This window comes from Lepus europaeus, chromosome 5 (assembly GCF_033115175.1).
Source record: "Lepus europaeus isolate LE1 chromosome 5, mLepTim1.pri, whole genome shotgun sequence".
NCBI lineage: Eukaryota > Metazoa > Chordata > Mammalia > Lagomorpha > Leporidae > Lepus > Lepus europaeus.
In genome coordinates, this window is record NC_084831.1 from 128,504,947 (window position 1) to 128,649,125 (window position 144,179).

Here is a 144,179-nt window from a genome sequence, read left to right on the forward strand (position 1 = left end):
GCTACCAAGCTATCTAATAGTATTGTGTCTCCTGTACTGTCCTTTCTTCCCTGATTTCTTCTGAACCCAAGTCTTAGATTTCTATTTGCTTTGTTGATGCTAATTTTAATCAATTTTTACTTTTTCACAAATGGCACATTAAGACAGTACTTTTGAAAACAATAACAGAACATTAGCAATGAAGTTATCTCCATTTTCAATTATCTTTATATATGGAAGATCGATTCAGTATATACTAAGTAAGGATTTCATCAGTTTGCACCCACACAGAAACACAAAGTGTAAAAATACTGTTTCAGTACTAGTTATAGCATTACTTCACATTGGACAACACATTAAGGACAGATCCCACATGAGACGTAAGTACACAGTGACTCCTGTTGTTGATTTAACCATTTGACACTCTATTTTATGGCGTCAGTAATTTCCCTAGGCTCTAGTCATGAGTTGCCAAGGTTATAGAAGCCTTTAGGGTTCGCCAACTTTGATCTTATTCCGACAGGGTCATAGTCACCCGTTCTTTCCACTGGGATCTCACTCACAGAGATCTTTCATTTAGGTTTTTTTTTTTTTTTTTTTTTTTTTTTTTTTTTTTTAATAGAGTGTCTTGGCTTTCCATGCCTAAAATGCTCTCATGGGCTCTTCAGCCAGATCCAAATGCCTTAAGGGCTGATTCTGAGGCCAGAGTGCCATTTAGGACATCTGCCATTCTATGAGTCTGCTGTGTATCCTGCTTCCCATGATGGATCGTTCTCTTCCTTTTTGATTCTATCAGTTAGTATTAGCAGACACTAGTCTTGTTTGTGTGATCCCTTTGAGTCTTAGACCTATCAGTGTGATCAATTGTGAACTGAAATTGATCACTTGGACTGGTGAGATGGCATTGGTATGCCACCTTGATGGGATTGTATTGGAATCCCCTGGCACGTTTCTAACTCCACCATTTGGGGCAAGTCTGATTGAACATGTCCCAAATTGTACCTCTCCTCCCTCTCTTTTTCCCACTCTTATATTTAACAGGGATCACGTTTCAGTTAAAATTTAAACACCTAAGAATAATTGTGTGTTAATTACAGAGTTCAACCAGTACTAGAACAAAAAATACTAAAATGGATAAAGTATTACATTGTACATCAACAGTCAGGACAAGAGCTGATCAAGTCACTGTTTCTCAAAGTGTCCATTTCACTTCAAGAGGTTTCCCCTTTGGTGCTCAGTTAGTTGTCACTGATCAGGGAAAACATGATATTTGTCCCTTTGGAACTGGCTTAATTCACTCAGCATGATGTTTTCCAGATTGCTCTATCTTGTTGCAAATGACCGGATTTCATTGTTTTTGACTGCTGTATAGTATTCTATAGAGTATATGTCCCATAATTTCTTTATTCAGTCTACTGTTGATGGGCATTTGAAATCCTTACTTAGTATATACTGAATCGATCTTTCATATATAAAGATAATTGAAAATGAAAAAAAAAAAACCTTGGTTTTAAATTGGAAATTGCATAGAAAATTAATCAATTTTTTAAAAATATAATGTAGGATCTCTGTCCTTAATGTGCTGTACATTCTGATTTAATGCCATAACTAGTACTCCAACAGTATTTTTCACTTTGTGTTACTATGTGGAGGCAAACTGTTGAAATCTTTACTTAATGTATACTAAATTGATCTTCTGTATATAAAGAGAATTGAAAATGAATCTTGATATGAATGGAAGGGGAGAGGGAGCAGGAAAGGGGAGGGTTGCGGGTGGGAGGGAAGTTTTGGTGGGGGAAGCCATTGTAATCCATAAGCTGTACTTTGGAAATTTATATTAATTAAATAAAAGTTAAAAACAACAACAAAAAAAGAAGTTATCTCCAAACCCCAAATACTTTACTCTCTAATTTTCGAGCAGAGAATTTTCTCTCTATATATTTTATTCATTCATTTATTTATTTATTTTGGTCAACCCAAGCTTTCAAGATCTTACCAATAACTCAACTATATCAAGGTATTTTCTAAGCAATGGCAGTTTTTTCCTAAAGAAAAGCTATAGTAGCAGATCTAAGGATAATTTTCTAAGCCATGTGGTAATCAGAAGGTGTTAGGTGAGCATGAAATCAAAACACAAAGAAGTTTTTTTTTTTTTTTTAGTGGCTTAAAAAAGGGTAGATCTATTCTCAGATTTCTGAGGAATCACACAGAGTCTTTTATATATTCAAGAATAAATTGAGTAATGCTATAACTAGTACTCCAACAGTATTTTTTCACTTTGTGTTGCTATGTGAGGGCAAACTGTTGAAATCTTTATATATACTAAACTGATTTTCTGTATATAAAGAGAATTGAAAATGAATCATGATGTGATTGGAAGGGGAGAGGGAGCGGGAAAGGGGAGGGTTGCGGGTGGGAGGGAAGTTTTGGGAGGGGGAAGCCATTGTAACCCATAAGCTGTACTTTGGAAATTTATATTCATTAAATAAAAGTTTAATTTTAAAAAAAAAAGAAATGAGAAAGCTGTATATAAAAAAAAAGAGAATTGAAAATGAATCTTGATGTGAATGGAAGGGGAGAGTGAGTGGGAAAGGGGAGGGTTGCGGTTGGGAGGGAAGTTATGGGGGGGGGAAGCCATTGTAATCCATAAGCTGTACTTTGGAAATTTATATTCATTAAATAAAAGATAAAAATAAATAAATAAATAAATATCCACAATATTTGAAAAAAATAAAATAAAATAAATAAATCTTTCAAAAAAAAAGAATAAATTGAGTTACGTTTTTAAACATACAGTAGACATTATCAAAGTTGTCCTCACCTGGCCATTACACCTGCCTTTATCATTCTTTTATGCTTCTATTGTATTAATGAAATTCTCCCAAATGAGTTCAAGTCTTTGTGCACAGGGAAATTGTAGAGAGTACTGAAAAGTTAGAATCATAGCCAATAGTTCTTCAAAATTAAAGGGGATGGGAGAAATACCAAAAACTGAACACTCTCAAATTTTTATATTATCCAAACAAAAGAAAAGGAGGCTTATCCATGCTTGAAACTACTGAGCATAATACTAAGCCTCAAAAATTTTAAGAATTTAATTAAGCAGATGACGTGGTAAGATCATGTAATAAAAGTAGTCATTACTTAAAGAAAGCCTGGGTTTATAAGAAAGAGGTCATGCAAATAGAACTCATTCTTTTTTTTTTTTGAAAGATTTCCTGGACTGTATATCAGAAAATGTCAAAGGCATTATACTTGGATTTCAGCAGAATGTTTAATATCATTTTTAAAAATATCTCTGGATACCAGATGAAAAAAATGTGAAACAAAAAGCATCAGTTTTAGTCAGTGCCGCAGCTCACTAGACTAATCCTCCGCCTGTGATGCTGGCACCCCAGGTTCTAGACCCGGTTGGGGCGCTGGATTCTGTCCCAGTTGCTCCTCTTCCAGTCCAGCTCTCTGCTGTGGCTCAGAAAGGTAGTGGAGGATGGCCCAAGTGCTTGGGCCCCTGCACCCGCATGGGAGACCAGGAGGAAGCACCCAGCTCCTGGCTTCGGATCGACGCAGCGCACCGGCCATAGCGGCCATTTGGGGGGTGAACCAACGGAAGGAAGACCTTTCTCTCTGTCTCTCTCTCTCACTGGCCAACTCTGCCTGTCAAAAAAAATAAAAATAAATAAATAAATAAATAAATAAAGCATCAGTTTAGTTAAGTAAATGTGTAGCTAATTGAAGAGAAAAAATATACACGATATAATTTTGTGTAAGAGGGAAAAAAATAAATCACAGTAAGTAAATAGACAGTAACAGGGTAATCTTTTAGATACAGTAACAAGAAGCCTTACAACTAAGGAAAGGACATTTGAAGCAATATTTGAAGTTACCTAAGGATTTGAGCCACATGACTATCTGACAGAGAAAAGAAATAGCTAAAAAATTAGCGAATTCAAAAGCCTAGAGAAAAGAATGTGGAATATTTATGAAAGCACAGACAGTTAATAAAAGAATGAGTAGGAGAGGAGTGGGAGAAAGAGTTCAGAAAGTGAACGTTAAATCACCTATGACCATGATAAACATTCGTATTCTATCTTAAATATGATAGAAGCCATCAGAAGTCTCTGAGTTGAATTGTATTTCAGAAAATCTCTGGCTGCAGAGTGAAGGATAAAAACGATGGTTTAAGTAAATAAGGACAAAGAGGAGGCACAAGGGGCACTAAAGAAAATATTTGGGGAGTTCAGAAGAACATATTGGTGACCTGAACAGAAAACTGTGGAAGTAATGATAGGTGGTCATATCCTGCATATATTTTTGAATGCATCATAATAGAATTTATAGAAGGAATGAATATGGAGTTCAGAGAAAAGGGTGCATTTAAGGTTTTGGTCTAAATAATTGTGTGAATTATGATAACAATCATTGAAATGAGAAACACTGGAGGAGGGTCAGTAGAGGGATGAGTCTGAGAACGAAACTTCTGACAGAGATCTTAATTACATTTATCTGAAACCAATATTGTAAATGACAAAAGCCAACATCTCAAATTAGCATAAAGAGTTGATTATTAAATAAGTGATTTGGAGACAAATGGATGGCCATATGGCAAAAAGCAAGTCTGTCATGGACCATATGCTAGGGTAAATTTCAAGTGAATGAGAGTTTTAATGACAAGAGGGACTAAAAGTATGGTCAAAAAATCTGGAAAATTACATCATGAACTTAATTTAGACAAAATCATTCTATGACACAGTTTTTTAAAATATCAACACTGTTAGTCTCTGCCTTAGCAGATGTAAGATACATTTGTGCTTAGTTTCTTGGCCTTACTCCATGCATGTGCAGCATAGAAACCTATTGTTGACATGGGAAAAATTCTATTCAGTATTTTAGGATTTTTGTCTTCAGCTTTCTTCCCCCTTAGTGATACTGGCTCCTTGAGTACTGGTTGTCTCAAGATTTTATCTCTCAGCCAGCGATACTGCTTCAAGTTCTAAGCTACCACTCTCTTTTCAGAATGCATACTCTATGGTAGAATTTCAGAATATATGTTCTATGAATAAAAAAGCAGTGGATGAATATAGGGCTTATTTTCCTTCATTGTTATTATTCAATTTCTTATTGTTTTTTAGGGCTTTTTGATGATTCCATACAGCTAATTTTTTTAAATCATTTCCACATTTTCTAATTATTCTCAGCAAGAGGTTTGTATGATACAAGTGATTCATGGATGACTGTATCTTAGTGTTCAATTGATCTCACAAACAACAAAGCAGCAAGGATTTACATGATCTAAACACAACAATTTATACATCTGAACATTTATACAATTAACATTAAGGCCAACAACTACATAACTCATATTCTTTTCAGATCATGTTGGAAAATTATCAAGTATTTTGCCTGCACTAGGATATAAGGTAATTCCTGTGAAGTTTTTTTTTTTTTTTTTTTTTTTTTTTTTTGACAGGCAGAGTTAGACAGTGAGAGAGACAGAGAGAAAGGTCTTCCTTTTCCGTTGGTTCACCCCCCAAATGGCCGCTACGGCCTGCGCGCTGCACTGATCCGAAGCCAGGAGCCAGGTGCTTCCTCCTGGTCTCCCATGCAGGTGCAGGACCCAAGCACTTGGGCCGTCCTCCACTGCCCTCCCAGGCCACAGCAGAGAGCTGGACTGGCAGAGGAGCAACCGGGACAGAACTGGCTTCCCAACCGGGTCTAGAACCTGGTGTACAAGAGCCGCAGGCAGAGGGTTAGCTTAGTGAGCCACGATGCCAGCCCCTCTGAAGTTTTGATGAATTATTTTAAGTAGACTAGCAACTAAACAACATATTTAAATTACAAATCAAAAACAAGGATGAAAAATACACTGAGCAATTTTGAGCCATACTTCTAAATAATTAGTCACATGCAAAATTATAATTGAAGTGCATAATCTACTTTGTATTAAATGTTATGTTAATATTATGTAAGAAAATTAAATAATGGACCTAAGCAATACTTAGCATGTGTATTCTTTAAAAGGTCGCAATAAAAAGAAAACTCTAAAAAAACATGAGCTAAACATATAACTCCACACATTAAAGGAGAACCAGATAGACCACAAAAAAAATCATAAAGATAGGAGCAGAAACTAACCAAATGGAAAATAGTTATATCATAATCAATAAAATCAAGTATTTTTCTTTGAAAGACTAATAAAATAAACCAAATTTTGGATGGTTGCTTATCCAAAGAAATCAGTACCGAATAGTATTTAGAAAAAGTGTGGATCTTGTGTCTGTTTTGGCATCTAGCAGCAGCTTAACCCTCTAGGCCATAACACCGGCCCCTGTTTGTTTTTCTTAGTAAAATTTGATAGACAATTTTCAAAGCTTAAGTGAAAGAATAAGAAACCCTTGGCTGGCACCGTGGCTCACTAGGCTAATCCTCTGCCTGTGGCGCCAGCACCCTGGGTTCTAGTCCTGGTTGGGGTGCCGGATTCTGTCCTGGTTGCTTCTCTTCCAGTCCAGCTCTCTGCTGTGGCCCGGGAAGGCAGTGGAGAATGGCCCAAGTGCTTGGGCCCTGCAACTGCTTGGGAGACCAGGAAGAAGCACTTGGCTCCTGGCTTCAGATTGGCGCAGTGTGCCGGCCATAGCGGCCACTTGGGTGGTGAACCAACGGAAAAGACCTTTCTCTCTGTTTCTCTGTCTCACTGTCAAAAAAAAAAAAAATACAAAACCCAGAATAACCACTAAATATCCTTTAATAATTAATTAATTTAAGAGGCAGAGAGAGAGAGAGAGAGAGGGAGTTTTGATCCCTTGATTCATACCTCAAATGCCCACAACAACCCAGATTGGGTCAGGTTCAGAAACAGAAGCCAGTAACACAAACCGGGTCTCTCACATGAGTAGCAGTAATCCAATTGTTTGAGCCATCACCACTTCCTCCCAGCATTTGCATTAGAAAGAAACTAGAGTCACGAATGCAACTGGGTACTGAATTCAGGTACCCCAGTATTGAACATGGACATCTTAACGTGATCCTATCCACTAGGTCAAACACTCACCCCTCCATACAATTAGAAGGGAAAAGCTAAAAATAGAAAACTGTTCTATGAAGTATCAGTATTGGTTATCTTATTTCAGCAAATCTAAAGTGGCATAGTTGTAAGCTGCATCATTATCTGCATGTCATTAAGAAAGGAAAAGCACTGTCATTCTAAGCTATGACACAGTATCTCAATGATAGTCTGCATAATGCATGAATTAGTCACACCACTGCATTGTTTTGAAATTTCTTTCATCTAGTTGAGATTAGACTATTTCTTCTGCCACCAGATGAACTGCTTTGTTTGTAATAGGAAAATTTTTGCATGGATTTTAATAAATAAATATAAATAGCATCATCTGTTTGTTACTATTTTAATTTATGAAGTTCTATTAAGCATTTGCTGTTGTCTTGAAAAAATAAAGTTATAGTCATTATTTCAACAAGGAGTATTTCTTTACTAATAACCACTTTTTTGTACAACTCTTCTGTCTTTGGAATATTATGTATATTTAATAAATTTTATTCCTAATGATAAATTAGAGTATATATTTTGAAAAAATTAAAATGGCAATTGTCAATGTCTATTAAAAATGATATATATATATATATATAACTCAATATTAGTGACTATAACTGGAATATCTATAATTGAATTTGCATCTTTTCAAGAAAAGCAAACTGTATTATGAAAGTCGACAGTGATTACAAGGCATGGGACATCATCAGATGTACCAAACGTAAAGTATAAAACTGCATATGTATCATTGAATTTATAAAATATAACATAAAGCTGTAATAATTAAAACAACATAGTACTAGCATAGGAGATAAAAGTGGACAAGTGAGGCATGAATATAGGCCTACTCACATACAGATACATAAGAAGATATTAGTGAATTCAGACCAACGGAAATGAGAAACTAATCAATAAATGGTGCTGGGGTAATCAAATGTCCAAGTAAGGGCGAGGGGGTCAAAATCAATTCCAACATTCAAATGACATAAGATAAAGTTTTCATATCCATAAATAAAAATACTGTATTTTAAAAAAATACATAAAAATACTTTAAAAGTATTTTAATGTTTGGGATATCTGTTATATTATGTAAGGGAGACAACAAAAAACAAGTTGAATAAATAAGGAGGATTCAAAAAATTCATGGAAAAGGAATTAAGAAATGTTTTATTTTGGTGCCAATATCTTTAAATGCATGCATGAATTTTTCATAATACACATTTTCCATGAACTTTTCAAGATCCCTTGTGTGTATATTTAATAGATCACAGACAGAGATAAAACTTTTTGGAGTTGTTCATATATAGATTGTATTTAAAGTCATGTGAATGCATTATAATCCCATATGGTAGAGAAGAAGTCCAAGAATGGAGCATTGAGCACTTACTTATTCAAAGGAAAAGTCAAGGCCAAAGGATGCTTAGAAGTGGAGAGTAGAAGCAAAGTTGGTAATATGGCCTAGAAACTAAGTAAACAAAGTGATTGACTGTGTCAAGGGTGTTAAGTTTGGTTACAGCAATGTCTAAGAACTCACAGTTAGATCTGGCCATGTGGGGATTAGGGGATGATGTTGACAAAATTATTTCAGTGGGGCTGTTGAAATGAAAGCTTGATTGGAATTGTTTCAAAAGAGAAAGAAAAATAAGTTTGTGGAGACTGAAAATGCTTTTCATGCAGGATGTCATATCTTGAGGAAGATATAGCTCAAAGGAGGATAGTTGTTTTAATTTTTGGTGTTGCCTTTTTTAAAAACATATTTATTTGAAAAGCAGAGTGACAGAGACAGAGACAGAGACAGAGACAGAGAGATCTTCCACCCACTGGTTCACTCCTCCGATGGCCACAATAGCCAGGGCTGGGCCAGGCCAATTCCAACCGGGTCTCCTTTCGAGATAATAGGGACCCATGTATTTAGGCCATCTTCTGCTGCCTACCATGGAGCATTTCCAGGGAACTGGTTCAGAAGCAGAGCAGCTGGGATCCAAATCTTCACTCCAACAGAAGATACAGTTGTTTAACTGCTGTGCCACCACACTGTCCCCAATGTTGCTATTCTGAAGAAAGGGAGACGTGCCTTCATTTTTTAAAAAAGATTTATGTATTTATTTGAAAGAGCTACACAGAGAGAGAGAGAGAGAGAGAGAGAGAGAGAGAGAGTCTTCCATCCACTGGTTCACTCCCCAATTGGCCGCAATGGCCGGAGCTGTGCCGATCCAAAGCCAGGAGCCAGGTGCTTCTTCCAGGTCTTCCATGTGGGTGCAGGGGCCCAAGGACTTGGGCCATCTTCTACTGCTTTCCCAGGCCATAGCAGAGAGCTGGATCAGAAGAGGAGCAGCCAGGATTAGAACCAGCACCATATGTGATGGCGGCTCTTCAGGCCAGGGTGTTAACCCTCTGTGCCACTGCACTGGCCCCGTGCCTTCATTTTTGAGTGCTGATGGAATTGTCCAGACAAAAGGTAAAAACTGATAACATAGGAGAGCTGGGGTATAACTTGAAGGTGAAAGCTGATGACTAAATGCTGCCCAGGCTGATATTTTCTTAAAGCAAATTTGGCAAAATTAAGAGATGTAGTATTCACAATTGAGACGCTGTCTCACTGCTTATGTGATCAGACCTGCGATTCCCACCTGGAGCATTGTGCAGCGAACAGCACCTCTTCCTATCACTGTGAGGGGGACAGGGCACCTCCAAGGTAAAACTAAAAATGCTAAGAGCAGGATGGAAATTAATCTAAAAAAATGATGCACACAACAGTTGATCCTGGAGGAATGAAAACTTGATAGAAAAGATGACAGTGACCTTCAAAGAGATTCCGTGTGGAAAAAAGTGTGCCCTGGTTTTATAAACCTGTCCCTGGGAAGCAAACCAGGAAGAACAAAGCAGAATCACAAAGAGGTAGGTTTGCACCAATTACTTTATTTTTCAAAAGTGTGTCTGCATGGATTTTAAATGTATGAATTCTTACCTACGTAAATTCTTAACTATGTAAATATTATGTAAATAGAAATACGAAAGTGTAGTCATTATTTTTTCCAGTTTTTATTGTACTTTTTGTTCTCTTATTGCTATATTTTAGTATTATTTATATATTCTGATATATTCTCTATCAGATATTTGATTTGCAAACATTTTCTCTCCATCTGTGTCTTGTCACTTCTCTCTCATGTTCATTTTATTGTCTATGTCAGTATATTTATTCCTTCCTAATTTCAGTTTTCTGCTTTTCTTGTTCAGTTGTATTAGTCTTTACAAATAACAAACCTCTAACATTCTTGATTCTTCCTTTTTTACTGTCATTTCTTATTTCATTATTTTCTGTACCAATTTTTATTTTACTTACTTCTATCTATTTTTATTAGGTTTTGAATGTGATATCTTCCTAGTCCATTATTATTTTTGGACATTCTTGCATTCCAGTATAAGCAGCCATTCTATAAATTATTCTCTAAGGATAAACTTTGCTACATTTCACAAATTTTATATGTCATAGTTTGATAAATATTCAACTGAAGTATTTTCTAATTTTAGCTAGGTTTCTTTTTGATACATGAATTATTCAGAGATACATTGCTTAACTTCCTACAATTCAGGAATTTTACAATTATCATTACTGATTTCTAAATTATTTGTGTGTAACTGTATGATTTTAATATTATTGAGGCTTGATATTGTCACCACTTAGGGCAAACTTTGCTGAATGACCCATGCACACTTGAAAAGACTGTACTCATATGCTTTGGTTTGGGGTGCAACTCTGATTGTGACAGTTTTATCACATTTATCCCATATACATTCATGTCAAATAGACACCTGAAAAGATATAAAAACCTCAAATTGAAACAACATCGAGGTAACCCTATATACTTTTTAGAATGGCTTAATTAAAACACAAAATTATAATACCAAATATTGTTAATAATAATGTAGAGAACTCATTTATGACTGGTGGGAAATGCAAAATGGCATAGTCATTTTGGAAAAAGTTTGACTGTTAAGAGACTAAACTTATAGCTATTATCCAACATGCTATTGCTATGTATTTACCCTACTGAATTATAACCATACTAAGATCTGTATGTGAATATATATAGCAATTTTATTCATAATTGTCCCAATTGAAAATAGTCAAGATTATTTCCAATAGGCAGATAGACAAAGAATTTGTGATCCAGCCATACAATGGAACATTATTCAACAATAAAAAAGACTGAACAATTAACTCATAAAAACATGGATAAATCTTTAATTAATTTTGCCAAGGGAAAAAAGAAGATATAACAGGCTATATATTGGAAGATTCTATGAATGTGTGATTCAGGGGGAGACAGAGTTGTAGGGGCAGAAAACAGAGCAGTGATTGCCAAGATTGGAGAAGGATGAAAGAGTGACTTACAAAGGGATCACATAGGAGAATATTTAGGTCAATGAAACTGTTCTGTATGGTATAGACACACATGCATTTATCAAGTCATGGAGTGACAGGGAACCAAGATGATGGATGAGTAAGGAACTCTGGCAACCACCTCCTAACAGGAACATCAACTTAAATGGCTATGTACACACCAAGTCACCTTCACAAGAGCTACAGAAGCCATGAGAGGCCACAGAGCTTCATTTTGCTATAAAAAGAATCACACTGACAAAAGCAAGAAAGAAAAAGTGTCCCACATTACCCATCCTCCAATTTCAAGCACCACTGGAGAAGAGATGTCTCATGCTTGGAAGAGGGAGAGTGAATTGAATTCCAGTGCCAGGCTTACAAGTGGGTATCTGGAGCCTCCACAGGAAGGCTGCCTCCATCACCACTCAGTGAAATTCCAGCCATGTGGAGGAGCCAGTATCAGGGAGAGACCTGCACTCTGGTGAGACAGACTTGTTTGGGTGTGTATCATCGTCAGGCACTTGTGGACCTAGTGTGTGCTCCCAAAACTGTACAGGGCTTGGTCACTGTCAGACTCAGATAGGACCTACCTACAGCCTACCTGTGATGTGACCCATCTAGGGCTTGCTTGTGCAGCTGAGGCATTGCTTCTAGCATCCCTTCTGCAACCTTGAGCAAACAGCAAGGATCACAGGACTGTTTTGGGATTCAGTGCCAGGCTGATAAAATCCAGCATTTAGCAGATCCTAATGGTTGCTTTCCCCGGGCCAGTACCTGGAGATAGGAACTCTGGATCTGCTTCAGTGCCTAGTGAAGTTCCCATGGTCCTGGGTGAGTAGCTTTATGCCCCAACCCACACCACCAGTGGCTGAAAAGTGCAATATCAGCCAGTAGGCTCATCGCAGCAGCAGACAGACGATAGCAGGGTGAGCTTTGGGCCTACCTTCAGGCTGCACTGGTTTTGGTGGACTGTGAGTTCATATCTGATCTTGTATTGAGACATTAGTGGACACAGGAAAAGGAGTCCGGACCTGCCATAGGCCCAGGAAGAAGCTTTTAGGGATGGATTACACATTTTCAGGTACTTCTCCAGTTCATACTAAACAATATATCAGCTACAGATTTGGGACAAATTTGAGTTTGAGGAGTATTATAAGACTGAGTCAATAAAAACATCAATAGCAGACCTGGAGCAAGCCTCAACTTAGGGTACCACCTAGAGCTGAAATCACAGGAGGATCCACATAAACAAATAAAAAGGGTGCCTAGAATTTCTGGAAGGACAGCCACAAATAGTTCCAGATTACTGTAAGTAATCTTTCAGTGTACAGATGATGTAATACACCAACAAATGTCAAGAACTTCCAGGAACCCATGACCTCATGTAAATAGCAAAAAAATATACCAAAAGCCAACCATCTAGGAAGTAAGACTCCCAAATGCTAAGGCTAGGATTTCAAAATACCTCTTTTAAAGAATTCAGTAGAATTCCAAGAACACAGAGAAACAATTCAATGTTGCAACAGAGAGATGTGATAGAGAGATGGAAGTAATTAAACAAAATCTAGCAGAAATTTTCAAACTGAGAAGTACACTAGGTCTAATTTAAAACATGGTAGAAACCAACAGTAGCAAAATAGATAAAACAGAAGAGATGTGTTCCATCTGGAAAATGGAAATAACAATTGTAAACGTATATACACTCAATATAAGAGCACCCAAATGCATAAAGCAAATATTAATAAACCTAAAGTTAGGGATAGACTTGAATACAATAATAGTGGGGGACTTTAACACTCAACTTTTAAGAGCGAAGAGATCATCCTGACAAAAAATCAACAAAGAAACAGCAGAGTTAAATTTCATCCTAGATCAACTGGACCTAACGGACACTACAAAACTTTCCATCCAACAACTGCAGAATACATATTCTTCTTAATAGCACATGAAACATTGGTTTCCAGAATAACTCAAGTGGTAAGTCATATATCAGGCTTCAACACATTTAAGAGAATAAAAATAATATTGAGTAATTTTCTGACTGCAATGCAAATAAAACTAGACAATGTAAGTAAATGGGATTTTATGAAACTCCTAAGGAGTTTTTGTACAGCAGAAGAAACAATCAACAGATTGAAAAGACAAACTATAGGAGAAAATATTTGCAAGCTGTACACAAGACAAAGGGTTAGTATCCAGAATATATAAGGAACTCAACTCAATAGCACAAAAATCAAATAATCCAATTAAAAAATTGTAAGTCCATACAGACACTTGGCAAAGAAAAGACATACAAATGGCCAATAGATACATGAATAAAATGCTCAACATTATCAATGAAATGAAAATCAGAACCACAATGAAGTATCACCTCACTCCAGTAAGATTGGCTATTTTTAAAAAGACAAAAGATAAAAAAAAAATGGTGAGAATGTAGAGGAAGAGAGAACAGTTGCACACTCTTGGTTGGAATGTAAATTAGTATAGCCATTATGGAAATAGTATGGATATTCCTTTAAAAATTAAAATAGAGCTAGCATATTATTCAGTAATCCCACTACTAGGTATATATCTAAAGGAAATGAGATCCATCTGTCAGAGACAACTGTACTCCCATATTTATTGAAACACCATTCATAATAGTTCAAAAATAGATACAATCTAGGTTTCCAGCTACTGATGAATGGATAAAGAAAAATGTGGTACATATACATAGTGGAATATTACTCAGCCACAAAAAGGATGACATCTTGTCATTTGCATCATCATGGATGGAACCAGAGGTCATTATGTTACGTGAAACCAGCCAAGCACAGGACAAATACCATGGGATCTCACTTATATGCGGAGTCTAAAAATGTTATTTCATAAAGGTTAAAAATATAGTGGTGGTTACCAGGTGCCAGGGAGAGAGTGATGAGGAAAGGCGGATTGGCAGGTACTAGGTTATAGCTAGAGAGCAGTAAGAAGTTCTGGGATACTGTTGAGCAGTAGAGTGATAGTGCTAATGTACTGTATATCTCTCTGAAAAAAGATAGAATTTTGATGTTTTCACTATAAACAAATGTTAAGTGCTTGAAGGAGTAAATGTATTTACCCAGATTGGACATGATACATTATGCACATGTAAGAAAACATCGCACAGTACCCCATAAATACATACAATTTAAAAACTCTTGAAGTAATACAACCCAAAGAATAAACTTAATTGTATACAAATTTAAGAATTTAGTCAGACTTTTAAAATGTAACAGAGGTTTTCCAGTTTACAACAGTCTGGAAAAGCGAGTACCTGATTTATCTCCCAATCTTAAATAAATGTTAAACAGGATAAAATGTATGAAACACATTTTCAGACATTGGACATGGACAGTGATCCTACCATCTTGAAGCAAGTGAAAACACACAAATTAACCTCCACTTTTACCCCAGGTTTCTGCTTAAGAGTATTTTTTCAAATAGCAGCTCTGAAAAGTAGAATCAGAATAGAATGCAGCAATTACAAGGAAGAGAGCAAACAGAATTTGAGATCTCTACAGAGGCAGGCATTTGCCAAACATGATACTCAAGAGTAGAGAATTGTCCAAAAGAAGCCCCCCACGTCTGCAAAGTAGTCATAGAGTCCTCAGGGAATTTTGAAGTTTAGCATGCACAAGGGAATGCCCCGTGGGGCTGGTAGAGGACAGCCACTGGGGGGCCGTGAGCTGGACAGGGTATTGTAGAGGTCACACAGCTCTGTGGTTATTAGAGTTTTGAAGACTTGAAAATTTATAGCACAACCTGTGGGATACACAGCAAAGACGGTGGAGGGCTACAATTTACAAATATGCCTGATGTAGTTCAAAGTATGGAATATGGGGACGAATATTTTGCCCAGCAATTAAGAAGGACCCATATTAACGTGCCTGAGTTCAGTCTCTGGCTACTGATTCCAGCTTCCTGCAGGTACAGACACTAAGAGGCAGTGGTGACGGCTCCAGTGACTGTATTCCTGCTACTCATGTAGTAGACCCTGACTGAGTTCCCAGCCTCCAGGTTTGGTCCTGAGCTATTGAAGGCATCTGGGGAGAAAACCAATGGATAGGAGCTTTCTGATTCTATATGTCTCAAATAAACACATTAGTTAATTTTTTGAGAGATGAGGATGGTATTTTTAAGTCCCTAATAAAGCTCCAAATAAGCCTATATAAAATAAAGTCAATCTGACAGCAAATTCACTGCCTCTCAGTAAAATCACAACACTTTAAAAGAAGAAAATATGATTCAGACTCGCAAAAATGTGACATTTACAATGCTAAGCAAAAACCATAGAAAAATAGCTGTGAAAGAAACCAAGGTAATTTGTACACAAGAGAACAAAGATAAGATTGACTACTGGCCTCTTATAAGAAGAAATTCAAACCAAAAGATGATGCAAAAATTTAAAAAAATTTTTTCCAGAGAAAATATCTATCAAAAATGAAGGCAGGCCAGCACTGTGGCTCACTTGGCTAATCCTCTGCCTGCAGCGCCGGCACCCCGGGTTCTAGTCCTAGTCGGGGTGCCGGATTCTGTCCTGGCTGCTCCTCTTCCAGTCCAGCTCTCTGCTGTGGCCCAGGAGTGCAGTGGAGGATGGCCCAAGTGCTTGGACCCTGCACCCGCATGGGAGACCAGGAGGAAGCACATGGCTCCTGGCTTCAAATCAGCACAGTGCGCCGGCCGTAGAGCCTATTTGAGGGGTGAACCAACGGAAAAGGAAGACCTTTCTCTCTGTCTCTCTCTCACTGTCTAACTCTGCCTGTCAAAAAAATATATATATAGTTTAACTTCTTTTTTTATGATTTCTTTTATTTATTTGAGAGGCAGAGTTATCGATGGAGAGAGGGAGGGAAAGAGAGAGAGAGAGAGAGAGAGAGAGAGAGAAGGTCTTCCATCTGTTGGTTCACTCCCCAGGTGGCTGCAATGGCTGGAGCTGGGCTGATCTGAAACCAGGAGCGAGGAGCTTCTTCTGGGTCTCCCACATAGGTGCACTTGGGCCATCTTCCACTGCTATCCAAGGCACATTAGCAGGGAGCTGGATCAGAAGTGGAGCAGCTAGCACTTGAACTGGCACCCTTATGGGGTGCCAATGCTGCAGGCAGAGGCTTAACCTACTACACCGCAGCCAGCCTCAATAAAGACATTTTAATACAAAAGCTGATAGATTTATTTTTAGCAAGTATCCACTTCAAGAGATGCTAATAGCAGTTCTTCAGATAACTCATATCTAAATAAAGGAATGCAGAGTACCCAAAAAGGTGAATATGTGGGCAAATGTAAAAATGAAAGCAGAAAAAAACATACAAACCCTAATCATAAGAAAGCTAGGATTTCTATGAGATAAAGCAGGCACCAAAATAAAAAGTATTACTAGAAATAAGGAAGGACATTTCATGCAAATACAAAGGTCAGCTTTTAAAGAAGACATTCAATCCCAAACATGAGGGTACCCAATAACAAGGATTTCAACACATGCACCAAAAAATGACAGAGTATAGACAAATACAATTTGAATTTGTGACACACATCACTCTTAACTGATAGCATAAACAGCCTGTGACTTGGTCCCTGCTTATTTTAACTACAATCTGGGACCAATCCTATCCTCCTGTGCACTTGCCCAGTGACCTGGCAGGAAGCAGCAAGGATGCACAATGGGAGAAGGACAGTTTTTAACAAATGGCTTTAGGAAAACTGGATATCCACACTCAAAAGAATGAAGTTGGGCGCCGGCGCACCGGGTTCTAGTCCCGGTTGGGGTGCTGGATTCTGTCCCGGTTGCCCCTCTTCCAGGCCAGCTCTCTGCTATGGCCAGGGAGTGCAGTGGAGGATGGCCCAAGTGCTTGGGCCCTGCACCCGCATGGGAGACCAGGAGAAGCACCTGGCTCCTGCCATCGGATCAGCGTGGTGCGCAGGCCACAGCGCGTCGGCCACAGTGGCAATTGGGGGGTGAACCAATGGGAAAGGAAGACCTTTCTCTCTGTCTCTCTCACTGTCCACTCTGCCTGTCAAAAAAAAAAATGAAATTGGATCCTTATTGATACCATTAACAAAAATTAACTCAAAAGGATTAAAGACTTAAATCTAAGTTGTAAAACTTATAAAGAGAAACACAGGGAGAAACCTCCTTCACGTTGGTCTTGGCAATGACCCTTTGGATATAGCATCAAAAGCACGTGCAACAGGAGCAAAGGTAGACAAGTTAGACTACATCAAACTAACAAGCTCCCACACAGCAAGGGGAAAAAATCAACACAATTAAAAGGCAGCCTATTGCATAGAAAAATATTTGTGATCCATAAATCTGAGGAGATTAATATCCAAAAATATATTAGGAATTACTAAAACTCATAAAAAAACAGACTGAAAAATGTCTAAACCAACATTTCTCCAAAGAATCTAAGCCAACATTTCTCCAAAGAAGGCATACAAATGGCTAACAGATAAATGAAAAGATGGGAAACTTCACTAATCATCAGGAAAATGAAAATCAAACTACAGTGAAGTATCACTGTGCACTTCTTAGGATGCCCATCATAAAATAGATAAAATGTAACAAGTGTTGCCAAGGCCTTGGGGAAAAGGAACTCTTGCAGGAACATAAATTGTTATAGCTATTATAGAAAACAATATAGAAGCTCCTAAACTTTGAAAAAGAGAAACTACTATATAATATAGCAATACCTTCCAGATCTATATCCAAAGTAAATATAATCATTATGTTGAAGCAATACCTGCATTCTTATGTTCATTATAGCATCATTTATAACAGCCAAGACACGGTAACCACTTAATATCTGTTGGCAGATAAATGTATAAAGAAAATGGGGCCAGTGTTGTGGTGTAGCACGTAGGGCCGCCGCCTGGTTCGAGTCCTGGCTGCTCCACTTCTGATCCAGCTCTCTGCCTGGGAGGGCAGTAGAGGATAGCCCAAGTCCTTGGACCCCTGCTCCCGTTGGGAGACCCAGAGGAGGCTCCTGGCTCCTAGCTTCGGACTGGTACAGCTCTGGCCGTTGTAGCCATCTGGGGAGTGAACCAGTGGATGGAAGACCTCTCTCTCTGCCTCTCCTTCTCTCTTTGTGTAACATTGACTTTCAAATAAATAAACAAATCTTTTAAAAAATGTATAAAGAAAATGAAGCATATACATGTAATGAAACATTCAGCTATAAAAAAATAAAAAGAAATTCTGCCATTTGAGACAACATAGATGAACATGGAAGACATTATGTTAGGTAAAATAAGTCAGACATAGAAATATAATCTCTTTTATATGTGAAATCTAAAAAGTTGAAGTAACAGAAGAAGAGAATGGAATGGTGGTTACCAAAGGTGATGGATGGAGGGATAAGGGTAGGGAGATTGCAGTGATGTGGGTCAAAAGTACAAACTTTTCATTTAAGAAGGAAATGTTCTGGGATCTAATGGACAGCACAGTGATCATATTTAATAATACTGTATTATATACTTGGAAATTTACTGAGAGAGTAGATCTTGTTTTCTTACCATAAAAACAAACAAAACAAACCTGGTAACTAGATGAAGTGACTGAGGTATTAATTATCTCGATTGTGATAATTATTTAATGATGCATTTGTTTTCAAATCATTAAGATGCACGTCTTTTTGTAAAATATTTATGTATTTAATTTGTTTATGAGGAGGGAAGGTCTGCAATAATGGACCTTAAAGTTGAAGTTGAAGCTGTGAACCAGAAACCCAATCTGGGTCTCCCATGTGGGTGGAAGGGATTCTATCATTTAAGCTATGACCTGCTGACTTCCAAGGTGTGCGTTAGCAGGAAGCTGGAATTGGGAGTGGAGCCAGGACAGGAACCCAGTCACTCCAAGATGGGATGTGGACTTCCCAACCAGCTTCTTAGCCACCAAGCCAAACATCTGCTCCAAGCTTGCACAGCTTTTATGCATATAATATTTAGATGACAATTATGCTACAATGGAAATAGAGGAATTATTTTAAATAAAATAGATAAGATTATAAATATAGAAGTGATAACTGTAATTCATTTAAAAGTAACTATAAATTAAGCTAATTCTCACTGATTTCTCTTATGTACCTGAAAATTGCCAGAATATAGATAAAAAACAGTAGAACAGTGCTAGGGATACTGAGATCTAGGCAAAATTTTCCATTAATTATACTGTATTGTGTTTTTAGTTAGCATAATTAAATTTCAATAAAAATTTAAATAATAAATAAAGCAAGGAAAGGAAGAGAGTAATTGTGCCAATTAATTTGTGAGGTCAGGATAACCTGACACTAAATCCAGACAAAGATAGTGCCAGGAAAGATCACAAAAATATCCTTATGAAAATAGTTGTAAAATTATTAGCAAAATATGAGTAATCAAATTTAGTAATATACAAGGAGTTCTCAAAATGTTCATGGAAAATGAATATTATGAAAAACTATGCCTAGATTTCAAAAATATCTTGTACCAAAATAAGCTTAAATTTTAATTCCATTTTTTCACAAACTCTTTGAAGTTCTCTTGTATTAAAATAGCACATCAAAGACAAGCATTTTCCCTAGCAGTTAAAACACCACTAAGGATGCCCATATTCAATATTGGAGTGCCTGAGTTTAAGTTCAAGCTCTGCTCCCAATTCCAGCTTCCAGTTAATGTACACATTGGGAAGCAGTAAATGGTGGCTCAAGTGGTTGGGTTTCTGCCATCCGCATATAAGACCTGGATTGAGTTTCTGGTTCCTGGCTTCCACCTGGTCCAGCCTCAGCTGCTGTGAGCTGTGAGCATTTGGGAAGTGAACCAGCAAATGGACATATTTCTCTCTTTCTCTCTCCTTGTCTTTCTGCCTCTCAAATAAATAATCTATAAAACAGTAAAATGAAACTTCAGAGCTTTTGCTACAAATATAAGATCAGGTGAGTATTTTTAATGTAATATAGTTCAAGACATTAACAAAATAAAAAAACACCAAAATAATCATATATAAAATCATTTGACAGAAATGAACTTGCACTTATAATAAAAAAAAAAACTTGTAAATAAGGAATTGTAAAGGAATTACATTCTCTGATAAACAGCACCTTTTTTTAAAAATTTATTTGACAGGTAGAGTTATAGACAGTGAGAGAGAGAGACAGAGAGAAAGGTTTTCCTTCCGTTGGTTCACTCCCCAAGTGGCCACCATGGCTGGCGCTGCGCCAATCCGAAGCCAGGAGCTGGGAGCTTCCTCCTGGTCTCCCATGAGGTGCGGGAGCCCAAGCACTTGGGCCATCCTCCACTGCCTTCCTGGGCCACAGCAGAGAGCTGGACTGGAAGAGGAGCAACTGGAACTAGAAACCGGCACCCATATGGGATGCTGGCACTGTAGGCGGAGGATTAACCAAGTGAGCCACGGTGCTGGCCCAAGCAACACCTATTAAAACCCCATAGTTGACACCTTAATCATCATTAGAATTATTTAATGATAAAAAAAAATTCCTGAAGTTAGGATTAAGGCAAGGTGAATGCTCTTCTGAATTGTAGTCACATATTTTTTCTAGTTAGTAGCATGTTCAACAAATAAAGGAAAGAGGAAAATTATAAATCTCAACTAGGAAGAAATTAGACTATATTTGTGACAACTTCATTGTGTACACATAAAATGTCTAAGGAGTTATAAAAGAAAGAAAGAAAGAAAGAGAGAGAGAGAGAGAGAGAGAGAGAGAAAGGAAGGAAGGAAGGAAGGAAGGAAGGAAGGAAGGAAGGAAGGAAGGAAGGAAGGAAGGAAAGAAGGAAGGAAGGAAGGAGACTGGGAGAGGAAGATGGAGAAGTCTCCTCAAACAGATTACAAGGTCCATATACAGAATGGTACAATCCACCCTCTGTATCCACAGATTCTTCATCCATGGATTCAACCAACTGAGAATCAAAAATACAGCTAAGCCTACAGTGATTTCATCTGTAGTGAGCATATGCAGAATTTTTTTGCCATTATTCTCTAAATTATACAATATAACAATTATATACATAGTATTCACATTATATTAAGCATTATAATTCTGGAGGAGCCGGCTAAGCCGCTGCCTGTGGTGTTGACATCCCATATGGGCGCTGGTTCACGTCCCAGCTGCTCCACTTCCAATCTGGCTCTCTGCTATGCCCTGGGAAGGCAGTGGAAGATGGCCCAAGTCCTTGGGCCCCTGCATTCTCGTGGGAGACCTGGAAGAAGCTCCTGAGCTCCCGGATCCTGGCTTCAGATCAGCCCCATTCCGGCCGTTGTGACCATTTGGGAAGTGAACCTGTTGTACATTTTAATAAATATAAAGAATATAACAGAGCTGAATTCTTGTTTCTATGCCAGAGAAATTCAGTCAAGGAAAGGATAAGCTCAGGACTTTGAAAACCAAGAGAAATATCCATGTAAGATTTAAAAATTTTATTTGATTTCCCCCAAAGAGTTCTTTACCTCCTACTGGTACAAAGCCTAGAATCATGAAAATCAAACCCAATCTAATCCTGCAGCTGGCTAAATTACAATGCAAGTTGGATTCCCAACCTCATAGAGTCTTTGTTATTAAAGATGGGTCATTTATTGGGAAGGAATGGAATTCTTAAAATTGAGATGGAAACAGATGGGCAGATTCTCCTCTGAACCTTCTTGCTGGCAGTAGCAATTCTTTCATACTGCCTGAGAAGGTTAAGTTACCTTATCCAAAGAAACTACAATGACATCCCCTGAAATAATTTCCTTGCAAGGAACTATCAATATTTCTCAAGACCTACTCCTACCACCTCCCTTGCTTCTAGATTCAAGTCTTAGTAGATCTTAAAGATTGAGATAAAAATAATGACTCATAAGGAGTTACAAAATACATCAAAAGAATTGCCCAATTTTTAGAGTATATCAATAGAAACCTGGGCAGTATGTATGTAAAAGGCTCTTAAATGATATTGATATAGGCACACTAAGCAAATACTCTGAATTGATCATTTTAGCTAAAGGGGATAGAAATAACTCTAACAGTTTATTTGGTTTGTTGACTGAAATAAGGCCCCAGAACTGGCCAACTTTAAAGATTTTGAAGTATGAGGATTTCCCTGGTATATTTTTAGAGAAAGATTATCTAAAGCTTGGGAGGACTGGGATACTACAGTGGATCAATCGCCCACTCATGACAGAGTCCAGAGGACATGCTCTTTTCCCTGAATTGATAAAAAATAAATTTGTGAGAGTATCTTGAGTGTCCTTTGAGAGCTTTATAGCAACTCTTTCCCTATGTCAGAATTTATAGTGTAAACTGCTACCATCAGAGAAGGACACTAACATAAAAAGAACATAATGGAATCCCAGAATTTTAGGAACCAAGTGGTGGTATTTACTCATCAAAAATAAGATGGATAAAATTATCAAAGCAGTGGAACCAAAGCAGCAAGCAGAATATCTAATTTGCATGTATCATTGGAGCTGGCCTGTTGATCAGAGTTTGCCAACAATTGAAATAACTGGACTACCTATTAAAGAATTGCTCAATATGTATAAAATGGAATTCTAGTGAGCAGGTGTCTGACCTGAATCACCAGAATGGATAATCCATCTCACAGTAGGCTCAGTGGATCTCTGAACTCAATCTGTGTTTGTTTTTTAACACTTTAATTATACTCAACAACTGATGCATTCCTGCATTGATTCTGTAACCCATGATGTAAGGACTATCATGATAGAAGAGGCCAAGACAATTGAACTTCTTTTCCCACAAAAAATAGTAAATCATGAGAAATATTTTAATATTGCCATTCTGAAGGTATTGCAAAAAGTAGTGCCAATATAAAAAGCTTGAAATATGCAGGGGTGGCAATTTGTAACACATCCCCATTCAATTTGTGCATTTGGTCCATGAAGCAAATGGACATTATTGTAGAATAGCAGTGGATTATCACAAACTTAATAAAGTAATGACTCAAATTACAGGCACTATGCCAGACATGGTTTCACTGAGGAAGAAAAATTGACACATCCTCGGGAAGCTGTTATGCAGCTACTGATCTGGCAAATGCTATTTTCTATATACCTATAAGTAAAAATAATTAAAGCAGTTTGCTTTCAGCTGGCAAGCCCAGCAGTAAATATTCACTGTCTTGCAACAGTGGTATATCAACTCTTTAGTCCTATGTCATAATCTAGTTTTAAGGGGCATTTATAGATTTTAATTCCATAGGAGATCATGCTTGTACATTACATTGATGTTACTATACTGAATGGCTCTGTTGAGCAGGAAGAATTAGCTCCCCTAGACAAGTGATCAGAAAACAGTGACCTATGGGCTTAATTTTCCCAAATATTTGTGTTTGGAAATAAAGTTTTATTGGAATGCAGCTGCACTCATTTGTTTCCGTATTGCCTATGACTGCTTTCCTACTACATTCAAAGAGTTGAGTAGCTGTGATGATAGGAGCTACATGGTCCAAAAAGCCTTAACTCTTCACTATATAACATTTTACAGAAAAGGCTTGCTAATTTTTGCCTTAGATGCATTAGAATGACACTTATATTTTAAAGGGTGGGAAATAAATCATTCTAAAATTGAGAGGCCTTTATAGTTAAATTGATTTTCTGAGGTCCATTGAGATATTGCTTCAAGAGATACCTTTCTCTGAAGGGAGGAGAGAACTTCCACTTTGATTATGGCCTTGTCTAAATAATGTCAGAGTTTGCGAACTCAAGAGGCTTCCATAGCCTTGGCAGCTCATGACAAGAGCCTCGGATAGTTACTGATGTCATAAATAAGAGTGTCAATTGTTAAATCAACAACAGGAGTCACTGTGCATTTGCTCCCCATGTAGGACTTCTGTCCTTAATGTGTTGTACTATGAGAATTAACACTAAAACTCGTCTTCAAATGGTATTTTATACTTTGTGTGTCTGTGTGGGTGCAAACTGTTGAAATCTTTACTTAGTATAGTTGGTTTTCTGTACATAAAGATAATTAAAAACGAATCTTAATGAAGAATGGGATGGAAGAGGGAGTAGGAGGTGGGATAGTTTGCAGGTGGGAGGGTGGTTATGGGGGGAAGAACTGCTATAATTCAAAAGTTTTACTTTCGAAGTTTATATTTATTAAGTAAAAGTTTTCTATAAAAAAAGAAAAGAACTGTTGAGTGAGTCACTAATGGTTTCTGTTATAGCTGAACTCAATTTAAAAAAAGTTCAGTAATACAAAAAAGAGAGAGAGAGACATCTGCTTCAAGATGAAGGATAATTTGCTTCATCTGATCATGCTACTACTAAGAAAAAGCATGACGCTTAATAAGTCCATTCAGATTCTAGCTTTTTGCTTGGCCTTGGCCACTAGGTTGTACATCCCATATGGGTGCCAGGCTCTGGTCCCAGTTGCTCCTCTTCCTGGCCAGCTCTCTGCTGTGGCCCAGGAAGGCAGTGGAGGATGGCCCAAGTGGGACCCGTATGGGAGGCCAGGAGGAAGCACCTGGCTCCTGGCTTTGGATCTGTGCAGTGCACCAGCTGTAGTGATCATTTGGGGGGTGAACCAGCGGAAGGAAGACCTTTCTCTCTGTCTCTCTCACTATCTAACTCTGCCTGTCAAAAAAAAAAAAAAGGCTGAATAAATGCTATGTTTCCTTTATCCATTTTTTCCAATTATGGACATACAAGTTGTTTTCCTTTCTGGGCTATTATGAATAATGTTGCAATAAATGTGAGAGTGCAGATATTCCTTTGAGATCCTGATTTCAGTTCCTTTGGATCTACCCAGATATGGGATTGTTGGATTATCTGGTAGTTTCATTTTTGAGGAACTTCTACACTGATCTCCATAATAAATGTGCCATTTCACACTCTCACCATGCACAAAGCTTTTTTTATCCACACGTTTGCAAATATTTCATTTTTTATAAAGTCATACTAATAAGTGTAAGGTTCCCTGTGGTTTTGATTTTTATTTTTATTATACTTAGTGCTATTGAGCACCTTTTTATATACCTGTGGGACATTTGCATGCCTTCCTTGAAGAATGTCTATTTAGATCCTTTATGTAATTTTTAAAATTAGAGAGGCAGATTGGGTGGGTGGGGGGTGATAGAAAAACAGCACTCTTATTTGCTACTTGTTTCTCCAAATGACCTTTGGCCATGACTTTTTCAACATTTTGTTGAGAATTTTTGCATCCATGTTCATCAGGGATTTCTTTTCTTGTATTTGGGTCTGGTTCTGGTATTAGAGAGATGTGGACCTTATAAACAGACTTTGTAACTATTCCTTTTTTCCTATTTTTAGGAGAATTTGAAAAGAACTGTCATTAATTCTTCTTTACATGTTTGGTATAGTGTAGTGAAGCTATTTGGTCCTGAACTTTTCCATATTGGAAGGTTTTTGATTACTGTTCAATATCCTTAATTGCTTTTGTTCTGTTTAGACTTTTAATTTATTTTTGATTCAAGTTTCATAGATTGCACGTTTCTAGAAATTTCTCCATGACATATAATTATATGTAATAGTCTCTTGCGATCTTTTTATTTCTGTTACACTAGTTGTAAATGTCCTCTTTGATTTCTGATATCATTTATTTGAGTTTTTTTTTTCTTTTTCTTGAGTTAGCCTAGGTCAGAGTGTGTTGATTTTTCATTATTGTTTAAAGAACTCTTGTGAATTTTATTCTACTTAATGGAATGAAATGTCTCCCAATTTTAGAATAAAAATTAAACTAAAGTAAGATCTTTATAAGAAAAAACTAACAGTTATGGCAGTCTTTCTTTCCTTTTTTTTAAGATTTATTTTCTTTATTTGAAAGACAGAGTTACAGAGAGAGGTAGAGACACAGAGAGGTCTTCCATCCGCTGGTTCACTCCCCAATTGGCCACAATGGCCAGAGCTGTACCGATCCGAAGCCAGGATCCAGGATATTCCTCCAGGTCTCTCACTAGGGTTAAGGGGCCCAAGGACTTGAGCCATCTTCTACTGCTTTCCCAGGCCATAGCAGAGAGCTGGATTGGAAGTGGAGCAGCCGGGACTTGAACTGGTGTCCATATGAGATGCTGCACTGCAGGCAGCAGTTTAACCCACTATGCCACAATGCCAGCCCATCTTTCTGTTTTAATATTTGGTCTGTGACCCTAGTTGCTGGATGATAGTGGCATCTGACACAATTTTATTCCCTTGGGATTTCCTAGATGATTAAACCATCTTTTTTTCTAATGAGAAAACTCTTGCAGGTCCCTGGATGGCCTCATCACAGGGGCTAGTTGACAAAGGAATGAATACTGTGTTTGGAGGGTCAGAATTTTAGACCCCACTCCTCACCTTCAACTTACAGGAAGGGGAAAGGGGCTGAAGGGGTTGAGTTGATCACTGATAACCAATGCTTTATTTTTTTAAAAGTTTCTATTTAATGAATGCATTTTTCATAGATACAACTTTAGGAATACAGTGTTTTTTTTTTCCCCCATACCCACCAGCCCACCCCGACTCCTATCCCACCTCTTCTCCTTCTCCCATTTCCTTCTTCACTATGGCTCATTTTTAGTTTGATTTTATATACAAAGGACCAACTCCATATTAATCACTTATTTCAACAGTTTACACCCATGCACATATAGAGTACAGTTTGAGAACAAGACTTGTAGTCAATTCTCATAGTATAACTCATTAAGGATGAAGGTCCTACGTGGGGAGTAAGTGCACAGTGACTTCTGTTGTTCCTTTAACAATTAACACTCTTATTTATGATATCAGTGATCACCCAATCACTCAAGGCTCTTGCCATGGGCTGCCAAGGCTATGGAAGCCTTTGTGACCACAGACTCCATCTTTATTTGGACATGGCCATAAACAAAGTGGGTGTTTTCTCTTCCCTTCAGAGAAAAGTACATCCTTCTTTGATGGCCCCTTCTTTCCACTGACGGTGACCAATGCTTTAATCAGTTATGCTTACATAATGAAGCATCCCTAAAACTCCAAAGGTTATGTTTGGAGAGCTCTGGATTAATGAACACATGGAGGTTCTGGGAGCACAGCACACCAAAAGATAGCGTGGAAACTCCTTTGCCTTTGCCCATGCTTTGTCCTGTGTATCTCTTCCAGCTAGATGTTCATCCTTTGTAACATGTAAAATTTTGTTTCCTTGAGTTCTGGGAGCCATTTTAGCAAATTACTGAAACCACAAAGAAGAGGGTGGGTAATAACTTGCAGCTTGCAACTGCATATGAAATGGGGGCCGTCAAGTTGGATTGAGCCCTTAATTTGGGAGTTTTGGTGTTATTGCTATGTATATATTGTCAGAAAGGAGATAAATTGTAGGACACCCAGATGGCATTCATTGGAGAACTGCTCAGTCCCATACATCAGACCACAGAAATGTTGTGTGTTGAGTATGAGAGTGAAGAGAAAAAGCTTGTTTTTTTCCTTTATATGTATGTATTTACATGTGTGCATTTTATTATTAATGTTATTATTTTAGAAAAATGTTCCAATAAAAAGACTTTGGAGAGTGTGGGTAGAATATTTTTTTTTTGACAGGCAGAGTGGACAGTGAGAGAGAGAGACAGGGAGGAAGGTCTTCCTTTACCATTGGTTCACCCTCCAATGGCCTCTGCAGCCGGCACACTGCGCTGATCCGAAGCCAGGAGCCAGGTGCTTTTCCTGGTCTCCCATGCGGGTGCAGGGCCCAAGGACTTGGGCCATCCTCCACTGCCTTCCCGGGCCATAACAGAGAGCTGGACTGGAAGAGGGGCAACTGGGACAGAATCCGGCGCGCTGACCGGGACTAGAACCCAGGGTGCCGGTGCCGCAGGAGGATGATTAGCCTATTGAGCCACGGCACCGGCCTAGAATATCTCTTTAAATAAATAATTCTAGCTGCATCTTAAAAGAATGGCAGAGATAGATTGGGGGGGGGGTGGACCAAATTCATGCAGATAAGGAGAAGACACAACGTGAGGGGTGAGGAGGTGGATATTGTTGTCTTTGGTGCAGGTAGGAGGTAAATGGTAGAGCTCTAGCCACTTTTCACATTTTGGGGGGCGTTGGGAACTCTGCTGTACATGTCATCTCATTAAATGCCAAGATCCTCGGAGAACAAAGGCTAGGATTTACTTTATGTCTGTATTCCTAACCAGGATAGGATCTGGCACATTGTCAGGACTCAATATCAAACAATTATGATGCATGCTGTATAGCCAAGCTCAGAACACATATGCCAGTGCAGAGAAGTAGAGAGACACTGACTTTGTTGAGTGCTGGCAAAGGTTTCAGCAGCAGTGATATCCATCAGGACCAGACTGGGATCTTTGTGTTTATCTTATTACACTGCCACTTTCTGGAAGAGCATTTTTTAAGCATTATGTGATTTGTCCCAGTGATCCTTCGAGATCTAGAAAATTCAGCTATTTGTCTTTTGAGTCTGAGGAATGTGTGTTTTTATAGCTGCTGATTTATTAACATAACTATGGTTATATAAGCCTGATCTGCCTGGACTGAGTTACAGCTTAGCTGGAAAATTATGTTCTCTAAACTGGACACCAGAACACATAGTCTGACAAATGTACTTTGGAAAAAACAGAATAGGATATATGGAGCAGCAACTGCTCTGGGAAAATCTCTGTATTCTCTGGTTGTTATTCTCCTTGCCTTGTACTGCCTTAGGTTCTGAGAGTATGTGAATTCCTCAAGGCCCTGGAGGTGGTACTCTGTGGTTGACAAGGGTGGATTTGAAGGCAGGTAGGATTTCATGAAGTTCTACAAAGGTGACACACTGATGAAAAATGTATTGCTAGAGGGTAGAGAAAACAGAGGAGGCACTCGGAACATGGAAAGCATACACCTCTGAATAAGTAAAAGAGAAAATTCAGGCCTTCTTCAGAGTAAAAAAAACCTAGTTTGAAGTTCAAAAAGGAGGGGAAAGAGAGTTGAGGGAGGAAGGGAAATGAACAAAACAAACTTGGTGTCACTGCCTTCCCAGGATCCAAGCTTGTCTCTGTTCTACCTTCATGAACTTGTTGTCATCCCTGGCTTTCTTTGAGTCTTTCTTTCTCATGAAAAATGGAGTTAAAATCCTCATGTCATAAAATCACATGTGTAAAACACTTGGAATGGTACTGAGCAAGAATATAAGCAAATTAATTATAGAATAAGAAGGAAACTCTAGAAACAAAAAGGAAATAATAGAAAGGAAGCAAAAGAACAGGAAAAATATACTCAACAAAAGATAAGAAACACTGTAAGAACAGATGATATTAGCACACACCTAAATGAGATTCTGAAACACCAGAATCAGAAAAATTACAAAGACTCTGAGGGAAGGGGAACTGGACATGAGAAACCAATGCAATAGTGTGTAGAAATGATTTGAAAATCTCAAGGACATGTCCAGATGTAAGAAGTCATTAATGTGAAAGGAATATGACAAGAGAATCAGCCTTCACCAAACTGTCATAAGTGGACATAGAAGCATAACTTTAGATGGTAGCCAAGAGCTGCAGACCCAGAAACAAGAGTGACAGATGGCCCAGATGTTGTAATCTGAGAACAAACACCTTTTCAAACAAAGAACTGAGCCAGGGCTTAAGACAGCATTCGTGTCTGTGCTCCTTCATCTTTCTATTTTTCTTACCCACTTAAATGTACTGTGAATCTATCCATGTCAACTTCCAATGATAAAGATTTAAAAAGAAAAACATTTGTTTATATATAAACACATACACTTTCATACCATGGATCTTCAGTACAGAGATTACAGGTATTATTCAAGGTCCACCCTTTCTGTTGCCAACCTTGTAATGATGCCATAGTGCTGAGTTTGCTAGCAGCACACTACAGAGAAAGGAGCTCTAGAAACAGACCAATAAAATGACCTACAGGAAAGATCTCTGTGAGTGAGATCCCAGTGGAAAGAAGGGCCATCGAAGAAGGAGGTACCTTTCTCTGAAGGGAGGAGAGAACTTCCACTTTGATTATGGCCTTGTCTAAATAAGGTCAGAGTTTGTGGACTCAAGAGGCTTCCATAGCCTTAGCAGCTCATGACAAGAGCCTCAGGTGATCACTGATGTCATAAATAAGAGTGTCAATTGTTAAACCAACAGGAGTCACCGTGCACTTTCTCCCCATGTAAGACCTCTGTCTTTAATGTTTTTTACTATGCGAATTAACGGTAAAACTAGTCTTCGAACAGTGCTTTTTACTTTGTGTGTCTGTGTGGGTGCAAACTGTTGAAATCTTTACTTAGTATAGAGTTGATCTTATGTATATAAAGATAGCTGAAAATGAAGCTTAATGAAGAATGGATGGGAGAGGGAGTAGGAGGGGGATGGGATGGGGGTGCGAGGGCGGGTATGGGGGGAAGAACCATTATAATCCAAAAGTTGTATTTATGAAATTAATATTTATTAAATGAAGCTTTCTGTAAAAACAAAACAAAACTAAAGAAATAGAGCCAAAAGCCCCTTCCTTTAAGCTTAGCTTTACTGATACTAATTGTGTGACCTTGCCAACTCCTTTAGATTGTCTGAGCTCCAGACACTTTATGTGAGAGATGGACATTTTAATCTCACCTATTTTGAACACTCTCACCGAGTTATGGCCATGATCAAGCAAAATAAAATAGAGTAAAGCTCTACAAACATGAGGTAGGATTAGGTCTCTTGGTGGACAAGGGTGGCAGAAGAGCCCAAAGGATCTCAGATGTCTGCTAGACCAGTTAGCTCATAAGTCTGCACCAGCTGGTGTGATTATCGTCTGTGTTCTCAGAACACAAGGGCACACTAAGAAATCAAGCATAGCCATAGACTTTTAAGCTCACAGATAGGAATAGCTTGAAGAGAGGAGAAAACGTTGTAGAAATTATGACATATCAGTTCTTTCTCTCCTGGTGATGCCTTCTGAAGTACTTTCTCTGATTGTGCCCTAATGATTCACACTAGGAACATAATGAAAAGAAGAAAATTGTCTGGATGCAGATCTGAGAAACCAGTCTCATTTTACAGGTTATAAAACTTCTTATATAATTTTATTTCATTTATTCCTTATCACCTGTCTGTGTTATAGAATATCTAGGTAGCTCTGTTTCTAATGATAAGAAAAAGAGGCTCAGGGTTATTTGTGCTGCTCAGGATCACATAAAGCAAGAATCTAATTACAAGTCAATATGACTCTGAGCCACGTAACCCTGAGTCAACTGGAGTGAGCCTAAGTTTTAACTAGAAAAGCCATTCTCCTTGCCCTAAAGTCCAATAATACCTACACTGTACTTTTCTGATGTCTGCACTTATAGTTCAAAGAGTCATAGATTTAGATTTTACCAAAATATGCCATCTGTATCTTTGAGATGTCTTTTAAATCTGTTGCCTGTCTTGAGGAGCCAAGATCTGAAATAAATGGCATCATTTGGGTTTCAATTACCTTTATTCTGAGATGCAGACACTTTTATAGACCGCTGATTAATAAAATAGAAAGCCCCTCATACAAACTAAAAATACATACACTTTGTTTCCTCTGTCTATACTTAGTCACTCGAAAAGACTAGGCTGAGAAGATATGGCAAGATGAGAGTCATGCAATTCCATAATGCCTTTAAACCTTTTTAGAAGAATAAAGTGCAGTGCAGTTTCGACGGGGTAGGATTAGCCCTCTATTCCTGCTTACCTCCTAAAGTGAAACAGGAATGTATTACTGCAAAAAGACAAATGCTGCCCGCCAGGACATCACCAAGAACAGTTCATTTATTTTCTCCATGTTTTAAGTAGGAAAATGTCTTGAGATGTGCAAAAGTAAAGACCCTGAGAGACGTCTGACCTGCTTATCCAGAAAAACAGCAAAGTCACAGAACCAACAAAATCCAAAGCACAGATAATTTAAAGGAGATAGAATGGGTGGCTATTTGCCTGGAGGATCTGAGTTTATTGGTAGTCCCATCAGCCTCCCATCTGCCATAGTACTAGTCTCCCGACCTCTCTGGCTTGGTATTTATGACACTGGACAACATCAAGATGTGGGAGGAATATTGTTTCCTAAGGGCGTAGTTACAAGCCATGGCAGTTCCAATTTCCTCGCTTAGCATATCTTCCTAGCAATTTAGGGAGAGCTTGGTATCTGGAAATTTTTGTGTCCAGACTGTTTTAACAACGAAAACTGCCAGACCTCAAAAGGGTATCCCTTAACTCTCCCACACAATTATTCTATCTAATTGGCATATTGTTAGTGGAGTTACACCAAACTAGAGGAATGCTCCCGTTTTTATTCCATGGGCTCTGATGAGTGGGCGGGAAGTTTCCTTGGAGAGGAGGTTATCTGGCTGCTACTTCTTAAAACCTGTGTATGTGCAATCCAGGTGAAATGGAAGGAATGTAGTGAAAGGAACTGCTCCATGCCAGCTCTAGAATATGATAAAGCATGATGCATTCAGAATTCCGCAAGCAGTCACATGTCACTTGCTGGTTGAGAAATCTCTGTGCATTGGACTATGATACGGGAGAGCAGCAATCAAAATTCTTGAAGTAAAATAACTTTTTTTTTATAATTCAGAGTGATTTTTAGGAGACTTATATGAAACAGACTATAATATTAGCATCTGTTAATTTATAATATTCAAATGGAAAGATAATATCTTTTTTTTGACAGGTACAGTGGACAGTGAGAGAGAGAGAGACAGAGAGAAAGATCTTCCTTTGCCGTTGGTTCACCCTCCAATGGCCACCGCGGCCAGCACGCTGCGGCTGGCGCACTGCGCTGATCCGAAGGCAGGAGCCAGGTGCTTCTCCTGGTCTCCCATGGGATGCAGGGCCCAAGGACTTGGGCCATCCTCCACTGCACTCCTGGGCCACAGCAGAGAGCTGGCCTGGAAGAGGGGCAACCAGGACAGAATCCAGCGCCCCGACTGGGACTAGAACCCGGTGTATCGGCGCCGCTAGGTGGAGGATTAGCCTGTTGAGCCATGGCGCTGGCCTAATTTTTAATATTATTCATCAGTGTAGGTTTGCTAAAATATATTATCATCATTGTATCTAATATAGTTTTTGAAGTGAATTTGTATTGTGCTATTAATAGCAGCACCTGAGTGAGTTTAAAGTAATGAATGGCTTATTAGCTGGCTTTTCATTCCTTGAGCTAAAAGACCTGAGATAAGCTCACAGTTTAGATTCACAGTTCAGGATCAGGTGGTCCTATAACTCTGGTGTATAGTCGAGGCTGGTTATGGTGGAATGGATGAGGAGGAACGATCACAAGGTGATCCAGAAAGCAGAGAGAGAGAAACTGGGCAGAACTTGGCTAAAATAACCAAGCCTCTTGCAACACCACTTTCTGTGGTCAGGCCCCCAATGACCTAAAGACCTCCCAGCAAGCTGACCTCTGAGACACCATAATTAGATCAATTCTTCATCTACAATCCATCAGCTCTTCACACTGAGACTTCAAATTTTAAACATCTGCATGAGTTTGGGGAGCCAAGTCCTGGTCAACCCACAGCACATGGATATGGGAGGTGTTACTCAGTGAGTAGATGCCCATGTAGATTTTTACAATAAGACTCCTCTGTTCCCTAGGTTGAGAGCCTAGAAAGAGAGAGCAGAAGCCTGGAAAGCCATCAAAAGTTTTAAAGAAAAGAGTAACAAGATTAGGGGCTGGCATTGTGGCATAGTAGGCTAAGCCTGCATCTGTGGCAACAGCATCTCCAACGGGTAAAGGTTCATGTCCCGGCTCGTCTTTTTATGATCCAGCTCCCTGCTAATGGCCTGGGAAATCAGTGGAAGAGGGCCCAAGTGTTTGGGCCCCTTCATCCATGTGGGAGACCTGGAAGAAGCTCCTGGCTCCTGACTTCAGATAGGCTCAGCTCCGGCTGCTGTGGCCATTTGGTTAGTAAATCAGCTGACAGGGTAGTGAACCAGCTGATGGAAGACCTTTCTCTCTGTCTCTCCCTCTCTCTGTCTGTAACTCTACCTCTCAAATACATAAGTAAAATCAGAAAAAAAAAGAAAAGAAAAAGTGTCCTACACTAGGAATCAGATCATCTATTAGAATTAGGACATCACCCAGATGTATAACTTAGGGTAAATCTTTTCAGCTCAGTGGGCCTCAATTTCCTCATCAGTGAAATGGATCTTGAATACAATAATAATTTAGGATGAAATAGTGACATTGTGTGTGTCATGATGGCTACCAGATGCTCACCAGGGACCATTTGGCTGTTCTGTTGGGCCAGGCAAATAGGTGTCTCCTTGCTCCCCAGATTTCAAGTGTTTGTGTCCTGCAAGGGTGCGCATCTCAGGTGTGAAGAACCTTTCACAAGAGGTCAAGTGAATTTTTATCCAGGGACTACTTGACCATTTGTAAAGTCTGTTCCAGCTCTGACATTTTTCTGAATCTGTTTTTTTTTTTTTAATCACCTCTCTCCCTGCTTATTGTCAGCCAAATTGTTAGAGAAAATCAACTTGGTACAGAAGTTAAGCATTCTTTGCTGTATTAAGAAAGAATCAAAATAAATGTTTAGTTAAAAGAAATAAGAGGACATCCATCTCCCCTCACGCTGGTTCACTGACGCCTCTGGGCTCCAGTTCCACTCTAATTGTCATTTATATTTTCCAAGAAGTCTGCTTGGAAGCAAAGAGGCTTTGGGCATTTAGCAGTACATACAAGGTGGGCATCTATTGCTCTCATGTCACAGAAAGTTCCTGCCAAGGGCAATCATAAGACATTGCTTTTTCAAGACACAACTAAGGCTTCCAGAGTCACCCAGGAGCATATATACCCCTCCAGGCTTGTGATAAGCAGTATTCTCCAGCAATGGCTATGACTTGGAAGTGCAAACTTCTTAACAGAGACCCGGCTCCCTGGCAATAAGACCTGACTGCCAAAGCTGGAGCATAGAGTTCCTGCTCATCAGCTTTGCTTTTTTGTAAAATTTTCATCCACATCTCTTTTTATTTTAACAAATTAAAACAGTAAGTGGTAGAGTTTGACTGAAAAGTGGAAACTCATGGGGAGTGCCAGCTGAGATTAACTCAAACACAGAATGCTCTGGCAATGTTAGGAAGCCATCTGAAAAAAATAACATATTCAGAAAATGGTTTGTGGACAATATAATTTTCAACATACTGCTGATTCAGAAAATATAAAGCTAGCAAAGTGTGCATTAGCAATCTTAATGCTTGGAGAATGTCGCTCATCTAACCAAAAGATGATAGGACGAGAGTTCATTTAGCCCATTTTCTCAAGTAAGAGCCAGTAATGCTCATGGCTTGGGGACCACATGTGGTTTCTCTGCCTGGTATAGACAGTCAATGTGATCTCTAACCTCCATTCTGCCACTACCCTGCTTAATCAACTTGAGGATATCACTTCTCCATGGCGGATGGAGAGCAGCGCCAGGGATCTTTGCTCCGGTAGTACTTGTTGGTGGAAACTCAGGGTCTCATCAAAGACATAGTAATTAGAATAAAGAGGAGAGTAGGTGGTACTGAAAGGATTTAGGGGCATTGTATCTATACTAAATACAGTTGGGCTTCATGGGAACAGAGAGAGAACTAGGAAACTTGTCAGAGACCAAATCTCTTTCCCTTTCTCTCTCTTTACAAAAAAAATTCATTTTATTTGAAAGACAAAAAGATGAAAATATAGAGAGACCTTCCATTTCCATTCACTGGTTCACTCCCCAAAGACCTACCAACTGCAGGGGTGAACTTAGTCTGAAGCTGGGAGCTCACAGTTCAATTTGGGTGACCCACCAGGGTGGCAGGGACACCTGAGCCATGACCTGCTGCCTCCTGGGCAGTAAGTTGGAATTGGAAACACAGTCAGACCTTTAATCCAGGCACTCCAACATGGGATGCAACCAACCAAATTTGGATTATATCTGCTGCACCAAATTCTTGACCCCCTGGCAGTGTCTATATCTATCTCCATCTCCACATGGGTTCTCATCACCATTTCTACCTGTAAATCTGCTCTTATATATGCTTCCTCCTGCATTCAACTTTTCCCACTAGTTCTATGATCCAAACACATTAGCTGAATTACTCTAGTATTGAATCTAAGGTCATAGAATTAAGCTGTTTACAGAGGGATCCAGATTTCCTATCTCTCACCAGTGCAGAAGAAAGGAATTACTGTGATCACTGAATATTGTAGGATCCAAATGATATAATGTGCTCAGCCAGTTCCTAAAAGTGGTGGCAACTGGGTCAATGAATTATTGTCACCTGAATCCAAGAGAAAGAGTCATCAGAGTATGAAAATGGGCACTTTGTATCTCCCTTTCTGAATTCTGCATGTCATGCCCTGTTCAAATTGGCACTTATTAAACATCCTCTCATCTGATAAGGGTTCATCTGGTGTAAGAAGCATGTTGAAGAAACAAATCCACGTGAAGGAAGAACTCAGCATGTTACAAACGCTTGGGAGTCAAGAAAGACTCATATGAGGCTGTTACATAGTGATACAGATTTATATTTAATACAACATGTGTGATCATGATTGTAGATACATATTTGGTGCTTTATTTATCACAAAGCATGAGTTGCATAGTACAAATATATTGAATACAAAAAATCAGAAGATGAATATAGTTATCTCTAATTTAAAACCTATGGAATAAATGCTGGCAAATGGATCCATAGACCTTTCATTTCTCCTTGCTGTCTTCCGATAGCAAATTACAAGTTGTTTCCCCAAATTCTGATACTGTATAGCAAAAAACAAGAAGTTTCCCCGAGTTCTGGTACTGCAAAGCATAAAAAGAACTCCTGGCAAAAGTTACTTAGATCACAGTCTCCACTGGCAAATTTCTCAGCATTTCTCTTTCTTTGTTTTGATGCCTTAAGCTCTACATTTTCCTACATAGAAAGCAAATGTTTTTAATGTGCTTATTGCAATTTTAATTCAAACTATATATAGAATATTATAATTAAAATGATATTTAGACTCAACTATTGTAAATACTCCCTACTGCAGAGAAGAGGAAGAGAGGTACTGAGGTGAGGTGGAAGGAAAAACATCTCAGGTCAGAGAGTAAGTAACTTGGCAAGGCTTATTAAGCTAGACATGAATGTTAAGAGGTTGATTTGTAGCTACTCTACTAGAAAAATAAGATGATTATTAAACTGTGATTTGAGGATAATAGCCTAAACAATTTTATCTATCACTCTGCTATGCATTTCTATTTAAAGCTATGCATATCTCCTCAGTTGGAAGAATTGGCCTTCTCATTTCTAGGATGGTTAATTGATCCTGGGGAAATTCTTTTTGGATAAATTTTGGTCTGGTGAAATGTGTGTTTAACACAAGAAACAGATGCTAAATTGTTAACTGAAGAGCCTTTCACCAAGCAAATGTAAAAAACATGTTTGTCTAATACAGTAGTCAGAAATCCAGAGAGATCTGCAAGTCATTCCGTTGAGATGTACCAAGATGTACCAAGACTTTATGTCCAAAACCCATATAGAGTTGCCTAGCCCTTGGGTTTGGATGGGTGAGGGTTGGAACTAATTTCTCCTCTCTCTGCTTCCTGGCACATACAATCCAAGTGGGAGAAAGAAGATCCCCTCCCCTCAGTTCTTTCTTTTCTCTAGCCAAGACTCTCCAGGACACTAACACAAAATTTTTCATTTAGCCACATTGTGAGTCAAGAGATACTTTGCAAGTCTGGAAGACAACAGCACAAAGAAGTGTGATTTCCAACCAGGCTGAGCTGCTCCCCTAGCAAGTAGATTAATTTCACAGGTCTGAGTACTTGCTCCCTTACCACTTCTCTCCTTTCTTCTCTTCTTTCTCATGACCCACTTTCTCCCAACCCTGCCAAGTTCCCAAACAACAGGGAATGTGACCTACTAATGGGAGCAGTTTCAAGAGTAAAAATCATGTCCCTGAACTCTAACTATCCTTTCCAACAAATCCCAAACTATCTAATTTGTGATGACATAAATGGTTTTGCAAAGCATTAGAACATAATGCTTATTAATTTATCCACTGATCTGTGAATGGTCAAGTTTGTTTTGAAACTTCTAGATACCTAATATTCTTTGGGGGAAAATTCATAGGTTTGTCATATTCAAATGGATTTTGTACAAAGTGGAGAAAAAAACCTCACCAACCAAGTAAAATGCATAGCTTTGTAGATTGCAAAAATAAAAAGTGTTTTCCATTAATTGCTTTCCTTTATGCATTAAAAGCTAAAATCTACTCAGAGCATAATTTATATAACAGAGTGTAGGGAAGGGAACACAAAATGTTTCCATACAGTGGACTCTACTGATTTGAAAGCATAGTTACTAGAAAGTCTCAATTCTACATTTCAAAAAGTGACATCTGGGAAGAAGTTATATGTGTGTGTGTATGTGTGAGAGAGAAAGAGAGTAAGAGAGAGAGAGAGAGAGAGAAAGAGAGAGAGAATGAGAGAGTAAGAAAGAGAGAATGAGAAACAGAGTAAGAAAGAGAGTGAGAAAGAGAGCGAGCGAGCAAGGGAGTGCAGGAAGGCTGTTCCCATGGATTATCACTGCTTTAACAAATAAACATGAGACGAAACTTGCTAATTTATTCTAGAGTTGCTACTCCCTTTGTCCTGGTCTATTTTAAATCTTCACTTGAGCCCAATCCCACCTATATCAAACTCGGGTAGAAAACCTTAGGTTGTGGGTCAGTCCTTGGGGCTAAGCTCTCATAAGTGAGAAGCATAAACTCCTCTTTCCATTGACCACAGTTTGGTTCCACTGCCTCTACTTCCCAAGTCCACTTACAACTGTAGTTACATTTACACAAGGGAGGAAAATGCAAGCACCCCAGGGCCCTTACAGTAGGTTTCATACTTTCCCAGGCCATTTACTCAAGGGGAAGAAGAGACGAAGCGGGAAGAGGGGAAAGGAGTGATAAATAAACAGACATTACAAACTTTTTCCTGGAAGATCACCCCACATTTTCGGATTTCCCAGAAATGTCATTTTCTTTGTGTTACCCTAGAAATTACTAGCAATTTAGATTTTTTTTCCTTTTCTCTTTTTGTTAAGTTTCAAAACACTTTCAAAGAAATTTTCTAGGACAATTTTAATATATTTACTTTCTTATTTGGGGCTGGAATGTTTGCATTTCTTTGGATTTCAGAATTTCTTGTTAGAGTAGTTTATAGAATATGTATACTTCAAATATAAAATTATAGATGATAGGGGATAGATAGACAATACAGATGATAGATTGGTTGATATATGATAGATTAATAGATGATTGATTGATTGATAGATGATAGATAATACAATTCACCCCCTGGAAGGCATTGCTTCTTACATTCTTTTTGCAGCCTTCACAGCACTGTTCTCATAATGCCCTTGCCTGCTCTTGGCTTCCTGGATTCAGCTCACATGAAGGTGAAGGCTCTTGTTACCCTCCCCTGACAAGTCTACTCACTTACTGAGGGTGTGCAGTCAATTTGTGAAGAGCCAACTGGAGTCTTTGCAGCATCAACTGTCTGGAGATATGTGGTATCTACTTACCTCTCTGGACATTTTCAAATATCTATGAATTTCAAATAATGTGAACAAAGTATTTGACTTTTAATTAATCTTTAAAATGTTTTGGCATTCAAAAAAAAAAAATGAATCACCTAGATTCCAGGGTTCCTACCATTTCCGACTGCTTTAGGAAGTCAAGAACTGGCACTTTTTTGTTGTTTTTACTGATTTGGGGCACAATAGCTAGATGATGAGGGAGATGATGCCCAGAGTGTTTTTATTGTTTTTATGTGAGTTCCTTGTCAACCTAACACAAACGCATTCAACGAGAATGTTTTCATGTTTACAATTTTGATGGAGCCTAGCTGTGGACTGCTTGATGGAAGAGCTTCTTTAAAATAGGCAATAGTGACAAATCTGAGTCAATTCAGATGTCTTGCCATTGCTGGCAGCATACACAGTCATTTCAATCTGCTTTCAGAAGGTGAAATGGTGAGCATTCAGGAAGGGAGCATTATCCTTTGAAATCACAAAAATGGGCAAAATCAGCACATGCCCAAAGAAGAGCAACATGGCTGCTTTGCTGCTGATATTCCTAGGAAATGGCTAAATAAATGAGCTATTCATGGGGAAAACCAGGAGCATGTGAATTAAAAAGGGAAACAAAAGAAGGAAATTCGAGACTAAGCAATGTTGTCTTCTACTTAAACGTTTTGGATTTTTATTAATACTGTTTTAAAAGTATCCTCTTTCTCCTCCAATAACCCCACATCCTAACATTGACTACCTTCATACATGGTTCACCTTGATTCTGTGTATGGCTAAGTTATTCTAAATCACTACTTTAGTCAAATGTACTAAAGACAAGGAAAAATTTCTAAGACTTATAATAGTGAAACACAGAATTAAAAGTTTAAACCTATTAGAAATACCATGACTTATCCATAGTTGTGCATGAATATAAATCTGTGCTTTTCACTTTAGATACAATTTACTAAATGCATAAAGCAAAATAGTGAGGGAACATAGTGTTGCAAAAGATCATATTATATTGCAAAAAGCAGAATTCCTTAAAATTTTGTCTCATTTAGAAAGCCTCTACGTATAACCACATTAATTTTTCCAAAAGTAATTTTGCATCTTGAAGGCAATTGTCATTTACAAAAAAAAATAATACAGGGACTCATGCAATAATCATTTTAACCTTGACAGTATTTTTCCATTTTAGTATGAAATCCTGATATTGAATATCTCCAGGAATACTTTTATTTTATGTAATCGGAGTTAGAAATCAGGGGGTTTTATGCTCACAAGGATATCAAATATCTTGATCATTAAAACTTTGGCTTACATCCTAGGGCCACAGATGTATTTGTTATGTAGTCCATTTTTGGTCTTAGATCACTGATTTAAAACAACTTGGTAACTTTCTTGGGGGAATAAGGGCAGGAGGTAAAAAGACACAATGAATATGAATGGTGTTTAGTTGATTTTGTCTCAACACAATAAATTCATTATTGTATCTCATTTATAATATCCAAGCTAACATGAAGATGCTCTAAGGGAAAGATTGTTTTTTAAATAATGAATTTGCTTTAAAAAGTAAATAGTGGCTTCTTTAGAAATAGAGAGATGATCTCCCTTGGTCAGAAGTAAAACAACAAGTGAGATCAATTAGGCCCCTTTGAATCTGATGTTTTCACATCCATATTCTTTTTCAGATTAGTGTAAGTTGAGATTTTTTTATTATCTAAATCCAGAGATATAATATTCCTGCCTTGTATTTGTTTGCTTTAGCATGGTTTTTCTGTGATTCAGATTGAGTTTGACAAAATTGTGTGGAATCCAATTAACAATGGGGCAGGAAGGCTAAAGGAAGGAAGAGGAAGGAATTCGGACCCTGTGTAAGCTTCCAAAACAACGTGGGCAAAAGACGGGCGACATTCCTTGGGAATTTTCTATTTGGGTATCTGAGCAAAGCTGCTATGGGAAGATATGTAGGTTACTGGAAAACACAGGGTTATTATGGAGGAAGTAACTCACTGAGTGCCTTTCATAGCCTGACCAAATTACTACTTGATTAACTCCAGATAAAATTCAGAGCGCACGAAGCGAGGCAGGGAATCTTTCTCCATCAGAGCATGGATTCTTTTCTGTGCCACATCAAAGCTGCTCAGGGAAGGCTCCACCAGGTTCTTCATTGTGATGTCCTTAGTGAAGTGGTCAATATTCACCTGTGGACCAGGAAACAGGGTTACTGAGTCACAGGCAGCAGGATTTGATGACAGCGGTGGGGGGAGGCAGATATGGAGGAAATTCCCCAAAAGTGAGAAATGTTGCATCCATTGTATGTGAAATTGGGGATGGCAACTGATGCTCCAATAAATAAACAACTCAGATTATATAATCCCATGAATGTCAGACACCCACCAGGTATCAGATGGTTCACCAGTAACTAACTCATACATATCTTATTTAATCCTGACTACATTAAGATTCTTTCCTATTCTTTCCACACACACACGTGTGTGTGTGTGTATACAGAGAATTAAGTGGTTTCTTCAAGATCATAGATTCAATAACTGAATTTGAACCCAGAGATCAGATTTCGAATCCAGGTAATGATGCCTGTTTCGACAATCTGTACCACGCATTTGGTTTCATGCCCAGTGGAGGGAATGGAGAGGGAAAAAGAGATTCTGCCCAGCAGTTCATGACCTTTAATCTGACTGCAGAGGAGCATGAACACTCCATCTTTCCTAAAACAAGCCAAGAAACAATGTACCTGCAGGAAAATTAATATAGCAACTAGTGGATGCTCATATTTATTAAGCATTTAGTCTGCATAAGGTACTGGGCTGAAGCCTTTACAAGGATGAACTCATTTAACCTTACAAATCTATGAGGTTGACACCATCCTCCACATTTCTGAGTGGAGGAAACAGAGGCATGGACATGTCATGCGATTCACCCAAAATCCTTAGAGGTAGACAGAGGGTTCAGATGATGTGTCTCCAGAACCTGAGATTTCAATCTGTGTTGGAAGGCACTGTGCCTTCTGGGTCCTGAGTGCTGGACCACTACGTGGCACAATCCCCTGGAGCTGGCTGGCTACACCCTGAAGGAGTTTGTCTGACTGATTTGGAAGGAATATTTATACTCCCCAGTGTATGCTTTCATGACTATCAAGGGGTCTGAGTATAAAAGATGAAGAAAGAGAATCCAAGCAAGACAATGATTTTAAATCAGAACATTAGAAAATGTGTCAGTTCTCTCCTGAACTGTTAAAGATCCCTGGTATTGAAAATAGCTATTTGGCTTAGATAATTATGGAACAGTTGAATGTTTATCTATCTATCTATCTATCTATCATCTATCTATCTATCTACCCATCTATCTATCTATCTATCTGAGAGGCAAAGGAAAAAAACAGAGAGTGGGGGAGACTGAGGATTGAGAGAGAGACAGAGACACACACACACAGAGAGAGAGAGAGTTACACACACACACACACACACAGAGAGAGAGAGAGAGAGAGAGAGAGAGAGAGAGAGAGTTCTTATCTGCTAGTTCACTTCTCAAATAACCAACAATGATTGGGGCTGGGCCAGGACTGAGCCTGCAGTCAGAAACTGGGAATTCAATCCAGGTCCCTCCCATGGTTGGCAGGGATCCAACAGCTTGAGCTATTACTCTGCTGTCTTCTAGGCTCTGTGTCATCAAGAAGGCTGAATAAGGATCTGGGGCTGAGAAGCAGACCCTGGCACTGCAATGTGGGGCACGTACTGCCCCTGCCATTTCATTTTAGGGTTAAAGGCAAAGGCATGGCTGGGGAGTTCCAGACTAGAAAGACAGCAAGACTGAGCTGTCTTTGAAAGCTCAGGGCATGTGCTTTAGGCAGGCAGGGTGGAAGACCAGACTGTCAGGCTTGAGAGCAGCCTCAGAGCTGATGAAGTCCAAGGTCCACCTGTCCTGGTGAAGACTCTAAGGTCCGACAAGATCGAGGTATCTGCCCAGAAACAGTGTGGGGTAGAGGTGAAGCTGTAATATAGACTTCTGTATTCTCAATTTTATTTTTTTTTCCTATTAGATGACGATAATGCTTCTTCTTTCTCTCATTTTAAATACTGATGTATACTAAGCCAGCTAGGCAATTTTACTCCAAATGAATGCATTCCTAAAAATTATGAAAGTATCTCTAATCTCACTTTTTAAAAGAAGCAATGTATTTAAAGCCCTCCAACACCTAGTGCCCACTAGCAAATAGCAGCTGCTTCTCTTATTGTTTTTATGTGCACAGGCCTCTTCTAATGAGTCATTCTGATACATATGCATCTGTTGGCTGAGCCAGGAAAATATGATTTCATTATCTTTAAATACAGCCAAATGGCAATTTGCAATGTATAAATTATATACTTATTGAGCTACACATGATCATTTCCCTTTTGAATCTTGATTACAATTCTTTTCACCATATCTCTCAGTCAGTTCTGGTATTGAGGAGCTCAGGTAAATATTCAAAGACAAAAAACCTTTAGATTCCTGGTTAAATTTGCTACATAGGTCAATATCCTTGAAATGAAATAGGAAATATTTAGGTCAGCACAAGAGTTGGAAAAATTGTAGACATACTGCAGGTGTACATCTAAGTACATACTGATAGGTGGGAAATACTTAGAATTAAGAGAACAACGGATTAGAAAGATTTAATTGAAGACTTGCCCCGAGTCACACACCTAGGATGGTCTGGAGATAGATGTTTGCACTCATTTATCTCACAAGTATTACTGAAGGCTTATTATATGCCATAAGCAGGATTCACCTCCTCTCTGATGCCAAGTTTAGGCTCAGTACCCTGGCCTTCCTGCATTGGAGGTCTTATGTATATGATTATACTCCTGCACAAGCATGCATTGTTTAGAATGGAGACCAAGTCTGATGGCCAGAATTTAATTGATCTAAAATCTCATTCAGAGAGAGTTTCATTTTGAAACTCTATTTTTCAAATCTCCTATTTTTATAATTGCTAAGGACGTTTTAATAAGGAACACTGTGAACAATGCTTTCCTAAACTCAGAGCAACTAATAAGTGGATGGGTCTCCATTCTGCAGATATTTCAACAAATCCTAGAATCCAGCAAGAAGGAGGAAGGTAGGTTAGGAATGAGAATTCACATGAAATAGGACATGGGTGTCCAACTTAATACTAAATTAATATCCTTGTTAACATACCCAGGAGAAACGCAGAAGAAAAGATTGCTAAGCACAATGCCATCAAAAGTAGGAAAAAGCTAACATGTGCTTGGACTGGGAGATTAAGAAGTACAAGGGAAGATCAGGAGATAATTCTGAAATTAATGTCCACAGCAAGACTAAACCTAGTTCATGACCTTTTCATTTTCTCGACTTTGACCCCAAGCACCTGCACACTCTTATACTCCTAACCTCTATCCTGTGAGTCCTGAAGGCAACGTATTTGTTGGTATCAAGGTGTATAATATTCACTAAAATATATTTATTCTTTCAAAAAAGTTAATGAGGGATAATACTCAAGTAAAGGAAGAAATAGTAGAAATCTAGGAGTCTAGCACACATGTGGGAGAAGAGATATTGGGAATTTTCTCCTCTCCACTTATCTTAAGCAGATCAATGCCTACCCACAAGGTTTCCTCAGACCACACTTGTGCTTGACTGCAAACCTTGATGAAACATATAGTGTTCTGATCAGATTAAGGGGAACAATGTGTAACTAAGGTGACTTGGCCAGAACATGGTGAACACATCTTGCTATGACTCTCCCAATGCTACAATTTGGTTTCACAAATATCGAAGAAATGAGTTTATAATGATCTCCAAAGCTTTTTGAAGTCAACACATCTGGTCTTTAGTAATCAGTGGTATATTGGTTTTAAACATCCCTAGTATTGCTATCTTGTAATATTTTATTTTCCTAAGTAGATGTCCTGTTGCCCCAACTAAACTGTAAATGGCAGAGACTAGAGTGAGGGGGAATGCAGGTTAGAAGCAAGTAGAGGGGACAAGCAGTGTGTCATAGTGGGTTAAGCCACCATCTGTGATGCCGGCATCTCACATGGTGCTGATTCAACTCTGGGCTGCTCCACTTCTGATGCAGATCCCTGCTAATATGCCTGGGAAAGCAGTGGAGGATGATTCAAGTCCTTGGGCCCCTGCCTCCAACATGGGAGACACAGATGGAGTTCCAGGCTCCTGGCTTTGGGCTGGCCCAGACCTGGCTGTTGCAGCCATTTAGGAAGTATCAGCAGATGGAAGCTCTCTCTCTGTCTCTCTTCCCCTTTCTCTCTTTCTCTTTCTCTCTCTCTAATTCTTCCTTTCACATAAGTAAATATATCTTTAAAAGAGAGAGAAAGTAGAGGAGGGAGAGGAGAAAGAGGAGTTTGAAGGAAAGAAAAGAGAAATGTAGTGAAAGTACAGGGGAACAAAGAAAAGTGGTAAGAATATTGGTAGGCATTGCTTAGTTCAAACAAATGCATGTTTTGAAATCCACTCTGCTTAATTTAACCCTCAGAGCATCTGTGCAAAATAGTCTCCATTATTCTCATTTTTATGAAAAAGAAACTAGCATCAGAGAGATGCAACAATTTACCCAAGATCAGGCAGGTATACGTCCCACAGGAAGTTATGTACAGGTGGAGTGGGACCCATATAACAAGTATGTGGTCTGAATGGGATTCAATTTCAATCTGCTTTGTACTCGGCAGGTGCTCAGACAGGAGTAGCTGTTATCTCAAATGCTTGCCTTTATTTATTTTTTATTTATTTTTATTTGACAGGTAGCGTTATAGATAGAGAGAGACAGAGAGAAAGGTCTTCCTTCCGTTGGTTCACTCCCCAAATGGCTGCCACAGCAGGTGCTGCGCCGATCCGAAGCCAGGAGCCAGGTGCCTCCTCCTGGTCTCTCATGCAGGTGCAGGGACCCAAGCACTTGGGCCATCCTCCACTGCCCTCCCAGGCCACAGCAGAGAGCTGGACTGGAAGAGGAGCAACTGGGACTAGAACCCGGCGCCCATATGGGATGCCGCTGCTGCTGGTGGAGGATTAACCAAGTGAGCCACGGTGCTGGCCCCTCAAATGCTTACCTTTCCTCCAGATTTATCAAGCTGACCCTCGGTTCACCACACCCACCCACCCACCAGAACCAACCTCTTTAGGGGCTTCCGTTTGGATGAATTCCTCATAAATCTGTTTTGCCTTCTCAGCCATCTTGGCAGGGGACTTGATCTTCTTGTACTCCTCACAAGCAATCCAGAACTCAAGGTTTTCCTCACTGAATTCGGACTTCAGGAAACTTTTGAAACTGGCAAGTCCATCTACCAAGGAAAAAAGGCAATTGAGGAAATGTGCTAACTTATGTAACAAATACTACACCCACTGTACAGCCTCAGCTTACTGTACAAGTATATCTCAGTAATCCACTTACAAACCCGTGAACTCATTTCATCTTCATTACAAACCTAAGAGGCAGGTTAATATTGATATCCCATGTTGTAAATGAGATCATAGAGGTCAGAGACTTGCCCATCTATTTCCAACTGCTGTCAGAGCTGGGATTCAAACCCAGGCAGTCTGACTCAAGAGTCCATGCATTTATCCATCATCCTAAACTGCTTCTCAACAGATGCATGACTCAGCTTCTTGGAATAGAAGCTTTCCAGGAATGGCTGCCTGATTTACTGCACCTACACCAAGAGGAAAACACAGGCCAGCACGAATGTCATGTTCACGAGAGAACAGGAAAAGGCTTACCAATGTCAACCTATGGCAGATGTTAATTTTATTCATGACTGCATTCCCCCTACCCCTACATTCTGGTGGAGGAGGGATAGGAGAGAGATGTGGGAAAATGGCAGAGACTCCAGAGCTGCAGCCCTGCTTCTCATAAAGAATCAGAGACCCTGGCCCTGGACGGAGGGTTTGCCACACTGTCTTTTAAAACACCTGAATATATTTAGGTGACGAGTGTTTACACCACTCACACCAATACTTTCCTGTACATTCATCAACTACTGAAGACGGAAATACACATTTAAAACTTGCATTGTTTGTGTACGCAATAGTAACATCAAGGATCACGCACACATTCCAAACAGGTGTTTTTATTTTTCTTCTATGGGTGATTTTTGAACAACTACTATGTTTCAGGCACTATGAAAAGGAAAACAGATGGTTCTGTCCTGATGGAGCTTATGGATTCTGAGGGAAGTAGAGAGAAAATGAAGAGACATGAAAATGAAGATTTACAAATACACAAAGAAGGGAAAATATTTGAAAGACAGTCATAGATTTATTGGGGAAGAGGGGGTCCTAACTTCATCTTAGGCTTGAGGAGAGTGGTGAGGTAACATTCAACTTGAAACCTGAAGGGGGAGTAGGAAGGCACTAATGAAATCAGCATATGAGGGTGGTTGCTATGTCCATCAGCTGCACACCAGGGTTTTTTTGTTTGTTTGTTTTTAAAGATTTATTTATTTATTTACTTGAAAGGCAGAGTTACAGAGACACCAAGGCTGAGAATCAGAGAGGTCTTCCATCTGCTGGTTTGCTCCCCAGATGACCACAATGGCCAGAGCTGTGCCGAATGGAAGCCAGGAGCCAGGAGCTTCCTCCACATCTCCCGTGTAGGTGCAAGGGTCCGAGGACTTGGGCCATCTTCTACTGCTTTCCCAGGCCGTGGCAGAGAGCATGATTGGAAGAGGAGCAGCCGGGAATTGTAGCAGCACTCATTTGGGATGCCGCCACTGCAGGCAGCAGCTTTACCCGCTATGCCACAGCGCTGGTCCCTGCACATCAGTTTTTAGAACATCAGATTTACTATAACTATCGTGATTCTGTTTTCAGCGTGTTATTGCTCACGCAGAGAAACTTCAGTTAATAGAATATCTAAAGGTAATCTGTAGAAGTGAAATTGACATTTTGAGACTCAATGATTACATCCCTTGCCTCAACTGTTGAGGGACAGTGTGTTTTTCTTCATGCCATTTGTTGAACTCTTTACTTAGCCTAGAGTTAATTTTTTGTCATTATCCTTATTAATTTGTTTTTAAAAATCTTGATTGGCATGAGATAATTTTGGGGTACAGTGTGATATTTCAACTGACATGCACAGCGTAATCCAAAAATCATCCTAGGCGATTGGCCCTTCACTTTTTTCATTGTGAACTCTCATTACTCTACTCTCCTGTGGAACACCAGAACCCATTGCTTGCACCCAAGTACAGTGTTGACTGCCTCTGAATTAAGTTAGAAGGAACATTCAGATAGCCTTGGCTTGCTTCTTCCCATTAAGGTAATCTACTTCTGGATGAAGTAGCCCCTTTCTATGCTTTTTTTTATTCTTTTTTAAAATTTTATTTAAGTTACACAACTTTCATGTAGGGTTAATCTTATGAGTATAAAGTAAACTGAAAATAGATCTTTGTAAAAATTAAGAATGAGAATAGGAGCAGGAGGAGGAAAAGGGGGAGGGTCGGGTTGGGAAGTATCACTCTGCTTCCTGAATATGTATATAGGAAATACGTGGAATCTGTATACACTAAATAAAATTTTAAAAAGGAAACTTCAGTTAATCATTTTAAGAAACAGAGCCAGTGCTGTGGCATAGCGGGTAAAACAGGCGCCTGTAGTGCTGCCATCTCATATGGGTGCCTGTTTGAGTTCCTGCTGCCCTGCTTCAAATCCGGCTCCTACTAACGTGACCAGGAAAGTAGCAGAAGATGGCCCAAGTGCTTGGGCCCCTGCACCCACATGGGAGACCCAGAAGAAGCTTCTGGCTTCTGGCTAGGGATCAGTCCAGCCCTGGCTGTTGTGGCTTTTTAGGGAATAAACCAGAGGGTCGAAGATGGATCTCTCTCTCTCTCTCTCTCTCTCTCCCCCCCTGTGTGTGTGTGTGTGCTCCTGCCTCTCCTTTTCTGTAACTCTTTCAAGAAAAATAAATCTTAAAAAATAATAATAATCTTACAAAGCATATATATATAATCTGTATACATATTATATATACATATATATATATATATATATTATATGCAGATTCTTGGCCCTGATCCTTTTGCTTTTTTTTTTCTTTTCCACTCTTCTAGAACTGACTCTCTGAAGTGTGGATGAGTAAAAAGACTTTGAAGGTAAATAAAAGAAAATACCTTAATCTACACTATTTTCCTGCTATTTAATACTGACCATATATATCTTTTTATACCAAAACCCTAACAAATGTGCATTAATATAGAGATAATCCACATCTGTCATGTAAGGAAAGGAAGGATTTGTAAAGGGAGGAGAGAGAACAAGTAGTTTTCCACAGGCTGCATCAAAATCACAGGCCTCCCCTCAGTAACAGTGCTGGCTGGCCACTTTGCCTCCTGTGGCAGCAGATAGGACTGGCTGTCACCTGGATATAAGGGCTTCGTTTCCCTCTAAATTGCTCCCACCAGGAGACCCTTCTGCAATATATTAAGTTCTGCTTAGGGAACATATTCATGTTCTGAATTCATTTTCTTTGACCTAATTTCAATCTATTTCTGTTTTCCTTGAACATTTCTCCCTGAACCTTTTTACAGACTAACTTTTCATCCATTACTCATTGCCTGATATCTGGGTTTCATGCAACAGGCACAAAACATGTGAAGATTAAATTGGGTATATGCCTTCCATTTTCAATTTACCCTCTATACTTTTTATTTATTTTATGTTCTTCATGGTACCCTGCAATAATATTTAATTCTGGAGAAAAACAATGGCCAAGTGATAATTAGCTTAGACTAAGGTTACCATGGCTCAGGATCCAAATGAGACAATTCATAATTTAATCTAATTTAATCTTCTTTCCTTGTACTTTTACCCTAAAAACATTTTAATTGATCAACAACTAAAAATATATCTGGGAACAATGATAAGCATGATAAACAATTTTCTCTAGAAGACTGAGTGGAGGACTACTTATGGCGGGGGGTGCAGTATTGTGCTGCATCAGGTTAAGCCCTCACTTACAATGCTGGCATCCATACACTTCTGATCCAGCTCCCTGCTAATATGCTTAGGAAATCAGCAGAAAATGGCTCAAGTGCTTGGGCCCCTGCCATCCCTGTAGGAGACCTGGATGGAGTTCCAGGCTCCTGGCTTCCACTTGGCCCAGCTCAGCCTTCAAGGACATTTTGGGTGTGAATCAGCAGATGGAAGATCTCTTTCTCACTTTCTCTCTCTTGCGCTCTCTGTAACTCTGCCTTTCCAATAAACAAATAAAGATTTTTTAAAAAATTCATTTGACAGATAGAGTTAGACAGTGAGTTCACCCCTCCAAATGGCTGCTATGGATGAAGCTACGCGGATCCAAAAAATAAAGATTTTTTTTAAAAAAATTGATAACATGGACCTGGATAAAATCAGCTGTAACTTATTTTTCTTGCTACCCATATTCCTACTCTATTTCTGGCACTATCTGTCATAATTTGATGAGGCAGGAATCAACATATATGTTGGAAAAAGAAATAAGGTCAATTTTTCTTTCTGTTACGGTTAAAGTTTTCATTGTTTCTTAACCAAAATGTGTCAGGCAGTCCCTGTTGAAATGGAAAAATTCTCAGGCCCTTTCTAGTTGCTAGGAGGTGAATCTTTTGGGTTCTCATACAGCTGGTTTGAAGACTGTAGAGGAAGAGATAATTCCACAGAGTAATTGCTTGGAAAATGTATTCTCATTAGCCCCATATTCCTACAATCTGCGCAATACCCTGAACCACTCGTGCTGCATCTTCATAAAATCTAATGGTAAAATCCTAGTCCTCCAAGCATTACTGACAATATGAGGACTCATGCCAATATTCCACAACATTAGCATTTCCTACCTATCTAGGTCATGATCTTGGAAAACAACTTCCTAGCAGTACAGTGAGCCCATTTCCTGGGAACTAGTTTCATCAATCTCATTGAATTCCACACTATTATTTCAGGGCTTTTTTTTTTAATGTATACTTTTTTTTCAGTACCCAAAGTATTTTTATTGCTATATTAGCAATGAATTTTTTGGATATGTTTTTAAGGGCCACATAAGAATAGATTCAAGGAACAGATTAAACTGAAGTCCTAGATTAAAATGTTTGGTTTAAAGAATTTTCTACAACAAATTTCATGTTTATGTATGAAAAGTTATAGAACCTTATATGAAAATGTCATGAATTATTTTCTACACCATACTAAATGTATTCCCCAAGAGGGAATAAATTAAAATATCAAAAATATATTAGATTAAGATTACAAGACCATCATAGATCTTTTAAACATGCATCTGTTTACAGAATTAACCATATACAAAATGTTTTTCTCATTTTGGACCACAAAGAAACAAGTTGGTGTCAAGTATCCTCTGCACAACATTATCAACTAACGTTAGGCACAAGCTTGTCCCTGGTATGTGTGTAAAAGAAATAGGTTCATTCATCCTTTATCAAATCATCCAAAGGTTTACTTAGATGAAGGTGCAGAAATGTGAAATATGTTAAGTGAATTTTTTCTTTCTTTCAAACAACATCCTAAGCATGGCCTAAGTAGCCTGAAATTATAAAATACTTCACTGGGCTTTTAGTTATCTACAGAGACTGCTAGAATGTAAATTAAGTTGCCCAAATTAGCACATCAAATAACAAAACCAGCCATAAAGCAGGCTGAAAAGGATTAAATGTTTCATATATGAGTTTTTAAATCATTTAATTTCTATAGAAAAATTTTATTCTTTTTAAGCCAAGACTCATAACATTACTTCATTGGTCTGAATGATTTTTTATAAAGATTTATTTATTTATTTTAAAAGTAGAGTTAGAGAGAGAGAGAGAGAGAGAGGTCTTCTATCTGCTGGTTCACTCCCCAGATGGCCACAACAGCTGGGCCTGGGCCAGGCTGAAGCCAGGGGCTTCCTCTGGGTCTTCTACATGGGTGCAGGGGCCCAAGCGTTGGCCTATCCTCCACTGCTTTCCCAGGTGCATTAACAGGGAGATGGATTGGAAGTGGAGCAGCCAAGACTTGAACCTGCGTTCAAATGGGATGCTGGCATTGTAGGCACCAGCCCAACTTGCTATGCCACAGCATGGGGTCCCGAGTGATGTTTAAAACCATTCTTTCTCTACCCTGGCTTTTGAGCATGCTCTGTGCCTCACTGGGATCCCCTCAAACTACTCTGGAGTCACTTTCTCCACCTTAGCCTCTGCTCTTCTATGGGTCCATCACTCAGAGACCTTCTTGATTGACTTCCCATTACTCCTTAGAAGGTCCTCTTGGGTGAAAGCCAAAGGACAGGACAAATGCCTATTCAGGGCAAATGTCTCTATTCTGCAAAGAGCATACATTTTTCCTTTGCCTTACCCCAATTCTGCTCACCACACACCCAGAAGAGCCCCAGCACATATCTGTCATGAATCACCATGTTCTTCCCTGCTAAGCCTGTATGAAGCCCCAGAATACCTTTCAACATACATTTTCAGGCATCTATTACTTAGAAGGCAGAGGAAACTCACCTGATCCTCTGTCCTTGTAGAAATACTTGGGTTATGACCCTCATTGTAATCCTGGAGCTGGCTCTATTGCATGGTATCCTTTTTAACATCCGTGTAAAATATAAGAAAATATCAAAAAGTTTATAAGGGCTGGCATTGAGGCCATAGTGGGTGGAGCTACTGCCTGCAGCACCAGCATCTCATGACATCCCATATGGGAGCCAATTTGTATCCTGGCTGCTCCAATTGCATTCCAACTCCCTGGTAATGGCCTGGGAAAGGCAGTGGAAGGTGGCTCAGGTGTTGGGCCCCTGCCACCTCCATGGGAGACCTGGGTGAAGCTCCTGGCTCCTGGCTTTGTCCTGGCTGAGCCTTAACTATGGAGGTTATTTGGGGAGTGAATCAATGGATAGAAGATCTCCCTCTATATGTCTCTACATCTCTCTCTATAACTCTGACTTTCAAATAAATAGATAAATCTTTTCAAATATTTGTAGTAGCATGAAATTAAAAGATAAGTTTATCTTGGTACAAAACACAATTTTAAAATCCATACATAGTTTTTCATAAAACACAGTTCCTATGAACTTTTTAAAAAAGATTTTATTTATTTCTTTTAGAGGTATAGTTACAGATAGATAGAGAGACAGACAGACCGAAAGGTCTTCCATCCACTGGTTCACTCCCCAAATGGCCACAATGGCCGGAGCTGAGCTGATCGGAAGCCAGGAGCCAGGAGCTTCATCTGGGTCTCCCACATGGGTGCAGGGGTAAAAAGCACTTGAGGCATCTTCTACTGCTTTCCCAGGCCAAAAGCAGAGAGCTATATTGGAAGAGAAGCATCCAGAAAATGTACCAGCACTGCAGGCCAAGGCTTAGTCTACTATACTACAGCGCCAGCTCCACTATGAACTATTTGAAGACCCTTCATAGAGTGGCAGCCCTAACATGAGAACATTATGAAACCACTTTGAAAGTAAAGGGAATAATAGGGGCTGGTGTTGTAGCGTAGCTGGTACTCGAGCCGCAGCTTGTGATTCCGGCTTCCCATATGGGCACCTGTTGGAGTCCCACTGCCCCACCTCTGGGGCACTAACAATAGCCTGGGAAAAGCAGCAGAAGATGGCCCAAGTGCTTGTGCCCTTGCCATCCATGTGGGAGAACTGGATGAAGTCGTGGCTGCTGGTTTCAGCCTGGCACAGCACTGGCCATTGGAACCATTTGAAGAGTGAACCAGAGGATGGAAAAACTCTCTTTCTCTGTGTGTGTGTCTCTCTCTCTCTGTAACTCTGACATTCAAAGACAGACAGGAAGGAAGGAAGGAAGGAAGGAAGGAAGGAAGGAAGGAAGGAAGGAAGAAGCCTTAATAAGGAATATTAGACAAATCTAAATCAATTTGGTATAGAAATATACTGAAAACCAGACTAGCATGAATCTCTTCAACCAGTGGTTGAGGGTGGAGAACACGAAATGACTTTGTTACTTGATAAGCATCATTATATAACTTGCTGATTCAAAACACAAGGTCTAGAGCTAAAACTTCCTGGGGAGATTCCTAAGACAGCATGTTACTGCAATGTTTGAACAAGTTATCTAACTTCTCTCAGCCTCTGTTGCCCCATCTGTTAAATAGGAATAAAAATGGAACGTACCTTATAGGATTGTGTTAAAGATTAAATAATTCATGTAAAGCTCCAGCATGTTGCCAAACAAAACATAATTATCACTTTGTAGCTCAATGCAGGCTATCATCACTATTATTCATAACAAATTTTAAATTATCTGTTGTCATTCAAAATCCAATTTAAGAGTTCCTCCATCTGCAAGGTAGTCCTTACCTACAATGAACTACTTGCTCTTGAGCATCTGTTTTCTTCTTTTGAAAAAAAATCACTTTGTATTTTGTTGGGATTTTTTTCTTCAATAACTATATTTTTCATGAAGCTATTAATTCTTCGAATTCAAAGTCTAAGTTGCATTTATCTTTGCCTTCCTTTTACATCCTAGCTCCTTGCCTCAATCTCTACACCCATTTTTTATAGAGATTTCCACTGAATTAAATAAACTACATTAAGGGAAACCTTTCCTTTCGAGTCCCAAACCGAATAACACAAGCTATAAAAAAATATTAATTGGGGCCTGCGCTGTGGCATAGTGGGTAAAGCCACTGCCTGTTATGCCAGCATCCCATATGGGGGTCAATTTGAGACCTGGCTGCTCCACTTCCAATCCAGCTCTCTGCTATGGCCTGAGAAAGCAGCAGAAATTGTTCCAAATCCTTGGGCCCCTCCACCCACGTGGGAGACCTGGAAGAAGCTCCTGGTTCCTGGCTTCCGATGGGTGCAGCTCCGGCCATTGCGACCAATTGGGGAATGAACCAGCAGATGGAAGATCTCTCTCTCTCTCTCTCTGTGCCTCTCCTTCTCTCTGTGTGTAATTCTGACTTTCAATAAATAAATAAATTTTAAAAGAAGTTAATCTACCAGCTTTTCCATTGCTGTGTATTTTATTTCATGGGCATATTATATATCCTCTCTGCATCTCATTTTTCTTTTTGGAAACATAGGGATTGCTATTGTACTTAAGTCCTAAAATTATTTCAATCTTCAAATCAACTAATTTATGCAAAGTGCTTTGGATAATGCTTGTCATATGATAATAATTGTTAGTTATTGCTTTCCTAAGTATTGTAATTGTCTTAAAGGAAATTGCAGTTTCCAGAGAGGAAAACATTGTTAAATGTGAGCCAGTAAAGAGAAGAAAAAATTTGGAAACCAAGGAGATAGAAGCAAAAAGAGAATGCAAAGATGGAAACTAAACCATGGGCCTGGATCCAGGCTACTCCACTCCCCATGGAAGAGTTCTAATCTCAAGTGTTTCTCAAGGAAATGTTCTGATCTTTCAGGACTTCTGGGAAAGGGGATCCTCATAAACCCTTGTTACTATTGGACTGTGTTTCACTTTCCTCTACTCTTTTTTTGAAAAGATTTATTTATTTATTTGAAAGTCAGAGCTACACAGAAGGAAAGGCAAAGAGAGAGAGAGAAGGAGAGAGAGAGGGAGAGAGAGAGAGAGATGCCTTCCATCTGATGGTTCACTCCCCAAATGGCTGCAACAGCCAGAGCTGTGCCAATCAGAAGCCAGGAGCCAGGAGCTTCCTCCACATCTCCCATGTAGGTGCAGGGGTCCAAGGACTTGGGCCATCTTCTACTGCTTTCCCAGGCCATAACAGAGAGCTGGGTCAGAAATGGAGCAGCCACTTGAACCAGTGCCCATATGGGATGCCAGCACTGCAGGTGTTAGCTTTATCCACTATGCCACAGTGCTGGCCCTTCCTCTATGCTTAACAATGGTTGAGTCTTGGAGTCTTGGAAATCTTTAATGCTTCTGTCTTATAAATTCCTGTGTGCAATTTATTTTTGTGTTTAAACAATACTACATGGAACATGTACCCTGTGGACCTACTAAATGAGCACAGAGAGTGCTCCCTATATTTTCTTATATGCAAAACATGTAAGAAGTTGATAAAACAGGTAAGAAGTACTTTCAAAACAGAGTCAAATATATTGGGTGATTAAAAATTATTTTTAAAATGAGGAAAAGTAAGAGATTAGAAAAGAAGATGTACTTGCAGCTTAACTGCCTTGTATTTTTAGAGGCTTGATACCATTATTTCATGTCTACTCAAGAAAACTTAAGGAAAAGGTGGATTTAAGGATTACTTGGGGAATTGCATGAACTGTAAGAGTCAATATTCTACATTAGAGCAAGGCCAAATATTGCTTATAAATCAACAAAAATGTCATTCTTAAAGTTTAAATGGTTTAAATCTACCAAATCAAACATGGAAGAAGAGATGCAAAGGATTTTTGGATTTATTTGATGTATTTGAAAGAATGACATAGAGAGCCAGAGAAAGATCTTTCAGTTCCTGATTTACTTCCCAAATGCCACATTGGCCCTTGGCTGAGCCAGGAGCCAGGAACTCAATCCAAGTTTTTCATGTGCATGGCAAGAGCCCAAGTACTTGTGCCATCTTTCACTGCTTTCTCAATTGCATTAGCAGAGCACTTCAGGATTGGAAGGAAGCGAAACAGCCAGGACTCAAACCAGCACTCCAGTGTGGGATGCTAGCAATGCAAGTGACAATTTAACCTGCTGTGCCACAATGCCAACCCCTTGATTTGAACTATTAAATACATATAATGCTCAAATACAATACATCTTTCTTCATTATCTGTTTTACATTTAATTACAGCTAATATTAGGTATTTTCTGATGTATAGACTACTAGTTTGAACTGATTTAAATAAGAACATCTCATAAGAAGTAGCCAGTTACCATAAAATTATTCATGATATGCACAATAGCTGAGGTTTGGGGGAACCATTCGAATCTTGTTTCTTCAGCTTGCAGATTCTGGGATAGAATTTTTTTGGGTTCAGCTATTATTCCACTTATTCTTCTCTAGGAACAAAGAGATGGAGAAAGCAGAATAGAGTGGCAAAAGAGAGATCACATAGAAAAGAAGCAGAGGCAGAGTGAGGGCTATGGAAAGATGAAGAAGAGATGGAAAGACAGTAAGAACAGAGAAATAGAGGGGGGAGACTGTCATACTGACCCATGGTTTTACCTCCCATGGGGGATGCCTTGCCTTGGTTTCTCTGCAATCTCTACACCTAGCCCATCCTTGTCTTTTATACTTGAGCCAGTTTGAGCAGAAATGTATCAAGAAAAGAACTAACTAGAGTGGTTATCTAAAGCTTTTCTATTCACTGCTTTAGAGAAATTAATTGTCCAAATATATATTAATATTTAAGAGGATAATTATGTGGAACTCAGAATCATACACACGTACAAACATATTTACACACAAATACACATATACTCACCTTATACAAATATATAAACATATATGTTATAATATATATTACATACTATTAAATAAAATATTACGACTCTTATTTAAACATATATATGACAAACACAAACACAAAGATATCCATATATATGAATGATCTTCAAAAGTTCATGGAGAGGCTGGCATTTGGCACAGCAGTTAAGAACCTATTTGGAACACCCACATCCAGTATCAGAAAAACGTGTGAGTCCGAGACCTTGCTCCACTTATAATCTAGTTTCCTGCTAATACACACCCTGGGGAGGCAACAAATGATGGCTCAAGCAGTTGAGCTACTTCTAACCATGTGGGAGACCAGGATTGTGTTCCAAGTTCCTGGCCTTGGCCTGACACAGCCCTGGCTGTTGAAGTATTATAGGACTGAATCATTGGTTGGATATCTCTCTGTTTCTGTCTGTCTGTTTTTCTCTCTCATTCCAATAAACAAAAATAAAATAATAAAATTACTAAAAGTTCCTGGAATTGTAAAAGATGGAAGAAATACATGGATTTCAGAAGTTTTTTACACTAAAATAAAGATCTTTTAATTTTATTTTCCATGAACTTTTTAAAGCCTCCTCCTATTTTCCTCTCTCAGAAGTAGAAAACATCTCTGTAAGAATCTCCAGCCTCAAGGTAACAACAGGGCAATTATCAGTTTGCAAGCTGAAAGACTGAAGTCTCTCTAAAGCTAATTTAGGGTTAGCACTAACTGCCTGCAGCTGAACTCCTCTTCCCTTTAGCTTTCCTTTCCTAGTAGCTCTCTGTTTCCTAAAACGCCTAAAACATAACAGTACATGGCTCCAAACACTGTGATGACTGAAAAAGATTGTATCTGGCTCATGGATATTTATCCACATCTTTAATGGCTTTGAAAACATGAAAATAGCTCTGTTTACTCAGATTTCTTGTCAGTAGCAATAAATACCCATACCCAGAGTAGTTAGCATTTGTAATTTTTCAATATGTCATCTGTCAAACTGCTTTGGCCCCAAAACTACTAGGGTAAAACAATAAGTCAATTGATAAATATAAATATTTTTCCTCTAGGTGACTTCATGGAATTTCTAGCCCCAGCAAGCAAAATTACTTATTTAATTCAAGAAATGTTTATTGACTATATATGTATCAGGACAAGGAACTCTGTTTAGAGTACAAGAAATAAAAAGAGAGTCAGAAATGAGTAAGGTTACATGAGAGATCTCTTGTGAGTGAGATCCCAGTAGAAAGAACGGGCCATCAAAGAAGGAGGTACCTCTGAAGGGATGAGAGAACTTCCACTTTGATTATGGCCTTGTCTAAATGCTGACAGAGTTTGTGGTCTCAAAAGGCTTCCATAGCCTTGGCAGTTCATGACAAGAGCCTCAGGTGATCACTGACGTCATAAATAAGAGTGTCAATTGTTAAACCAATAGGAGTCACTGTGCACTTGCTCCCCATGTAGGACCTCTGTCCTTAATGTGTTGTACAATGTGAATTAACAGTAAAAGTAGTCTTCAAACAGTACTTTATACTTTGTGTGTCTGTGTGGGTGCAAGCTGTTGAAATCTTTACTTTGTACTAAGTTGATCTTCTGTATATAAAGCTAATTAAAAATGAATCTTAATGAAGAGTGGGATGGGAGAGGGAACAGGAGGTAGGGCTAGTTAGCACCTTCGCATGTCTTGAATGAAGATGTGAAAGGCATGTTCCTCCAAGAGGAAATGAAGACTGGAGGAGACAAAAATCTATTCCGAGTGACGAGAACAATTGCTAGCACTTTGAACTACGACATCCTACTCAGGGCTTGTTCAGTGATCTTTACATTGCTATGTCCAACCCTGTCAATACTAATTTTCCTGGCTGAGCCAAGAAAGGTAGCTTCTCTGTTTTCCTGATGAGAATACGCAAGAAGCACACCGCTCCAGCTGCTTGTTCTGGCTCCCACATTGTGTTAGGAACACAACCTAAAAGACAACTCTTCAGGACACCTTATTTTCTTGCTCCACAGTGCGTGGACCTCCCTCTTCTAGTGATCTCAATAACCACATCTCCATGGTATGCTTTCCTTGCTGAGATCACGTTGAAAAATAGAAGAAATGTCAAAATTGGGGAAGAGAGACACGGGCAACACAAAGGTGTTTTGTGTCTCTGTCCCTCCCCTGGGCCTCACAGGAAACAGGACAAACTTACAATTGTTCTGCAGGAGCTTGTCCAGAGAATCACGCCACTGCAGGGCCTCCTCCGGCAAGGGTCTAGATCAAAGAAGACAGAAAGAGAAGGGCGATGACATAAGCAGAGAGTTAGCCACATAGACCAACAATGACAGGGTCCTGCTTTTCTTAGATGGAAACAATGTGAACAATGGCCTGTGCTCAGGAAAGGAAGGTTAGATATTTTCTTTATTACAGCTGGGTTGTATAAGCTGAGTTTTATTCCATACATCTATATTGCATAGCTTCATCGATTTTTGAATAATTTGGTTAAGTCTGTCCTACTTTCAAAGTGGGGGCTATTTGTCATGAAGCAATGTCTTGATATTCTTGTATATCCCAAGAGAGTGGCTCCAGTTGTGGTCATTTTTCTAAATATAACTTGGTGAAATCCAGTTTTCCCATTATGGGGATTGAACTCATTGTTCTCTACCTCACCAATGCCACACTTCACCACCTGATTTAATCAGCAGAAGCCATTTGGTTCCACATTCACATCCCAAGGCCATCTCATTAAAGGCAGTGGAAGATGCTACATGCAATGCTGCCTCCTGTACCTGATGTAGGGAATGTGAACGCAAGTGTGTACTAAAAACAATGAATAGGCCGATGCTGCAGCTCACCAGGCTAATCCTCTGCCTGCGGCGCTGGCAGTCCTGGTTGGGGCACCGGATTCTGTCCCAGTTGCCCCTCTTCCAGTCCAGCTCTCTGCTGTGGCCTGGGAAGGCAGTGGAGGATGGCCCGGGTGCTTGGGCCCTGCACCTGCATGGGAGACCAGAAGGAAGCACCTGGCTCCTGGCTTCGGATCAGCGCAGCGCGCCGGCCATAGCAGCCATTAGGAGGTGAACCAACGGAAAAGAAGACCTTTCTCTCTCTCTCTCTCACTGTCTAACTCTGCCTGTCCAAAAAACAAACAAACAAACAAACAAAAATGAATAAATCTAGACTCATTTTCCTGCCCAGTTAGGACAGGATTACACATTTGTGGATGGGTACATGTGTGTACCTTAAGTTTACTGGTTCTGAGAAAAAATGTGCATGATTTCTCCTAAATAGAAATGTTGTGCACAGCTATTTGAGATGCAGACTCAAAAAGAAGGTAATAACCAACATATAATTTCCCCTTAGGCTGTTTTATTTTAATATTTATGTATGCAGAGACCCAGCGGCTATTTCATTTCAACCACCAATTTTTCTGGCACAGCAGGATGTCTCAAGTGGAGCAGTTGTTGTCTGGGAAAATGGCTGACTGAAATCTCCCCGGCTCACCCTGCTTGAACTTTTGCATTATGATTTGAGTTCTTCACTGACAAATCCAAACAGACTGACGAGGCATTCATGAGAATATTAAGGCCAAGAGGAATGTTTGTCCTGTATCAGAATTTCCTTAGCTCTTAGATTGTTTATTAATAACTCAGACAATCCAAGAACATTCCTGCTTCCAGTTTTCATAAAACAATGTTTGAAGACTTTTAGTTATTCAGGTTAGCAGCTGCGATTGATTATCGTACTTTTCATTTTTTTTTTTTTTTGGTCCCAGGCTCAGATTCAGCCGCATTTTATTTATGTAATCATGTAAATAAATTCACTTTCTGTATGTAAGGAGTCCAACAGTCAGTAGATTGTTTGGCCAAAGTATTGTGAATAATACCCTCAATTCTCTTTCTAGGTTCAAATTGTGAGTTTCACGTATATGATCTTTCATAAAGTTGTATGTGTTCTTCTCTAAAAGTTAACTCTGGCCAGCGCCACGGCTCTCTAGGCTAATCTTCCACCTGCAGCGCCGGCACCCCGTGTTCTAGTCTCAGCTGGGGCGCTGGATTCTGTCCCGGTTGCTCCTCTTCCGGTCCAGCTCTCTGCTGTGGCCCGGAAGTGCTGTGGAGGATGGCTCAAGTGCTTGGGCCCTGCACCCGCATGGGAGACCAGGAGGAGGCACCAGGCTCCTGGCTTCAGATTGATGCAGCGGGCTGGCCACAGCGCGCCGGCCTAGTGGCCATTTGGGGGGTAAACCAACAGAAGGAAGATCTTTCTCTCTGTCTCTCTCTCTCACTGTCTAACTCTGTCAAAAAAAAAAAAAAAAAGTCAACTCTACCAAAAGTTAAGACAATAAACCTTGTAAAACAATCTTAGTTGTTTGTTTTCTGTTTTCCTGTCTAGAAACATGGGTATCATAGACTGAAAGTATACAAATTCTTTGGAAACTTATTTCTGACAAAGGAACTACCTTCCCTCTTCTTTCTTCTCTAATACACAGAGTACAGGAAGGAGAAATGGCGTGAACAGGGGATTACACATGTGCCCCTATATTTCCTGCTTTATTTTTGTAAACAATTTATTATTTGAAAGAATTACAGAGAGAGAGACCTTCCATCTATTGGTTCATTCCCCAAATGGCCACAAGGGCCAGTGCTGGACGAGGCTGAAGCAAGGAGCTAACATCTTCTTCTAGGTCTCCCCCATGGATGCAGGGGCCAAATACATGGGCCATTTTCTGCTGTTTTTCCCAGGCAAGTAGCAGGGAGCTGGATTGAAAGTGGAGCAGTTGGCATGTGAACCAGAGCTCATATAGGATGCTGGAGTTGTAAGTGGCAGCTTTACTGGCTATGCCACATTCTCATTATTTCTAATGATAAAAGGTTCTATTTTCTAGAGGTCAATAACTCCTTTTGGATCTTCCATATTACTTCATTTTGAGATCTTTTCCTATAGCCATACTATTTCATACCTACATATTTAAGACAAGGCCTTATATGTCTTAATGTTCCATTATCATAGGTTCAGTATTTTGCACACAATAGGTACCCACCCAAGTTCCCATTACTTGTTAACAGAAAGAGCCAGACACAAAGTTTCTGGTTAAAAAACAACAACAACAACAACAAAAAACTGGTTCAGAGCAAGGTGAAGGTCTAGTTCATTCACTGAATCTCCCAATTTTAAAAATATTTTCATAAAATGAAATCACCTTCCACTCTCCACTCATTTCCTCTGATTTGCACAGAGGAGCTAGGAAGAAGAAATGACATGAGCAGGTGCATCAAACTTTTGTTATGAGATCCAATTTGTCCCAAATGGTCTTATTAGAACAAGGCTAATGGTCAACATCAACAGGACATCACAGTGATTAAATTCCTGAAAAGGACATGTGCAGATCCTGCTTGGGGGTGAAGCTAGAACAAACTGACTTACAGGCACAGTCAAGCAGGATACTTCTCCCACGGCACGAATCCCAGTGTTCTGATTACCAGCCTAGGAGGTAGCAAAGGTTCATCCTGTCCTTATTCTCAGAATTTGCCAGCCCTCATTAAGTCTGACTTCTTTGGAAACAAAATAGATGCAGATCTAAATGACCAGAAAGCATTCTGGTTTGCAAGGTCAAAGCTGACCACCAAGGATGGCACTCTCTCTCTCTATGTGGGTGTGTGTGGGAGGGAGAGGAAGCTGGTTCAAGTGAAAGGCAAAATAAACATTCACAGAGACGATTAAGTGTATGTTTTATAACGCGTGGTGTAAATGCCACCTGGCTCAGGAAGTGACCATATTAGCTGGAAGCATTCCCTCCTTTCACTCTGTCACCACATTTACTCACCGAGTCTCACATGGCAATGATCTCATGGCCATTCTACTCTATCTGCCATATCCTATACTCATACAGGATAAAATGTATTATTGAGAAATATAGTTGCCCTTATTTGAACATTTCTGTTATGTTTTCACATGTTCTTACCCTTGAAAAGAAAAATGAAACTCAAGTTATTTATTGGCACCTGTAAAAGCCTATTCTGTTGTCTCTTCTTGTACTATAGTACTGTCTGCTCATGACCAGTCTCAAGTCCAGGCCCTTTTCCATGGCTAACAGTGACTTAGGCAGCAGGGAGGAAATATAGATTAGAAAAACCTGCTGGGGCCAGTGCTGTGGCATAGTAGGCTAAACCTCTGCCTGTAGCACCAGCATCCCATATGGGCCCAGGTTCATGTCCCAGCTGCTCCTCCTCCAATCCAGATCTCCACTATGGCCTGGGAAAGCAGCAGAAGATGGCCCACATGCTTGGGCCCCTGCACCTGCATGGGAGACTAAGAAGCTCCTGGTTCCCGGCATTGGATTGGCATAGCTCCAGCTGCAGCAGGCATTTAGGAAGTGAACCACAGGATGGAGGACCTTTCTCTCTGTGTCTCCTTCTCTCTGTCTGTAACTTTACCTCTCAAAGAAATAAATAAAATATTAAAAAGAAAAACTGCCACTTTTTGATGTCCATATGTGGCCCCAAAATTGTACATCCATCCCTAATCCTCACCGTAAACCTCACTTTGCAGTAAAGCAGGTGAGAACACACATGTGACAGCCTCTGGAACTGCTTTCAGCTGGCACAGGCTAGGTGTGGAGGTCGTTCTGTAGTTATAGGGGGATGAACACCACAACAGCAACCAAATCTGGTTAAAAGTTGGTGACATAGGGACAAAAAGGGCATTTAGAAATATAAAATTAGCTTTGAGAATGTCTATATTACTTCCTGACATGTTGCAACTCATTATATGAGGGTACCTCAAAAATATCACGGAAATAGAATTGAAAGTTTATGTTGGTGCAAAAAAGTTTGAAATCAATGTTTTTTTCATAACTTACATTTTTCGTGAACTTTTTGGAGACCTTTCATATGCATGGATTGCAAACTCCTTTTGCAGCAAAGTAAATTTATCTTTTCATTCTATTTCCACAAACTTTCAAAGTATGAGCATGATATTGGCTCAAACAAAATCAACCTCTGTGGTTTACTAATTTTGTGTGCCATTATTCTGAGTGCCTGTGGCAGAACCTAAAGGGCCGCTCATCGTTAGAGGGTGGATAAAAGCAGAAACACTTAGACAAAGGAAGGCACAGGAAGGACCCAGGATGAGAAGGAACAAAGTTTTAGGAAGGAAATCAATTGGTGAACAGGCAAGTGCTGCAGACCAGCTGAAGTTGAGGCCTTGAGACAACTCTTTCAATGAGGTAGTAAGGTTTAAACCGGACAAGAAGGAAATAAAGAAAATACTTGAAGTACTGAGTATATACTCCTATTTCCAGAGTCAGTCGATGAAAGTAAGGGGACAGTGTGGAAGCAGAAAGGATGAAGGGCTGGGAGAATATTTTTCAGTGAAACCTGGATTTGTTTGCTCCTTGTTTGAAGGTCCAGAGGGAAAAAAGTGATGGAGGATACTAAAATAGCCACAGAAGCTTGCTTGGAGGTATAAGCAGCTTTTCTCTATTTTTTATTTTTTCTCAAGCGTCTGATTTTTTTTTCCAAATAAAAATTTCAAATCATATTAAAAAATAGAAAGCACTCTTTGAAATAGGCATTCTACTGATGTTCAGTAACTCAAAGAAGATGAGAGAGCTTAAAAATACCTTCAGTCAAGAAGCTTTATTTTGTTCTCTGAGAAAAGAACATGTTTTGTTTTGTTTTTTAAAAAAAAAAGTCGCAGAGAAATTTTAAAGTAGAGACAAAGACATAGATCAAATGCATGCACAACATGATATTTTCCTGTCAAGTAAAAAATCACAGAAATTTGCCAAAGAATGAAGAGGTGGGATGAGGCTTATGGGTTTGGAAGAGAGTGGGAAACATTTTTAGTGATCACTGCTAAAAATGCAATAGAGACACACAAGACACACAAATGTTCTCTTGAGATATGAAGGACTTTTCCAAAAACTTTCAACTTCTGGAAGGAGAAAAGGGATGGCAGAAAAGAGAAGCAAGTAATCCAATAAATGCAAGCCCCAGGTTTTCTTCCAAAACAGATTTTCTCTGAATCCCATTAAGCCAAATAGTTCAAGTGTCTATGTGCGATATTAAAGCAGAGAATCAAAGCAGGAAATGTAGTACTATGTTTCTCCAAGTTAATTCATACAGATCAATAATTACCACATTGTTTGCTTCAAACAGACTTTTTGATCTGTGACTGCTGTGAAATGTGGTTCTATTCTCTGCTAGTGCTTGGTGCCTGCTGCTCCACATTGAATTAGCTTCCTCTTTTTAAATGCAGAAAACTCAATTATGCCTCACTTCCGGTTTGAGATCACTTTGAAGTATTAAAAGCAGGAGAATGGAAATATCCACTTAGGTTGATGGAAAAAGAGTTTTTAAAAAGGCATGACCCATCTCTCTATCTCCCTACCAATCCAGCTACATTAAGTTGAAAGTCATCTGAACACAGGATGGGTTGGCCAATTGATACAAATGTTAAATTTGGAAAGACATGGAGGTTTAAAGGGACCCCTGTATTTATTTTAACCACAATTCTGTGACCTCCTTTTTATGTAGCAGAGTGAAAAATTTTGCACACACCTGACTTTTCCTCCTTCATTTTTATTTTTTGTTTTTTCTCAGGCATCCCTGTTTTAATGGAAGACGTGAATGAGCATCTGGTCTAGAGGGTAAGACGCTGCTTGGACCACCTACATCCCACATCAGAACACTGATGTTCAAGTCCCAGCTCCTCTGCTGATTCCAGCTTCCTGCTAACGGGCACCCTGGGAGGCAGCAGCCATGGCTCAGATGGTCATGTCTCTTCCATCCCTATGGGAGATGGGAGACAGAGATTGAGTTCCAGCACCCAGCTTCAGTCTAATCCAGCCTTGGCCTTTTATGGGCTTTGGGGGAGTGAACCAATAGGTTGAATCCTGTCTCTTTCTCTCTCACTTGATACTTCTCAAATGAATAAATTTTTGAAGGTGGAGGAGGGATGGGAAGCTGGTTTGTCTTTCAAGGCCATGATGGTCTGGGTAGCTGGTGGAACCAAGATAAACAATGAGAATGCTGTGAGTAGGCTTATTAAGTTAGGGCCAATATAAACTGTAGGAGCTGGGTTCACTGATGAACATTTCATTTCCTTGGAATTACAGTGTCCTCATCACTGCTGCCTGAATCAGAGGTGAGAGTGAGAGAGAGAAGACTACAGAGACCCAGTCAACAATGATAGTCTATGGATGGGGAAAAATATTTGGTATGCAATAGACAGAAATAGCTGGTCAAGTAGTCACTCTGTTTTTTGTTGTTGTTGTTGTTAAAGTTTATTTATTTGTTTATTTGAAACAGAGTAAAAGAGGAAGAGACAGACATGGGGAGAAATCTCCTAACTGCGGGCTCACTCCCTAAATGGACACAATAGCCAGGGCTGATTCAGCCAAAGTCAGGTGCCAGGAACTCCTTCTGGGACTGTCAGTTGGCAGGGACTCAAGTATTTCAGCCATCGTCTGCTGCTTTCCTGATGCATTGGTAAGGAGCTGGATTGTCAGTGGAGCAGCCAGAACTCCAACTGGCATTCTGTTATGAGATGTAGGCCTTCTAGGAGGCAGCTTCACCCACTGAACCACAGCACCTGCCCTGGTTACAGTGTTCTGTTCCTCTGTGGGACCTAAAGAGATACTGTCTTGGAGATCAATCTATGTATTATGTGCCTCATCCTTAGCATCTTTGAGGGAAGTATTCTCACCTACATCTCCCTGCAGAGACTGCAGTCTTGGGTAGTTTCCAGGAAGATGAACAGCCTTGAATTGAATCAGAGATGGTTGCCTGACCCAGGGCAGTAGACAACAGTAAGGTCTTTTGACTGCACGGTGTGGTAAATGATGGAGACAGTGGCCCGTGTCATCTTATAGCATGATCCATCTTCCCAAAGACAGAGCAAGATCTTGTTTTCTTCCTTTCAGGTATTCTGCCAGTATTCTGCCCCAGACATGGGATAGTAAACTAATAATGATATTTAAAAAAAAAATACTTCTTTACAAACCAACTCCCCAGGGGCTCTCATGGCCCTTGAGAGTAATTGAAGGGGCTAGTTCTGCGGACATGGAATGCCGCTGTGCACTTGAAAAGCAGCCACCCTCTGCAGGGAACAACAGCTCCCTAATCATGACTCACCTCTGTGGCTTGGCTGGCTTCTCCGGCTTCTCATTGTAAGGGATGACAAGGTCCGTGGCCAAGTCTGGCTTCTGGAGGAGAATTCCCAACTTAATCTTAATCTCCTTGGCCCTGAGAGGACAGAAGTAAGGCAGCATGAGAACACCACCCAAGCACTCAGATCTCAAAGAGAAGTTTCATTCTGTGTCACCGACACCAAAATGTTATATCAGAAAAAAAGATTAATGGAACCGGGATGCATGCATTCTAATAATGAGTGTTTACCAAGCTCTTATTGTGGCTCCCTCCTATTAATTTGTGTAACCTTATTTTCATCTCAATTATTGTTTTATACTTTATTCATTTTAGAGATGGAGGATGCTACAATAAACAGTGATCATTTTTTTCCTGTCAAATCTCAGCTCTGTCATCTACAACATAGATGCCATCTCTGCCATCTAGACATTTTCTTTAGCCTTCCCAACTATGATGTTAAATTATTCTACTTGATTATGTATATTTGTAAAGTTTTCTTTTCCAACCCTTTGCCATTGTTCCACCATGGAAGCTAGACAACCTCACGCACAGGAAATATTCCACTGATGAATAATAACCAATTCACTGATGCTAGCCATATTTACTCTGTATGTTCTTCATTTTAGTGAGTGGATGTGATCAGAATTCTGGGTACTTTAGAGTCTAGTGTTGTGGCATAGTGGGTAAAGCTGATGTCTGTGATGCCGGCATCCCATATGGGCACCGGTTCATGTCCCGGCTGCTCCATTTCTGATCCAGCTCCCTCCCAGTGTACCTGGGAAAGAAGAGAAAGATGGCGCAAGTGCTTGGAACCCTGCACCTACTTGGGAGACCTGAAAGAAGCTCCTGGATCCTGGTTTCTGCCTTGCCCAGCCCCAGTTGTTGCCATCATCTGGGAAGGTGAGCCAGAGGAAGGACGATCTTTCTCTCTCTTCTCTCTTTCTCTACCCACCCCCCAGCTCTGCCTTTCAAATAAATAGAATAAATATTAAAAACAAAATAAGAAACCTAGAGGGGGCTGGTGCTGTGGCATAGTGGGTTAACGCCCTGGCCTGAGGTGCTGGCATCCCATATGGGCGTCGGTTCTAGTCCCGGCTGTTCCTCTTCCGATCCAGCTCTCTGCTATCGCCTGGGAAAGCAGTGGAGGATGGCCCGGGTCCTTGGGCCCCTGCACCCGCGTGGGAGACCTAGGGGAGGCTCCTGGCTCCTGGCTTTGGATCAGCACAGCTCTGGCCATTGCGGCCATCTTGGGAGTGAACCAGTGGATGGAGGACCTCTCTCTCTTTCTCTGCCTCTCCTCTCTCTGTATAATTCTGACTTTCAAATAAATAAAATCAATCTTAAAAAAAAAAGAAAAGAAAAGAAAATCTAGGTACTCCTCCATCATAGAATGCAGTTTCACTCATGCTCAGTTTTAAAACTAACCTTTTAGATTCTCCATCACTTTCACATGATTCTGAATTTAAAACAGCACCATGGAAATCGCAAATATTAATCCATAGCATAAACTGTTGTATATTGGGAAATTCAAAGAACTGTCACTTCCTTGTTACACTGGCACTTTATAAGGCTCTAAAGATAGAGTTTATTATATTACATTATAGCTATTGATTTATGTTTCTGTTTTCCAAGCTGGATACTACATTCCAGTAAGGAATGGAGTCTTGAAAACCTTTTAACCCCTGTTCCTAGGGCAACGCTTGGCAACATAGTAAACATTCAAAAATATTTGTCATCCTAAACTAAAAATATCTTGATTTTGTTCCTTGCAGGTCTATCTGCTAACATCTATCTCCCAGTTGATGCTAATCAAAACCAAAGTCTTATGGAGCTGTGATGGGAAGATTTTGCTCTCTTAAACCCCACTTTCTCCATTTATTCACAGGGAGACCATAAGGAGGAAAGTTAAGTAAATAAAATGCCTATGGTTAGCCATAATGGTATTAGAGATGAAACAATAGGGAAATCTGTGGAAACTTTCAGAAACTTCAAAAATATCTAATTATCATATATTTTCTTACAGTATAGTAAATATGACCATGAAACCATGAATTAGAATCAGCCACCTGCTCACTGACTTTTCACTTATTTCTGCTTCCATTTTCTCCCTAGGACTAAAGCCAGCACAGGCCCCACACGACGTCTGATGAGCACAGCAATATGGCAGAAACTGGCTGGGTTCCGAGGAGGAACTTATATGACACGTAAGGAAGCATATGGCTCAGCAGGTTACTTAAATTATCCAATGTTTAGATTTTTAGCATAGAAACTGGGACTAACAAAATAGTACATCCTAAGATTTTGGTGATGATTAAATATGATAATGTCTGTGAGTCACCTGGCCCAGAATTTAGGATATAATACTCATTTTTTCCAAAGTAAGTTTTAACTGCACAGTAATTCTTTCCACTAAATCCAACCCATGTTCTTTAGATTCAAGCACCAAACCAGAATATCCAAAAAACTTTCCACAAGTTATTAAGCGATTACTACATCCATCACCTTCCATAACCCACCTCTGAAGACAAGAATTGTCAATTTTATATTATCTGAAATACAAAGTCAATATTAGGGAAGGAAGGAGAAAATACAAGCAAATATTTCTGCCTGCCCTCTGCTGGCAAATGTGTAGTACTACAGTTGCAGGTGCACGTTCCATCTTTTCTTTATGGTAGGACCATAAGGACCCACAGTCCCTCACAGCTCAGGCAGAACGTCATCCACAATACCCCTCTTCCTGGCTCCCTCCATCCCTCGCCTCCCATCCACGAGGGGATGGAGTGCAGCACGTGTCTTAAGTTTCAATCTTGATCCCATGGAGATTTAGATAAAGACTGTCTCATCTGTTTGGTGTGTTAGGCTTTTATTTTGACTTCCCCACTCTCACATTCTGCTTCTTTGTCCTTACTCCCTTTGGCGCCACTTGAGCCACCTGCTTTTGTAAAAAGCTGTTTGCGTATGACAGGTGCAAGCGTGATAGTTGAACGATAGGGTAATTAGAATAAAGGCAATGAGTGTTTTTTTAAGTGAGTGTTTTCATTTGCTTACACCTAATGTCCTCATTGTCCATATGTTATATGTCAGGTAGTACACAATAAACACACAAACACTCACAGGGTGTGAGGCTTAGAAATAATCATATGGGGATATCATTGTGACATAACAAGTAAAGCTGCAGCCTGTGACACCAGCTTCCCATATAGGTGACAGTCCGAGTCCCAGCTGCTCCACTTTTGGTCCAGATCCCTGCTAATGCGCCTGAGAAAGCAGTGGATGATGGCCCAAGTGCTTGGGCTCCTGCATTCATGGGGGAGACCTGGATGAAACCCCTGGCTCCTGGCTTCAGCCTTGCCCAGCCCTGGCTGTGCTGGCCATTTGAGGAGTGAACCAGAGGGTGGAAGATCTCTCCCTCTTTCTCTCTCTGCTACTCTATCTTTCAAATTAAATATACATGTATATAATTTTTTAAAAATGAGAAAAACTAATTTAAAAAAGAATCACACAAGTAGCAGCATGAGGAGAGACTATCTACAAAGCAGCAAAGAGCAGATCAGGGCTAATTCCCAGAGATGCCAAAGTGCAACTGGAGAATGAACAATAGTCAGGGAGAGAAGAAAGGGCTGGGCCTACCAGGCAGAGAGAAGGATATGCATGTGTTACCTTAAAGGGTGCAAAAGCACTCTGTGCTGTTTGAGTGTGAGGTGTGGCTGGGAGAATAGAAAGCTGTGTTATATGATGCCAGCTCCCCAGGCTACCCCTTCCTAAGTGCAGTATCTAGCCTGCCGCAAAATTGGCATTAAAGCAAGAAACAGGCAATACTATTTTGGGATAATTGGAACTGTAGTGTAAATTTTTTGTTTTGTTTTGTAGTTCTTTTTTATCTTTTTATTTTTACATATAATTTTTATGAAAGAAACAAATTTCATGTATTTTATATATACAGTTTTAAGAGCATGATGGTACTTCCCACCCCATTGAAAGATGCCTTGAAAGACTCTACAGGTAATGCCATGGCATCCTATCTTATGAACTCAGGACGTACTTTTCCACAAAATGCTATTTGCAAATGTTGGTTAAGTTCTTAAGACATCTCACAAAAACCTTAAAACTGGCATAAATCAGAACTCTAGTACTACTTTATCTATGTCACTGGCATGTACAGAACCCTAGTACTGCTCTATCTATGGCCCTGGTTACATGGGTATGGTTGCACAGTGATCTGGAGTCAACCATCATTTATAACATTGCTGGAGGAAAACCATATTCCACTTCCTTGGAGCACAAACATTCTGGAACAGCAGGTTCCTCTCTTCCTTCTTTCTGTCCTAGGAATGTAAGGGAGACAGGAAAAGCAGAGCTTTAGGAAACACTAATTTCCTGGGTGAAGGACATAGAGTATATGAATTGGGAAGTCCATTTGATTTAAACAGGAGATTGGAATCATTCACAAAATGAGTAGTAGTATTGCAGCAGCTCTGCTTGTGCTAGGAGTCTTCAAATAGTTCATGGATAATCTCCATAATGAAAAAAGACAATGTATGGGTCTCAAAAACTTTTGCACCAAAAGACCTTATTTTTAAATCAATTTTCCCAGAAACTTTGTACAGGCACTCTTATAAAACAATAGTATTTCAAAGGCTGAAGAGTTAACAAATGCTAAAGTGCAAACCACGTGTTCATTGTACATCTGTAAGCCTATAAAAGTTATTGTCTTAAGATGGGTTGGTGTGACTAATCCACTGATGGTGGGAATGCAAAATGGAAAAGCCACTATGGAAGACAGTTTGGAGATTCCTCAGAAACCTGAATATAGCCCTACCACATGACCCAACCATCCCACTCCTTGGAATTTACCAAAAGGAAATTAAATTGGCAAATAAAAGAGCTGTCTGCACCTCAGTGTTTATTGCAGCTCAATTCACAATAGCTAAGACATGGAATCAACCTAAATGCCATCAACAGTAGGCTGATAAAGAAATTATGGGATATGTACTGTAAAAAAAAAAAATCGAAATCCGGTCATTAGCAACAAAATGGAGGAATCTGGAAAACATCATGCTGAGTGAAATAAGCCAGTCCCAAAGAGACAAATATCATATGTTCTCCCTGATCGGTGACAACTAACTGAGCACCTAAAGGAAACCTGTTGAAATGAAATGGACACTATGAGAAACAATGACTTGATAAGCCTTTGTCCTGACTGTCGAGGAACAACTTACTAGTTTATTCCTTTTGGTGTTTTTTTTTGTTCGACTTAATACCATTGGTTGAACACTTTAATTAACACACAATTATTGTTAGGTATTTAAATTTAACTGAAAAGTGTTCTCTGTTAAATATAAGAGTGTGAATAAGAGAGGGAGGAGATGTACAGTTTGGTACATGCTCAATCGGACTTACCCCTAACGGTGGAGTTAGAAACGTGCCAGGGGATTCCAATTCAATCCCATCAAGGTGGCATGAACCAATGCCATCTCACTAGTCAAAGTAATCATTTTCACTTCATAATTGATCATAATGACAGGATTAAGTGTCAAAGAACAAGACTAGTGTCTGCTAATACTAACTGATAGAATTAAAAAGGAGAGAACGATCCAACATGGGAAGCGAGATACACAGCAGACTCATAGAATGGCAGATGTCCTAAATAGCACTCTGGCCTCAGAATTAGCCCTTAAGGCATTCGGATCTGGCTAAAAAGCCCATGAGAGTATTTCAGGCATGGAAAGCCAAGACACTATGGCAAAAAAGAAAAAAAAAATGGCCTAAATGAAAGATCTCTGTGAGTGAGATCCCAGTGGAAAGAACGGGGCCATCAAAGAAGGAGGTACCTTTCTCTGAAGGGAGGAGAGAACTTCCACTTGTTTACGGCCTTGTCTAAATGCTGACAGAGTTTGTGGTCTCAAAAGGCTTCCATAGCCTTGGCAGCTGATGAAAAGAGCCTCAGGTGATCACTGACGTCATAAATAAGAGTGTCAATTAGTTAAATCAACAACAGGAGTCACTGTGCACTTATTCCCCATGTAGGATCTCTGTCCTTAATGTATTGTACTATGTGAATTAACGGTATAACAAGTACTCAAACAGTACTTTATACTTTGTGTATCTGTGTGGGTGCAAACTGTTGAAATCTTTACTTAGTATATACTAAATTGATCTTCTGTATATAAAGATAATTGAAAATGAATCTTGATGAAGAATGGAATGGGAGAGGGAGTGGGAGATGGGACGGTTGCAGGTGGGAGGGTGGTTATGGCGGGGGGGGGGGGGGGGAGCCGCTATAATCCAAAAATTGTACTTTGGGGATTTATATTTATTAAATGAAAGTTAAAAAAAAGATGAGTTGGTGTGGAATACCAGCACAAGCAATCACTAAAAACAGAAACACAGTTGGATTTTTAGAAATAAAATTGTATCTAGGGGCTGGCACTGTGACGTAGTAGGCTGAGCCTCCGTCTGCAGTGCCAGCATACCATATGGGCATTGGTTCCTGTCCCTGCTGCTCCTTTCCTAATCCAGTTCTCTGCTATGGTCTGGGAAAGCAGCAGAGGGTGACCCAAGTCCTTGAGCCCCTGCACAGATATGGGAGACCCAGAAGAAGCTCCTGGCTACTGGTTTCAGCATGGCCCAGCCCTGGCTGGTTCTCTCTGTATTTCTGCCTTTTAAATAAATAAATAGAATATTTTTAAAAATACAATTGTATCCAAGAAGCTGTATGAAAAACCATATTTACGTGAGGAGTTCCAAGGGTTACAAAGATATTCTTTGCTGCGGAGACGCCTGGAAGCACTGAACATAGGACAGATGTTGATATGCTTACAGATGCCCATGAAAACTGTTCAGCAGGTATTCTTCCAATCATGGATACAGGTGGGTGGGATATGACAAATGAACATAAAGAGCTCATGATATTGCGGTGGGAGACACTGATATATACTGACAGCTGCCCCTACTACATGAGCCCTCCTATTCTCAGAACCCTCTGTATTTTTCTTTCATGACCCTTGCCAATTTGCATTTATATTTGTGTATGTGTATTTGCATATTGTTTCCTTCTCTCATTATCAACTCAGGTTCCTAAAAGCAGGTAACTATTGTTTGTTCACAGTTATAGCCTCAGCACTTAACCCAAGATCAGGTATTCAATAAACATTTGCTACATAAGCAAATGAATGGGTGATGAACTGAATTGGTAGGATACAATAACACTGCATTTTGTCATGGGGTGAAAAATTGGGTGTGGCCTGAAATGCAAAGTTGAGGAGTAGAAAATCTCTAATTCGGGTCACTGGAGAGAGGTAAAGCCATTAAACACTATGATACCATAAAGTAACTGAATTCAATTTCTGTACTTCAATGAGATTGAAAATAGACAATTAGGGTTCATACTGAGCGTGCAGTCAGTTCCTCGCACCATAGAGGACATGTTCGAACAAGGAGAGGCATGAAGGTTAATTGCAATCACGAGCAATTTGCAAAGGATCAGTTATGAGCCCATAGTTCATCAGTATTTTAGAGAAACAGTAGGACCTCCGCGGGCTAGTCTGGAACTAGGCTTGGGAGACTTTTGGCAATCACGGGTAGATTAACTATAGACTGTGGGCATGCCACAAGCAGCCGAGAAGGAAGAAGAGCGGGAGGACAGTTGGGAACCACAGGGCACACTTTTTACAACACATTTCCCAAAGAGGTGTCCCGACAAAGGCCTGGGCAATTTAAATTAAATCCGACTGAAATCTGTGTTGCAGATGCCCCCTGCTGGACGTGGGAAGGCATGAACATTTGTAAAGAAACGGTGTCTATTTGTTACAGGCTGCTTCGGCTTCCTTCTTTGAAGAAACCCTAAGATGCTTGTTTCTACGTGTAATAAAAAGTCATTTCTTGATTCCTAAAAATGTGATAATTTACAAGAAGAGTACAGGTTTCTAAAACACTTGTTAGGCACAACTCACCAGAGTTTGAGAGTGTGGGGTCAGCCAGACCCACAAGCCAGGTTGCAGCATAGTTCTGAGTTCTGCACAGAACTCTGAACGGCAGACAGCAGCAGAGAGAAGGGAGCCCAGACAGTGTGCACTGCCCTGAGCTCAGCGAAACGGAGTCATCGGGTTGAAGACCAGGTAAACCTGCCAGGTAACTTCTCAGTTAAACTTAAGATCGATAGAGTTTGTTACTCAGTTGACTCATGAGAGAAAAACGTACTAAGTGATTTCGAAAGCCCTCAGTGGAGTGTAAGGGCATGTCTAGAAAAGTCAGGTCAGTTCTGGAACTGAAATTCTCATCAGGATTCTCTGAACGTGTCCTCTCGGTCAAGACGCACCCTTGAAGACAGGGAAAGGCATTTTGGTAGAAGAATCTGTCACTTTGGCAACTACCCTTTTGCTAAATGAGTCCACTTCAGTTTGGAGTAAAACAAATCCACTCACTGCTGAGCTATCAAAAAGCAGTCTATTGCTGCAATGTGACTTGATGATTCAATTTCTTACCTGATTAATATAATGAACACACTATACACTGTGGAAAATGACTCCCTGCTTAGTGAACATGAAATATTTCTCAGTGGTCCAAATAATAGATGAAGAAAACACTAAACAATATTTGCTATCACGGCCGGTGCCGTGGCTCAATAGGCTAATCCTCCACCTGCGGTGCCGGCACGCCGGGTTCTAGTCCCGGTCGGGGCACCAGATTCTGTCCCGGTTGCCCCTCTTCCAGGCAAGCTCTCTGCTATGGCCTGGGAAGGCAGTGGAGGATGGCCCAAGTCCTTGGGCCCTGCACCCGCATGGGAGACCAGGAGAAACACCTGGCTCCTGGCTACAGATCCGCGTAGTGCGCCAGCCGCAGCACGCCGGCCGTAGCGGCCATTGGGGGGTGAACCAATGGAAAAAGGAAGACCTTTCTCTCTGTCTCTCTCTCTCACTATCCACTCTGCCTGTCAAAAAATAAAAATTAAAAAAAATTGCTATCACTATTATTAATGTATTATAAGACTTCAGAAGTAACAGCCATTTCCAATCACAAGCAAATCATTCTGCAGTAGTGCTTAAGGCTTTTGCTCAATTAATGATTAATCCATCATAAGGCACTCAAACTATAGGATGGCTGAAAAGATGGAATTGATGTCAAGGACGTCAGATGTGGGGAAGGTGTGTGGTGTAGTGGGTAATGCTGCTGCCTGTCGTGCCCGCGTCCCATATAGAAGCTGGTGATGTCCCAGCTGCTCCACTTCATGTCCAGCTCTTTGCTAATCCCAGCAGAAGATAGCCCAAGGTATATGCCCCTGCCACCCATGTGGGAGATCTGGAAGAAGCTCCTGGCTCCTGGCTTTGACTTGCCCCAATCTGGCCATTGCAGCCATCTGGGGAGTGAACCAGCAGATGGAAGATCTCTCATTCTTTCTCTCCTGCTCTCTCTGAAACTCTGACTTTCAAATAAATAAATATTTTTAATACAAGTACATCATAGAAAGCACGTTTATCTGTTACAACTTTTCAGCTCTTATAGTTCCTTGCAATAAATTCTTTTTTTAGATTTATTTATTTACTTGAAAAAAAGAGTTAGAGGCAGAAAGAGAGAGGTCTTCCATCTACTGATTCACTCCCCAGATGGCTGTGATGGCTGTAGCTGCGCAGATCTGAAGCCAGAAGCCAGGAGCTTCTTCTCGGTCTCCCACGTGGGTGCAGGGGCCCAAGCACTTGGACCATCTTCCACTGCTTTCCCAGGCCATAGCAGAGAGCTGAATTGGAAGTGGGGCGGCTGAGACTTGAACCAGCACTGATATGGGATGACAGCACTGCAGGCAGTGGCTTTACCTGCTACTCCACAGTACCAGCAACCCCCCTTATTTTTAGATTTATTAATTTATTTGAAAGTAAATTCTCTTTAAAATAGTGATTCCTTGTTGTGCCAGCTCTTAACCCAGATTATTTATTGTCAGTCAGAGCCATTCACAGGCAACTTATAAGAAAAGACTTGAGGGGCAGATGTTTGGTTCAGTGGTTAAGCTTCCTCTTGCGATGCCTGCATCCTGTATCAGAGAGCCTGGGTTTGAGTCCCAGCTACTCCACTTCGAATTCCAGCTTCTTGCTAATCAGCCTCCTGGGAAGAAACTCAAGGACTTGGGTTCCTGCCACCCATGTGGAAGAGCCTCACTGAGTTCTGGAGTCCTGGCTTAGATTTGGTCCAACTCTGGAGTTTGGGGCATTTGAGAAGTAAACTAGCAATGAGAGTGTGTTTGCTTCCTCTCTCTCTCTCCCTCTCTCTGTCTCTCTCTCTCTCTGCTTTTTCTGTCTTTATCTCTGTCTTTTTAAAAAAAACATTTATTTATTGTTTATTTGAAAGGCCAAGTCACACACACACACACACACACAGAGAGAGAGAGAGAGAGAGAGAGAGAGAGAAAGAAAGAGATCTTTCATCCAGTGGTTCACTCCCCAAATGGCCAAAGCAGCTGGAACTGGGACTGTCTGAAGCCAGGAGCCAGAAGCTTTTCTGGGTCTCCCAAGTGGGTGCAGGGGCCTAAGCACTTGAGCCATCTTCTGTTAACCCAGGCCATCAGCAGAGAGCTGGATAAGAAGTGGAGCAGCCAAGACTCGAACCAGCACCCATATGGAATGCTGGCACTGCAGGCAGAGAGTTTACTGGCTACACCACAGCACCAGCACCTGTCCCTGTATTAGAATAAGTAAAAATAAATTTAAAAGAATCTTTGAAAGGAAAGAGTAGGAACTCTACCAGGGTACTTGCTTAAATAGGATGATTTATTTCATAGGATCACGGTGAAACCACTTGGCCTGTGTACCTTCTCCTTTTGTTCATTTCCTTACTCAATAAATTAAAGATAGGTTTATTGAAAGTCTGCCATGTACCATGCACTATTGTATATTTTCAAATCCCTTGTGAAACAAATAGACAAGGTTCTCTCATGGAGACTCTGTTTTTGTTGGCTGAAATAGACTTTAAAGCTAGGAATAAAAACAATGAAAACATTTTGAGCTGGTTGTGATTTTAGCTGGTTGTGATTGCTACCCCATGACATTGTGTACCCAGAGAACTACAGACACCTGCCCTAGTCAGCAATTCACATCTCAGTGGTGGCCAAGCTTTGCAGAAAGACCGTGTTCCAGAGGGGCTACTGTGGGTGCCTTGGCTGTGTATCTGATATTGACCAGATGCTCTCCCAGGTAGCAGACATGTGCTAGAAATGAGTCCATTAGATAACGGCCTCTCTCCAGTCACCATCATGATGCTGAAGTCATCTGGACTGGGGGCACCACTGCAGAAATTCCTGCCCATTCCAAAGAAACATTGTGAAAATGGAACGAGCTCTTTGCCCTCAGAAACGACACCTGTGGTTTAATCCCTACCTCATCCTCTATCCTGGTATGGATTCTGAGATTTCGTGTTGCCCAGTACCAGTTACAATAGTCTCACCATCCCAATTCAGCATGCTATGTGACTTAGTGGACCTTTCATACAAGGTATGATCAGAGCACCAAGAACTGGGACTTTATTGAGATTACAGGATAACTTGTATAAACCTTTTACATCAGCTTGTTAATAAGTATTTGACCAAAAAATATGCATGGTGGTCTTGCTTTCACAACTGAAGAGATGTGGAGAGATAACTGTCACTCACCAACAATCAGTTACAGTACAGTTCTCTATCAAAAAGAACCTAACTGTCAAATATGAATAAATTGGCCTAGGCTAGTTTTCAGTAGTAACTTACTACCTAAGTAATCTAATGCAAATTATGTAACCCTCTGGGCCTCACTTCCATCATCTGTAAAGTGGGGATAACATTAGTACCAGCTATAAGATGTTTCTATGAAGAGTGCAGGAGATAATGCAAATAAAAGTTAGCACAATGCCTGGCACATAAGTTATATGGAATTTATGATTAACAGTATTATTACTATTATCCTTTTCATCATCGTCATCACCACCACCACCACCTTCACTTATTTAATATCTAATACCACCAGTATTACAGTTCCCAGCAGTTTCCTTTAACTCTCGATAAACTAATAATTCATTCATTAACTCATTTTTTGTGGTTGAATGATTGGATTCATTATTTTCCTTGTGTTCCTGAAGGCATGGAGAGAGAGAAAGAATTAGAAGGCCTTTTTAGTGAGATACTTGCAGAGAACTTCCCGGGTCTGGAGAAGGACAGAGACATCCTTGTACAGGAAACTCATAGAACCCCTAGTAAACATGACCAAAAGAGATCCTCACCATTATTTTCTTTGTGAAAAAAGTGAGAGAAACAATAAATATCAGAAGCAATTCCTGGTGATTCTGCACTGGGGAAGGCAGGAAGAAAGCTAATTATTAAAAACCAGGAGGCTGGCGCCGCGGCTCAATAGGCTAATCCTCCACCTGCGGCGCCGGCACACCGGGTTCTAGTCCCGGTCTGGGCACCAGATTCGGTCCCGGTTGCCCCTCTTCCAGTCCAGCTCTCTGCTGTGGCCCAGGAGTGCAGTGGAGGATGGCCCAAATGCTTGGGCCTTGCACCCGCATGGGAGACCAGGAAAAGCACCTGGCTCCTGGCTTCAGATCAGCGCGGTGCGCCGGCCACAGCGCACTGGCCGCAGCGGCCATTGGAGGGTGAACCAACAGTAAAGGAAGACCTTTCTCTCTTTCTCTCTCTCTCTCACTGTCCACTCTGTTTGTAAAAAAAAAAAAAAAAAAAAAAAAAAAAAAAAAAAAAAAGCCAGGAAGGTATTGGATTGTAAACCAATTATCAAAAAGTGAAGTGAGAAAAAATGCAAGTGAGGACTACCACACTGGATACATGGGTTTGTTTCCTGGCCCTGTCTCCTGATCCCAGCTTGACGCCAGCGCACACCGTGGAGGCAGCAGTGAAGCCTTAAGTAACTGAGTTCCTGCAACCCATGTAGCACAACTGCATTGTGATCCCAACTCCCAGCTTCAGTTCCAGCCCAGGCCCAGCTGTTCCTGGTGTTTGTGAACTAGCAAAGGGAGCTCTCTGTCTCTTAAATTAGTTAATTAATAAATTAAGCCAAAAATGAGGCCCTGATTGACTTCAAGGCTGTGTGGAAAGTTCTTTCTTTGAATTGCTCTTTGCTTACTGCTGGCCAAATGCTGATAAAATGCAGGTTATAGTTGGCAGCTTGAAAAAAGTTTGGTCCTCCTTGCCCATGCATCCTCTTCCTTTACCACCACGGAAAAAGCATACTCTGTCTCCTCTCATCCATGATGTAGCTGAGTGTGGAAGGCCACTTGAGGTTATAGGATGTTCATTGTAGTCATAGGATCCTTGAATTTGGGTGCAAAGACTCCACCACAATTATGCAGTCACCACTTCTCACAGCAAACAGGTGCTCTATGGCAACTCTTAAAGATAGTAGTAATAACTTCTACACCTGTTGGTTTACTGAAATGTTAATTCACATTTTCCCCTATGTAGCTGTCCCTGTTTCTGTACAGACAGCAGCCAGGCATTGGTGGCTTCTTACATCTGAGGGAGCTGTGCTATAGGGCCACATGCTGATGGTAACTGAAAGCAGCATTCTATTTTTGGCTTTTGTTTTCCAAAATCCTGAACTCTTGGAAGAGATTTGTTGGCTTCTTCTCAAAGAAGAGATTGGATGATGACTGCTTTTTGAGCCCAGGTCAAGAGGACTGTGGTTTAGAGTGCTACAGCTCATCAAACCCTCACTCCCCCTGCCACACACAAGTTTACAGGACCCCAGGGAGATGACAGGACCATAGTGGGAGACAGATGTATGTTCCCACTGTGAGCATTGACCCCGAACACCAGAAGCCCAAGTTCACACCAGATGATCCCCACACTCTCACAAAAGGCCCTGGAGTGGCTTTGAGGTTCTATAGAGATTCAAACATGAAACTAAATAGCAATGCATCTGTTTCCATCATTTAAAATGATGGAAAAACTGCCACCTGTAAGTGTGAGAAGATTCACTCATACACACACAAAAGGATTGCTTCAATTAAAATGGTGATCTCAGGAGAACTTGCTAACCAGGATTGTGATGAAACCATGGCAATAGTGGACAATAGATATGATGAAGATTCCAGTCCTGAAGAAAAGTCACCATGAAAAGACACAACCAGCTGTTTTGGGTACAAATCATATGACCACCTGGATGGGTTCAAATGATTCCAAGAGATATGTTCCAGATCTTGTATTCTATTTTATAGTCATAAATAACAGGTTGTATTGGCTTAAATCTCCTTCCTGCACTTGGCAGGGAAAATGGGGCCAACTTCTAACAGGGCAAAAATCCCATCTCAGGTTATATAACTGGAAGAGCTTGTAAAGCAGCTGGTGTACATGTCAGAAGGGTTGTTCCTAGAGAGGAAGTCCAGGGGAGCACAGAGTGCTTACCTAGACAATGGAGGTGATAATGGTACCTATCCTGTAGGTCTCTTATAATGACTAAACGAGTTACTACTGTAAAGCATTTAGATTCATTCCTGGTACACTGATACTGATACCCTATAAATGGCAGAGTTTATTATTACTATTATGATTATTAATACTTACAGAAAGTCTAGTGTTAATGAAGGAAAATGTCTAGCTTATCCACAGAGGGGTGGGGCAGGGAACAGCTCTCATAGAACATAGAACATAGATGTCTAGCTTATCCACAGAGGGGTGGAGCAGGGAACAGCTCTCTACATAGAACATAACAGTCAGAAACAGAGAAAGGTACAAGAGTATAGCGTTTGCTAGCTCAAATTGGGCAAGTTATTTGAATTCTCTTGTCTTCAGTCAAAAAAAAAAGGAAAGAGAGAAAGAAAGGAAGGAAAGAAACAAGTTTAATGAGAAAACCTCTAGTATCCCCTCTAGATACAATAAATGAATATTTTAAGATGATCATAATCAAAACTCTTAGTAGATAAATGATGCAATCAAAAATCTAAGGTGTCCCGTGACTGTGAATGGTGCCTTATATTCCTTTCTCACTCAATTGTTCTTCCCAACATTGTATTTTTGTGTGTAATCACAAATTTTTATTTAAATCTCAAAACTTATACAATCTGATTCACATTAAACTGCTTGTCTTCTTAACTCTGAATAGCTAACCTGTCACAAATGTTCTGTCTTCCTAGAAAATCTTCTAAACATGTGCTTCTTTTCCCCTCTGTACCCTAAATTTACCACCTTTCTCTAGGCCTGGATTGTTGGACTATTTCTGTCTTCCTGCTTCAATACCTTCTGTATCCCTATCACACTTGCCTTTTGGAAACAATTTCCTACTTACTTATTTTATTTTTTAAAGATTATTGTTTTTCCCAAGAGTGGCTACTCCCTTCTCCAGGATTCTCATGGAAATTGAAATATTTCCCATGCTTTTATGGCCTGTCCCTGACATACTCATCACGCAGAGTAGGTTATTGGGGGTGATGAAAGAGACAGAGGCGGGACATCATGGACAGGACAGAAAGAGTTTATTTCCTTTTGACCTTCAATTCCCCATCTTCTTCAAAATATTGTTGGCAGAATTGCTGGACTTTCGGCAATTCAGTTTGGAAGCCAGATAATGAATAGTGGGAAAATGGTCCTCAAGTTGAGAAAGACAGACATTTAAGTTTATTTTGAGTTCCAAAGGTGGAGGGGTCAGAAGGGATTCCCATGGGAGCATCTCTGAATAGTGGTTGTCACTCACAGCCTGTGAGCATCTCCAGGGCCTTCTGCTTTAAATTATAAAGCAGGACTTTCTGGACTCAAATCTCTTATTGTACATGTATCCTATTTTTAACTCATTTTATATGTCACAAGGGAAAGAAGTAAAAGAGGTAATAAAGAGTGCAGGCAAAAGAGGGAGAGCAAAAAGAAGAAAGTAAAATTAATTGCGATCCTAACACACATTAACATCTATTACATTATTTAGTAAAACCACAGCTCCCAGGACTGAATGTGCCATCTCACAATGCATTTATGTGGTAGATATAAATTCATTATCTCCAGTAATCAGAACATTTGATCAATATTTATCTTTGCCAAATTTCTAAAAGGTTTTTAAGTAAAATAATGATGTATACATGATGACTAAGAGCACTGTTTTTGAAGAACAGAATTCTATCCCAATTGTTGTAACTGTAGGTCATAGTCCCAATATTTTTATTTTAAAGGTCCATTTATCGACTCATGCATTTTGTGTGTTTGCTTATTTGTCAGACTTTATAGAGCAGCTATAAAGGCTGTGCACTAGATGCAAAAGAGATGTTTTAAGATATTAATAAAAGTTTATTCCTGACTCCAAGAAGCTTTTATTTTATAAAGGAAGTACAGATAGATAGTTTCATTGGGTGTAGCTGTGATATGAGTACTTTGGGTTTAGCACACTGTGGTTGAACTTAGGTATCTAGAGTATATCATCTGGCCTTAGGTTAGATGCATAAGCTATTCATTGGTAAAATATTGACAATATCTATCTTGCAAGATTATGATAAAAATTAAATGAGGTAGGGGCCAGAGTTGTGGTACTGTAATCTAAGCCATGGATTATAATGATAGCATCCATATTGGAATTAATCAATGTCCAATATCATAGCTAATTACCTTTCTGCTAAAATGAGTAGGAAGGCACCAGAAGATGACCCATGTACTTGGGCCCCTGCCACCCATGTGGGAGACCAGGATGGAGTTGCTGGCTCCTAGCTTCAGCCTGGTCCAAACTTGGTGCTGCAGCCATTTGGGGAGTGAACCAGCAGATGGAAGTTCTCTCTCTCTCTCTCTCTCTCTCTCTCTCTCTCTCATTCTGTATTTCAAATAAACAGGTTTTTAAAGGAAGAATTAAATCAGGTAAAATCAATACCCAATCAACATTGAATCTGAGGCAACAGAAACTTTAAGGAAGGAAAAAAAGTTCTGTGAGAGTTCAGAGATTGAAGGGATATCTTCTTCCTGAGGGAAAATTAGAAGAGGCATCCCAGAAGGGCTGACATCTGGGGGTGTGTGATTCAGCTGGGAGGCTGCATGCCAGAGAGATAGGGGATGCTGGTTTGGATGCCAAAGCCTGTGCCCTCCTCGAGTCTTTCTCCCAGTTCCTCAGAACTTCCTAATGAAGTTTCATGTGGACGTTCACATCTCCCTAACTTGTTTTCTCAAAATTTCAAAGATATTTTGAAGGCCTGTGAATGTGCTGCAGGATCACACTCTTGGAAAATTCTCCCCATTGTTCTTAGAATGTTCCCTCTCTTCCTGCCAGTGGCTCTCATACAGCAAGAATTGAAAAATGGAAACACCCCAAGTTATGTGGTTACTGAGATAGAAGTGTTTTAGGCAGTGATCTAGTCTTAGCGTGGGAACAGAATCCGAGAACCAAGCAGGTGGTCACCCAGTTACCACAAGACAGATGCCAAACAGGAGGTTTTGGGCTGAGTAATTTCCTCTAGACTTAGACATGAGTCATCTTTGACAAATGGAAATATAATTTTATATAATGAAATGCAAGTCACCATTGATATAGGAGACCGTCACAAGAAAGAAAAAAAAAAAAAAAGACTTGAAAACTTGAGGAAGGATGGCCAGTGACATCCCACAGGAAAAAAGAAAGGAAGAACTGTGGCTTATCTTGGAAAGTATCTAACCAAACATTTGATAAAACATGGCCTACACCAGAGGAATTTCCACTTAAGATGACAGAATAGGGGTCAGTATTCTGGAGTAGTAGGTTAAGCCACCACCTGCAATACCAGCATCACACATGGGCACCAGTTTGAGTCCCGGCTGCTCCACTTTTGATGCAGCTCCCTCCTAATGCACCTAGGAAAGCAGCAGAGGATAGTCTAGGTCCTTGTGTCCCTGCACCCACATGGGAGACCCAGAAGAAGCTCCTGGCTTCTTGTTTTGGCCTGGCCTAGCCTGGCCATTGTGGCTATTTGGGGACTGAACAAGCAGATGGAAGATCTCTATCTCTCCCTCTCTCTCTCTGTAATTCTTCCTTTCAAATAAATAAAAATAAAATATTTTTAAAAGATGACATAATAACAGTTAACAAGGTAGAGAGGCAGACATGAAATGAGAAAAAGGAGTAGGTCACATGGCAAAAGTTACATTCTCAGGTTGGTGCTATGGAATAGTGGGCTATCCCATATGGGTACTGGTTCAAGTCTCGGCTGCTCTTCTTCCAATCCAGCTCTCTGCTATGGCGTAGGAAAGCAGTGGAAGATGGCCCAAGTCCTTGGCCCCTGCACCCACATGGGAGACCAGGAAGAAGCTCCTGGCTCCTGGCTTCGGATGGGCTCAGTTCCAGCCATCACAGCCATTTGGAGAGTAAACCAGCAGAAGATTTCTCACTCTCTCTGCCTCTGCTTCTACCTCTCCCTCTCTGTAACTCCACCCACCTTTCAGGTAAAATAAATAAATCTTAAAAAAAAAAACACATTCTCTCATCTCCTTCAATGGTAGGCTGAATAATGGTCCTCCAAAGATGTCTACATGCTAATCACTGTGACGTGTGTGGATATGTAAATTTGTGTGCAGAAGTATTGAGGCAGATGTGACAAAGTTAAGGATGCTGAGGTGAGGAGATTATCCTGGATTATCTGGATGGGCCCTTTGTAATCACAGGGTCCTTATAAGAAAAAGGCAAGAGGGTCAGAGGCTAGATGCTGTGTGACAATGGAAGCAGAGAGCCGGATTGGAAATGCTGTGCTCCCAGCTTTGAAGATGAAGGATGGGGCCATGAGCGGAGGGATGCAGGGGATCTCCAGATGTTAGAAGAGGCATGGAAAGGGCTGCTTCCTAGGGCCTTCATAAGGAATGCAGCCCCACAACCTATTTTCAACTTCTGACCTCCAGAACCATGTAAGAATAAACCTATGTGTTAAGCCACTAAGTTTGCAACGATTGTTAGGACAGCAATAAAAAGCTAACTTACTCTCACTTAGCTTTTGGTTTTTGAATTTGCTTGATTATAAAAGATTGACTTAAAACCAATCAGACCATTCCCTGAGCTTCATTCTACTGTCCTTTTCTCAGTTAAGAGATAATCTTAGTTATTTTAACCTTAACTGAGTGATCTCCTTTTCAGTTTTTTGTTATCTAATCTCCCTTCCCTGAACTAGCTACTTGTTCCAACATCACTCCTTCTCTCCTAAGCCCCAAAACTCAAAACAAATATCATGTCCTGTAGGCTTAATTTTTACATATGAATATATGGGTTTCATTTTTATGTGCTATGTGTAAGTCATTCCCTATAAACGTATACATCATGCTCTATAAATCTTGCATATGGGAGGGACTCACAACTCTTTCTTTTATCAAATTGATAGTAACTATTTAAATAGCAATTTAGCAACTATTAAATTGTCCAGTAAGGTCAGAGAAGTGGGTTCTGATTTGATATCATCTAAGAATTCCTAAAAGAGAAGGTCAGAGTTCAGAAGACCTATGTCTAGAAAGAGTTTCCCCTCCAGGCAACCCGTTTTGACAGCAGCTCAATTATTCTCAGTTCTGCTGTTATCTCTGATCCTCCCATCTCTTCTCCTCCAGTGGTCCCAGATACTTTCTAGCTTCTTCCATAGGCCCCTTCATTTGACTCGCATTCTCACACCTCTGGTTTAGCTCTGTTGGGAGATGAAGAGAATTCCTCATACTTTTCATTTTCCTGTGCAAGATCTATTCTGAGACTTGGTTCCAAGTGCCTTACAACCTGAAGATAACCAAGAAAAAGTTCCCATTAAGAGAAACCAGACATTTGCCAACTAGCAAAATGGTTCACTCAACACATGAAATGCACAGCCTTATTTGCTGTTCGCAACAGCTTATGAGGGAGCTGTGACTGTCAATTCCATCTTGCAGCTAAAACTGAGATACAGAGAAATTGGGTTAGCAGCTCAAACTCAGCCAGTAAATGACAGCGGTAGGATTCAAAGCCAACTTCATTTCAGCATTTGAGCTGTTAATTACTACACAAAAGCTGTTCTCTCAAGGTGCTCAGGTATTCTAAAGGGCAGCTATATGCATCTGATAAGTAGAAGTGCGGAAAAATAATTTATTCTTAAAGATTGCCATGTAGTGATAAAAAGCTTTTCAAATTTTAAAACCAAATTTATTTGTTTTTATTTATTTGAAAGATGAAGGGGGGGGGGTGCTTATATCAACTTGTTTATTCCCCGAATGCATAAAACAGTCAAGGCCCTGGGCCAGGCCAAAGCCAGGAGCTTTGTATTCATTCTAGATCACCTATATGGGTGGTAGGGCACCAAGTGCTTGAGATATCACCTGCTGCCTTCCAGGGTGCACCATCAGCAGGATGCTGGAATCCAAAGTGGAGTTGGGACTCCAACCCAGGCATCTCAAGCAGCAAAGTAACTGCTACACAAATGCCTACCCCACTCAAAACCTTTTGAAACATGTGTTGGTAAAAGAATAAATATTTTAAAAGTAAAGACACACAAAATTATGGTTATATATCCAAAATCAATTTTTAAAATTCAACAGATAAAATAAGAATAAAGCGATACAGCAAATCCAGAGACTTTTCAATGGCTCCAGTTCTAACTAGCTATGTAACCTTGGACAAGTTACCAAAACAGGGGCCGGCGCTGTGGCACAGTAGGTTAATCCTCTGCCTGTGGTTCTGGCATTCCATTTGGGTGCCGGTTCTAGTCCCAGAATCTCCTCTTCTGATCCAGCTCTCTGCTATGGCCTGGGAAAGCAGTAGAAGATGGCCCAAGTCCTTGGGCCCCTGCACCCGCATGGAAGACCAGAAAGAAGTTCCTGAGCTTCAGATCAGCTCAGCTCCAGCAGTTGTAGCCATCTGGGGAGTGAACCAGTGGATAGGAGACCTTTCTCTCTGCCTCTGCCTCTCACTGTCTGTAACTCTACCTCTCAAAATAAATAATAAATAAAATCTCTTTTTAAAAAGTTACCAAAACAGTTTGGATCTCTTTTCTCATCTATAAAAGAAGAAGTTGATCTGGTACCCTAAATCACTCCTCCAACTTGTCATATATAGAGAAGGGGGAAAAATCACATCCCATTAAAGGAAGATCTACCCACTCCTTCTGAGACTTTGACCCTGATCCTCTGTAAGATTGAATTGTATTTCGGCCTTCATTCCTAGACTGTCACAATTGCCAGTTGTCTTTGGTATTCTCATGCTTTTCACGCCCTTAAGCCAGCATCCATTTAGTAAACCGTGCTGCATAAGTGGCAAATGAGTTCTGTATGAGTGTTTCCATTCCTGAGTTGCAGTGCAGACATGTGCACTCACATCTCAGCACAATTATAAACACCAGGGCCTGTCAGGACCAAAATGAGAGATAAAAGCTGGGTTATATTTAGTAGATCTGGATAAAATATTATGGGGCAATTTAAAAAAAGGACCTAAAGATTTTTTGAATCCTCAGATGAGAATTCTAAGGAAATCCCAACCTGCATTTTTCTCAGTGTTGTCAGATAAGAGAAAGTATCTGGCTACCTAGTCTTGCATCATATGAAACTGCAGCTACACTGTATCAATTACTAAAGGTCAACACTGCCAATGGAGTTTAGAAATGATAGCCTCATCTCCTGAGGAACTGTTTCATTGATAAATTAGAACGGGGCCATCAAAGAAGGAGGTACCTTTCTCTGAAGGGAGGAGAGAACTTCCACTTTGACTGTGACCCTATCGGAATAAGATCAAAGTCAGCGAACCCTAAAGGCTTCCATAGCCCTGGCAACTCATGACTAGAGCCTAGGGAGATTACTGACGCCATGAACAAGAGTGTCAAATTGTTAAGTCAGCAACAGGAGTCACTGTGTACTTACATCCCATGTGGGATCTGTCCTTAATGTGTTGTCTAATGTGCAGTGATGCTATACCTAGAACTGAAACAGTATTTTTACACTTTGTGTTTCTGCGTGGGTACAAACTGATGAGATCTTTACTAATTATATACTGAATCGATCTCCTGTATATAAAGATAATTGGAAATGAAAAAAAAAAAAACCTGGTGTTAAATTGGAAATGGCATAGAAAATTAATTAATTTTTAAAAAAATAATATGTAGGATCTCTGCCTTTAATGTGCTGTACACTCTTATTTAAGGCTATAACTAGTACTCCAACAGTATTTTTTTTTCACTTTGTGTTGCTATATGGGGGCAAACTGTTGAAATCGTTACCTAATATATACTAAACTGATCTTCTGTATATAAAGAGAATTGAAAATGAATCATGATGTGATTGGAAGGGGAGAGGGAGCGGGAAAGGGGAGGGTTGTGGGTGGGAGGGAAGTTTTGGGAGGGGGAAGCCATTGTAACCCATGAGCTGTACTTTGGAAATTTATATTCATTAAATAAAAGTGGCTCAACAGGCTAATCCTCCGCCTTGCGGCGCCGGCACACCGGGTTCTAGTCCCGGTCGGGGCACCGATCCTGTCCCGGTTGCCCCTCTTCCAGGCCAGCTCTCTGCTGTGGCCAGGGAGTGCAGTGGAGGATGGCCCAAGTGTTTGGGCTCTGCACCCCAGGGGAGACCAGGATAAGCACCTGGCTCCTGCCATCGGAACAGCGCGGTGCGCCGGCAGCAGCGCGCCAGCCGCGGCGGCCATTGGAGGGTGAACCAACGGCAAAAGGAAGACCTTTCTCTCTGTCTCTCTCTCTCACTGTCCACTCTGCCTGTCAAAAAATAAATAAATAAATAAAAGTTAAAAAAAAAAAGAAAACAATAAGCATGCTAACCACACATTCCTTGGCTTTTGTAATCTGCACTTGATATTAACCAAAAGACCAAGAAGCAATGTTTTTGTTTTCTTGAATAGCCTGAATGAAAGAAAGTGCTCCTTGGAGTTGAGCCAGCCACCTGCAAAGAGAAAAATTATGCCAACAATAGAAAGTTCCTCTAAGACCTCTGATCATCAAGAAGGTAATGGGGGCAGCAGTGTGGCATAGCAGGTGCCATATGACACCATATAGATGTCAGTTCAAGTCCCAGTTGCTCCACTTCTGATCCAGCTCTCTGCTAATGTGCCTGGGAATGCAGCAGAACAGGGGGCAAGGGCTTGAGCCCCTGCACTCATGTGGGAGACTCAGAAGGAGCTCCTGGCTCCCCTCTTTGGTCTGGCTGTTGCCATTATTTGGGGAGTAAACCAGAGAATGGAAGATCTCTCTCTCCTCTTTCCCTCCCTCTGTCTCTTTCTCTCTCTATAACTCTGCCTTTCAAGTAAAATAAATAAATCTTTAAACGAATGTAGTTAACATTCTACAAAAGCAAAACCAAGAAAGTACTGAAACCATGGGGTATGGCGTGAAGTTGTTTCATTTTGTAGATTTTTTTTTTTTGACAGGCAGTTAGACAGTGAGAGTAAGAGAGACCGAGAGAAAGGTCTTTCTTTTTCCATTGGTTTACTTCCCAAATGGCCGCTATGGCCGGTGTGCTGTGGCCGGTGTGCTGTGCCAATCCGAAGCCAGGAGCCAGGTGCTTCCTCCTGGTCTCCCATGCAGGTGCAGAGCCCAAGCACTTGGGCCATCCTCCACTGCCTTCCCGGGCCACAGCAGAGAGCTGGACTGGAAGAGGAGCAACCGGGACAGAATCCAGCACCCCAACCAGGACTAGAACCCGGGATGCCAGCGCTGCAGGCGGAGGATTAGCCAAGTGAGCTGCAGCGCTGGCCATTTTGTAGATTTCTATCATTAGCTTTCAGAAGAACGTTTTCTCAAATGGATTCCAGTTTGATGCAGGAGCCACATCTCACTGTGGAATCATGGATGTCTATAGATGCTCCACACATACAGGAGGCTATTACTGATGGAGAAAACCTGATGGACTGTATACAAGCCACTGCACTGACTGCTTGTACTGAGAAATGTGCTGTCCCTTTTCCGATATAAAGGTCAAGTGGAACACTACAGGTGAAGTGGCTGATGTGCTTAGTATACAATCATATGCAACTGACTTTATGATAACTGGGATTGTCACCCACTGAATATACCTATTACCCATGTCATGTAAATGCTGTAGGTAAGGGACTCCTTTTGTCTGGGCATCCCACTAAAGTCTTACTGTTATGAAATCCAACAGTGGGAAGCCTTATTGAATTTACTGCTTTGGCTTCCTCTCACGATTCTTAGAGACACTAATCAAAACACTGGATTATTTACCAAGAGGATGGGAAAACGTTGGGGGTGGGGGGATAGAACTGAAGGAACACCTCTAAACAAGGCGGAAAAGTTTAAACAGCTACTGAGAAATAAAGTGAATCAAAGAAACACTGGTAAAGCAAAACAAAGATCAGAAAAAAGAGATGTATCAAGGACTCATTCAAACAGGATGAAACCTTTAAAATATAAAGAAATGGAATGAATGAACTTGGACATTAATGTGGTTGTAACAAGCCTCTTAACATACTATCAAACATTGAATTGGCCCAAGAGAACTGCATTGATTCCTCAACATAAAAGGCTGTCTTCTATTTATGCCAGTTAGGAGAGAAAAAAAAAATCCAGAAGACAAAACAATGAGATAATCTGACCTGCAATACTTGGAGCAAAAGTTAGGTCACTCAATCCACACAAATATTGAAAAGGGGGTCATCGTCCTTGGTCTCATGCTCTGCTGGGAACCCAAGACTTTGGCATATGATTAGGCAAACTGATTAAAAAGTGGAGAAGAAAAGTTTCTGGATTCCTTGTTTTTGGAGCCCCGTTCACTATGATACCAAAGCTCATTGGTAAAATCTTAATTGGAGCCACAATTAGATTCAGAAAACATAAAATTTAGAGTTAACAGGATTATTAAAGCTGGAATATTTAAACGGGCTCCAAGCAAAGTGGTTGTATCTCTTTTACTATATCATATTTTGGGACTCATCATTGTATCTGACTGGGAAATGTTCACTTTCCCTAGTATTGTGAAACAGAAGACATGCAAATCTGCCCTCCAAGCAAAGCTAATTGAATATGTTGGAAACCAATAAGTTGAAACTGGGGTGCTGGCATGGACAGATTATCAATTTGATGGACCTGTGTAGAGCATAGACTAGGGTTTATAATAAAGCATGTGAATGCCTCCAACTGGCCACTACCTGGATGTTGGGCTAGAGAATTTCCATTTGAGGGGCAATTATTAGCTGGCTGCAGGGCATTAGCTGAGCTGCCTCTATTACTACTCAAGGACAAAAATTTATCTTGAAATCTAAAACACAACTGTATCTTGGTGATGTCAGAGAAAACAGCTCATTGGAGGTGTCAGTACCCACAATAGTCCCATGATGAAATGGAAATGGCTTATACAGGGTCATGCTGCACAAGGGATGCAAAGGAAATGAGCAAGGAGCCTTCTTTTCTCTAGAACAGACCCTGAAACTGTGTGAAGAGCTACTGGACACTATCATCATTTGTGTAGTGACAAGTAAACAGTGCTCAACTGACAAAGGTTGCTTGGTTTATGGAGGGCAGTTCCAAGGTGAATGGACAGCATCCTGTCAGAAGGCTGCCTGCCATCCAGATCAAAGAAGATTAAAAACAGATCAACCCACAGGGATGAATTGCACGCTGTTTTCCTAGCAATGGTGGAAGAACTTAATGATGATAAAAGTCCATATGTTTTGGTTGTTACTGACTTATTCATAGGCAGTGGCCAATGGCTTGTCTATATGGTCAAGTGGTCAATCGAAGGCACACCTATTGATGAGGTGAATATGGGATACAGACTCATGGACATTTGAGAGGTGCTTGAGGGCATGTCAACGGCTGTCAGAACTTCCTTTTCCAGGTTGGGAAAGTGAGTGGAATCAACAAATAGATACCCCAGCTTGCTTGCTTGTGATGGCTACTTGGATCCATGAAATGAACAGATATGGGGATGCTGTAACAATCAAGATATGGGCTGAATCATATTCCTCCTACACATTCTAACGCACAAAATGCAAATATGAATTGTTCAATTTGTGAGCAAGAAAGAGCCTGTCAATGACTATGTGGCAAATTCTCTGCTAGGAAGGCCCAGAACATAACTGACAAGTTAGAATGATGCTGGAAGCCTTGGGGTGGGTGGGCAACTACAAACAGGTCTTGACTTGAATAGACACTAACTTTGGACTGTGCTTAGTTTACCAAGCGTTAGGCACAAATGCTTAGAATGCTATAAAAGAACAGAAACAGAAGATATCATACCCATTTGGACAGCCAGGTGTCATTTCTTCAGACTAAGAAACACATTTCCAGTTCACAGTGTCCAGCAATAGACAGAGATATAATCCTCAGAACAGTTTGATAGAGAAGTGGAACAGTCAATTGAAACATTGATTGTAGAAAACAGGGAAAGATGGAGGCACGAAGAGTTGGCATTTATACCTCCCTGAGTGTGTGTTCATACTCAAAATGAAAGGGTCTAAGGAGTACACTCACTAGATAGTCCCCTGTTTTTCTGGTAGATCTTGGGAACAGCAGTGAGAGGAAGGATGCTAGTATGACTATGCAATTCTTGCCAAGGGGAAAGGGTGCAATTACAACTACCCTATAATTTCCTCCTTTCCAACATCACCTCAACTTTTTTTCCACCTACTCAATGCAGTGCTCATAGGACCATGGCAGCAACGATAAATACTGGGATAGGGATGATTCCTAAGGTCCCAGTGGGGAGACTATGCTCTCACCTCGTGCAGAAAAAAGCATGATGTTAATAGTGATTGTAACTATTTTGCCTAGTGGTTAAAAAAAAAGATAGCCATTAGCTTTGCACCTGTGTAATGCAATTCTATATGAATAGGAATGGACTGGGGTTTAGAGGGTACTTACCAGACTAGCTTCACTGCCTGCAATCTAGAACAGCATTGTGGCCAAATATACTGTCTATTTCAAAGGTGGGGAACTTTAGGAGTAAGTGAAGAGAAGAAAAAGAGGAGAAGAGTAGCTGAGGACAATGGCACTAATAAGTGAGATAAAAAGAAGGAAACCTAATATCACATTAACACTTCATAGAAGTCTCAGAACAAGAGATGATATTATATCTGGGCTCACTATAGCAGATGTCTTAAAGGGTGAAGCCATATATTACAGAGAACGCTCCTGATTTTGTAACCTAACAACATCCAAGGGAAGCCTGCAAATCTGGATGGCCTTTCCCTAGGAGACATCTTCGTATAGTACAACGATGGACCGCACTAATGATTCATGGCTGAATGGGATTCTAGCAATGTGCCAAGGGCTTTTGACTTTCATGATCATTTTACTGCTAGGTGTTCATGTCTAGAAACCAGGGATTAGACCATGTCATCCCTACCCCCCTAGTTCCTGATGTGGACCTCCTAATATTCTGCTAATTTCCTGAGCAATAGGGGTGATGGGAGCATCCTTTGTTCTAATATTTGCTTTTTAAACTTTAGTTCTTGACACAGAGCTCCCAAATCCCTTGGAATTTCCTGGATGAGAAGAGTAATTTTTTGTCTGAAGAGGTGACTCTTGGTAGACTTCTGGAATGGGGGCTGACCACCAGAAAGACGCAGCCATGATTAGACATTTGGAACTTTCAGCCCCAACCCCCATCTTCTGGGGAGGGGAGAAAGGCAGGAGATGAGTTAATAATCAATCATGCCTACCTGATGAAGCCTCACAGAGGCTCCAGGTTGGTGAACAACAACACACTGAGATGCTGGAGGGTGTGTGCTCTTGGAGGTCGTGTCATCTCTGCAGGTCTTCTCCTACACCTTGCTGTAGCTACTTCTTACTCTGACTGTTCTTCTGGGGTCTTTGCAATACTCTTTATGATAAACTAGTAGATGTAAGCAAATGTTTCCCTGAGAATTGTGAGCCATTATATTGAATTACTGAACCCAAGAAAGGAGTTGCGGGAGCCTCCAGTGCATAGTCAGACTTTCTTTCTTTCTTTCTTCTTCTTTTTTTTTTTTTTTCTTACAGGCAGAGTGGACAGTGAGAGAGAGACAGAGAGAAAGGTCTTCCTTTACCATTGGTTCACCCTCCAATGGCCGCTGCGGCTGGCGCACCGTGCTGATCCGAAGCCAGGAGCCAGGTGCTTCTCCTGGTCTCCCATGCGGGTGCAGGGCCCAAGGACTTGGGCCATCCTCCACTGCCTTCCCAGGCCATAGCAGAGAGCTGGCCTGGAAGGGGGGCAACCGGGATAGAATCTGACGCCCCGACCAGGACTAGAACCCGGTGTGCCGGCACCGCAGGTGGAGGATTAGCCTATTAAGCCGCGGCGCCGGCCAGCCAGACTTTCAATTGCCATCTGAACTGGAGGAAATCTTGTGAGACTGAGCCCTTAACCTGTAGGATCTGACACTAACTCCAAGTAGATAGTGTCAGAATTGAATTGAATTATAGGTCACTGCTGTGGCATAAGTATACTTTGAATTTTCTGAAGCTCATGTTGAAATTTGGTCTCCAAAATGATAGTGTTAAGAGGTGGTAGAGGCCGGCACCGCAGCTCACTTGGCTAATCCTCCGCCTGTGGCGCTGGCACCCTGGGTTCTAGTCCCGGTCGGGGTGCCGGATTCTGTCCCGGTTGCTCCTCTTCCAGTCCAGCTCTCTGCTGTGGCCCAGGAGGGCAGTGGAGGATGGCCCAAGTGCTTGGGCCCTACACCCGCATGGGAGACCAGGAAAAACACGTGGCTCCTGGCTTCGGATCGGCACAACACGCCAGCTGTAGCGGCCATTTGCGGGTGAACCATTGGAAGGAAGACCTTTCTCTCTGTCTCTCTCACTGTCTAACTCTGCCTGTCAAAAAAAAAAAAAAAAAAAAGAGGTGGTGGAGCTTTTAAGAGACTACTAGGTCATTAAGAGGGATCCATATCATAGCGATGGATTACAGCAAGAGCAGACTGTCATAAACAAGGCTACCACTGTGTTCTATGTCTTCCACCTGTGCCTACTGCTCTTCCACTTTTCCACACTTCAACAGCGCAGCATGGGGCATTTGTTAGAAACTGGTGTCATGCTCTTGAATCTCCTAGCATCCAAAACAGTGACCCAAAGTAAACTTCTCTCTTCCACAAATTACCTGAGCTCAGGTTTTATCTTATAACCACAGAAAGTGGGCTAAGACAGATTGCCCCATTGGTGTCTGGAGAAAATCAGAGAACTTCTTGATGTGAAAAGATCCTCACATTTAGTATCAGAAATGACATATTGAGTGAGGAGAGAAAAAAAAAGTTTGTTTATTTTTCCTATGTAGTGCAAAATGCAAACCATGAAGGAAGGAAATAAGTACTTATCTGAGAAGGAAAAAACATATCAGTCTGCATTCATCTTTGTGAAAAAAAAAATTGCTTCTTCCGCCCAGCCTCTGCTACACATTCAGTTTGTCTGCACAGGCCTCTGAGTTTAATAAGCAATTCATCTTTTAACCAAGTCATAAAAAATGTCAAGCATACATGTGTGTAAGTGTGCGTACACATACATGCATGTGTGTGTTCAAATGACACACTTGTTTTATACTTTGAGGATTCAGAAGCAAGATCTAAAATGCTAGAAAATCGTAATCCAGAAACATAAGACCACCAGACCTTTGAGCAAGTCTTCAGTGTGACCTCCACTGTTGACCTTGTCTCAAAGTGCCCATTTTGTCCCACACTCCCATTGACTCAGGTATCACTTGTAAGCTATCACTTAAAATAAGTTGTGGAGATACAGGAAGCTCTTTTTTTTTAATGGAACATCTTGCTTATTTCTAAATTTTCCCATAGACAAGTGCCTCATCAAGGAACAGATGTTCTGCAGAAGAAAATATCAAAAAGTTGTAACTTGACCAAAACAGCTCCACATACTCTACTACTAATAATAAACATTTGCAGAGTAGAGCCCTTCACATTTTCATAATTACTTTACTTTGTGATGAATCTCTTCTTCTGACTCCATTGTGATATGCATAAATTCAACATCTTTCTAGAATTTAGAATTTTAAAGCTCCAAGTGAGAATCTGTCCAGATGGGCTATGTGCTGTTTTGAGAAGTGTTTGGGGAAGCAGTTGGCAAGAAATAAATGGAGAATATAGCATAATGGCCTGAGCCTCATTTGCTATTCATGAAGCCAAAATGAACATCAAGTATCTACTCTTCAAAGTATTCAAAAGCTGCTTGGCTGAATCCCTTAATCACTGAAACATTTCCTTTGAAGGAAAAAAAAAATCAACTTAAGTTATTTTACCTTTACATTGACAGCAAATAGAATGCCTTGCTATGAAATAGACCATTTAGACTTTCCAAGAGCTCTATGTTAAGAGTTAAAAAAAAAAAAAAACTCAGACACATGTGTACTAACTGTGTTGATAACACAACACATGCTTCCTGTAATTGGGTTGCCTCATCTACAGATTTTCCAGGAAAGTCCCAATTTCTAATTTCTAGAGGCAAGCCATATGTTTACTCTCTAGCTTGAAATTACAGTTGCTATGCATATATGCCTGAAAAGATTGCATGCGGTCAGAAGCAATCTTCGTGGCACTTCCAAGAATTGTCAGTTCTCAAGAATATACGCAGCTGGTGGGTAAAAGTTGCTTAATTATGTGAAGGCCTGCAAACCCTGACTCACCCAATCTCACTCTCAAGGATGGAAACTTTTCACTGTTGTTGCAAAAGATGTGTCCCTCAGTGAGGCAGGGCGGTGGGGAGCACCTCCGATGGACTGGAGAAAAAACCGCCACATGATGTGAAAGTACTCAACTGGTGCCACAACTCCAAATCTAGATGCATCTGTGTCCTTGATTTAATTATTTTTCTCTCAGTCCCCAAACAATCTATGCTCTTGATACAAGAGAGAATTAATAAACTGAGAACAAAATGAAGGAGCTATAGACTGTTAGAATCAGAGACTTGTAGATTCTATGTTATTCACCCTTGCATTGTACAAGAAACTATGACCTTCATTTACCTTGCCTATTTGGTGCAATTCACCAAAATAAAAATTTTCCATAAAATATACATTTTTCACAAATTGGGAGTTTACTCTGAATTTGTCACAAGTCTTTCAAAGAAATATGAGGTTCTTACAAAGTAAATTGAAAGTATGTCATTGCACAAATTAAAAGAAAAATAAGAAAGGAAGGAGGAACAAGGGTGGAAGCAAGGGAGGGAGCAAGGGTAGGGTGTGGAATACCATTATGTTGTTAAAACTGTGTATATGAAATACACGAAATTTGTTCCCTTTACATAAATTTTAAAAACTTAAAAAGGAAAACAATAAATGAGAACAAAAGCCAACTGGCTGATTGACCACCAGGCTCCAAACTGACTGGCAGCAGAAGCCATATCTGACTTCATTCATTATTTTACTTGGGCATCTGGCACAATACCAAGGATACTCAATGTATGTCTGTTGAATGATCAGATTATGTCAAAAAAAATATCATTTATCCATTGTTGGCTATATGCCATGCAAGCACTGTGCTTTGTGCTTGAGACACATCACAAACCAAACATCATCAACAAAAATCCCTCCTGATGGAGTTTATCCTGTGAGACAATAAAAGAATAACTTTTTAAAATGAGGTTCTTAATTGAGTCCATTGAGATCAAAAGTGGTAGGGAGACAACTGCATATTTTTAATCAATTGCTCCCTTTAGCTACATCCTCTGGCCTTCCAATGTGACTTGAATGAGGTGCAAAATTAAGGTGAAAATTGAATCTTGTCTTAATATACTAGGTGTTCAAATTCAGTATTAGAACAAGAAGAACCCATGTAATCATGGAATTGCTCATACACTATTAAAAAGACCATACTATGTGGGTGTTATGGCACAATGGGTTAAGCTACCGCTATGCCACTTCTAATCAGCTTCCTGATAATGGATTCTGTGAGGTAGCAAAAAATGGTGCAAGGGTTTGGGCTGTTGCCACCCAAGTAAGTGAACTGGAGGGAGTTCTGGGCTCCTGATTTTGTCCTAAACTAGTTTTGGCTGTTGTGGGGATTTGGGAATTGAACTCATGAATGGAAGATCTTTCTCTGTCTCTCTGTGTGTCACTCTGCCTTACAGGTAAATGAAAACAAATAAATAAACATTTGAGAAAACACATTAGAGCAATATAAATTTTTTAATAAATGAAAATATACTAGCAATACTCAGAGAGGGAAAATGGCTCATGATTCCTCCTCCACTAGTTAATAGAGGTCAGGATTACAACTCAGGGGGCCATCATTGTGGCTCTGTGGGTTAAGCCACTGACTGCAATGCCACAATCTCAAACGGTTTGAGTCCTGACAGTTCCACTTCTGATCCAGCTCCCTGCTAATGAAATTGGGAAAGCAGTGGAAGATGGCCAAATACTTGGACCCTGTACCATGGTGGGAGACCCAGATGAAACTCCTGGCTTCAGCCTGTTCCAGCCCTGGCTGCTGCAGCCATCTGGGGAGTGAACCAGCAAATGGAAGCTCTCTCTATGTGTCTGTATCTGTCTCTGCTGCTTCTCTCTCTCTCTCTGAATAAGTACATGAAAAAAAAAAAATCCTGTGCTCTACAAATAAGTTTGAAAGGGGGAAAAGGAGACACCTATAAATGAAGTGAGATTCAAGAGAATCTCATGTGATCTCAATGAATATTTTTGGATCTTGACTCAAACAGTCAACTACAAAGAGACCAGTGGGGATATTTGGATACTTATTGGAATATTTACTGGCAAAAGAAGATTATTGTTAATTTTCAGTACTATCGTGGTTTTCAATGAGTAGTCCAATGTTTTGTAAAGAGTTGATATGTTTTTTAAAGATTCACATGTTGAGAGAACTATGGTTGAAATGGTTAAAAAAAAACTAGACTATATTATAAACAGATCATTATTACTTGAAAATGATGTGCTATGATGAGAAAAGACAAAAAGAAATGTTTTATTCAAGGCTTTGACACACAACTGTCAACCTAAATGATGTTTTCCTGACTATCTACAAAGAGGAAAAGAAAGGTGGAGGCAAATTTGTTTAATAGAGGACTGACTATTAAAAAGTAGTCAGCTGATATGCATTGTTTCATTTATTTGTTATGGCCCTCATCCCAATAAGACAAATATCTTCATTTACAGATGAGGAAATGAGCTTCAGAGAGGTTTAGCGACTCTCAAGGTCACACTACTAGAAAGTAACAGAGAGGTAGTTACCCCCACTGCTCTTGCCATCCCACCATTCACTGCTTTAGTGCTAATGTTAAGTCAGGGGGCAGCCTCTGAATTTACATCTTTTCTTGCTTTGCACTTTCTTTTGTCATTTTTGGAATAACTTTCTCAGGCAGTCAGAAACAATCAGGCTTGCACAGCCTTTAGTCTCTGAGTGACTCAGCCTTTAAAAACAGTGCAGATCCAGTGTTATCTGAGAACTGATTGGAACTTGAAAGGAGGAAAGAGATAGGAACCTGTTATCTTCTGGCCTCCAGTCATATTCTGGTTCCTGTTAGCAATGATTGATCCTGAGTGAATTAATTAAAACTTAGTTCCTTTGCTCTCCAGCCAGCAGGACAGACAAAAGCCATTAACCCTAGCCCCAGAAACATAAATAAATTCCCTCCTTAGATCTCATCTATCCCATAATAGTCTGTAGTCTTTGCTGGAGAAGGAGAAACAAATTAGATAACCTTTCAGGGACCCTTAAAAATGTAAGCGTCTGGGACGTAGCAGTGTTTTGAACTGATATCTAGTGATTAAATGTAGCCAGAGTAGATGAAAGAAAGAACAGAAGGAGGCAACCAGTTAGAACACCGAATGTGATTTTTGCAGGGGATTCCACAGGAACTACGGGAGAAATAGCCCAAGCAGGACAATTTCCTGAAACTCACCAGTAGCCAAAGGCATATATCACCATTAGAAACCAAAGACCTAACCTCTTTTAACAGACTTCTACTGATGAGATTCAGAAATACTGGAAGTTCTTTTCCACGCTTCCTTCTTCCCCACTTGCCCTCTTTCTCAGCAAGAATCCCTCTTTATTTAGCAGCATACCCTCTTTCTACCATGGTGACCTGCAATGTCATTGCTGATGAGGTTCTTCTCCAGCCCCTCGCAAAGCAGAGAAAACGGCTGAAAGCGCTCCTGTTTCCACTTGCTGTTCATTCATGCACACTCCAAGTGAGGTATTTATTAGGTGCCTACCATGTGCCAAACAGATTATCTGTTTAAATAATTGAGTTCTTTAGGTGAAGGGTAAAAATTATCTTAGCCTTTCAGTCCTCGAAGTGAGGAGTAAATGGGCAATGGAGAAGTTTCCTGGGGACCATATGTAGGATTTGCAGCCCAGGAGGTTAACTGTGGTTGGAAACTCAGAGGATTGAAGTTAATAAAGATTTACTTAGATGATATAACAGTCAAACTTCTGCCCTCTAACCTCTGTGTCTTTGCATTTACAGACCTATCCCCTTGGTCAAATTTTTTTTATTCCTATCTAGACTTAACTCCTCTGTCCTTGGGATTCAGTTCAAGCAGCAATCCTGTAACTTCTTCCAAAGTCTTTCCTGACTGTCAAATATCTAATGAGCCAATCACTCTCCCCCCTCCCCACTCTTGCACTTATTACCATTCCATACATTTATTTCTTCATAATGGATTGCAACATTGAGTATTAACTTTTTTTTTGCCCCTTATCTATCCCCCAAACTGGGCTATAACTTCCTTGAGAGTAGGGCAAGTACTTTCATTCGAAGGTGTAAGCCAAGTACACAGTTTTGAAAGCAATCCAGAGAAATCATCAATTTTATTTCATCAATAAAAAATCAGAAAGTTTTTCCTAGTTACCCTCTTCCAAATTTTATTAGTTCACTCACTTTCTTAACATTATAATGTTCCACAGTTTCAATTTCATCACTAGACTATCAGCTAAAATGAACTTCAAGTTCCCACTTATTCCCAGCAAGCCTGAGCCTAAACCCAGTGGGAGGCTCTGCCAACTATCTCTTCAGGCTTAGGCTGTGTTCATTATGATTGAGCTATTGCCTGTTCTGTTCAATTTACTTATCATGGTCTTTAATTCACTTGGTGCTTACATTTTCTCTGCAATAGGCCCACGGACAGACCCCTGCCTTTGGAAAAGGCTGCATTTAGTCAATCCTGCAGACCCAGGAATTTTGATCTGCTCTGTCTGATGCTTGTTCCAAAGGCTTAGCAATTTAGAAAGAAGATTGGCTGCTTAGTGGCTTTGTTTATTAGGTACCTTTCTACTCTAAATTGCCCACAATTGACCCACTTAATCAGAGAAGATCGGGGGTGGAGAGGGGTTGGAATGCTTAACAATGTAATCCTACATTTAAAAGAAAATTTATAAAAAGCAATATAGATTTAAAAATAATACATCCTAGAAATTATCTTTCACATTTACTTTCTGAAGTCCTCAGCTTTGACCAGAAATCCCTTGTATGAACTGTGGACTAAACATTTTTCCACCATTAGAAGCCTTTAGAGTCTTAAGCAGAACCAGATCTATACCAGATACCAAGGGCTTGACACTTTACGATTCCACCACTGAAATGCTTTGTCAGCAGCTGAGCCAGTCCTCTAGACTTTTACTTTCTTTGTTAGTTCATTAGAGACTGTGGACTTAGTACCCAAACTGGTCAACATTAATGAATGACCATGATGTTTGCTGTATATTGTGGGAAAACTTTGGGGAACTCATACTAATACTTTTTTTTTTCTTTTCAGAATACTTTTTACTTTTTGCAAAGAGTAATATTTACTTAAGCATTAAACTTGTTTAAGGAAATTGAAGAGACTGTGAAAATAAAATGACTCCAAAAGAACTCTAAACTTGAAAGTTGAAAATCACTAGTAAAAATGAGTCCTCCCATTGACACAACTCCTTCCTTTTTCACTATCTAAAAGCCCCACGTCTACAGTAGAGGCTTCAATATGCCAGAGAATAGAAATTGCATAGAGGTGACCAATTATTCTTCAAGTGTTTGAATTATTTGTCTTTTTAAATATAAAAAATGAGATGTAGTTTGAGCTGTAATGAGCAATAGTCTTAAAAATCTAAATAAATAAAAACTGGTTCCTACAAATATGACAAAGCTGACTCTAGCTTAATGCTTCCCTAGACATTAGGAAAGGAATATTTTCTGTGATTAATGTTCCCCTTACAAGAAGTAAAATATGCTTTATAAACCAGTATTAGAATCACTGAGTAGTTTGCTTCTGCCACAGCTCAGTGGCTTCAGGGTTGGGTTCTTGCTGATTGTTCATGAGTGGACTCCTCTCTGCTCCTAAATTTTTATAGAAAAAGAAATTAAGAAAAAATTACCTTTAATTACAGCTCTCACTGGTTACTGAAACCAAGTGTATCTCACTTCATCCACACTGTGTTGGAACTGCAAAGGATATCAGAGAACAACTAATCCAACTTTCACTTACTACATTCCAATGTCTTAGGAAGAAGGAACTCGCTCAGGGATGCCCTGTGCTTTACTTTTTTTATTTTTATTTTTTAAAAATTTTTTTGACAGGCAGAGCGGATAGTGAGAGAGAGAGACAGAGAGAAAGGTCTTCCTTTTGTTGTTGGTTCACCCTCCAATGGCTGCTGCAGCCGGCGCGCTGCAGCCGGCGCATTGTGCTGATCCGAAGCCAGGAGCCAGGTGCTTCTCCTGGTCTCCCATGGGGTGCAGGGCCCAAGCACTTGGGCCATCCTCCACTGCACTCCCGGGCCATAGCAGAGAGCTGGCCTGGAAGAGGGGCAACCGGGATAGAATCCGGCGCCCCGACCGGGACTAGAACCCGGTGTGCCGGCGCTGCAAGGTGGAGGATTAGCCTAGTGAGCCACAGCGCCGGCCCCTGTGCTTTACTTTTAACTAGCATTCTTGCCACTATGATAAACAACAGTATGTTAATCAGAATTTTGTTAACTGAATTCTATTTCCAATATAATATAAAAGTTGTAATTGAACTCTTCAGCTGAGCTTTCTATTAAAAACACATTTGTTTTATAATGCATATTTATTGCACCAATTTATTTTATGTGGATTTTGAAATCTCTTTAAGCATTGAAGCATACTCAGATTCCTTTTGGAGCTTTTAGAGAAGAAATGAGCAGGCAGGAGCCTGTGCAGGTGAGGGAGGTGAGAGTCAGCAGAGAGCCATCCAAGGAAGATGTGAAAGTGTTTATTCAAGTGTTTCTTCCCCTTAGAATGGCCAATTTTAGGTCCTTTGCATGGGTATACAACCAACAGGATCCCAGCACCACAATTTCCTTTTTTCTAAAAGTTTTCTCTTAGGCTGCAATATAATTAGAAATATGACTCTACTTACAATAGTAACAGTTCATTAAAAATATAGGAGCATATAGTATTTGAGGACATTATCATATTACAGCAATGTAAAAGGTTTATTTTGTTAACACACACACGCAAAACTTGCTCCTTTGCCAACTTTTAATACCCCACATGAATATTGGCTATATCCTGGAGCATAAGAATTTACTGTGCTGTAAAAGATACATAAAATGATTCAATATTAAGACTGATAGTGAATCAGATATGAAACAGTAATAGGAATCATTGAAAGAAATGTTCCATCTGTGTGTCTCAGTAAATATTATGCATATTTACAAGGATTTATGTAAAGTAAACTCAATAACTATACCAACCTTTCAACACACATTTATTGATTACTCACTAAATACAAAACAATGCACCACAGGATCATAAAATTCTTGGAAGACCCATGTTAGAATCATTCGAGAATGAATTGTTCACCAAATAATAAGATTCATCTACTATATGAGAATACACAATTTCAAATAAGTGGGCTAAAATCACCTATTAAAGATGAAGAGAAAGTCAAGTTGTAATTCTCATAGTTGCAAAAAAATGGAAAAAGAAATAATTATCCATTGTCTCATATTTAAGGAACGTCAGGTACCTTCCAGTTCTCTGCACTTTCCCTATTTTTCAGGCTTTCTATAAAGTAAATAAGAGGGATGGATACTCTGATTGCAGTAACTAGTATCCAGCATCAAACCCAATCCTACTCCCTAAGATTGGTCCAGGGACAATATTGAGCACCGATCACAAGGTAATGCCTACAACTTAAATGCTCCTAGTTTATCTTATGTGAATCTATTTAAATAGTCGGTGCTGGAGTGGGAGTTTAGCCTAGTGGTTGAGACACTTGTACCCCACATGAGGGTGCCTGGGTTCAATTCCTAGCTCTAGTTCCTGACTCCAATTTCCTGACAACGTAGACAATGGGAGGCAAATGTGGTGGCTCAAGTAGTTGGATTCCTTGCTCCTGGCTCCTGGCTCTGTCCTGGCCCAGCCCTGACCATTGTGGGCATTTGAGGAGTGAACCAGCAGGTAGAAATACTCTTTCTCTCTCTGCTCTCTCCACATCTCAAATAAATGAAAAATAAAAATTTAAATAACCTGTGCTTTTGATAGCAAGCAATAAGGCCCCCACAAGCTTCATTTTTAGTCACCAGTATTGTTGGAAACAATTACTACGCTGCATTATTATTTCCTTAAAAACATCTCAAGGTTGTTTCTAGGGTAGAAATTATCAAAAAGAAAATCTGAGCTTTTAAATACACTAAAGACCCATGAAGCCTACTAAACAACACAATTCTCTTAGATGAAGCTGGCCATTGCTTTTAGGGATAAAGGTAGATTGCCTAAGGATCATCTTCATTTCTTTTAACAACAAGGGAACAAATGAGAAGAAATTCTTAACAGGAAAAACACCCCTAATTCTCTGCATCAGGCAAAATTGTTGGATTGAAATTGCTAAGAAGTAAGATATTTATTCTTTCTCTATTTTCTTCAGAACATTGTCCAGCATATAGGCAACCAGGGAGTCACAAAAATGTTGCTCAATTTGTCTTGGAATGCTAGCTAACAAATAACCCCCGCATCCCGAAGGCTTTCCTCCTTTTATCTAATGAGGCCAAGGTGCACGGAACAATGAGAAATTCTCTGACTCAGTGCAAACTTGCCTTCTTCTCCCAATCCTTGTACATTAATAAAGGTTAAACTTTATTCAGCTCTACTGTGTGACAGACATTCTTCTGGGCATTTTGCTTACAAGAATTCATTTGATCTTTATACCCAGCTGGTGTGGTAGATACTCTTAGTATTTCTCTTTTATATATATATATATATATATATATATATATATATATATAAACACCTCACATACAGAGATCAAATAAATGGCTCAACATCACATGTACAGAAAGCAGTGCTGCCAGGATTCAAACCAGACAGTTTGGTATTAGAATCTACATTCTTAACGATGCATTTTTTTTTTTACTCTGAATAAACACCTAGAAAATAAGCATCTCCTTAGAGAAAGTGATGTTCTGGATGTTAAATGATGTATAAAATGTCTCACATTATATCAGTTCCCCAGCTCAGATCTTTCAAAATCTCTCTGTTGTGAACAAAGAGACAATTCTCATTCACCTGTTTCACCTCAGTTTAGCCACAAACTACAAAGCCTCCCATGTTGCCTCTGGCTTCCTCCCAGGAGTAAAGGCTCTCCATTCCATTTCAACATCTCTTAAACCAAAATAACTTGGTTCTCACCTTTCCAGGCATGAGTGGGGCAAAGCTGCAAGTCCTTTGCACATTTTGGCAAGTGGCTTAGCTCCTCAGCTTTGAGCAAAACTTCTTAACGGCAGAATGAGTCTCTGGAAACTTCAAAACTGTCTGAGAAATATATAGAGGTTCTTTTCCAGCCCTCTGTCCCTCTTTGAACCAATCCAGAGCCGGAGAGGAAATTGCCGGCTGGAGTGAAGCAGCGGTGGCGCATAAAGGGGGGCGCATAAAGGGGGAGGCTGGAATCCTTTCTCTGCTCCAGGCGCAGCTGTAGCATCAGGCTTTCAACAGCTCTTATCACAGCCCACTGTTGCTGCTCTGGCCAGGATAGGTTATTATTGTTTGAACTCTTAATCTGAGGCTACTACAAGGAAGATTTGGGCTTTCTTGTGAAGCAGGGTGCCTTGGACTCCTGGATCTGAGTAATGAAGATGATTATATTAATGTTCGCATAAATCAAAACACATATGAATGATGATTATATAGTCTATGAACTTCTAGGTTTGTGACTATTAGAAAAAGATCTGCAAGACCACACATTAAAATCTTAATCAGGATCAAGTGTGAGGAAAGCGGAAAAAGAACTGACGATTCCAATCATATTAGAGACGACCCCCCCCCCCCAACTCTCCTAACTGTTTAAGGGGTCTTTTTATTATTCTTTAGTTTGATGGCTAGGTTAGGTAATTCCTAGGGACAACCCCAACCTATCCAGCCACCTATTCGTGGCTAGGTTTGCCTTTCCTTCCCCCTTCAACCCTTTTCTACCTCCCATCATTATTATTCAAGGAGTATTTCCACCTAGATTATGTCTCATCCTGGAGGGTGCCCAGGGTGCTGGTAAGTTAACATGTAAATGTAAATGAGTAAGGAGTCTGCAAGTTCCAAACTCAAATTAAGCAGCATTGCATAAGCTGCGGGAAAATATCTGAATTTGAAATTAAAAATTTTCATCATTTCCTGTTATCTGAAATCATTTGTCTTTAAACAACCCCTTCCCCATATACTCTTTCATTCAAACTGTCAACCAAGAACTGCTCTGAGTTTTAAAGGTCAGTTCAGCTGATGTTTCAAATTATGTAAATAAAATAGACAAATATCCAAGTACAAGTTCATAGACAAACAAGTATTGCGTCTGAAATTTTACATTTAATCATTAATATATATGTGTTCTCAGGGTCATTGAGTAAACTGTATTTCTCTTTTAAAAAATTTTATTTGTTATACAAATGTCATGTATTTCATATATACAGATTTAATTCTTACTACAGGTTATAATAAACATTGTTTGAGGGCTAAGCATTGAGCCTAGCAATAAAGACACCTGTTTTATGCATGGGAGTACCTGAGTTCAATTCAGAACTCCAGTTCCTAACTTTAGCTTTCTGCTAGTGCACACCCTGGGTTGAAGCAGTGAGTGATGGCTGAAGTAATTGAGCCATAGGGGACCTGGATTGCATTCATGGCTCTCAGCTTTGGTCCTGGCCCAAACTGGCCATTGTAGGCATTTGGAGAGCAAAATAGAAGACAGGCGCTCTGACTGTCTGTATGTCTGTCTCTCTCTGTTTCTCATAATATTATTAATAACAATAAGCTTTGAAAGCCATATTCTCCCATTCTTTTTCTCTCACCCTCTCTCATTTTATGCTCCCAGCACTAAGCACAATGTCAGGTCCATAGAAATTTATAAATATTCTTTGGACAATATGCAACAGTGCGGGTTCTGCCTTTCACTGTTGAGTAAACCTCAGCAAATCAATTAATCATGACGCTGTTATTGACTACTGAGCCTAATAGTGAAAACATAAAGTGAGCAAAGGAGATTCCTTGGTAAAAGAGTGTAAAATGATGTTTGATACTCAAGGGGCCTTGAGGCAATGATATGGAAAATAAGCAATCAAAGAAACCAAATTTAATGTAGACAGTGGAGAGTGATGTCCTGGTCAGGGCTGAAAAATCAAAGCAGGTTTCTGAATGTCCCTTAAGAATTCATGTGATGGACTATTTACCAATCAAAATTGTACCAAAAGATGCCCTGAGACTAAAAATGCAGAATTCAACATGAATAAATGCTAAGCTTAACATATATAAACTTCTGAAGGATGGGCTGGCCAGAGAGATGTAAAAGAACATATTTTAGAAGCAGAAGGTGGGGGCCAGCGCTGTGGCTCATTGGTTAATCCTCCACCTGTGGCACCAGCATCCCATATGTGCGCCAGGTTCTAGTCCCGGTTGCTCCTGTTCCAGTCCAGCTCTCTGCTGTGGCCCGGGAGGGCAGTGGAGGATGGCCCAGGTGCTTGGGCCCCTGCACCTGTATGGGAGACCAGGAGGAAGCACCTGGCTCCTGGCTTCGGAATGCCAGTCGTAGTGGCCATTTGGGGAGTGAACCAATGGAAGGAAGACCTTTCTCTCTGTCTCTCTCTCTCTCACTCACTGTCTATAACTCTACCTGTCAAATAAAGAAGATGAAATGATGGGGTGGCAGGAGAGAAAGAAATTGAGAGGCTGCTCTTCCATGGGCATAAAGGTCCAGTTATAAAAGATGAAAATGGCAGAGATCTTCTGTTCTACATTGTGCCTTTAGGTAATACTGTATTGTATGCTTAAAAAAACTTGCAGACATAGATCTCATGTTATGTGTTTAGCACAATAACAAAGGAACATACTCTTGTAAAATAAACTTTAAATCTGTTAAAAATAACTTCCTAAAAATAGTCTTTACCTTCCATATATCCCTGAAACTGATATCAAATGTATGAAAAGGTAAAAAGCTACAATGGCAAAGAAAGAAACAGACCATCACCACATCTGAGTAACTTCAACCTCTTCCCGGAGGGTGAATAGGATGGGTGGAGAGGTAACTAATGAAGCGAGGGGCAATCCCAAGGATGCCGCAAAAAGGTACCCTTCTGCCCTGGAGGATTCCTCAGGGATCAGGACTCCAAAATGCTAGAATAGAGCAGGCAGGAGGTGGCTATGGAGATGGAAGTAGCAGAAGAACCTGAGTGATCATTGTCCCCATGTTCATTGCAGCTCAACACACAATATCTAAGATATGAAATCAACCCAGATGTCCATCAGTTGTTGACTGGATAAAGACATTATGGAGTATTACTCAGTTGTAAAAAAAAAATGAAATCCTTTTACAACAAAATAGACACAACTTTAAACCACTATACTTAATTAAATAAACCAGTCACAAAAGACAGGTACCATATGTTTTTCCTGATCCAAGGTAACTAATAGAGTACCTAAAACATAATGTATTGGAGTGAAATGGACATTTTGAGATTCAATGATTGTTTACAGCCCTTGTCTCTTGCACTGAGAAACAGGTTTTTTTTTTCTTCATACTATTTGTTGAACTCTTTTACTTAGTGTAGAATTAACTTCATGATCATTAAGTAAAGTGAAAGTCAATCTTTGTAAAAATTAAGAGGAGGAAGAAAGGTTGGAGCGTGGGTGGAAGAGAGAGTAGAGTGGGAATTATCACTATGTTTCTAAATCTGTATATATGAAATATATGAAACTAATATAATTTAAATAAAATTTTTAGAAAAAGACAAAAAAAATCGGGGTTTTTATCAGATGGGAGCATCTCCTGCCCATACATCTGCCTGATTTATTTCCAATATTTCTTAACTAAATCAAGTATAAATTTATTCAAACATGATTAGCAATATATTTATTAAGATGCATTTTGCGACTTTCCAGGACTGTGTGAGCAGTGGTTTGTCTCCTCATTAATGATCTCCTGATTGCTGCAGAGAGCTTCTTCCCCAGGGTAGTGGGGGGAACACACAGTAAACAGAGGCAAAGTCTTCACCTTACAGATTGCTTGCTTGCTTGCTTTTAAATATTTCTGATAATTTTTTTTTTGGGCAGGCAGAGTTAGACAGTGAGAGAGAGAGAGAGAAAGAGAAAGGTCTTCCTTCCGTTGGTTCACTCCCCAAATGGCCGCTATGGCGGGTGCGCTGTGCCAATCTGAAGCTGGGAGCCAGGTGCTTCCTTCTGGTCTCCCATGCAGGTGCAGAGCCCAAGGACTTGGGCCATCCTCCACTGCCTTCCCGGGCCACAGCAGAAAGCTGGACTGGGAGAGGAGCAACCAGGACAGAACTGGCGTCCCAACCAGGACTAGAACCCGGGGAGCTGGCGCCACAGGCGGAGGATTAGCCTAGTGAGCCGCGGCACCGGCCTTTTGATAAATATTTAAAACTAAATACAAGCTCCGTTTATAATTCTATAGGGTGTGTTGTTTGCTTATAGGCATTATTTCTTTTAAAGAAATAAATAAGCAACAGATGAAACCGATCACTCCCCATTCCCATTCTTTCGTGACTTCATAACACATAATTCCTGTTAAGGCTTTTGTGAGTGGTCTTATAGATGATTTTAAATTCCTCCAGCAAATTCATGTGTTGAAACTTGATCGCTAATGTAATAGTATTACACAATAATTAAGCCATAAAGTCAGAATTCTCGGGAATGGAATTAGGGCCCATACCAAAGGGCTTAAGGAAGTATACTCATTCTTTTCCATTGCTGCCTCATGAGGACACAGCATTCACTTCTTCTGCTCTTCTGCCATGTCAGAAAACAGCTGCAAGGTGTCATCTTTGAAATAGAGGGCAGCCATCATCGAACTCTAAACCTACAGACTCCTTGTCTTAGATTTCCAAACCTTTAGAACTATGAAGAATAAGTTTATATTCGTTATAAATTAACCAATGTCAGATACTATGTTAGCACAAATGAACTAAGACAATAGGGATTCCTAAAAGATACCTACTAATTATTTGTATGTGTTTTGATATATCTGATTAGTAATATGATTTGCATCTTATCTTTTTGTGAAAATTAATAATTTTACATGTTGTTCTTTGATTATAATAATAGCTAACATTATAAACATTTCCTACATGCCAGGTAGTTTTCAAACCACTATTTACACACTTAACATATTTAATTCTCATAACAAAATCAAAAGATAAATAATAAAATTATTGCTATTTTTAAAATGAGGGAACATTGTGGTCTTTTAGATAAAGACAAACTTGTTGAGGGTTAAAAAGCATTGATATTCACACACTGAGTAGAGAGCCTAATCTTCCCCTCCACTTTATGCTTTTTAATTGCTGAAGAGAATCCTATCACCCACAAATATAACTGCATTTTTCCATAGACTCATTGTTGAATATTAAGTTAATTTGCAATTTTTTACTTCTAGCAAAAGTACTTAAACTAATACCCCTGTATATGTCTCCTGGAGCAATTTCTCCATTAAGTAGTTGATAAACTGGAATTGCTGGGTCATGAGGTCTAACATGACAAAGTTATAAAGTTATCAGACCAGTTCAAGCTTGTGCAGCCAGCTTTTCATCATTATAATGAAATATCTAAGGCAATCTAGCTTTATAAATGGAGGAGATTTACTTGGCTCATGTTCTGCGGGCTCATTGTCCCAGACCTGGCAGTCCCATTGGTCTGGGACTTGAGTCGCCTACTGGCAGAGACTCAAGTTGGCACAGAGCATAGCATGGAAAGGAACAGGATATACGCCTGGCTATGTGGCTCTTATAAAGCCATCAGGATTCAATCTAGGGCTCCACTATGATGACTCCAACTAATACAATTACTTCCCAAAGGCCTGACCTCCAAATACCATTATTAGATAAAGTTTCTGCCCTCTTAGTAATATTAATCTAAGACTCTGAGCTTTAAATTTCTGCAAGAGTTTGAAGGTCAAATGTTCAAACCATAACAACTCACAACAAAAATTATTTCCTACTCATTTTTGCAAGTATAAAACATTTGCCAGATTTTAATTTTTGCTAGTGACAGGCGAAGAAAAAAAAACATTCTAATTAGTGCCTTTATGATAACCTGTGACTTTAAGCACCTATTCCGATTTATGTTTGGCCTTTGGAATTCTTTTCTTTCATTAGATGCATGTTTCTATATTTAAACAATGCTATTTTGTTGTTTAGCTTTTCTATGTGAAGAATTATTTATATAAATACTTAAACAAAATGAGACAAAGGAGAAAATAAAATTAGATCATTACATATTGCATAGACATAGCTTAGAATTAAAGAAACAAAGAAAATCAGATAATAACAGGTTAAATAAGAAAGCAGAAGAAAGGATAAAAGTATCATTAGAAGAAAATTATATGCCCCCTTAAATAACAAACTAGAGCAAGAATAGAGATTAAAGATCAAAAAACATACATTCCCTGTTTAGTAAAAAATAACAAAATACAACTTAATTATATAATGTTATGATGGAGTTGAGACCAAACCTGTAAACTATGTCAATAAATGTAAATGGCACAAATTACCTAATAAAAATTTTTATGAGACTTAATAGTTAGGATTAATATATTGTGCATGAAAAGGACATACTTCAAGCAGTTATTTAGAAAAATTAAAATTATGAATGGTCAAGGGTATAATGGAAATGAATAATCAGAAAGCAAGAGAAATGACAAAGAAGAAAAAGTAAGAGATCCAGAGTGAATTCAAACTAAAGTGTATTAAACATAATAAAGGAAAAGATTTTTTAATGCTTAAAAGCTACAAATCGCAATAGTAGTACTAACTTACAAATGTTTTTGCACTAACACAGATACCACCTTTCTCATAGACAGAAATGCACTAATAATAAAAGACTAATATACTATTTTTAGTACAAACAAAAGAACAAAAATCAGCATGAAGAGAGAAGACCAAAACTACAAAAGCTAAAAAGTAGTTCTTATGGATGTATATCTATATTCTAATAATAAGGAATATACACTCTTTTCAAATACCTATGGAAATTTCACACAAAATATACTTATCATAATTTATAAGGAAAATTAGTAAGTTGCCTTAAATAGAAATATTATAAACAGTATATTCTATGATCATGAATAAATAAAATTAGAAGTGATCAACAAAACCAAAAATGTCCTTTCTCCTGGAAATTCAAAAACTTTCTACTAAATAACTTTTTATTGAAAAGGATAAATAGAAATAGAAATTATTAATGGCTGAAAATAATGATAATTGAAACTTACATTGTCCTAATCATTATGAGGTAAACTTAGAGCAATGATTCAGAAAAGGAAATCACAGCACCAAATACTTTTATTGGTTAAAATGAAAATAGGTTAATTAAATGCTCAGTTCAGAAACCTACACAAAAAGGAAATAACAAAGATTAAATCTATGGAGTAAAGAAAGAAAAATAGTAAACCTAAATGATAAACAGATTCTTATTTTTTTAAAAAATGAGCAAAAAATACCCACAAAACATCAGCAAACAATAAAAATTGGAGAAATCACAAATAAGCAAGTTAAGTATTTACTAGAAAGAAACAATAAAAGAAAATTATTTTATTTTGTATTTGAGTGGCAGAGAAAATGGAGTATGCATGCTCCCATCTACTGCTTCACTCCCCAAATACCAGCAATGGCTTTCAGGCTAGGGTCATAGCCAAGAACTGGCAACTCAATCCAGGCCTGTTAGGAACCCATTTATTTGAGGCATTAACACTCTTACCAGAATCTGTATTAGTAGGAAACTGAAGACAGGAACCAGAGGTGAGTATCAAACCCAAGTACTCCAATATGAGATGCAGGCATTTTAACCATTAGACCAAATTTCCACTCTGAAGAGAACCACACACACACTCACACACACACACACATTCACACTCATACTCACACACACATACACACACAAATATGTTTTATTTACTTGAAAGGCAGAGTTACAGAGAGAGGGATCTCACATCCATTGTTCCACTCCCCAGATGGCCACAGTGGCTGAGGCTGTGTCAGACCAAAGCCAGAAACCAAGAGCTTCCTCTGGGTTTCCCATGTGGATGGCAGGGCCTCTGCTGCCTTCCCAGGAGCATTAGCAGGAAGCTGAATCATAAGTGGAGCAGCCAGGATTGAACAGGTGTTCATATGGGATGCTGACATTGCAGGCAGAAATTGAACCTGCTGTGCCACAACAGCAGCCCCAAGAACTATGTTTTTAAGTGAGACATCTTCTCAAAACTCTACACAAATTTTAAAACATACATGAAATTAATAATTTTCGAATGAATTGCAGAAAATTAAAATAGACCCCAATCCAATTTTTACAGGAAAAAAAGCAAAGTTATTAAGTGTGAATTCCAATTTATTTCACAGGGAAATTCAATGAATCCTGCAAAGGCTAGAGAGTCACAATGATCTATAAACTTTCCAGTGCACTGAAAACGAAGTAAAATTCTAACTCCATTTATCAATTATATTTAGTATTAACACATAAACCTGGTAAAGACAATAGAAAAGAAAATTATAGGCAAATATCACTCATTACTATAAGAATTTAAACACTAAATATTAACAAAGAGAATCAACATTAACAGTAATATTCTGAGTTTCCAAGATGTTGAAATAGGGAGGGAGCCTACTGCTCTAGTCTAGGGGAAAATAGTTTAAAAAAAAAAAGTGGAAAGAGTGCCATCTCAGAGAAGAGTTAGGGAGAAAAACTGCAGAGGAAACTCTATGCAAATTGGAGGTATACTGTGAACCTACACAACTCAGGACCCTAGCAGCCAAGAGCTTCAGCACCAGCTTTGGAGAGTGAAGTGGGAGCAGACTGCAGCAACAAAAGTCACTGGTAATAAAGCTGTGGGAAGAGCCTGGCATGAAACTGGCTTGGAGTCCTGTGGGGGATAGTGTACATGACAACCTAGAGGGAAAAAATGGGGGCACATTTCTCTCTCCCTGACCACCTGGCACTGGCGTCCTGTAACTAGCCAAGAGAAGGTGGGCACCATTTTGGACAAACATAAAAGCTGCACCAGCTTGTGTCTGCATGCCCAGCAACCAGCCCAGAGGAGGCACCTGAATCTAGCTGGGAGAGTTGACAGGGGGCTGGGTGATTGTGACTGTGGGAGCCTTGAGTGCTAGGACTGTGAAAACACTGTGGCTATGTGGGAGGGTCCATGGTGTGATTGGATCTTTAAACAGTTACTGTGGGCAGCTCCACACATTTGAGGATCCTGGATTGCCTGGTGAGGTTCATTGCTGTGGGATCTGTGCTCACATCAAGGACTGCATGAATCCTTTGTGTGGTTCTAGTGGCAGTGTGGATGAATATTGTGCCCTCTGGGGCTAGCGCACAGGCAGAGGTCTTAGAGGAGAGGAGGTGAGCATGAGATTACATCAACAGAGCTGAACAAACTTCCTCTCTGACAAGAAAAGAAAGAGATTTACTGTGCCCAACTTGGGTGTCACCTTGGATGCTCCCCTAACCCTGGAGCACTGAACAGAGCTGCTTGACCATACCTGGCACTGTGTATTCACTGAAAGAACAGACACTCCACTAAGATACAGACTTATAGTCCAAAGATAAAATCCATCGCATGGAAAAAAAGAAAATCAACAAGTATCTCCACAAACGCCTAATTCAAAAAACAAGAATAAGTAAGACAACATGATGCCCTCAAAGAATACAACACTTCAATACTAGAATGTGACGAAGAAGAGATTGAAGAAATGCCAGAAACAGAAGTCAAAATTGATCGAAGGATTACTTAGAAGTAAATCCATGAACTAAAGAAATCCATACATGACACAAATGAAAATTTTTGCCATGATATTTTTTAAAGAGATATCAAAATGAAATATTGGAATATGGAAATGAAGAATTCAATAGATCGAATTAAAAATAGAAAACCATAACATTAGAAATACCATTAACATTAGAAAACCATAACAGCAGATTTGGCAAGGCAGATGAAAGAAAATCCGAACTAGAAGACAAATCTGGAAATCTTACAGTTAGACCAAAAAAAAAAGAGAGAGAGAGAGAGAGAAGAAATTAGAAAACTAAAAAAAAAAAAAAAAAAAACAGTGTTGGAGATTTATGGGATACTATCAAATGACCCAACATACAGAAACAAACGGCCCAATTAAGAGATGGGCCAAGGACTTAAACATTTTTCAAAAGAGGAAATCTAAATGGCCAATAGAAACATGAAAAAATGTTTAGGATCACTAGCTATCAGGGAAATGGAAATCAAAACCACAATGAGGTTTCACCTCACCCCAGTTAGAATGGCTTTCATAGAGAAATCAACAAACAACAAATGCTGGGGAGGATGTAGGGGAAAAAGATACCGTAATCCACTGTTGGTGGGAATGCAAACTGGTAAAGCCACTGTGGAAGACAGTATGGGATTACCTCAGAAATCTGAATATAGTCCTACCAAATGACCCGGCCATCCCACTACTTGGAATTTACCCAAGGGGAATTAAATTGGCAAATAAAAAGCTATATGTACCTCCATATTTATTGCAATAACATATTTATTGCAATTAACAATAGCTAAGACATGGAATCAATCTAAATGCTTGTCAACAGAAGACTGGATAAAGAAATTATGGGATATGTACTCTATGGAATACTACACAGCAGTAAAAAAAAAAATGAAATGTGGTCATTTGCAACCAAATGGATGAATCTAGAAAACATCATACTGAGTGAAATAAGCCAGTCCCAAATGGACTCCAAATCCCATGAAGCTGGGTGGTACTAATATGTTCTCCTTGATCTGTGACAACTAAGAGAGCATCTAAAAGGAAACCTGTAGAAGTGAAACTGACACTATGAGAAGCAAAAACTTGAATAGCCCTTGTCTTTTTTTTAAGGAAAAGGATTTATTGGTGGGGAAAACTTTCAGAATGGGGGGGGGCAGAGAAGAAGAAAAAGAGGGAGAAGGAGAGCATAAGAGAAAGATTGAGAGAGAGAGAGAGAGAGATCAAGACACACAGAGAGAGAACATGAGACAGAGAGAAAGAGAAAGAGATTGAGAGAGAAACATGTGTTCAGGAACAGGTCCTCTTAGACCTTTGCCAGGAGTGTGGCAGGGAAGTAGGAGCAGCAAATCCCATTAAGGTGAGGGTGGAGCTGACACCAGTGGTTGGACCGTGAGGTCACCTGGCTTCAAACCACAGCGGCAGAGCCCTTGTCTTGACTGTTGAGGAACAATTTTATTATTATTTTTTCTTACTATTTTCTTTTTTTACTTAATACCATTGGTTGAACAATTTACTTAACACAGAATTATTCATAGGTGTTTAGATCCAATTGAAAATAGATCCCAGTAAAAAATAAAAGTGGGCTTTTTTTTTTTTTTTTTTTGACAGGCAGAGTGGACAGTGAGAGAGAGAGACAGAGAGAAAGGTCTTCCTTTGCCGTTGGTTCACCCTCTAATGGCCGCCGCGGTAGCGCGCTGCGGCCAGCGCACCGCGCTGTTCCGATGGCAGGAGCCAGGTGCTTATCCTGGTCTCCCATGGGGTGCAGAGCCCAAACACTTGGGCCATCCTCCACTGCACTCCCTGGCCACAGCAGAGAGCTGGCCTGGAAGAGGGGCAACCGGGACAGGATCGGTGCCCCGACCGGGACTAGAACCCGGTGTGCCGGTGCCGCAAGGCGGAGGATTAGCCTGTTGAGCCACGTTGGTTACTATCCTCAACCTGTCTTTTATGACCTTGTCTAAATATGATCAGAGTCGGGGAACTTGGAAGGCTTCCATAGCCTTGGCAACTCATGACGACAGCCTAGGGTGGTTACTGGCGCCATAAACTAGAGTGTCAATTTGTTGGGTCAACAACAGGAGCCACTGTGCGCTTGCTCCTGATGTGGGATCTCTGTCCTTAATGTACTGTACATTTTGATTTAATGCTATAACTAGTACTCAAACAGTATGTTTCACTTTGTGTTTCTATGTGGGTGCAAACTGTTGAAGTATTTATACTAAATTGATCTTCTGTATATAAATAGAATTGAAAATGAATCTTGATGTGAATGGAAAGGGAGAGGGAGCGGGAGAGGGGAGGGTTGCGGGTGGGAGGGAAATTATGGGAAGGGGAAGCCATTGTAATCTATAAGCTGTATACTGGAAATTTATATTCATTTAATAAAAGTTAAAAAAAATACATTATCCAAGAAAAAAAAAACAAAAAAAAATAAAAGTGGGAATAAGACAGTGAGGAGATGTACATTTCAGCACACATTCCCACGGACTTACCCCTAAGGGTAAAGCTAAATCTTGCCATGGAACTCCAAATCCCATTAAGATGGGCGGTACTGATGCCATTTTATGTGTTAAAGTGATCATATTAAGTGTGTAACTGATCATATAGATAGGATTAAGTGTCAAAGGGATCACATAAATAAGACCAAGTGTCTGGCAAAAACAATAGATAAATTAAAAAGAAAAGAATGATTCAACATGTCAAGCAGGCCACACAGCAGACTCAGAATAACAAATGCCCTAAACAGCACTCTGACCTCAGAATCAGCCCTTAAGGCATTCAAATCTGGCTGAAAAGCCCATGAGAGCATTTCAGGCATGAAAAGCAAAGACACTGTGGCAAAAAATAACCTAAATGAAAGATCTCTGTGAGATCCCAGTGGAAAGAAGGGGCCGTCAAAGAAAGAGGTACCCTTCTCTGAAGGGAGGAGAGAATGTCTACTTTGATTATGGCCCTGTCTAAACACAAAAGGAGTTTGTGGGCTCAAAAAGGCTTCCATAACCTTGGCAGCTCAGGACAAGATCCTCGGGTGATCACTGACAACATAACTGACAACATAAATAAGAATGTCAGTTGTTAAATCAAAACAAGAGCCATTGTGCACTTACTTCCCATGTAGGACCTCTGTCCCTAATATGTGATACTATGGAATTAACAGTAAAACTTGTCTTCAAACAGTACTTTATACTTTGTGTGCCTGTGTGGGTGCAAACTGTAGAAATCTTAGTATATAGTTGGTCTTCTGCATATAAAGATAATTAAAAATGAATCTTAATGAAGAATGGGATGGGAGAGGGAATAGGAGGTGGGGTGGGAGTTGATGTGGGAAGGCTGGTATGGAGCGAAGAATCACTATACTCCTAAAGCTGTTCCTATGAAATTTGTGTTCATTAAATAAAAGCTTTCTAAAAAAAAGTTCTGAGTAATTTTCTTGATGCTGTCTTCTAGTTCATTAATTTTGAATTTAGTTGTTACGATTCTATTTGCTTTTAAAATGAGATCAAATATTTATGGCTATGAACTTTATTTCTAATATCTTTACTTGATTCTTTCAAATAACTAAATATGTTCTAGTTTTATGGAAATAGTGACCTGCTTAATCACCTGGAAGTTCTGAAAAATCACTTATTTTAAAGAGTTTCAGTGACATTTTAGGAGAGTGTAGCATACTGGTTATGAGTACAGACCGAAGGCAGAGAAAATCACTCAGTTCTAACTACAGTTCTATCACTTTTTGACTGTGACACTGGGAAAATTACTTAAGATTTTAGCAACTCAGTGCTTTCTATAAAGAACAGCTTAAAGAAGACAATGCACATAAAATGTGTGGCACAGTGCCTTCTGCTATTAAAGTTATCTCTCATATTTTAGAGTTGTTTTCCATGACACTAATTTTTTTCATGGCTTTTATCTCTTGTGGAATTACCTCCTGTGAGACTATTCTCTCTTGGCTTCTGCCATGAATTTGTAGACTGCTTGAGGACAAATTTTCACACTGGCTGTTCCAAGCTATACAAGATGCACTGGGTTTTTAACCAGGTTCTTAGGTTGATGCGTTGTCTGGAAACTGGAGGGTGGGGTAAGGGAATGAAGTGTTTCACTCTTGTCATGCGTATGAAAGGCTCAAGCTAAGACTACCAGGAATCAGGAATTGAGTCTGCAGCAAACAGGAGGCAGAGTGATGAGCTTTGCTCCAGTTTTTGTGCAAATTAGTCGACCGGGAGAATAACTTTTTTTTTTTTTTTTGACAGGCAGAGTGGACAGTGAGAGAGAGACAGAGAGAAAGGTCTTCCTTTGCCGTTGGTTCACCCTCCAATGGCCGCCACTGCTGGCGCACCGCTCTGATCTGGTGGCAGGAGCCAGGTGCTTCTCCTGGTCTCCCATGCAGGTGCAGGGCCCAAGCACTTGGGCCATCCTCCACTGCACTCCCGGGCCATAGCAGAGAGCTGGCCTGGAAGAGGGGCAACTGGGACAGAATCCGGCTCCCTGACTGGGACTAGAACCTGGTGTGCCAGCGCCACAAGGCGGAAGATTAGCCTATTGAGCCGTAGCGCTGGCTGGGAGAATAACTTTTTGACAGCAATGTCAGAGACGTTGTGGGTCCAAGAAAATTCATGGTGAAGGGAACTGAAGGGCAGTGCTTCTTTGGTAGTCCCAATCTTCCCAACCAAGGAGGCAAAAAAGGCACAGATGCTTCAGAAGTATTCTCACTCACTCTTTCCACTTGGCTCATGGGAGAATTGTAACAGGAAAATTCATATTCTATTAAATTACTAAATATTTTGATAGCCAGAATTCTCTTTGGGGAATGACCTTCCTGTATCCAAACACCACTCAGCTGTAGACCAAGATGGTTCTCATGGAAAATCCAGGCTTCTCTCATCACATGAGCTAAGTCAGATGTAGGATGCTCTTGGGCCCACCCTCCGTGACTTTTTTTTTTTTTTTTTTTTTGCCTCTGGAGGAGACTGAAAACAAGAAGTCCTGCTTGGCCTGTAAAGGGAACAGAGAGTCACACAGTTCTGTGAGAGCTGATTTTGGGGTATAATTACCCTAATGTGGTATTTATCCTGAAGGTCACTAGTAGCTGTTAAAAAGGCTGCCCCGTTCCCTGGAGAACAGCATCCACCCTGACAAATAATTTCTGTTGGAAGAACATTCTGTGAGCCCGTGTTCTCACTACAAATATTACCCAATGTAGCTCTGGAGGACATGTTCCAAACAAAGTCATTCTCAATCTTTCTTAGTCAAAATTTCTTCAACTAAATTCCTTTTCCATAAAACAAACAGAATCTTTTGCTTTGATGATTTGTCTTTGTCACCTTAGTCTTCATGTTCTTCACAAAATTTTTTTCTCCACTTTGGTCCCTACATCTGAATGGCAGATTTGAATGGTTGACTTCTCAGCTCCCGTCCATGTCTAATGTGCTGGGCTCTCTGAATGATTCAGCTATGTGTGTCTTATTACCTTAGAACATGTTAAACTTCTTGAAGATAACTAGGAAAACATTTTATTTGTCTTTGGGTCTCCCAAAGTATGTAGGCTACAGTTCCTGCATTATTGTAGCTCTGTTATTTAAAAACATAAGATATAATTAAATCAATGGCAATACCTCCACATATCATTGCCCTGGAGTGCTGGCTTAAAATGACTTAGAAGGGAGGCACTTTTAGATGGATAAAACACCCATGTACCTGGCTTGAGAACAAGCACTGGCTGGTTGTCAGCCCTTAGCTCCCTTTCCTGAGCATGTGCTCCAGGCAAAATCCCACTGTGCTGAGCATTGCTCCCATAGACACTCAGCACCCTAGCCCTAGTGAGGCCTGAGGAGTGGGCTTCAAATCTCCTCCAGGTCTGCGTGTAACTAGGAGACAGCCGTCCTGGGAGCCACCAGAGGACTAACCTAAGCATCCACAGGGAAAAAAATGCTCTTTTCCCTCATCATCCCATATCATGGCACCTCCTGGAGTAAAACCTTGCTGAACAGTCATTAACCTCACACCATCCTGTCCCAATCCCTTCTCCTCTTGCTGTACCTTTAGCTTTCTCTGTTAAAATTCTTACAAAATTCTGGATTTTACTGAAATTTGCACCTCAAATTACAGGACGTTTTGGTTATTTGCTTTGTTTTCTGATAACCTGTGATTCTCAGAATCAAGAGTTAATTTAGCCCCCTCCTCTGCTATATATTATCATTTCCACATGAATAAGTCTCCTTCGTTTCATAAAATCAATTTATCCATTAACACTCACATCTGCTCTGTCTCTTCCTTTCTCTGTTTCTGTACTCTGCCCTTCAAATAAATAAATATGTTCTCTAAAATGATGGAGAAGGGAGGGCAGACAGCATTCTGGCACTGAAGCTTAGCCCTTGCATGCAATGCCAACATTCCATACTGGACAGTGGGTTTGACTCCTTGCTGCTCCGCTTCCAAGCAAGCTTCCTCCTAATGCATCTGGGAAGGCAGGATATGATGGCCCAAATACTTGGGTCCCTGCCACCCATCTGGGAGACCTGGATGGAGTTCCTGAGTACTGGCTTCAGTACAAAATTCAATCCTGAATTTTGCAGCCATTTGGGAACTGAACGGATGAAAGATTCTCTCTCTCTCTCTCTCTCCCTCTCTCCTTCTCTCTCTCTCTCTCCTTCTCTCCCTCTCTCCCTCTCTTCCTCTCCCATCCTCCCTTCCTCTCTCGCTGTCTTTCAAATAAATAAATAAATCTAAAAAAAAAAAAAGCCCTCACATCTCCTGGATACAACACATGGCAGATACTGCTAGTTGCCTGTGGATTACTTGTTCTTTATTTCCAAAACAGAAAACTGTTTTTTATGGAGCAACAATATATTCACTTTAAAAGCCATTTTTATTTGCACCTAAAATTAGTCATCACATGGTTTTGATGGATGTGATGAAAGCAGAAATTACTGGACATAATTTATAGGAACTCACTTGAACAGTAGGGCGTTCTGGATGCCTCTCTGATTTTGTCCCTGGCCTTTCCTTCCTAACTGGGTGCGATGCTGACTTGGTGCTGAATCTTGGTAAGGATGAAGCTGCTAGTTAGAAGGCAAAAACCACAAGCTAGAGCTGGTTTAGAGGAACAAGGACAGAAGCCTCTTGTACACATGGCCGGTTTATCAGCCTGGAGAGCCTACACCCAGACTTCCTTCCTGTCACGTAAGAAAAACAGAATTCTTTGTTTATTTAACCCATGTTTTGAAACTACATAAAAACAAAATTAACTTCTCTTTCCTGGTTTTTCCTCCTGTTCCCCAAGAATGTCAGCTGGAAGATAACAATCTTCCATTCATTGTGATATCTGTATTCAGCAGGAATCCCCAGTCAGCATCTCTACCTCTACTTTAAAACAATAATAATAACTCATTTCTAATTAGCATTCTTTCATTCTAGAGAGACCTTACTCAGGATTTTGTCATTACCCAATACTTCCCTATCTCAAATCCAAATCTTCCATTTTCTGTCACCATTTCCTGTTCTTCAATATTAACTGATCAAATAACTCCACTAGAGTAATCCTTTGATGCCATGATAATAAACAGTCTATGGAACTGTACCTTTTCACAAGCCTTAAAGTCCAGCCTCTGTTCACTTTCCTGCTTTTCCAGGCTGGATTCCATGAAGCAAAAATACTTTTACTGTTTGGCAAACATCTCAACTCCCTGGACTCATGCTTCCTCCTGTTTATTCTTATGCTAAAATAGAAGTCTCATTTCGCCAACCAACTAACTGAACATTGTAGAAGAGAAACAGACAGGTTTCCACATGGAGGAGGTAGGTTTCATGTTGTGTTTATGATCAGGAATTTCAAGTAGATGCTTGACTCTCCCCAGCATTTCCACCAGGTTGCCCTAGTAAGCGCACTTGCCCACGTGCTGAAATAATTGTCCTCAAACCTTTATACCATATTTCACTGGAGATAGAGCAAGGACTTGAATCCCTAAGAAACTAATTCCACATTTTAAAATATTTATTTATTAACTTGAAAGGCAGAGTTAGAGAGGGAGAGGGAGACACACACACACACACACAGGGAGAGAGAGAGAGAGAAAGAGAGAGAGAGAGAGATCTTCCATTCCTTGGTTTACCCCTCCAAATGGCCACAATGGCCAGGGCTAGGCCAGGCTGAAGCCAGGAGCTTCATCCAGGTCTCCATGTGAGTGCAGTGGTCCAAGCACTTGGGCCATTTTCCACTGCTTTGCTAGGTGCATTATCAAGGAGCTATGGAACAGCTGGGACATGAACCAACACATATATGGGATACTGGTGTTGCAGGTGGTGTGTTAACCTGCTACAACACAATGCCAACCCCTAACTTCACATTTTTATCACCAAATATATAAAGGTACTTCAAACATTTCATAGAAAATGTAATTAAAAGAAGTTTATTTTGGTGCAAAAGAATGTTGAAATCCATGCTTAGTTTGTTCATAATATGCATTTTTCATGAACTTTTTGGAGATCTCTTGTATATCTCCTCACTCAACAACAAGCAGGGCTTTGGTCCTTTAATAAAATCCCTCTTCCTTCCTCCCCATCACCAATCCCTTTCTTCTGGCTCACTCTTCGCGATTATGCAACTGTGAGCCAGTGACTCCTCAAGAAGTCAGCATCGATCTCACCCCTCAGCACCTACAATCAGTACTTCTTATGCCTCTCCTCCCTTTTACAGCCAACATGTTTTAATGAATTTTCTGCACAATTTCCATACCTTCCTTTCCTGTTTACTATTCACAATTTGATCTATTTAATCCTTTTACTATTCTTGCTATTCATTTTTGAAAATTGACCTTTTGAAAGTGCTTGCTTTAGTGCAATGGATGGTCCATCAAACACTCATACACTTATGACATAGAATCAGCAATTTCTAAATTTTCTCTTCCCCAGATTCTTCATTATTTTATTGTTTTAAAATTAATTACAAGGAAAGTTGAAGTTCCCTTTGTTCTCTTCCATTTATAGCCCCTTCCATTACCAAGAAAATCATTGTGCTGCATTTAGTTTGCATCCAAATCATCGTTTACATTTTACTACACACACACACATACACACACAAAAGTATTTCAAAAAGTTTGTACAGGTTGAATTAAAAGATAAGCATACACTTGGTATTCAAAAAGTTCATCACGGGGAGGGCGCCAAGGCGCAGTAGGTTAATCTTCCACCTGCGGCACCGGCATCCCATGTGAGCGCCGGTACTAGTCCCGGCTGCTCCTATTCCATTCCAGCTCTATGCTGTGGCCTGGGAAAGCAGTAGAAAATGGCCCAAGTGCTTGGGTCCCTGAACCCTGATCCCAGGTGGGAGACCTAGAAGAAGTTCCTGGTTCCTGGCTTCAGATTTGCACAGCCATTTGGGGAGTGAACCAACGGAAGGAAGACCTTTCTCTCTGTCTCTCCCTCTCGCTGTAACTCTGCCACTCAAATAAATAAATAAAACCTTTTAAAAAAAACCAAAAAGTTCATGATAATTGTTATGAAAAGTATTATACATGGATTTAGAAATGAATATTTAGGGGCCAGCATTGTGGCACTGCTGGTTAACGCCCTGGCCTGCAGTGCCAGCATCCCATATGGGTGTCTATTCGAGACCCGGCTGCTCCACTTCGGATCCAGCTCTCTGCTATGGCCTGAGAAAGCAGTAGAAGATGGCCCAAGTCCTTGGGTCCCTGTACCCACGTGGGAGACCTGGAAGAAGCTCCTGGCTCCTGGCTTTGGATCAGCACAGCTCTGGCAGCTGCGGCCATCTGGGGAATGAACCAGTGAATGAAAGACCTCTCTCAGAGTGTGTGTGTGTGTGTGTGTGTGAAACTCTGACTTTCATATAAATAAATAAATCTTTAAAAAAAAAAGAAAGAAATGAAGATCTGTCCATGCCGATTCATATTTATCTTCACTGTTCATTGCAAGTGCTGTATGTATTCCATCTCTATATTCAAAATTATTTACTTGAGAGACTATATGGTAGAATGATGCAGTACAAATGCTTTGAAGCTAGGCTGCTCAGCTTTAGGCAAGTTATGTAAACTGTATGGTGTCAGCCACTTCATCTGCAAAATGCAGATAATTGATGCAGCTCCATACTTGGATTGAATGAGTTAAAGTATGTGAAGTGCCTGGAACCATCTTGACACATAATAAACACGTGGTACTAGGATGTCAGGAGGAACCCAGGTGGCACACTGAAGTTAGGGTACTGGAAGAGGGTTTATTTCTTAAGGGACTTATTGCAAAAGTGTAGGCAGACAGCAAGGGACCATGAACGAAAGTACATTTACTCATAGCACCAGAAGAAAGGAAGCAGCTCATACTTCTAAGCCAAAACAAAAGCAGACATACCATTAGGAAATAAATAAATCATTACAAACAAATTGAAATCCACTCTGCTCCCTTACTCAGCCTCCTTTCCTTCTTTTTCCCAAAGGAACTACTATTAGACATTTGGTTTATATCCAAACTGTATTTTAGAACTTTTATACACAGTCATGTACAGACTTCTAAGCTTCTTCAAAGAAAGAGAACTGGAACTCAGGATAAAAGTCAAATAATAATGACCTCCTTACTGTCTGCTTTCAAAGAGTTCACATGGGGTGAACTGTTATGCAAAGTGCCAGTGCTTGTTCAGTGGAGCACTGGTTCTGTAAGAAGTTAGATTTCTTGGCAAATAAGGCTAAGAACAGTGTTTAGAACTAAATTAAACAATTCTTTTGACCAGGGTTTCTTAGAGTTTTAATTTTGCTATAGTAGGAGTCGGGAGGCTCCCAAAAACAGCCCTACTTACCCTGTCTCAGTACCTGGTCCAAGATTGACAGAGTGCACTAGGGGGAGGAGAAGAGGTGTCCTAAAGCCTTCCACTGTCGAAAGAAGAAGCAAGCAGGCACCACTTGAGCTCCCACTCCCTGACAGCCTGGCGGATCTAGTGAAACTTCTTGGCATAAAGAATTTGAACCATATGAAAAGTGAGTTTTCAAACTGGCAAACCAGATGGATCCTAGTCCTCACACATTTCCCCTACTGTCTTGTGGAAGAAATAAATAATTAAGATCCATTAATATATGTTTAAAACATTTTGTCCTATCAGGAATTCACTATATTCTGTGCAATATCAGATTGACTTCAAAAATAGCACAACAGAGATTTGTGGCTTGTCAGCAAACTCCTTTGAGATTTTTCCTAGATCATGATTTGAAATCATAAAAACTGTGCTGAATATAGAAATGGTTGTTATAGTATTAGACTCATGAAAGATATTATCAAGTGAGACCTAGGCATGTATCAAATATTTTGCAGATTGCCTTAGAGGATCCCTCAGGGGCCTAGCCCAGAGTTCTCAGCTTATGACTGGCCTAGAAAAAGTATGGATAAAATTCACTTTAAAATCATCCTACAGGAAGTCAAATTTGAAGTATATTTTGATTGGCTTTATCAAACAAATTTCTGAATCTCCAGATACATTATAGTGAGTTTCATAAACTCCACTGGGTTTTTCACATCCGATCATAGTCCTGAATAGAAAGCAAATGTGCACATCAAAGTGAAAATGTATATATGGGTTCTGGCCCACCTGTCAGCTGTTGCAGTTAGAAAGATGAGCTAAGAAATGTGTCTGAATCATGTCCTCCCCAGTTCTGACATGTTGTATGTCTCCATATTTAGTAACAAAGACAAAATTATGGCCTCAGGTATGCATAGATGAGTTAATAATGTTGTATTTTAAAGTTTTTAGTTCTTCTTAAAATGAGAGAGCAGAGAGAAAGGGCCAAGTCAACTGAACATCACTTTTCGATTTGAGCAAGGTGGATTTCTCCTGATAAAACTGAACTGTGAAGGTGTAGACCCACATTTTGATTCTTCCACTCATAGGAAAGGAGCAGGCAAAGAAATATGATCGAGCTGTTTGAAAAATCAGAAATAGAGAGACAGAGACAGCAAGAGAGAGAAATATCTTCCATCTGGTGATTTATTCCCCAAATGGCCATAATGACTGGGACTATACCAGGCCAAAGCTAAGTTGTTGTTTTGAGGTCTTGCTTACTTTGAGAAATGACGCAAGTTCTGCTGGTTTTCCTGATGCTTACAAGTTTATTAGTTGAAAGCCATAAACTTCAGTCTCTAAAATATGGTTTTTTTTTTGTTTTTTTTTTTTTTTTTTTTAAAAAGTGTTCTAGGCCGGCGCCGTAGCTCACTAGGCTAATCCTCCGCCTTGCGGTGCCGACACACTGGGTTCTAGTCCCAGTCGGGGCACCGGATTCTGTCCCGGTTGCCCCTCTTCCAGGCCAGCTCTCTGCTGTGGTCCGGGAGTGCAGTGGAGGATGGCCCAAGTGCTTGGGCCCTGCACCCCATGGGAGACCAGGAGAAGCACCTGGCTCCTGCCACCGGATCAGCGCGGTGCGACGGCTGCGGCGGCCATTGGAGGGTGAACCAACAGCAAAGGAAGACCTTTCTCTCTGTCTCTCTCTCTCACTGTCCACTCTGCCTTTCAAAAAAAAAAAAGTGTTATAGGTTCAAAAAAAGGGGGACATGTGAACATTTGCTGCAGTTTTAACTCTTGTGTTAAGCTGGATAGTATATTCTACAGCAATTTAGTGTCATCATTTTTTATTGAATTTTGGAAGAAAAATCTTTGGCACCCAAAGAGTTTCCAAAATAATATCATAATTGTTTTGCACTTCAAGTTCTCTCTCTGCTGATTCCACAAAACTTAATGTGGCATCAAATCAAAAGTCTATCACTAAGTTGTCACAAGAAAATTTTAGACATCTGCATGCTATCTAGCTCCAGCAAGGTGGAGAGCAAGGTTCATCCAGCCATCATGGTACAGGCTCACGTGGGGTGAACCGTTACGCCAAGTGTCAGTGCTGTAGACAGGTTTTCCGACTGAAACATTGTTTGATACTTGCCGATCACTTCTTGTAACTCTTCTTCTAATCACTGCACCTGTTAAAACTGCATAGATGTTGTCGGCTTGACCTACCAAAGACAAATTCCATATAGAGCAAATCCAAGACAGGCAGAAAATGGAGTGCATTATCCTTATGTTTTTGTTTTTTTTTTCATCTGAACAATCTATGTATCAAGACTCCCAGGCAGGAGAGTCAGATGGAGTTCCTTGTTCCTGGCTTCAGTATGGTCCAGGCCAGCCATTGCAGCCATTTGGAGAGGGAACCAATGGATGGAAGATATCTGTTTCTCCCTCTCTATCTGTAACTCTGCCTTTCAAATAAAGAAGTAATTTTTTAACAACAACAAAAACAATTCTTTTTTTTCTCCTATAGCATAGTTCTTTTATAAAATTTATATAAAATAAACAAATTTCATATATTTCATATTTACAAGTTTAAGAACATGATGATACTATCCACCCTACCTTTCCTTACTCCTACGTTTCTTCCTCCTTACTTTCTGTCTTTTATTTTTTTACAATGACATACTTTCAATTTACTTTATAATCACAAGCTTAATCTGCCACTAAATAAAACATTCAACAAGTAGTAAATAGAAAAATCACTGTTTCTCAGAAGTAAAAGAAGTAAAAAGATAGCAATAATGAAATCCCATAATGTCAGTTTCATTCACATACATTACTTTATAGTGCTCTTTATATTAGTTACCACAAGTCAGAAAAGCATGTGATATTTGCCTTTTCTGAGACTGCCTTATTTCACTAAGCATAATGGTCTCCAGTTGCATCCGTTTTGTTGTAAAAGACCAGATTTCATTATTTTACATGCCTGAGTAGTACTCCATCATGTATCCATTTCACAGTTTCTTTATCCAGTCATCAGCTGATGGACATTGGTGTTGATTCCACATCTTACCTGTTGTGATGGAGCTGCTATAAACATGGGAGTACATGGCTGGTGCCACGGCTCACTTGGCTAATCCTCCGCCTGTGGCACTGGCACCCCGGGTTCTAGTCCTGGTTGGGGTGCCGGATTCTGTCCTGGTTGCTCCTCTTCTAGTCTAGCTCTCTGCTGTGGCCTGGGAAGGCAGTGGAGGATGGCCCAAGAGGTTGGGCCCTGCACCCGTGTGGGAGACCAGGAGGAAGCACCTGGCTCCTGGCTTTGGATTGGCACAGTGCGCCGGCCGTGGCGGCCATTGGAGGGTGAACCAACGGAAAAGGAAGACCTTTCTCCCTGTCTCTTTCTCTCTCACTGTCTAACTCTGTCAAAAGAAAAAAAAAATGGGGATTCAAATGCTGATTTCATTTCCTGTAGGTGAATTTCTAGGAGTGGGATGGCAGGGTCATACAGTAGATCTATTTTCAGTTTTCTGAGGAATTTCCATACTGTTTCCATAATGATTATACTAGTTTACATTCCCACCAACAGTGTATTAGGGTACCTTTTTCTCCACATCCTCACCATCATTTGTTATTTTTTTTATTTCTAGATGATAGCAATTCTAACTGGGATGAGATGAAACCTCATGGTGATTTTTCTTTAGTTTTTTTTTTTTTTTCAGTTTATTTGAAAGGCAAAGTTACAAGACAGAAATAGAGAGACAGAGACAGCAAGAGAGAGAAATATCTTCCATCTGGTGGTTTATTCCCCAAATGGCCATAATGACTGGGACTATACCAGGCCAAAGCTAAGAACTAGGAGCTTCTTCCGGGTCTCCCACATGGGTGCAGGTGCCCAAGAGCTGCTTTTCTAGGTGCATTAGAAAGGAGCCAGGGCCGGCGCCATGGCTCAGTAGGCTAATCCTCCGCCTTGCGGTGCTGGCACACCAGGTTCTAGTGCCGGTCGGGGCACCGATCCTGTCCCGGTTGCCCCTCTTCCAGGCCAGCTCTCTGCTGTGGCCAGGGAGTGCAGTGGAGGATGGCCCAAGTTCTTGGGCCCTGCACCCCATGGGAGACCAGAAGAAGCACCTGGCTCCTGCCATCGGAACAGCGCGGTGCGCCGGCCGCAGCGCGCCTACCGCGGCGGCCATTGGAGGGTGAACCAATGGCAAAAAGGAAGACCTTTCTCTCTGTCTCCCTCTACTGTCCACTCTGCCTGTCAAAAATTTAAAAAAAAAAAGAAAGAAAGAAAGAAAGAAAGAAAGAAAGGAGCCAGATCAGAAGTGGAGCATTTGAGTCTTGAACTGATGGTCATATGGGATGCCAGTGTTGTAGGCAGCAAGTTAACCTACTACACCACAACACCAGCCCTTTCACTGTATTTTTAACTTGCATTTCCCTGATGGCTAGTGATCCTGAGCATCTTTTCATATGTCTGTTGGCCATTTGAATTTCAGTCTTTGGGGGGTGGAGGGAGGGAGGGAAGAAGAGAAGTAATGTTATCTTCCTAAAATTGTATCTATGAAATGTATGAAATCTGTTCTGTTTATATCAAAAATTTGAAAAAGAAATAGTTAAGAGCATGAATGAAAACCATTCTAACAAAGGATCTATAGACTTCATCAAAGACCTAAAGAAGTCAATGGTATTAAAAACAAGTTAAGAACCTTTACCCAAAGTAAAATTAGTGAGAGAAGAGATGGGGAGACATTAGATTTAGGAATGGGATTATGATAAATGAGAGACACGTTGCCTTGGGCCTCTACCTAGCACTTCCTAATAATTGTTCACCCAAAAAGAGGGCAAATATAGTTCTTGTGAAAATGTAGCTTGGAAAACAGCTAGGGATTATGGGGCAGATTGTGGTATTTCTTCCACACCCAAAACTACTGGTTTTTTTAAAATTATTTTATTTATTTGTAAGAGTTATAGAGAGAGGTAGAGACAGAGAAGCCAGGAGCCAGGAGCTTCTTCTGGGTCTCCCACGTGGGTTCAGGGATCTAAGGACTTGGGCCATCTTCTACTGCTTTCCCAGACATAGCGGAGAGCTGAATTGCCAAGTGGAGCAGCTGGGACTAGAACCGGTGCCCATATTGGATGCTGGCACTGTAGGCCAGGGTTTTAATCTGCTGCACCACAGTGCTGGCCCTGCTTGTAATTGCTTTAAAAAGAGGCCATTCATGTGAAAGCCAGAAGGATGTGCTGGATTGAAAAGCTTGTTACTGGGAATCTGAGATTCTCAAACCCAAAAGAATTTACATCACTGGATGGGAGTAAAGGAATTACCAGCTCACTATGTTTTTCTTTTTATTTAAAATTTTTTTATTTATATAAATGGAATACATTTCATGTATCTCATACATACAGTTTTAAGTACATAATGACACTTCCAACCCCCATCCTCACTCACTCACCCCCTTTCCTCCTGTTTCCTTTCTTATTTTTCTTTTAATTTTTGCAATAATATACTTTTTTTCTTTGAGAACAAGTTTTATCATTAATTAAAGAGGCACCTGGGGCTGGTGCCGTGGCTCACTTGGTTGATGCTCTGCCTGCGGCACCAGCATTCCATATGGGTGCCAAGTTCTGGTCCCTGTTGCTCCTCTTCCAGTCCAGCTCTCTGCTGTGGCCCTGGAAGGCAGTAGAGGATGGCCCAAGTGCTTGGGCCCTTGCACCCACGTGGGAGACCAGGAGGAAGCACCTGGCTCCTGGCTTTGGATCGGCACTGCATGCCAGCTGTGGTGGCCATTTGCAGAGTGAACCAACAGAAGGAAGACCTTTCTCTCTCTCTCTCTCTCTCTCTCTCTCTCTCTCTCTCTCTCTCTCTCTCTCACTGTCTAACTCTGCCTGTCTAGTAAAAAAAAATTAAAGAAGGAAGCAAGTGATGACACTTAGGCTTATCTAAAACGTATGAGACATAAGAATATCCTTCACTAATACACTAAAGTGAAACAAAATTTGAAAATAAGTTTTACTATTACTCTCATAATACAACTCTTTGAGGACAGAGGTCCTGCCTGGGGCATTAGTGCCCAGTGACTCCTGTTGTTAATTAACAATTAACACTCTTATGTATGGGTCAGTGATCACCTGAGGCTCTTGACATGAGCTGCCTAGACTATGAAAACCTTTTGACTCCACAAACTCCTTTAATATTTAGACAAGGTCATAAACAAAGTGGAAGTTCTCTCCTCCCTTCAGAGAAAAGTACATCATTCTTTGATGACCACTTCTTTCCACTGGGGTATTACCCACAGAGGTCCTTCATGTAGGGCACTTTTTGTCACAGTCTTGGCTGTCCATGCTTGAAATGCTCTTGTGGGCTTTTCAGCCAGGCCAGAATGCCTTAAGGGCTGATTACGAGGTCAGAGTGCTACTTTAAGCAATTGTCTTTCTATGAGTCTTATGTATGGACTGCTTCCCATGTTGGAGCATTCACACCTTTTTAATTCTATTATTATTACTAAACATTTAATATTATTTGTATGATAGCTTTAACACTTGATCCTATCTATATGATCACTTTAACACTTAATTCTATCCCTATGATCATTTTAACACTTAAAGTGCTTTTTTTTTTACCACCCTACTAATGTAGACTTGGCGTCCCATGGCACGATTTAAACTGTTCCCTTAGAGGTAAGCCCATAGAAATGTATGCAGAACTGTACAGCTTTACCGTTAGGAACTTCAGGAACGTAGTGATTCTTCCAACCATGCCCACACTCCCACACCCCCTTCCTCCTTCCTCCTTCCTCCTTCCTCTTTTATTCCCACTCTTATTTTTTATTATTATACCTTTGTTTGTTGCTTCACTGAAATGCAATATGCATGCACAAAAGTATTACAAGTGTGTCTGGAGTTGTAGCTTATCAGGTAAATTCACCACCTGCAATGCCGGCATCCCATATTGATACCATTTCAAGTCCTGGCTTCTCCACTTTCAATCCAGCTTCCTGATAATGTGCCTAGAAAAGCAGAAGAGGATGGCCCAAGCCCTTGGGCCCCTGCACCTAGGTGAGACATCTGGAAGAAAATCCTAGCTCCTGGCTTCGGACTTGCCCCGCTCTGGCTATTGTGGTCATTTGGGGAGTGAGCCAGCAGATGAAAGATCTTTCTTCCCTCTTTCTCTCCCTCTGTCAATCTGTAACTCTGCCTTTCAAATAAATTAATAAATCTTTTCTTAAAAAAGTATTATTAGGGGCCAGCGCTGTGGTGCAGCAGGTTAAAGGCCTGGCCTGAAGCGCCGGCATCCCATATGGGCGCTGCTTCTAGTCTCAGCTGCTCCTCTTCCAATCCAGCTCTCTGCTACGGCCTGGGAAAGCAGTAGAAGATGGCCCAGATCCCTGGGCCCCTGCACCCACGTGGGAGACCCAGAAGAAGCTCCTGGCTCCTGGCTTCGAATTGGCGCAGCTCTGGCTGTTACACCCAGTTGGGGAGTGAACCAGCGGATGGAAGACCTCTCTGTGCAGGTCTGTGAATTTTCACAAACTGAACATACCTGTATACCCAGCACCCAGATTAAGAAGCAGCTATAAGAGCACACTGCATGGGCCCTTGTTTTTCTTTGCCATCACACTCCCCCCTGTTCTGGCACTCCCTGTTCTGGCCACTGACCACACAATTAATTTTAATTTTTAATTTTTCTGTTTCTTTTACTGTTTATGTAAACAGTATAATATAGTATGGACTCTACTGTTAAGCTTCTTCATAAATTTGGGAAATTGATCTGTATTTTTGTGTGTAGTTGTAGTTTATTCAGTTCCATTATTGTGTAAGCAAAGGTTTTGAAGTGTTATTTAGAGCCTCCTGGAGTGTTCACAAAGTAAAATTATTTTCATAGTAATACTAAAATGCCATGTATTTCTTCACTGCTATTCTCTCATGAGTGCATGGGAGAGTTTTCCAGGAGCTATAACATATGTGATAGTGCTCATCTGTTTTTGCTTTTAAAAGTCTTCAATTTTAATTTCCAATGTAATAAATATTAATAGATATAAATAATATAAACAAAAGGTCCTCGGGTTCTACACTAATTTTCAGGAAAATAGATTCTTTAAAAAAAAAAAGATTTATTCTATTTGTTTGAAAGGCAGAATCACAGAAAGAGAGGGAGAGACAGAAAGAGATATCTTCCATCCCCTGTTTCACCCCTCATATGGCCTCAATGGCTGGGGTTGGGCAAGGCAGAAGCCAAGAACCAGGAGCCAGGAGCTTCATCTGGGTCTCTCACAAGACTGGCAAGGGTGGATGTACTTGGGCCATCTTTTGCATTAGCAAGGGACTGGATTGGAAGTGGAGCAACTGGTACTCATATGGGATGCCGGCATTGCAGGTTGAGAGATTAATGCCCTGCACCACAACATTGGCCACAGTAAAGAGGTCCTGACACCAAACAGCTTGGGAACTATTACTGTAGCTATACCACAATTCAATTTTCCATTACATTGTTGGTGGGCATCTGAGTTTTTAATATGTTTGGATTATTAATGGACATGCTTTTCGGTAAACATATGGGCTCCTTTCTGTTGGATGCATATACCTAGGACTGGTATTGCTGGGACATAGAGTTACTAATAGAGATGATCATTTTTCCAGAATGTCTAGAGCAATTTACACTCCCACCAGCTATTTACAGGACTTCCACTTGTTTTACAGTCTAACTACCACTAGGTAGTATTGACTGTTTATCATGTTAACTATCCTGATGGTTGTGTAATGGTATCATACCAGGATTTTAGTTTTTCTGATATGAAATGAAATTGAGCACCTTTACATGTGTATGTTGACTAGCTAAATAATCTATTGTAAATAGTTCAGCTATTCTATATGTTTTTCTATTGGGTTGTATGCCTTTTTTCTTATAGAATTGTAGGAATTCTTTTCTGTTATGTTTCTCTGTTCCATTTTCTCTCCCTCTCTCTCAACAATGTGCTTCAGATTGACTGTGTTTTTAAAAAATAAATCAATTTTGAAAATTTGTATTAACCTAGGTGTTCAGGAGGTATATTTAATTTTATATATTGCTGGCTGGTGCCACGGCTCCTCTGCCTGCGGCGCCGGCACCCCAGGGTCTAGTCCCGGTTGGGGCGCCAGATTCTGTCCCAGTTGTTCCTCTTCCAATCCAGCTCTCTGCTGTGGCCTGGGAAGGCAGTGGAGGATGGCCTGAGTCCTTGGGCCCTGCACCCATGTGGGAGACCAGGAGGAACCTCCTGGCTCCTGGCTTTGGATTGGTGCAGTGCGCCGGCCGTAGTGGCCATTTTGGGGGTGAACCAACAGAAAAGGAAGACATTTCTCTCTGTTTCTCTGTCTCACTGTCTAACTCTGCCTGTCAAAAAAAAAAATTATATATTGCTGGATTTGATTTGCTAATTTCCAAAGACTTTTTGCATCCATATTCATGACAGAAGTTAGTTTATAATTTTCTTTTTTATAAGGTCCTTTACAAACAAGGTTATGCCAGCTTCCCAAAATGAGTTGTAAAATGTTCCCCATTTTTCTATTTTCAGCAACATAGTTCTGTTTCTTTTTTAATTGTCTGAAAGAATTTGCCCTTTAAGTCATCTAGGCTTGAAGATTTCTTTATATGAAAGTTTTAAATAACAGATTAAATATTTCAACAGATACCAGACCATTCAGATTTTTTACTTCTGCATCTGTGTTTGAATAAGTTGTATTTTTGAGAAAATTATTGTATCAAAACTATCAAATAAATTTGTATAAGTGTTTTCAAAATGTCCTCTTTTTATCTTTTTACTGTTCATGGAAACTGTAGGAATGTTGTCATTTCCATCACTGAGAGTGACAATTTATATTTTTTCTTTAATGTATTTTTATTTTAAAATAGTTTCAAGCCTGTAAAAAACAAGGTGTGATGATACTACAAAGAATTCCCTGCCCTCTTTATTTAGATTTTCTAAATGCCATTCTTCCACCTTTGCTCTTCTCTTCCCACTGTAAACACACACACACACACAAATGATGCCCTGTCATTGTAAATACTTCTGTATGAAGCCACTCCAAACAATGACTTTTTTCTGCTTTATCACAGTACAGTCTTCCCAATGTGAAAATCAATTTGATAAAATGCTGTTACACAATCCACAGACCCTGTTCCAACTCTTCAAACTTTCTGTTGCAGAATTGTATATGTGTGTGTTGCATCTAGCCATTGCATTTTATCAATACTCCAATCTGCGATAGTTTCTCTTTCCTCTCCTTTAGGCCCTTGACACTCAGCTCTTTTATTCTTTATGGTGTTTTTTAAAGATTTATTTTATTTTTTGAAAAGCAGAGCAACAGAGAGAGACAGAGAGAAAATACCTTTCATCTGTTGGTTCACTCGCCAAAAGGCTGCAATGACTGTGGTTGGGCCAGGTCAAAGCCAGGAGCTAGGAGCTCCATTCAGGTCTCCCATGTGGGTGGAGGGGGCCCAACTACATGGGTCATCTTCTGCTGCTTTCCCAGGATCATTAGCAGGGAGCTAGATCAAAAGTGGGGGAGTTAGGAATTGAACCTACACCCTATTATGAGATGCCCATGTTGCAGGCTGCAGTTTAACCCACTGCCCCACAAGGCCAGCCCCTATGGTGACTTACAAATTTAGTCTATCTGATATATCTAGATGATCAATTCTATGGGAATTGCTCTTGAGGGAGTTTGAGTAATGACCACTTCCCTCTGAAGATGACCAGGCCTTAGTTCCTAGAACCTGTAAATATGCCACCTTTCCTAGTAAAACAGACTTTGCAGATGTGATTTTGTTAAGGATAAGTACCTTGAGGGAGGAAATTTTCCTGGATTATCTAAGTGAGACCAATATACTCACAGAGATCCCTATTGGAGAGAAGAAGATTCCAACCTATAAGTAGAAGAAATGATCGTGGAAGCAAGAGGTACGATGATACAAGGGAGAGGTCATCGTTTAAGGAATATAGGAGGCCTCTTGAAGCTGAACAAGCCAAGGAAACTCTCTCCTAAAACTTCTGAAAGGAACTTAGGTCTACTGTCATATTGTATTTAGACTGCTGAGGATATAACATTGATTAAGCCACTGAATTTGTGGTAATTCAGGGAAATAACAGAAATAGGAAGCTAATACATCCCTTTTTCAGTGAATTATATCAGAAGACACTCTGTGTCAACTCTTCCCACCAATTGTAATGTGAGTGCAAAATGATACCTTCTATAGTATCCCCAATGTAATATTAAATGGAATATGAAGATAATTAAGATCTCTGTAGACTTTATTATGGAAGAGAGCAATGGAGATGATGTGACTTTGAGCTAATTTGCTTCTGATATTTGCCACAGACTGATATGGAAACAAATTTATTTGCCAGCTCGATAGTTTCATGTCAAGTGTCAAGAGTTGGGTTGATTCACTTTAGTGAAGATATTACACTGGGAATAGCAACTGCAGTTGGAGTTATTCCCTGATTATGTAAGTTAAATGGGAATGAGATAACTGTCAGTATCCCTACATCTTTCAAGTCATTGATGATAGTGTGAATCCCAATAGTTTTCCCAAGAAATCCGGTACTGTTTTTTTGTTTACTATCCTAATAAAAAGTAGAGACTCCACTCCACAGCTTTTCACTTTGCTCTGCCTATATTGATGATCTTTACTCCATGGGTCAGACACCTAACATGGGGAATCTGCCAGCTGCCAATACACCTTCTAAATGCTCACAGTCAGGAACCAGAGACATAATGATGAGGTGGGTCAAAGTATCTACTTGATAAAACTCCCGTCCATCACCTGACCTGCATAAGGCCCCACTTGGACTGATGGACAAAAGTGGTAATGTGGAATTGAGGTAACATGCCTCAAAAGGCAGTGTTTGGTAATACCTAAAAATCAGGGTCCTTCTCCCACCACCATATATCATAACTTTATTAAATAGCCACAGGCTCCCTGCAGGAAAGCTTGGGAGAATTTTAACAGCACATACATGTGACAGAGGCACAGAGAACCTTCGTAAGAAGCCTGACCTCCCCTTCAACGCAAGGACCCTAAGACTCTAAACTACAAAGGTGTGGGAATGCGTAAAAGACAATGATTCTTTATTGAAATGACCAAAGGCAGTCTCTGACCACCAGACTGAAGATTTTCCTCTCACATAAATCAAAATGTCAGGGCATCTCCTCTGTCTGAATGAGATAACAGAGAACAGCTATAGCATAACTTTTCAAGGATGCCAGTGTTCCCCCCAGCTAATACGTTTCTACATGTCTTAGGGAAGGACTTGCTATCTGGACTCTATGAAGGAATATAGTGTGGGGGCTGGTGAGTGTGTAGGTCATGAAGGACAATCTACCTCAGCATTCCTGTATCTCCAACCCTTTGGCTTCCCTCCTATACATCAAACCAAGGACGAATTTACGTTTCAACCTCATTATACACAGCCCAAATTTCAGTTAATTCACCAAATAAGCTGTTAGAGTTACTTCCAGCTATAATCCAGAATACCTGGCAGGAGAACCCATGCCCACAAACTGGATCCAATCCAAGGATCCCTTCCTTCTTGATTTACTTAGAATCTATTGTGGGGTTTTCAAAATGAATGAGACAGAACACAGACATCTTCGCCTGAAGAGTGCTGTGAGTGCCCTGCCGGATAGCTCTCAGCCAGCAGTTTTTATTAGAGGGTACCAGCAAGTCTACAAGCTAGTAAGCACGTAGGCACAGTTGATATACAACCTTACAGTGGGAAAGGAATCCTGCCTGGTGCTCCATGACAGAGAACAGAACCGATGGTGTATATCATGACGGATCCATTCAAATGCTATTGCAAGTTCACTAGTTTCTGAAAACACCAGGTACCAATTAAAATCTATTAGCCCCTGCTGCTTCCGCTGCTGCATTCCGAAGGGAGGGTGTGCCCTCGCCTGGCTTACATAGGCAGATGCTGTACTGTGGCAATGCCTCTAACTCCAGGGAAATTTGCTTCCCTGAGAGACACCTAGGCAGTGTCTTCCACAATCTATCTCACACATACTCTGCCAGCTAAAATTGTTTGCAATTATCTTTGTATATAAGCTATTTCCTCCCATGTCAGACTTTATACTTGCCCCCTCCCATGAAATGTGTTGATATTAAACTTTGGTTTCTGCTGTAGGAGCAACAAGCAGTTACTGGGTAAGTTTTAAGGAGAATGCTCATCTAAGTAAGGTTGTTATAGATCTTCATGCAAGGGAAGTCCAGAGTCCCCAGAAACAAAAGGAAAGCTTGTTCTCACTGCCCAGGGAGGCTCATAGCAAGTCAGGAATTAAAAATTCTCTTCTGTATATTAGCCTTCCTATGGATTCAAAAATTCCTTTCCAATAAACTCAAAGTTTCACGTGGAATATTTGAGGAGGTTATCTCTGATACATCAGCAACCAATATAATTCAATCTTGTATTTGATTTTTTTTGGCAAAATTGATCATATGGCTGCAATTTTAGATTGTTTTAGGGATGTCCAATCATGATTTGAGCTTGTTGCCTAAAGACCTAACTTTGTCATTTCTTTTCCCGTATGTACCTGAATATTGCCTCTCCCTCACCCCCACCCACACACAAGAGTCTAATCCATTCAATGGTCATCTCAGAATCATAGCTGTCTAACTGCTATAAAATAAAGTATGCCCTGAGGCCCTTGCTTCAATGGGTACATCAATCCGGTTTATCACAAGCAATAATTCGATGAAGTGTGTGGGATACTGCTATATTCTATTAACTGCTGGTGCCCCATTCCCCAAGAGCAGAATCTTAACACTGAGTTCAAGATCAAAAATTTATCAAACCAATGTCAAAATCCCACCCACAAGGAATTGTCCCTGGGGACAATGTTTGTTCCAATTACTGAGTGATTCAAGATCCAGTTAGGTGGTAAAATTCATCATTTTGAGAGAAAGGACTTAAGAAAAAGTGTTAATCATGTCTAAAATTGTTCATCAGGTACATCTCAAAACAAAACAGGAACAAAAATTTCCATTGAGGTAGGAAAAACTGCAAGAAACAGCTTCCTATAGGATTAGAGGAACAAAGAGTTTGGCTGGGAATTAAATGTAAAAGCTTGAATGCGAACTCTAAAGGCTTCCATAGCCCTGGCAACTCATGACTAGAGCCTAGGGAGATTACTGACGCCATGAACAGGAGTGTCAAATTGTTAAGTCAGCAACAGGAGTCACTGTGTACTTACACCCCATGCGGGATCTGTCCCTAATGTGTCGTCTAAAGCCAAGTGATGCTATGACTGGTACTGAAACAGTATTGTTATACTTTGCGTTTCTGTGTGGGCGCAGACTGATGAGGTCTTTGCTAATTATATACTGAAGTGATCTTCTGTATATAAAGAGAATTGGAAATGAAAAAAAAAAAAAACAACCTGGTGTTAAAATGGAAATGGCATAGAAAATTAATTATTTTGAAAAAAAAATTATGTAGGATCTCTGTCTTTAATGTGCTGTACATTGCTATTTAATGCTATAATTAGTAATCCAATGGTAGTTTTTTCACTTGATGTTGCTATATGGGCAAAATGTTGAAATCTTTACCTAATATATACTAAACTGATCTTCTGTATACAAAGAGAATTGAAAATGAATCTTTACATGAATGGAAGGGGAAAGGGAGCGGGAGGGGGGAGGGTTGCGGGCGGGAGGGAAGTTATGGGAGGGGGGAAGCCATTGTAACCCATAAGCTATACTTTGGAAATTTATATTCATTAAATAAAAGTTTAATAAAAAAAAAAAAAGCTTGAATGAGTGACCTCATGGATCTGTAAGCCACCATCTGATACCCACTATCTGAAGTACCACTGACCTAGTGTTGGAGTCTCTAGGTTCCAAAAAGGGGGCACATTGGGCTTTAAGATTTATTTTATTGATTCGAAAGGCAGAGTGTGAGATGAGATCTTCCATCAGTTAGTTCATTCCCCAAATGGTTATAACAGCCTGATCTCATTGATCCAGGAGACTGGAACTCCATTCAGGTCTCCCACAAGGGATGGCAACAGTCTCAGTACTTGGGCCATCTTCTGCTACTTTCCCAGGCTCATTAACAGAGAGCTGGATCTGCTTTGAGCAACCAGGACTCGAACTGAAGTAGGCAGGCATACAGGCTAAAATTTATTAGATTTGTGAACTGGAAGACCACGCCTTCGCCACGCCCCTGTGTGACTTCACACCCTACCTGATAGCTTCACCACACCCCGTGTGACCTCTTGCCCCTACCTGATGCCTTTGTCACGCCCCTGTGTGGCCTCATCCCCCCACCTGGCCACACCTGGGTGCCCACCAGCCAATCAGGTTAATTAACCCTTTGGAAATGGGTTAAAATCTGGGACATGGTGTGGCCTGGCTCTCTTTTCTTCCCTGGCCTCTTGCCAGGAGGGGGCTTGCTGTAGCCCTGTGCCTCCAGGGCGCATGGCCTTCAGGCCATATGCTCTAGGCTTCTCGGCCCAGATACAGGCCTAGATGCTCCTCCATATGGCTGGTTCCTGGTGCTCAGTATGAATCCCTATACACCTCTCTCTCTTAAATAAAGCTCTCACTTTCCTATGCATCTTTCTCACTAAATAAAAGCCTAAAACGTACCATGCTGCCTCGTTTATCTGTGCCGGTATTTAGAATTCTTCTCTAAATATTAGGCAAGAAACCTCTTGGGCTTATTAATATTGGAGATTTATTAATAAGCCCGTGGTGAAATCATATGGCACCCCAAATTCCGATAGCATATGTAGCACCCCAGATAGCATTTCTAGGGAACTTTAAGGGGTCACATTTTAGTGTAAATTTTAGGGGGGTCTTGTCCGATTTCAGAACTAGAGTGCGGATATGGGATGTCTGTGTTACAGGCAGTGGCTTCATCTGTTGTGCCATGATGCCAGCCCCATCATGGTTTTTGAGATGCTCTGCCACCCTCATAAGTATGTTAAATATATTGGCCACAAAATGCTCCGGGATTCAATTTGTCAACTAAACACTTGCCAACTAATTATACAAAGAACAGGTAGCCTGAAGTTAT

The 144,179-nt window shown here is 40.2% G+C and overlaps 1 protein-coding gene across 1 annotated transcript; it reads right to left on the minus strand.

Moving 5' to 3' along the window:
- Window positions 1–36,818: 36,818 nt before the first annotated feature.
- Window positions 36,819–107,860, minus strand: RGS5 (regulator of G protein signaling 5). The gene is made up of 5 exons (XM_062192652.1): window positions 107,773–107,860; window positions 68,332–68,442; window positions 60,411–60,472; window positions 47,007–47,173; window positions 36,819–42,058 (listed from the first exon to the last, which is right to left on the minus strand). Exons 1-5 carry the CDS (start codon window positions 107,814–107,816, stop codon window positions 41,897–41,899), a joined length of 546 nt encoding a protein of 181 aa, XP_062048636.1. The 5' UTR covers window positions 107,817–107,860; the 3' UTR covers window positions 36,819–41,896.
- Window positions 107,861–144,179: the final 36,319 nt, after the last annotated feature.

Bases quoted from the DNA above. Each gene is read 5' to 3' on its own strand.
- RGS5 (XM_062192652.1), bottom strand. From the start codon at position 107,816: ATGTGCAAAGGACTTGCAGCTTTGCCCCACTCATGCCTGGAAAG. The intron at 68,443-107,772 runs GTGAGAACCAAG...CTGTCCTCTCAG, and splicing joins CCCCACTCATGCCTGGAAAG to GGCCAAGGAGATTAAGATTA. The intron at 60,473-68,331 runs GTGAGTCATGAT...TCTTTGATCTAG, and splicing joins AAGCCAGCCAAGCCACAGAG to ACCCTTGCCGGAGGAGGCCC.